This window comes from Microchirus variegatus (assembly GCF_963457635.1).
Source record: "Microchirus variegatus genome assembly, chromosome: 21".
NCBI classification, from domain to species: domain Eukaryota; kingdom Metazoa; phylum Chordata; class Actinopteri; order Pleuronectiformes; family Soleidae; genus Microchirus; species Microchirus variegatus.
The window spans coordinates 14,182,087-14,323,573 of NC_139822.1; the positions used below are offsets into that span (position 1 = coordinate 14,182,087).

At 43.4% G+C, this 141,487-nt stretch overlaps 1 protein-coding gene across 1 annotated transcript; it reads right to left on the bottom strand.

The window, feature by feature from the left end:
- Window positions 1-2,374: 2,374 nt before the first annotated feature.
- Window positions 2,375-52,894, bottom strand: runx3 (RUNX family transcription factor 3; the record flags this gene model as incomplete). Its single annotated transcript, XM_083907547.1, has 7 exons — window positions 2,375-3,838; window positions 10,314-10,388; window positions 17,293-17,436; window positions 29,732-29,836; window positions 31,283-31,439; window positions 32,038-32,279; window positions 52,837-52,894. 7 exons carry the CDS (start codon window positions 52,892-52,894, stop codon window positions 3,357-3,359), a joined length of 1,263 nt encoding a protein of 420 aa, XP_083763673.1. The 3' UTR covers window positions 2,375-3,356.
- Window positions 52,895-141,487: the final 88,593 nt, after the last annotated feature.

Sequence of the window (141,487 nt, forward strand, 5' to 3'; positions counted from 1 at the left end):
TGGTATTAAGTTTGTCAAACATCACTTGAAAAGTAACACATTTGAATGAAATTGTCAGGAAAAGCCAGCAATGGGACCAGGAACAAGTGATTAAGTTTTGGGCGTGATCCGTAAGGGGTGTTGGGGTGGGCTGCCTTGGCGGAGATCTGCGCTCTCCGAGTACTTTTCCAGTTGTAGATTGAATTGTGACCACAGATCCTGAATCTAAGTCTAATTTTTATCATACGCACAGATCCGAAGGTTGACTTCTTTTAACCCTATAACACCAAACGTATCATATGTGAAACATTCGTTTTTGAGCTCCCGCACATGAGCAGTGACAATGTTTTTCCTTGACAAATCCGATGTATGAACCATCACTCAAAATAAAAAAGTTGTGAACCGCAAAATGAGTGAAAATAACTGAAATGTTATGTCTTCCATGCTGCCAGTTCCATTGCTGCATTGTTTTTGTTGGATTTGTTGGATTGGTTTGTGTATTTTTGAGCATTGTGACCCGCTGTATCAAATATGATACAAATCTCAGACTCCTATATGGAAATTGATATTTGAATTTTTTATTTATTTATTCAGAAGGACCAATAAAGAGTCCAGTTTCAAAGAATTTGAATTTTCTGTCAATTATTCAATGGTTTGGGCTCTAAAGGTTTATATATATATATAAAAAAAACATAACATGACAACGAAATGAACGGCAAGTGTGAAGGCAAAAAGCTTGAGACACGTGTTTTTTAATTCAAATGATTAAAAACTACATCATCCGCAAATTGTACAAGCACTCAATAATGGAAGCAGTAACGATATTATTACATATGTAGATGAGATTCTTAAATTAACATATCAGTTTCAGATGAACATGCTTTGAGCATCAAGAGGAAAGAAAGACAGGAAGATGACTTTTACATTTTTTGCTATATTATGAGAAGGAGGGAGGGGGGGGGGTTCTTTTAAAAAGAAAAGGAAAGACATTGTGCTCTTTAATCCAATACACAAAATCGCTTACAAATCAATCGAGACACGATTCGTTTACCGTTTAACAGGCAGTTGTGAAGATCTTTGGTGTATTTTTTTTAAGAAACCACACGAATGTAACGACACGCGTGGTTTCTCTAGCTGCATGAGTTTCACCCGGAGTATAAACGCTCCAGAATAGAGTAGGAAAATACGTTTCCTCCAAATCAAAGGGGAATGAGATTAAAAAAAAAAAAAAAAAAATCAAATAAAAAGAGGAATAAGGCAGAGTCTTTGTTGCAAAACACCTTGCATAAGTTTACCTGAGCTTTGGATCACCACTCGCTTTGAAACGAAATCTCACTTGTGTAGCAACCAAACACCCGTCTTACAGAGTCATGAATGATAATCATCTTCCCTCTTGTGGAAGACAGTGCCGGTAAAATGTCACATGACACCCGAAACCTGCAGCCTGTGCTGAGATCACCTGCGCAGGTGTATGAATTATTGGCAGAGGAGTGAGCCTCTGGCACTGATGATCAGTAAATTAGAGCGAGAGTAAGAGCCATGAAGCATTCGCTAATTAATCAGAACAAAGGGACCTATGCACAAGTGAGGTTTCTTCTTCTTTTTTTGCATAGGTGTTTGGTAAGAAGATACCACTCTGACCCCTTTTTTCTATCCCCTCATCCTCCCCGCTCTTTACCCTTCAGGGATAAAGGGATCACATGTGACTGCAGTGACCTCAGGACAGGTCAGGGTGGGAATGTGCACACACCTGTGGTGTAGGAATCTGTGTGTGTGTGTGTGAAACTATTAAATATTTGGTGAAGGATTTGTCAAAAGGTCACTTGAAGTGTCAGTTGCGGCAGGAATTTTTTTTTTTGATATTTGTAAATGCAAAAACCATAAGAGATATGAGTTCAAACATAGTGCAAACATTAAGCAAAATGACACATTTTTGTTTTGTTTCTAGCACAGGAAGGCAATTTGGACACAGTTCTTAAAAGGTTATGGCTTTTTTTCAGGGCGTGGTTCGTAAAGGAATCAAAGTTTTTAGTGCATCAAAGCTACATTGGAAGACAAAATAATTACATTAAAGGTTTTGTTTTTTTCATAATTTAGTAACAATATATTACACAAATTCCAAATTTATACTTAACAACAAAACATGGTATATATATACTGTATGTATATATTCATATATATATATATATATGTATAAAAAGGAAAAGGTAGCGAGAAATGCTCAAGGATTTGGGGTATATGCGCACATTTCCTCACAATTTGGCTCAAATAAATATCAAAAAGTAAACCGTATCATCCAGTTGAAAAATACCAGACTAGCATTTCCATAAAAGGGAGCACTGGATTAGAAAAAAAAAGGGGGGGGGGGGGGGAGTAAAGAGTAGGCACAACAGGACTGAAAATATTCCTGAAGGAATAGAAACCGGAAAAAAAAACACTCCTTTTTACGTTTTAGTCTTTTGCATTCCTCCAAATATCAGCCATTGTCCTGTTGAAACGCGATACACTGACGCAGCAGAGGAGAATGTATTTGTCTTAAAACATGAGAGTCGTGACACATCGGATGCTTTTTCTCGCGGTCGAACGTCTGGGAAAAACGTCCTCTGCGTACCGTAGTCGTAGTAGCACCGATGGCTGTGGGGGGCGTGAAAGTACTGCATGTACACAGCAGAAACAGCTCTGTGTGCATCTGAGATTGTTTTTCACAACTGACTTTGTTTGTTTTTTTTGTCTTTTTTTTTGTTTTTGCAGTAATTACATTTGACAGAAATTAAAGCTGTTAAAGAACCGATTGCTGCAGCGACGTAGCCGTGACTTGGGAAGACGTCGGGGTTCCTCTCCTGGAGCGAAAACGTCCGATCCGACATCTCCTCTCGACCCGATCAAGTGAGTTTTATCAGTCTGAACAGTCTGGCTTGTTGATTGTCTGCTGTCATGTTCCAGTTCATCAATTCCATTGTCTCTTGTGTCATTGATGAGTCATTTGCATCAGAAAAATGTTCCTGAAACTTTAACGATGGCTTCTCTGGGTTTTTTTTTTTTACTCTCCCTTCTTTTCTCAGTCTCAGCTGAACATGTTAATTTATATGATTGTTTTTTAATAATCCCTAAGAGTACATGTTTTTAGCACAGTGCAGGAGTTTGCTCGAATCTTACAAAATACATGGACGTCTTGGGAGAGTTGGCAAAAGAGAAGGTCTTTTAAAGCGAGTGCTGGAGAAATAAAAGACAAACATGCAGCCATTCTCTTTTTTTCTTTGGTTTTTTTTCAGTGTTCAGCTTTTTTTTTTTTTTTTTTGATCAACGTCCTCTTTAACTTCCTTCCTTAACGTCACTCCTCCCCACACACACCCTCTGATTGTCTAGACGTCCGTCAGTCAATAAGGCCTCCAGACGGACTCATCCAAGCGACCCGAAGCGCTCATGGCCGTCGGGGAGTTGCTGTGGCTGCCGTCGGCCTCCACGCCCTCGCTTTGGCTGTTCAGGCCAGGGTTCATCAGACTGTTGGTCCCTCCGGTGCCCCCGGCCCCCGAGCAGGACAGCAGGCGGGTGGGCGAGCGCTCGCCGCCGGTGTTCCCCGGTGCTACCATGGAGAACTGGTAGGATCCAGAGCCTGTGCCGTAATACAGGTAAGAATTGGACTGGAAGTTCTGGGTCTGGTTGTTTGAGTAAGGCGGCGGCAGATAGGTGTGGTATCTAGAAGAGGCGGACATGCTGAGGCCGCTGATGCCAGTGCTGGAGGTGTTGGCGGAGTAAGGGAAGGCCCCGGGGTAATGCATGCGGGGGTCTGAGAAGCGAGGGTCGGTCAGAGGCGACAGAGATGGGAAGGTGGCCCTTTGCTGGAAGAGATCTGTAGTTCCTACAAAAAACACAAAAAGGATGGAACACGTTAACGAATGAATGAATGAATGAATGAATGAGAAGTGTTGTTTTATCATTTGATACCGTTCAAAAGTTTGGGGTCACTTAGAAATGTCCTTATTTTTGAAGGGAAAAACTCTCTATACATACACTCTGTACATTGTTAATGTGGTAAACGACTTTTCTAGCTGCAAACGTCTGGTTTTTAATGGAATACGTACATAGGTGTATAGAGGCCCATTTACAATGTTCGCGTTGGAAGACTATTGGACGATTAGAAAACCCTTCAGTCCAATCAGTATTTATAATCTAGTCAATGTCTTGACTATATTTTCTATTCTTTTGATGAATAAAAGTGTGACTTTTAATGGAAAACACAAAAACATTGTAAAGGTGACCCCAAACTTTTTAATGGTAGTGTAACTTTGGAAAACACTTTCCGAAATCCAATTTTTCTGAGCTCAAATTTCTTGCTCGTGGAAACGTTTACCTCCGAGTAATGAACTGAGACATTTTTTGCGCTTAATAGCCGTCATCGAGCACTGACAGCACATCATCCCACAGCCCCGTGCACAAGACTGAAGTTATGAAAAGACCCCCCCCCTTCCCCTTCCTCCTCCCCACAGCCCTCCTACCACTCCCTCAAAATGAAAGCAGTTGCACACTGTGCCGAGTCTCTTCGAGCAATGAAAAGAGGTATTGTCAGTGGTGAGGGGTGCTCTGTATAAACACCAATGGCTTGTTGTGCAACTCGTCATAAATCATATTCCGGAGCGACAGAATCGCAATCTCAGGCAGACAGAGGGAAAAAGGAAGGAAAAAAGGGAAAAGCGTGTTTCTGTGTGAATATCATTTTAATGCGTATCACAGTCCAGGACCTGTCAGAATTAACCGCTCAGTGTAATCTCATATGTAACGGTTGCACAGTTGAATCCAGCTGTGAGGACTTCAGTTTCACTGCTCCACCTTCTAATTTACTCAGCTGACAAAAAAAAAAAAAAAAAAAAGGAATATAAATATTGCTCCAGGGCTCGACTTGGCAGTCGCTGCTCTGAAATTTGGGGCCACGACTGTCACCAGCTCAGTTCCTTTTTGTCAGATATCGCTTCACTGAAGAGTGTTATTGTCTGATGAAACCATATCGGTGTATTGTGCCACTTGAGGCATGATTTTGAAAACTTTTAAATATCCTTTCCCTATAAAACCTTTATAGTCGGTCGTAACTTTTATACAATCCAACGCCGGTGTCCAAGCTGTTTTGCCTCTGCAAAAACTTCATCATAATACTTGCTCAAAGTTTTTGTGCTTTGTAGATATTTTGGCCAGGCCGAAATATTCCACAGCTTGTAAACAGTGTTGATCTGGCTGTAGTCTCGAATCCTCGCACTCAACGTACAGAACGCTCCATCCACACCTGCCCAGTTGCCAACACACTCCTACACACACACACACTCACACAAACCTCAGCCCATGGTTATTTGTTTGTCCGCATGTGGCTTTCACGGGTCCTTTGTGCCCACATGACTGCAAGTGTAAAATGTGGATTTGGATGGCAGAGAAAAGAGAGCTTGTATTTGTGAAATAGCAAGCGCTTGCACGCCACAGCCCCGAGGGGGGGAGAATGCCAAACTTGCGTGCCACAGTCTTGTTGAAATGTCTTTTCCCTATGTCTGGAGAACTGGGTCCATTTTCAGCTCCCAAAAAAAAAATCTGTTCCTTTGCAATTTCCATGGCCCCTGTTAGACTTTTTTTTTTTTTTTTTTAAACAACACATTTCTACAGTTGAGTTTCCTCTTCTTTTTGGGATGAGGCAGGTTTGGTGGTGGTGGGGGGGCTGTTTCTTTTTCCAGAGCCTACCAGGCACTGGAGTCGTATCTGATTTCACGCGAGGAAAATCCAAACCTTCAGCTGCTGTTGATTCGGGTGAAGTGGAGTCGGCCCACTAATTCCTACCGGACTCCCAAAAAGTCTCCACGCTCTCTGTCTCGCTCTCTCTCTTTCTGCTGCTAAATTTAGGCTACAGGGTGAAGCTGGTAGGGGGGGAGGGGGGTACGGGGTACGTGGTGTGGGGACTTGATGAGTCTGGCTGCTGCGGCCCACCCTGCTCAGGATCTCCATTTAATTGGAGTTGGTGGAAACGTGTTGGCTAAACTGTGGCTCGGCTCGGCTCCTGTGTTCTGTCAACGGAAACCGTACTGGACACTTATCACAACACCTTAATGGGCTCGTGCAATACCATCCTGTTGGCCGTGAGCCAAAGGAAGCCCGCCACAGCCGCCGCCGCCGCCGCCGCCCGAGACTCTCGACGGCACGGTAGCTCCCTCTGGAGGAGAGGGCTAAACAAACTGTTCTGTAATTGAGAAGCAAAGTTTCGCAGTCTGCTTTTTCTCCCACTTAACCATGCCGCATACCTTACTGCATCCCACCCTCCTCCCCCCACCCCCTGCCAGTGTAAGTACAGCCTTCACTGTGATGGCTGCGGTAACAGTGGTGTATCTTTGGCAGTGAGGGTCTTCCTCGCTGAGCCGAGTAGTAGCTGCCTGTAACCTCTGCGGCCTGAAACCACACATGATCTCCATTAGGCTCATCTGAAAAGTGTTGACTAAATTGCAGGGACAGGAGAGGGGATGGACCCCAGAGGGCGAGCTGGCACAGTCTGCCGTCTGTGATGTTCCCAGTCTGTGAAAGCGGGTCGCTGGGAATCAGGGTTTTTATAGAGAACACAGTGTTCCAAATGTTTTCTCTTACTTTCTTCCTCCTAAGCATAGCACCACACACTTAAAGCTCCCATAGAGTGGTCCTATCGCACATATATGTGAGTTATGGAGGTCTACTTGCATGCATTAACTTGTTTTTATGGTCAAAAACCTCCTAGTTGCTGCAAACGAGCCGATCTAAATCTCTCCTAACTGAAGCTCTGGTCAGCCGTGCTGTTTCAGACTGAAATCTTATCCCCAGAAGACAGAACTATGTTGTGATTGGCCAGCCATCGAGAGCTTTCCTAACTGTCTTGTGATCTCATTATCAAATGAGTAGCAAATGGCTACTCGCACTAATCGCAAGTGAAAACACACAACGGTTGTCTTCTTCTGCGGTTCAATGTACGCAACCTTATGTCATACCAGGCTTTTTCAGACTGCTTGCAGAGCCCGAGAATACAATAAAGCGTTCTCAACCAAACTTTAGGGCAAGGCTATTCAACTTAAGGCCCGGGGGCCAGACACGGCCCTTCAAGCAATTTGGACCGGCCCATTAACCCATAAATAATGAATGTATTATTAAAAAGCCAATAAAACCGTAGCTTCGCCTATTTCTGGCAACACTTTGCGACACTTTGCGTCCCTTTTTGTCAAATACTAGTACAGCTGTAATTGTACGCAGCCTATGTATGTACCAGAGTTTTTTGCACTATGAGCCAACTGTAGCGTATGTACCAGAATATTATTGGTACTGTTACTTATATTTCTGCAAAAAATAGCCTATTGTCGCCATTGCACCTTAATGTTGTTTATATTGTTACCTCTAATTTTGTAAGAGCCAATTGTGACTGTTATTCCAAATGTTTGTGGTACTGTAACTGTAACCTTTTTGCACTATGCGCAAATTGTATTGTACCTGAATGTTGGTGGTTTTTAGCACAAAACTAGCAGCTATTTCAATAAATAAGTGCAAAATAATTGTACATGCATTACTGTACACAAATAGTAGTACTGCAGTACTGCAACACAAAATAGTAGTACAGGGGTTGACCGGCCCACTGAAAAGCTGGCCCTCTGGAAATTTTAGTTGAATAGCCCTGCTTTAGGGCTTCATAAACGAGGTAATGGCACAGATACACACCAAAAAAAACATCATGGAGCACCTTCTCCACCTCTTTTGCTTTGCTTAAGAAGTCCACTAGTCCACAGTCAAGCGTGTAACCCAGATATGACGGCAGGTTTGCCTCATTTGCTTATGGGAGAAACTGATTTTGCTGCCGGCGTGGGGGCTGGTCGGAGGCGAGCCGCGTCTGTGCAATCGTGCGCAGGGTCAAGTGCGTATGTGTGTGTGTCCACATGCGGTGGCTGGCAATGGGGAGATGCAAATCCAGGCGCTCACCTGTGAAATGTTTACTCAGCCTCGATGCAAACTGCGATGGCCAGAGCCCAGGGAATGGTGTCTCAGGCAAATAAGCGGGAGGGAAGGAGAAGGGAGAGAGAAACCCCAGCGACATGTAGAGAGAGACACTTTGCTCTGAGACTGTTTTCAAATCTTATCTCGTGGATTTTCTTTAGAACTCCTTTCAGAGGTAGATAACGTCTGTTTGATTTACTAACTGGTTTGGGTGGTTTGAACGGATGCCATTTAGATCTCAAGCGGTTGATTATTCACTCTTGATAACAAGGTGCTGATGACACGGCAGCATAATGTCAGGGCACATCACCGTCCAAAGAATCGGAAAAGCCAAATGAACACAAATGATCTCCAGGTGTTGATTTAAGTGCCAAGGCTTTGAAGCCGGAACATCGCGTTGTATGCAAATGATAATCACCTCTGCACTGCGACACCATGGCCACCGGCTCTAAAGTTTCCATGTTGGGCACTTTATCATGTAAGCATGCAAATTTTTTTAAACGCACCCAACTTTTTTCCGCATAAGCAAACGTCAAAGGTTGTTCGTGATTTACCGAAAAAGCAAAGCATAAAAAACAAAAAAACAACTGAGATTGTTCCTAATGCATGGACAAACAGGCTGACATGATTAATACGCCGCTCGAGTAACTCTCCGTCTCTAATGGACGAGGCTGCCTTTTAAAGCCTCCGGCGTGATGTGTTTTGCTCATTACGTCAGTCGGCGGCTGTACTTTTATTGAAAGTCATATGAGCACATGCGTCATCATCGGCACTTCTAATGAGTCTTTACTGTAAGGATGGACTCGAATTGAAGATTTTAAGATTGCGTAAACATGCCCTTTTAGATCGTGTTTTACACCATCATTAACCCTTTAAGGAACTACTCAGCCACACTTTAAGTCGCTATATCTCATTGAAAAATGCATCTCACATTAGCTGAACTCACTAACACTGAATGTTGTACTTTGTTATTCACGCAAACCAGGTTTATTATGAAGAGGCGTCTCAACCGTTTGGTAGAGGCCTGTATCTGAAATATTAAATATTAAATATTAAATAATAAAAAATGCAAAGAAATAATTTTTCCTTTGCTTTTTTTCTTGGCGCATACCTTAAAGGGTTAATGAATCTCTGGGAAGAACTGGAAATATGTATAGCCCATTCCCACTGCTTTAAAAAACCCTATTAAACCTGAGTTTAAATGGGTTTAATTCACTACCGGATCAAATGGCTTTTTATTAGCTTCAGCTCCAATTGGCATTGGTGGAACTCATAGTGAACATGAACTAATTTCTTCTTTGTCTGCAATGCATTCTTCCTCAAATTTAAAAAAACAAATAGTAACCACTGTAACGTCGTCACTGAGCTCGTGTCGTCTTTGTTTTTTCTTCCTCCTTCCTCCGACTCGTTTTGTTTGTAATGTCACAATTGACGCACGGGTGCAGGGATGAAGAAATAAAAACAAAACAAAAAAAAAACTGGCAACAACTGGCAGTTGGAATGAAGTTTAATCACCTTTTTTTTAATAGCTTGGTTTAGTGTAAAAGAGACTCTAGTTTCACTGTTCAAACACAATTTGTGGTGTTCAGACAGTCTAGGAAGGAACAGAATTAGTGAACTAAATCTTTACTTCTGCGTGTGTGTCAGTGTCTGTTCTCATCACAGTGTGAGTGGATGACTCAGCGTGTCTGGTGAGGTGGAGATGGATGGGAGACTAAGTAGGGGGGGGGGGTGGTCAGCAGCTAAAATCACCCAAAAAAAAGTTTGAAAGTGGAATAGGAGATAAGGAAAAAGACGACAGAGTGGTGGATGTCGTACAGAGCAAATTAAACTGACGCAGCAGAGTGGCACACCCTGAGTCGTGCCTGCCTTTCCAGCTGCTCCACTTCGCTATTGTTGTTTTCAAAGGGTGTCAGTGTCTTCTAATTAAAATTAATTTGTTTGGAAATATTCAGTTTGTTTTGAGATGTTCTTCGCGATGTACTCTTTGAAAGGTGTGAGCTTTCTTCGGCGGTCCAAATTGCATCAATTATCTCCTCGGTATTTATCGAGCCCTGTTTGCTCCTACTCGGTAATTAGAGTCATAGCTTACGAGTGACCTCACCGCTGATGCTGCTGTTTTCATAAGAGCCTCGCAATATGATTATCATTTGGCAACTTAAAAAAAAACATAAAAAAACAAAATAAAAAAACCGCACACACACACACAATGGGAAACGATTTTCTGATTAACACACGCACACAAAAAAAAGAGCAAGCATGCGCATGCACATTTTTAAAATTCCAATTAAGTTCCGGGACATGCTGTGAGAGCTTAGAGAGAAGACAGAAATGTACAGCGGAGTATAATGAAGTCTCACCTGGCCATGGCCTCAGGTCCTCCTCCACCTTGCACGTCTTCAGAGCAGGAGTGTCCATTTGATCCTGCCACAGTGCTGCGAAGAAGACGGAGAGAGACGGTCAACGTGGAGATAATAATACATAATTATAATGACGTGCCATAAGATATTTGAAGTCCTGCATTTGTGGTGAAATTCAGAGAATGCGTAGGTGTGAAGGTGTGGGTGAGGAAGTCGCTGCCTGTGCCACAGAAATCCGAGGCGCGTTCCAGGAACACCCTCCATGACAGACTTGTCAAAAGCTGTCTTGACACCTGGCGGTTTGGAGTCTTATGTCTTCCTGTCACAGGTTGGCCTCTGCTGACTGAGCAGAGAAGACTGGGAAGAGGAGGGGGTGGGTTTTTTCACGCCACAGTGAGATCAGGCTTTAAAAAAAAAAAAAAAAAAACATGCTCGGTGGCTGCACGGGAAGATATTTTTGGGTCTTTCAGGGCGAGACATTGGAAAGGCAGCAGAGACCTGTGAAGCGCAGGACACTCGCGAAACTTTCCAGCCGAGCTGTCAAGGAAGAGAAGACGGGGTCAAGGAGCCCCCCTGGCCCAACGCGTGGGACCCTGCTTCACACTCAACGGCCACACCGCAGGAGGCCGGACGCAAACAGGGGCTGTTTGTTTTAGAGTCTGAGACATCGCAGTTGTTACAGGACTACAGATTTGTCGACATGGGTCGGCGCTCGAAACTGTATGACTTTTGAATGTAAACAAATGTACGTCGCATTCAAACTGCTGTCAAATGAGCTTCCGCAAAACAGACAAACGGAAGCAATATCAACACTGTGATAAGACGCAAAGACGGCTGCTGGAGTCTGACTGAAAACACAAAGAAGCTCCCGCACAGAGCCACAGAATTGCAAAAAAACAAAAACTGCTGTTTGATACCACCAGTGCTGCTGCTGCTGTATACACACAAACGCTCTCTCCGTCAGGTCTGATAGTATTGCTTGAGAGAGCCCGTTTTCAGAAGGAGAAACTCTGTTGTTTCAGCTTGAAGTGAAAGTCTGCATGCTTTTTCAATATTTATATTCTATGTAATTAAAGGTGCCATATGTAAGAATGTGGCCAAAAACGGTTACTACATTCAAATTCAAAATACCGAGGTCTTTTAGGTTTCGTTTTCTGACGTAACTGGCAACCTGTGGTTGCTCGACAGCTGAGACTCTACTGACTGCAATGATTTCAAAACATAAACATGATTTGCAGTCTGCAAAATTTTTTTTTTTAATGCAAATATTTTGTCTGTACTGTTGTTGTTGTTGGTGAGTTCAGTTTGTTATATGAACATTATTCCTGAGTCTCTGTGACATATTAGGAGGATTTTATGGCCAGTTGCTTTAGATTTATTACATAATGCACCTTTAACTAACCTACGTAGTATATAACAACATATCTCCATGGTGCTTTATTATTAATGACAGCAGCAGTCGAGCATGTGTTATCACTATGGCTCTACACCCGCCGCCGCCGCTGAGACATCTCAGCTCCTAACCTCCTGTCGTGGCAATTAGGATCGCTAAGGATGCCAGGAGCAGCGAGGCGGGGTTGGGTTGGGTTGGGTCACCTATAGCAGAAGCAGGGCTCAGCATGTCTAAGATCTTTGCTTTCCCTGGAGCTCCTCCGCTTCCTTTGCAAAGGCCCAAATCAGCACCGGGCCTATGAGAGGTCCTGCACTGTGTGCCTTCACAATGGCAAATTCTTACACATAAATGGCCTTATTCAGAAAGGCTTGCAAGCAGCTGGTATGATTCGCTCAAGAAAATAAACATTTCCTTCAAATATTTTGATTGGCCGGGAGACAACGTCAATACCAGAGGCACAGATTACCCCTGTTAATAAAAGGACCAACCCCCAGGGTGGAGCTGAGGAGTGGGAAAGGAAGGCTCTGAAATGGGAAGAAGTGGCAACTGCGTCACTAATAAGCAGCGTTGGGTGGGAGCTGTCGGTGTAGTTCTGTGGGATGACACAAATAAACATTGCCTTTTTAAAGTGCACGAGTAAATGAAAGGGGGGGGGGGGGGGGGGCGGGAAGACGTTTCGAGCCAAAATGGCGTCTGCGCTCGTGACTCCGGATCCAGCGACGCCTCCTAAGACATGTAATGTGCCTGCCATAATGAAGCGTGTCATTGAGACACAGTGAATGCCAGTCCTTGTGCTGGCTTCCTGCTTCGCTTCGGGCCTAAGGCGTCGCAACGGGGAGAGAGAAGAGAGTAAGACGGAGAGAGAAAGAGAGCGTGTTAGAGTTGGGAGGAACGCGGCCTTGGCTCAGCTATGTGGGACATTTGATATGTCTTTTGAGCCCTCACTTATAATGTGAGCGAAAACAAACACATGGGGCTGAAAAATCCTGTGTTCTCTTTGAGAGCCCCGTCGTCCTCCTGCCCTTCCCCTCTGCCCAGACTCAATAGAGACTGTTCATGGCACACATGTAGTTTCTGTAATTGCTGAAATGTAAAACTCAGCCCCCGACTCTGATGTGAAATTATAACTTACACAAACATTCGAGTCTGGTAAAAAACAACTCGCTCTCACTTCTCTTTTTTCTCTCTCTCTTTTTTTCCATGAAGAAGTCGGCTTCAAAAGATTCTCTTTCTTGTTGGAGAACAGAAACATTTTCAGTTTGAATTATTCATCGCTGTGTCACAAAAAACGAGTAACCACAAGTGAAGCTTTCAGGCACCATAACAAATAAACTCTGCGGCAGCCATTGACATATTATGTAAATAGCGGAGTGTAGAAGTAAAACAGTGTGTCTACAGGACTGCTCCAGATTCCGGCTCGTTTTGGTTGTATTGGCCACAGAGGGACAGCTTCCTGCTTCGGTTTTGGCAGAATTCATCATGAAACTCAACCAGTGTGACGGCTATACTAAAACGTCCATACCACAGCGACCTGACGGTGCTAATTTCCCGTCTCGCGCTCGCTTCTAATTGGCTGATCATGTCATTCTGGATGTGTGAATTAGTGTCAGCCGCAGTAGCAGAGCGCCCGCCTCGAACCTGGGGGGGCCCCGGGCCCCGGCTTGTTTATGTGGAGTAAACAGTGTGGTCGCTGTGGAGGGGGCCACGGGGGCCGCATCGGGCCCTTGGTCCTCCATCAAACGGGGGACTTTTTTTTTTTTTTCTCGAGTCCGGTCCAGATCCCACAACCTGAACATACTGAACAAGAAGGGCCACAGCTGTGGCGCATGTGTGCCAGTTGTGCAGGGGAGGAAGGAACCGAAAATTTGTCATTACTGGAAAAAGTTTGCTCCTTTTTTCTTCTTTTTTTTAAATAGAATTTTCTAAATAAAGGCTGGGTACATTTAAAAAAAAAAAAAGGAAAGTGTAATATGTTGTGCCATCATTAAAGGTGCCATATGTAAGAATGTGGCCAAAAACGGTTACTACATTCAAATTCAAAATACCGAGGTTTTTTAGGTTTCGTTTTCTGACGTAACTGGCAACCCTTGGTTGCGCGGCAGCTGAGACTCTACTGACTGCAATGATTAGTAGGTGGCGCCACATGCCAAAACATGATTTAAAAACATAAACATGATTTGCAGTCTGCAAAATAATATTTTGTCTGTACTGTTGTTGTTGGTGAGTTCAGTTTGTTATATGAACATTATTCCTGAGTCTCTGTGACATATTAGGAGGATTTTATGGCCAGTTGCTTGAGATTTATTACATAATGCACCTTTAAATCACAGAACGCTTGACTTGATGGCAGAACGTTATCTGATACTCATCTTTAGAGAGGAACTCACAGGTGTCGGAGCAAATAACACCTCAAAACACTTTGTTGCACTTTTTAAATTGTTTGTCCCCCTCTCTTATACTCTTACGTCAGCGTTAAACGCACATTAGGAGCAAGCTTTAGAGTCGGCTGCCTTTTAGAGGCTGTGCCCGGGGCTTGTTGAGCTTCGTCCAGATGTAAAACTAGGACCTGTTGTGTGCTACAGACTTCAGAAATGTGTATAGATCATAAACGCAGCCACAGTGAGGTGTCAGAGGACAAACTGTATCGCAGTAAAAAAAAAAAAAGCAAAAGAAAAGCAAAAACCTGCCACCCACAGACACATAGAGTATACACAGGTACCTCACTTGAGGTTTTGGAAAACCAGAATAACAATTTAGTACTTGATTGTTTGAGTGTCAGATTTGCTTGACGGCACTCGTTGAAGTACGTCTTTTCAACCACACACACACACGCAGACAGACACACACACACACACACACACACATACGCTCCCTCCTCCCTCCTGGAGAATCATTCCACATGTCTAGCAGGCTTACCTGTGGCCAATGAAGAACAAAAACAAGCAGCCAATGCAAGCGTCTGCCAGCGCGCAAGAATCTTGTCACTGCATGCACTGTAATGAGCTCTTAATTACCCTGTCTGTCTGGAGCGCTAACGCAGAACTTGCAACACTAGCACGGAACTGTGTGCAAGTGCGTGTGTGTTTAGTATTTTTCACTGTGCTGATGTTGCAATCGTGTGTGTGTGTGTGATTTAAGAATCCAGGGTAACATCAAGCAGATGTCTGTTGACAACCAAACTGAGACAGTATTTCATAGCTCAGACAACAACATGTAGCAAGGAGGCTTTAGGCGGAGATGACACTGTATTTTCTTATTTAGTTGGAGGGGTGGGGAGGGGGGGGGGATAATGCAAGGTTCCAGCCCCTGGATAATGGAAAACATCTTTTGTAACAGCGAGATGGGAATCCTATTTAATTATAACGTGTTGATGGGCCGATCTATCTATCTATCACCCCGGCAAATTCTCAAAACAGCCAGGCCCCCCCCCGGGATTTAAAGTATCTAGCAAAATACAACAGTGTCTGGCGGGGCTTCCTACAACACAGACGTGTGTGCTGTTGATATGTAAACACGTCGCTGTGTCTCTGAATGGGATTTATTGCGAGTCTATTTTTGGTCGGGAGCTTTGATTGTAATACTGTAGTACCGTTGTCCGCGCACGATTCCCTACACATACAGGAGCTCTCTGTGTGTGATCTCCATCCAGTCTGCCGCTCAATCCAGCACATCGTCGAGGTGGGAGGGAGGGAGGAAAGGCCCTCTCTCTGCTCTGTTATTTAATTATTTTACCACTCTTGCCCTGCGGTATGCCGTCATGATGGTAATACCACACATTAAGGTGTGTGGTTCTTTTTTTTTTTTTTTTACAGCCCTTCCCCTCCTCTTGTCTCGCTCGCACACACACACACACACGTCTTATAGGTGGCCTCCAGTCACTGGCAGCTGTAACGTGAAGCTCAAGGTCTTTACAGTCCTTGACAGTTCAAACTGATGTTAATGTGTTGTGTCTGCTCTGCACGGTGTATGTCCCGTACGTGTTGTGTGTGTGTGTGTGTGTGTGTGTGTGTGTGTGTCGCAACATTGCTACACTTTGAAGCCTGACAAGCCTATGACGCTCTAATTCCTGCCCTAATCCTGTGCGAGGCAGACAAGAGGAGAGCAAAGAGCCGCTCACCGTCTACTGTCTGGACCAAGTCTGTACACCTCTCTCTCCGTCGACTGGAGCGCTTCCTCCACCCCCCGCCCCCCCCCCCCCCCCCCCACACACACACACACTCCTGTATCCAAGTAAGAAACCTAAAGCTCCCTGTAAATGCCTTGCTGCAGGGGGCTTTTTTTTTATTGGCAGACAGCGCACAAAGCTCACGCCAAACTCTAAATCATCAGAAAATTATCATCACAGTGGCTGTATTGTGTTGAAGCTCGGCACTGTTTGTTTTCAGTGCGCCGGTGTTCCTAAAAAAAAAACGCTCGACATGTTTTCTGCTCAGCACAGGGCCGTGCAAAGGGAAACAAAATCAACACCCGACAGTAAGTAAGGACACGGTGTGTGTGTGTGTGTGTGTGGGGGTAAAAGACCCTGTGTTCTCCACAGTCAGCTGTTAGATAGGGGGGCCATACTGGTGACTCAGTGCTGGCTAAGCGAAGCACAAGGCCAAACACTGGTAAGTGGCTGCGATACACACTGATAGAGTGCGGCGTTTCCACCCACGCACACGGGCCAGTGCTCCCAAACAAGCCCTCCTGTACACAGCAACGTGCTGATACAAAGGTAATGAGATTCATTAGTTTAGCATGAGAACTAGAGAGTAGGCGACAGAGAAAAGAAACTGTCTCTGTGTGTGTGTGTGTGTGTGTGTGTGTGTGTGTGTGTGTGTGTGTTTAGTCTGCACGCTTCCTGACATGGCATCCTGTTGCAGAATCAGTGACATATGATGGAGCGTGAAAACACACTCATCCTCGGTCCAACACATCACCCACGCAGCTGTCCACACACACACACACACACACACACACACACACACACACACACACACACACACACACACACACACACACACACACACACACACACACACACACACACACCACGCACATATGTTTGCCCCCTCCCCTCCATCGCACCACCTCCGTCTGAGTCCCAGCCTCCTCCTCCATGCCCCCGCACATTCGCTCGGTCTGAGAGTGACGTGACTGCCAAGGTAGCGGGCGGCTGTTACATTCCTGAGGCCGTAGTGTGCGGTGTGTGTGTGTGTGTGTGTGTGCGGAGGGCCAAGCTTTCAGCAGCCAGCAGGGCCAAGCTCGGTTGGCAGCGCCCGCCGCGCCACCTGGCCACAGACTCAACCCCTGCACACTGTGGGGCCTGGACACCACCGACGCAGGGCATCCAGGGACAGAGCTGACATGCACTTCCCCGTAGATGAGCCAACACGTATATATAACGATCAGAAGGTAGAAAAACACCGCGGAGGAATTGCACATGATGTGCACTTGGCTTAGTTTGATTCTGTGTGAATGGTGTGTACTGTGTTGACGTGTAATACAATTGTCCCACTGGTCATATTAAATGCTATATCAAAAGTGGTGTTTATCTCTGGGTAATCAACAGTGTTGTGGTGATTTGTGTGGATCGGTGTTGCTCACCTTGTGTGGTGCCGAGGTGTGTTTGGATGGGGCGGGGATTGTTGTTCACTGGGCCTATACGCATAGTCCGCTGGTAGCGCTCGATCTCTGACAGCCTGTCTGAGAACTGCATCTTCCCGGGGTCTTCTATCTTGACTCTGTGCCCTGAAAAAGCAACACGAGGTGAGACGGGGGGAGAAAAAAAAAAAAAAAAAATCAAGGACAGCTAACAGGGAAATATGGCACAAAATTGTATTTCCAGAAAGCGAAAACAAAAAGACTCCCAGTCTCCCTAGTCTCGGTTATCTTAAGTGTAATTATGCTCCGCTGCAATTCACACGTGACAGAGACAGAGGCCGTCACCATGTTTTCAGCTCTCCAAACACAAAAATATTATGCGACTGTTAGCAGACCTTGAAATACATTGGCGAGACACTAAGTGTTACCCAAGCTGCACCTGCTGCTGCGTCACCCGCAGATAACGATAATGTAAGTGGCTGAAAATCATTGCTTGAGGAATGTTGTTTTTCTCCGAACCCCCCGAGCCGAGTCCGAGAAATAATGAACTATGAATAGTCGCCGCGAGTTCTGTGAACTGATGTTGAAGTTCGCCGATCGCTATCTTGCACACAAAGACGCGCTCGCCAATTGAAGTCTGACAGACGCAGCACTTAGTCAGAGGGAAACACCCAGACGAGGCTACCAAACCATAAAGTCATCACTCTTAAACACAAGAGATAGAAAGACAAAGGCTGCGTGTGTGTGTGTGTGTGAGGTGATAATTAACTTATATCTGCTGCATCTTTTATTCTGACTTGAAAACAAACCAACAAACGTAGTGCTTTGATGTTCAGCCCAATAGAAAGAAGAAGATAAAAACAACGCTGCTCCTGCCTTTTGATGTACACATGATCACATGTGCACTTACACGTATACACAATACGCATATTCCGCATGATTCACATGTGAACACATCTTTAAATGTCAAGACGCGAGTCCGGATGAGGGCTCTGCCTCTAATGGGAGGAAGAGATTTTAATGTAACTATCAATGCACCAAAACTGTGTGTGTGTGTGTGTGTGTGAACCCGGCATGTATACATTCTGTGGTTTTCTCCCTGGCATCTCGACAGAGTGGCCTAATGTGAAGTAATGGCTGGATTTGAATATTTTATCACTATATAAAGGGGGCAAGGCAGACCGACCGATATGGATTTTGCCCGTCCTATCTCTCCACTGACCCATGGGCAATATATCTTCCCTCAGAGGCTGACCCATGGGTAAAGTTTCCTCTCGTTTACCGCTCTGTCCATTTGGTTGTGCCCACCACCACCACCGCCGACGCCGCCACCACCTCCCCTCCATCCTGTCTTTACGAACTATATAGAAATATCCAGCTTTGACACCCCCTCCCCACCTGCCCCTCCAACACACGGTGCAGCAGACACAATGTCTGATCACAGGCTTTGACATCAAACTCCTGTTTTATTCACACCCCTGATCAAACCATTAAGTGTGAGAAAGAGAGAGTGACTCGTACATGACTAATCTGTCTGGGGCCGAGACTCAAGCTCTATGACTTTGGAACAGCCAGAAAAGTCCGCTCCGTGCCGTTACTCTGGAACATATTCTGGTTGGACACACACACACACACACACATGCTGTTATATCTATCTCGCATTCATGCGGTCTTTCTCTCTAAACTGTGGTGGACGCAATGAAGGCCAATGATTTTCTCTCTCTTACTCTCTAAGACTCAAAGAAACACATGCAGCGCCACGTCCAGGCTCCATCACCCACATAGATACTGCAGCTACTGTCTGGTGCACGGTCGAGAGCAAGGGGGGCAGTTAGGGGGAAGCAACCCTCCAAATATAGCCCCTATATTTGTCCTTGTGTAGTTATTAAGAGATTTACACCACCTCAAACGGCTGAGGGTCAGGGAAACGATACATCCCACTGCTCTCTGGTTGGGGGAGAAAAAAAAAAAACTCAGACAGGCCGGGGAGGAAAATAAATGATAATTGGTCAATTTTTCTGCAAGCCAATGGTGGTCAGGGATGGAATTGGCTGACTCTTTACGGATGAAAGTGATCATTCAGCAACACACACACACACACACACACGCGCGCACACTTGAGCCTAGCTGTGAATCCCGTGGCCCAAATCCAACTGGCAAAGACGCCGTGTTTGGCGACACGCTGTTCATAGCGTCCAGTAGGGGGTTTAAGTGGACTTTGCAGTGAGATGGTGATGTTTGGCCCTCATTAGAACAAAGCCTGGAGCTCATTAACCCTGGGCTCCACAGTTGCTGGTTAACACCAATCAACTGAGAAGCTACAGGACCTTTCTTTTCCCCCATTCGCTGCCGTTTTTCCCCCCACTCTGCCGTCGTCTCCTGCACGCTTAATAAACCGCTCTGTTTTGATTTTATCCTCAAAGGATAAGAAGTATAGCTAATGGACGCAGGGATGTTTTGATTTTTTAGCTGTAGCTACTCCCCCCCTTTCATTAAACCTTTTTCCTTTTGAAACTTTGTGGCTCACATAGGAACAAAACTCCAGCTCCTTCTACTGTACATGCAGCAGCCCATAATGGATCAATTAAAAGACTTGTCATGGCAATTCTGAATGAAAGTGGAACTATTTAATCATTTTTTTTCTTTTCCCCCTTCAGTGGAAATAAAATGTCCTTTTTGGTCTTGCGCTCAAGTCGAACAAAAATCATTAACCTCACAGTTAGGGGTTTAAACTTTTCTTCACTTCATGTTGAAAGAACTTGAATTATTCTTAGTTTGACTAGAACTCGGCTTTGAAATCTCACTGAATCGAATTTCTTACAGTTGGACCAACGCACCGAGACAACGGCACAGTCACACGTCACGTTAATACGCTGTCTTTGGCCGGTTGACCCCTAGCGTAGCCACATCGCGTCTCCTCCGACCAACATTTGACTTCTATCTACTCTACAGGGTTAAGGGCCAGAGGGGTGCGAGCGCTCCACACCAACAACCCCCTTTTCAGAGGGGTTTCTGTGGTCGGATGAATATTTAATGTGTCAGGGTGCACTTAGGAGAGAATGCCCTTGTTTTTCTCTCTATGATATCATAACCACAAGATAGAGCTGGGAGATGGGGGCCAACGCACACATGAGGCCTAAACAGCAGCGCTCAATACACACACACACATACACACACACCCCGAGTCGAAATGGATGCTAAAGGTTGTAGATTTACTAGCCTCCTCCTCTGAGTAGCGGTCGCATCATCTGAAAGCATTATGGAAGTCTATGAAGAACAAATAAAACGCTTGATATAAAATGTCTGGTATTAACGACGTAGTGAAAGGCTGTGTTTTGAAGAAATGGGTGTGCCGCTCTCTGCCCCCGCTTTGTTTTGTGAGTGAGTGTGTAAGTGTGTTTCCTGGTTGTATTACATCGTTGCTGCAGAATAACGTGAGAGTTATCGCTTTGTTCCTCCCCCGCCCCCTCGATGCTTTGACTTGCATGGATTTAGGTTTAACTTTAAGTGACTTAAGGGTGTTTTTTGTTTTTTCTTCTTCTTCTTCTTTTCTCGTCATGAGATTGTACACCGACGCTCCGAGACCAAACCACATGAACGGTAAAACTCAACCGAGCCTCACCCAGGCTTCCATCCCACAAAAGGCCGTATCAGCTCCGACACAGAGCTGGTGTTTGTTCAGTGAGGTGACAGCCTGGCCTTTAAACGCAGACGTCCACAGCTCAACGATCACCCAATTTGACCCGTTTCCTTCCTTCATCCCCTACTTCTGCTCTCTCTCTCTCTCTCTCTGTCAGTGTATCTGTGTCTCCAGTGAAAGAAAGAAACACATGTTCCCGTCCAAAGGGGAGACACATTAGACACAAGCTCTTTTTTAGTGAAGGGCTGGGTGCTTTTTCAGGGGCAAAGTGAAACTCTATCTGGATGGCAAAGGGCAATACGTGCTTTGGCTGCGGCTCAAGTCTGCTCTGAATATATTTGAAGTGTAAATATTTGTATTTGACGTATAAATGGACTTGATAGGCCCCTGATAACAGACCAGAATTGATTCGTGTGGAGTGCACAGTTCCACAGAATGACATTGAAAACTATGTGTGGATTGTAAAGTCTATGTAAGTAAGGTGTAGGATTACATACAAAAAAAAAATGTCTGGGCAGCGTAAGAAGCTTTTCTGATTCTAATATGAGGTTTAAAAAGTGGCAGTTGGCAGTTTTTTACTGTGCTTTTTATTTTTTTTTTACACTGCATCTAGTACTGCTTGCACTAGTACTGAATGTGGAGCAACAGTTGAGCAGCGAGGCCTAGTTGCCTGCGAGCAAACTTCCGTTCACCCTCAACAGACACTGGGGGGACGTTTCAACATCTGCTTAGTAAAATCTTGTACACCTGTCTTCCTCTTCCTCCTCTTGAGCAGACCCCCAACCCCCCCCCCCCCTCTGGATACTCTTATTACCGCCCTTCTTCTCTGCACGCCGCTCTTTATACTTCCCCTTTCATTCTATAAGTAGCATCATTGCATCGCTTAAAAAGCGTCTCTGCAACAGTGTATTATTTGACGCAGTGGCACCAATCACACAGTTGGGTATTTGCTGTGGCACAAATCAAAGTTCTTGTTTTGAGGCTGACCCTGTAGGATGTGGGTTTTACCCTTGGCTGGTGATTGTGGCTGTCTCGTCTGGGGCCACGCAGACTTAATGCTGATTTACATAACCCTTTTCAGTTAAAAAAAAACACATTTTATAACCGCATCATTATGGATTGTTTCTTTCTTTGCACACGCAACTAGGTGTGGGTGAAGTGTTTGTGTCATCGATGTGTGTGTATGAATGCGAGTGAAAGTTTTGGCTAAATGTTTTATCTGCAGCTTCACCCTCTGTGGCAACAGCTGCGGGATCATCTGGTCCCCGAGGCTGATGCTGAAGCGTCTCTCTGGGGACGTCAACAGTGTGAAAATCCCCCTGAAAACAAGCTGCTCACAGCGGAAGTTGCTACACGAGGCTGTTTGAGCAAAGAGCGCAGCTTTGCTTCACTGATAACGGGATAAAGCTCTTTGCGTGTGTGTGTGTGTGTGTGTGTGTGGAACAGAGGCAGTGCCACACTGCAGCCTGGCAGGTTGAGGCAGGCATGGAGAGTGACGGGGTGCCAAAATAAGGCCAAATGCACCCGGATACTCGAACAATACCACGCGGCCCGTAGCACGTCGGGAGCAATCATCTCTCTTTTGTCCCATCATTCTATAGATTGTGTGTGTAACTGTGTAACTCGGGAGTTGAGGCATGCGGGGGGGGGTTGATACGAGTGTGTTGTTGTCAGATCTTTTTGGCTGCTTGCCTGCAGACTTCCCATTGCTGCTGCTTTGGCCTTGTCGAGCACAGAAGGTCTATCTGGCTGCGGTGGCCCGATCATATTAAAGCAATAAGCTGCTCCGAGTGTGTTGTTTTAGCTCTAAAGGTGAATGGAGTTGTTGTGGCGCTGCAGTCGGTTTGTTCTAAGCAGCGAGAGATGCTGCTGCGAAAAGGTGGGGGGCCCCCGTCGCAAGACTGTGGGAAAGGAAGGCGAGCTGCTGCTGCTGTCGCGTAGATCAATGCGACGCCAGCAGATGTGTCAAACGACTTTGTATTCACACCTCTTTGCATACGAGCTCACACACATTAACGTGCAACGCACACTCGCTCACACTGTTCCACAGAATGACAAATTATATTCCAGGTGAGTGTGTGAATTGTGTGAATGTTCCACTCTCTTTAGTCTTGCTTTTTTTTTTAACCTTTCAGTACTTTCGCGTTCTGGATTTCGCGTTCTGTTCTTTTATTTTCTGAGATTTGCTCGTCTGTGTTGACGAGTCCAGGCTTCCCCTGCGTGTTTGCTCAGAGGATTACAACCTTCTCCGCTCCTGAAATCAAAAGACAGATCTTGCTACACCTATTATTTGCTCACTGTTCCTAACCATTAAGTCCTGAAGAAATAAATATCCAGACCGCAGGGTGGTGGTACAACGGCGTCTTTTCCAGTAACCAGCAGGTGCTGCTTATTCCCACAAACCGCACCGCACCCCCGCCTCCACTCCACTCCACCCTCGTCCCCATTGCCCCGACACAGAAAATGGTTTATTGTCATAATGCAGTAGGGGATAAAATATTCCTCCACTCATGGGCCATTTATTTTTCTAAATGCAGATCAGAACTTTTATTGAATTATGGCTGAAATGTCGTAATGGCTCCCTCCTGTATGGGTCAGTGTAAATAAGGAAGAGTGAGCTCACACAGAGTGGGCATTTTACTTCCCTTCATAGGTAAGTAAACAGGAAAGACGCTTGGCTGGTGAGTTTAGATGGGAGCGTGTGTGTGTGTGTGTGTGGAGTAGGCGGAGAGACCTGAATATTCAGCGATCGTCTCGGTTGACTCTGTGAAAATGTTTTCCTCTTGCATCATCAGCGTGAAATAAAAAAAAAAAGTGCTATCTTGGGCCTTTTGTAAAGTTGTAATTTGGTGATTCCGACTGTGGCGTCGGGAAATATAGAGGAGGGGGACTTTTTGTCTGTGGAAAATGAAGGGGGCATTTCACCCCCAAAGCTATTGTACATCTGTCTCCGGCAGTTATTAAGTGGCCTGAGGAGTTGACATCACACTGTTCCAAAAAATGTTAGACAATGTTCTTCTTTTAGCAGCAGAAGCTTGAACAGCATTGATGCTGCAGAATCAGCGGCGATGAGAGGAGAAGGGGGGGAAAAAGGGCCAGTAATAGACTGATTAGGCCAAGGTGTTTACATTAATTAGCTTGGTTTACACAGAAAAGGCATATGTGCAAGTATAGGAGTCTTTGTGCATGTGTGGCCTATGAAGATAGTCTTCTTCAAAGCTTTCCAGATGTGGTAAAGATGGCAACAGTGGTCAGAGAGCAACACAACCACAATCATTCATATCTGACCTACAAGACTTATCATCATGCGTTGAACGTTTTGTCCCCCGACACAAGTTCCTCTCTCGGTTCAATCCAAATTCCAAATCAATGTGCCACCCGCAACATTCCGGTGGATTTATCAGTCGGCCAATATTTGCTCTACTTCATATCGCCAAAGTATGACTTGTGTCTGGAGTGACCCGAGTGAGACAGACGAAGGCCTCCAGTCAAAGGCAGACACCAAAAAAGCCATTTAAACAAAAAAAAAATCCCTTTATCTGTTCCCATCTGTCTGCGAATGGTAATGAGGATAAATATCTTCTCGACCAAATCGTAAATTAAGTGGTCATGAGTTAGATTGTTGAGGCTCGCCACCATTTGTGTGTGATTTGTGTGCATAAGCCACTATGTCTTCAGGTTATATTTCTAGGAGCCACGGTGAGCCATTAACAGTCAGGAAAGCACCCAGTGTCAGACATGCCACAGTTCTTTCCCCTCCCCTGGCACTGATACACCTGTAGGCCTTTCTTTCAAAGACACCCATCTCCATTTTCAAACATCAAAGTTGCCTTTGAGAGAGCAATTCGCACCGAGGGCGAGCCTTTCATGTGATTTGTGGAGCATGGGCGGGGCCCACGGGGGGTCATCTTTAAGAGATGGATGCACCTGGCAGGTGCACGGGGCTGAGCTGCCCTCACACGCAAATATACACACAACAACGTGCACGATATCTTTTTTCTGTTTACTTTAGAGAGAGACTGCAATATCGCAGGTAAAATAACACAGCAAATGCCATTGTTGGCCTGTTTGCATACTTTGTACAGTCTGTGTGCCAAATGCAAATAGAATCAACCCGCCAAACTTCAAGCACCTAACCCCCCCCCCCCCCCCCCCCCCACCCTGCCTCCCTCCACCCCCACTGCAGCGACTCATCGCCACCCCACCCACCCTCGCCTGCCATTCTCCTCCTGGAGCTGTGCGAACACACCCAGCCGAGCAAACACAGGCAACAAAACACGACAGCACTTGTGTGATTTGGGTGGATGAGTCGGGTCAGTGTGTGTGTGTGTGTGTGTGTGTGCGCGTGCTTTATCTGCATGTATGCAGATGCACGCTGAAGAACAACGTATGCCGTGTTCATGCGAAGACAAACTTAAACCTCGGCGAGGTAAAAAGAGACGACTGTCTCCTGTTTCCATTTCTAAAAGCCAATTTCCCCACTCTCACAGATCAATGGGTAATTAAAAAAACGCTTGGAGGGGCAAAAAAAAAACAGAATACCAAAAAGAGTAAATTGTTGACAGTTGGACGTCTTTCCTTCCTGAAAATGTAACTTCGCTGTCTCTCAAACTCAGACTTGAACACATGATTTATTGAGTGTCGATTTTCAGATACAGATAACAGCTTTGACTCTACGTACTTGCACAAGTTTTTTGTTGTTGTTGTTGCTGCATGTTGCTTGTTTTTTTTATCCACAAGCAAGGTTTTGGTGATACACACACATCAAATACTGTGACATATATGTGCCACATGGCCGTAAATTAATAATTGAATTTGTAATTTTTGTAATCCGAGTTGACGTTTCCTTCCTGTCGACTCATTTCTAGTGATACAAACAGCCCCTGCCCTGTGGGTAAATAAGCAGCGGGTGATGTCACATATATATATAGATATATATCTATATCTATATATATAGAGAGATATAAGTGAGAGAGTGAGACGGGCACCAAAAATAAAGATGTGGGATTAATTGAGAATAACCCTGCAGCGTTGCATCAAGGGTGCGCGAGATGTTGCAGAGGCATCTGATACGGCAACAAAAAGGGAGGGTCCTGACACATAAGTCATCTGCTCTCTCTCTTTTTTTTTCTTTTGACATTTCTTACTCAGAATGCTCTTTCTTGTTTTATTTGGAAATGGTGATGACTATTTTTAAAAAAGCTTCTGGTGGAAGGAGAGTTTTGGTCAACGGTTGCAACAGCTGTTTTTTTCCTTCCCTGTGAGACCTTGACAGAAGTTAGATAATATAGAAGTTAAAAAAAAAGAAGAAGAAGAAGAAGAAGGTGGGGGGTGGGGGGTTAATGTGACGAATGCCGGATGTGTGATGAGGAAATCGGCAGCAAGGGAGACAGAAATACTCGGCTGAAAATGCAGCCTGTACTTTCTGTTTGGTAGCAGAATGCTGTCTACATGTGTCCATCTATGTGAGTGTTTGTGCGTGTGTGTGTGTGTGTGTGTGTGGGCATGTAAACATACATTTGTGCACATTATGACTGCTCGTTCTGTGTGTCTTGTGTTTGATGGCTCAGGTGTTTCCACAAAAAAAAAACAAAAAAAAACACGGCGCTCTTTGTTACATCGCCGAAGGCAGGCTGCCACTGCAGTCCTGTCCATCAGGTTCTCCTGACTGGATCAGTAAACATTAATAACACCCCCTTCTCCTCCTCCTCTACCTCCTCCTCCTCCTCCTCCTCCTCCTCCCCTGGGTGCCAGCTCCTCGGCAGGCAGCCATGCAAATGCACAAACAGCCTGTAAAGCTCTGTGCAGGCCCTGCCAGCCTCGCGGACAGGTGAACACCAGTATAAGCTGGCTTTGGGGCCGTCTGCACTCGAAGAATGCTAAAGCTTAGCTCGCACGGGCAACACTGTGTTGTGTGGCACCGTCAGGGGGGGGAAATAGAGAGTGGGGATCAGAGCCGAGTTGGAATATATAACTGTCTCCGAGAATGAGTTTTATAATGAAAAAAGGCTGTAACTTTTACACGCTGGCAACGACGCGCCTCTGCTTTTTGGCTCTGAAAAAGGCGATGTAATGTGGTGCCGTGTGGCGAGGAGAAGAATCTGAACTTTTTTATGGTCCTAATAACGTCCTGAATGGCCGTGTGTGTTCCTGCGCCGCGTCGGTGCCGTGACACGACTGATATGATACTCTCAGAATGTGCGTCTTGTTAAAATGTGAGGGCTCCTTTATTTCATCTCACGAGTGACTTCTTTTTTTTTTTTTTTAACCCTGTCATAAATCTAAAACTGCAAGGAAAAAAAACGCCACTGCCTCAGATCAGAGAGGCTCTTCAAAGTATCATGAAAAATAGAAGTGTCCTGTGTTTCAAGATTGAATTAATCAGCTTTTTTTTTTGCATTTCCTGCATCCATATTTCAACCTTTTCTTTTTCTGCTTTGGATTGCATTCAGACTACAATTCAGCCTTTGCACAATTTTACTTTCTGCCATTCTATGAATTCCCTCTCGCTCGCTGTGTCATAGACTTTAATGGGAGCCTCTAAATTCTTTCCTGCCCTATATTAAACGGTGTCACTTTATAGCACCCAGCGCCAGTGTAAAAGTAGCACACGGGGCCACTCTGACGCCTTCAGCCGAAGCTGTAACGCGTTGACAGAGTGACGGCAGACAATCTTAATGTACACAGTTATTTCAAGCTGAGACACTCGCCGACAAACACGAGCCTGCGTGTGCTTTAAAAAAAAACAAAAAAAACCCATATATTTAAAGACACTGCACTCAAATTGAAACCATCCACACACACACACACACACACACACACACACACACACACACACACACACACACACACACACACACACACACACACACACACAATCAAATAGTGTTTATTATTATCTTGTCCCTCCCTTCTTCGCATGTCACTGTTCTCTTTTATACCTCTGCAAATACTTGGGTGATTCTTCATGTCCCCTTTCTTTGTGCCTGTCGTCTCCCTCCTCATGTGTTATACTTACTTAACACTCGCTCTCTTTCCCTGCTGTTGTGACTAGGCTTAATCCTCCTGGTTCCTAAAATCCCACCCCAGTTATACCAAACTGAGAAAATCCCTACACTGAGGTGCCTTAACTGAAACTTGAGCCACAGACCATAACGTAACACCTTTTTGTGTCATATCAAGATGCACAAAGCACTGGAATCCCATGTTCCTTATGATAAAATATTACATAAACAATAATCCTCCATTACCTTACATTGCTTAGCCATATTTTAAAGTACAAACAATCTGATTATAAAGCACATAAATGACCAGTTGCAATATCATTGGCTCATGGTGCAGATACATGGAGCAGTGTTTTGAGTTTTTTGATGTCTGGCCGTGTCAGGCTGCAGTTGATTTAGAAAATCTAATTTATTTGTAATAATACTTTAAAGGATCATTTCTATAAAAAAAAAAAAGGAGCAGCATAAACACTTTTTTATTAGATTTTTTTTTTGTATATAAAAAAATTAAAAACAAAATTTGGCCAGCAGGCCACTACAATCCTGCTACAAACCCATGATAAACACCCTCCCTCAATATGTCATGAATTTATTTATTTTTTAAAACCTCGCCCTTCAGCATCTTTCTGATCTGAGTAAAACGACACTGCTCCCCACCGTCTCTCCCACAACCATCACCAGCAGCAGCAGCAGCAGCATTTAAACCACATGAGAACCTAGCTGTGGCTGTGGACGGTGGCGCTAACAGCATTAGCTGTGGGCCTCCCTGCCAGGGGCCCAACGGTGGCCAGACTCTGCCCTGTGTTAAATCAACGGGGGCCCACTTATGTGGTCACAGGCAGGTACGACCCCTCTGACCAGCAACCGGGAGGGAAGACGGGGGTGAGGAGTGGGAGAGTGATGAGGGGGAGGAGGGAGGAGGGAGGAGGGGAGCTGAGCTGAGCCACCTGCGGCTTGGAGACTCACCCAGCTCCTCTTAGTGGTCTTGGGTTTTGCCTGAATATGCTTTACGGTTTCCTCTGAATAGACCCCGTCCCTGTGCCCCGTGCTACACACACACACACACACACACACACACACACACACACACACACACACACACACACACACACACACACACACACACACACACACACACATGCACTGCTAATCTGGAGGACAATACGGCTGTGCTGCATTCAATCTGGTTTACCATAACCACTACGCCAAGCCTTCACCTATAGTCTTAATTCTAATCTTAACCCCAAAACCAAGACTCAACCTCAAAATAAATCTGTGTGAACCAGCGCACACACACACACACACACACACACACACACGCACACACACACACATTTATGAACACATATCACTCACACTAAAACACACACACACTGCATTTTTGCACATGAATTTTATATTGGTAACACTTTAGATTAGGGAACACATATTCACCATCAACTAGGCGCTTACTAACATATATAAGTCGCATACTAGCCCTTTATTAGTAATCATTAAGCACGTATTAACACCTTATTCAACCTCTTAGAATAATAATAATACCTAGTTAATATTTACTAATAAAGGGCTATTATGCATGTTAGTAAGCACCAATAATGGTGAATGTGTTCCCTAATCTAACGTGTGACCTATATTTTATATAGTATATATTCATTATATAACATGTAAATATGACTCATATATACAGCAAATAAAGAGTGGCAGTAAAGAGAAGCTTTTTTGACATGTTCACGAGCCAGGGGGGAAAAGTGCTTTGTGTGTGTGTGTGTGCAAGAGTGCGCATGTGTGGGCCACTCACTGCGTGGTTCCCGGGGTCCATCCACGGTGACTTTGATGGCTCTGTGGTAAGTGGCCACTTGTGGTGGTCCAGTGAAGACGGTGATGGTCAGAGTGAAGCTCTTCCCTGCAGCAGCAGCAGCAGCACAGAGAGAAAGAGACCATCCATGAGATTTTATTACAGACATTTACTCTTCACGACTTTTGTATTTTGTATTTTTTGTATTTTTTTTCAGTATGATCCGTTTCCTTCTTGTTTGTAACAATACCTCGCTTGTTCAACCTCAAATCATCACCGGCTTTATGTCCCGCTCTATCCTTTGAATATTTTATTATTATGTTGTTGTTTTTTTCCTGGTAAAGGGAGCTGGGGACCACCTCCTTTGATGGGCCTGACTGCGGATATGATTTAGATTATTGAGCGAATGTGTTCCAGATTTGCTCGGAAAAAAAAGGCCTTACAGCCATAGTTTATTGTTCAACAAGACAAGATCTTGCTCCCATCTGCATCAAAGTCCGTGCAAGGGGGGGAGATGGAGGGAGGTGAGGAGGGGTTTTTGCATCGTGCAGCGGCTGCGATGCTCTGAGAAAGGCATCTCTTGTTAAAAAGAGACTGCGTGGGAAGAATGGGAAAAAAGAAGAATCCTAGGGTGGGATAATTGACTACAGAAATAAAAGGTACTGGCAATTCTCCCCTTTTTTATTTATTTTTTTAATTCGTAGACAAAACCCTTTTTTTCCTCATCCATCAAACCACAGACATGTTCACATTAAAAGGAAATATAAAAGGCTCTGAGGGGAATGACAGAAATGCCTCCTCCAGATGGTGGTGATGTTCATTTATAATCCGATTTTATTCAGTTCATTGTGTTATCTATGTTTGAAAAATTAATGAAGCAGCAGGGCCGTGCATCCACCTGCAAACAGGCCTGACAATGCGCCATTATTACTCATTTATGCCAATATAATGCGTTGTTTTAACACTTATGAACTATTAGATTGTGCCTTTTTGCACCATTATATTTATAAAAGTGTTGTATAATCCCTTGGATTATTGGGAAAAAAAACCTTTAATAGTCATAGTGTCACGTCGTGACGCAGGCCACATGTTTCGGATGACACCCGTGGACGTCAGTTGGCAAAAAAGTGTGGGCACCCGCCGTACCCACACCTAAACGATCCCACATTTTGCGGTTTTTATCTCAGTAATGCGGAACAGGAAAAAAAAAGAGGCCATCACTGACAGAAATGCATTTCAAAGCTGCTGCTGCTGCTGCTTCACTGTGCGTAACGGACAGCGCTGTGTCCACGCTCCACATAGCCGTGTTTAACATATTTAACTTTCATTAAAACATTGCCAGTCATTACGATAATAACACACTGTCAGCCCTAGACCCAGAAATAGGATCTATTATTATGATTATTATTATTATAGGCGCGTCTCCAAATGTTGCTGCAAATTGCAGACACCTTGTCTTTGTCTTATTTTGTGCCTGCGCGCGTGCCACTTCATGTCTGCGTGTGTGTGTGTGTGTGTGTGTGTGTGTGTGTGTGTGTGTGTGTGTGTATTCACCTCGTCCGCTCCTGCCCACGAAGCGCAGGTCGTTGAATCGGGCCACCTGGTTCTTCATCACGGCCGAGGCGTTCCTCAGCTCGGCCGAGTAGTTCTCGTCGTTGCCGGCCATCACCGTGACCAGAGTCCCGTCGGGAACGTCGCCGAGAGCCACGACCTGCATGCGTAAAAAGGCAGAGAGAGAGGCGAGGCGCAGGTCGCCCGGGGTCACCAAACCAAAATGTACACATGAGCGCGCGTAAAAAAAAAACCGCATCCGGCTCCTTTTAAATTAAACACTAATCGTCAAATTGCCACCGCAATGTCAACAGTGAGGTGAACGTTAATTCATATGAGCAGACACATCCCAAAATGTTCATTTTTTTATATAAACGTATGTGTCTCACATTCATTTCCTTTAAGGCCAAATAAATATTGAACCATAACCATAATTTAATGAACCATTAAAATATATATATCTATAGATTCAGCTTCGCAAATATAATAAAATAAATCACAACTCTTGTATGCCTTGTTTCCCCTGCTCTATCAGGTATAACAGCAAAGCATAACTAACTTTTAATAAGTCCATGTGTCATAAGTCAATGTGAACCAAAAAGCTCTAATCATTTTTTATATCATACTTTTTTATAATTAAATGCCAAGGAAGTAATTTCTCGTGCATTTCTCATAATAATAATATTAATAATAAAACCACAGTGTGTGTCATTATAATGGAAATACAACGAGTGATAATTAGAAGCCATGTGTCTTGCCTTGAAAGCCACGGGCAGCGTCTTGTTGCACCTCCAGTGAGACGGCAGCACGGAGCAAAGGAAGTTCGGGCTGTCGGTGCGGACCAGCTCGCCGGCGTGGTCCGCCAGGACGTCCACCACGTTCCTGGTGTCCTGTCTCGTCCTGAGGGGCCCCGGGGTGGCCATGGCCCCGTTGCCGTCTCCGAGTTTACTGCAGGGGAAGGACGTGGAGGGCGGCGTGAACCGTCTGGTGGTGGGCGGCTCTACGGGAATATGCATCACAACAGCTTGGGTCAGTGCCACCTGACTTGGGGTTGTATGATGAGAGCAGGAAGGACACTCTGGGAGGAAAATAGTTTCTTTTATATCGTTTTCTTTCTTCTCCTCCTCCTCCGGACGCGGATGGTCTCAGGAGTCCAGCGTGTGAGCGCAGAGGATGGAGGCGAGAGCGCACAGAGACAAGGTGGAGGAAAAACCTCTCACTGTGCGCTAAAGCTCGGGATGCGTCAGGCTGAGGAACATCAGGATCTGACTTGAACACAAACACAGCAGCTGCCTGCGCTCTGTACACTGAACCAGCCGCGTGGCTGAAAACATCAACAGCGCGAGCTTTCACTATTCAATCTATGAAATTAAGTCACCAAATCTCACAAATACTGGTCGGATAATCCAGACGTGGTGCGCAAATTTACTAAACTGCTAAACTTTGTGTGCGTAAAAAGGTGATCGCAACTAAATAACTGTTGCCAAACTCTCCTTGAGATCTCACCAAACCGCTGTAATATATTAAAAAAACACCTAAGTATCTCAAAAATATCTAAGTGAAGTTGAAGTTCAGCATCTGTTGTTGAAAAGAAGTTCTTGCAACTTTATCCTCGTTGGATTTTTTCCCCCCCAGAAAAACAGAGTTATTGTGGGATAAGTGTCCCGTTCTTTCCCGCTGGATTTCCCCCTTTTTCTTTAAAAAACAAACCCAAAAAAAAAGTTATCCTTTTTTTGTCGCAGGGAATATGTGGCGCAAAGAAGGAACCGCGAGGCTGAACGCAGAGCAGAGTGCGGCGGTATTATTTTACCCCAGTCATTTTAGTGTTTAGTGGGTTGGGAGTGTGGAGGTGATTTCCACCAATGAGCGAGCAGGGCTGGGCTTGGAGCAAACCAATCACACTCTCCCCCTCTCTCTCTTTCTCTCTCTCTCTTTCTCTCTCTCTCTCTCTCATACACACACACACACATAAGCTGAATTATTGATGCATATCTGTATCTCTCTGTCCTCGCGCTCGTGTTTTAATATAAGAAACCTTACACGATTTAAAAAAAGTGTGTTTTTTTGCAGGAGTTTCACACAACCGCACAAATAATATCATGTGTCCATTAGTTGATTTTACATTATTGCCAATAAGACAGGGGATTAAGACATTCATCACTTTTAATTGAGTTTAAAAAAACAAACAAAAATCGAATAGTAATTGAGCAACATATGGATTATAATTGTTAAAGGAAGTGATAACGTGTGCACCTGCACTGCTCTGTCTCTAATCTGTTTTAATAGTTGATTTAAACTGCACAGGCCTGTGGTTGCGCTCTCATTAATTAATTTTTTTTCTAAAAGTTATTTCATCTGGCGCCTCAGTAGGTAAATGATTATTATTATTATTTTATTTTTTTCATAAAGGGAAATTATAACTTTATAAAACAGATGACTATCAATTTAATTGACTGAAATTGGTTGGATAGGAAAATTAAAGTACACATCAAACGACGCAGCTGATTAATAATAAGCGCGTGTGCCTGAGGCTGAACTCACCAGGAGCCTTGGATACGTCAAATGACGACGGCACACCCTGTTAAGAAAAAAAAAAAAAAAAAAAAAAAACTAAGATAAACCTCCGCCGTGCGCCTTTCTGACACTAGTTGGCGCATTTGCCTTTTCAATCGCTGTCAGACACACGCTTCACCTCTTCACTGAGCAGGAAACTTTCATCTGCAGCTCGAGCTGTGAATCTGTTTCCACTTTGTTCCAAAAGTCAGAGAAGAAGGCGCAGACAGAAGAGCCGGAGACATTTCTGTCTCTTTTTTGTTGTTGATTAAAATAAATATTAATGATTAAAAAATCATTATCAACCTAATTGAGAAATGTCATTATAATAAAATCAGTTATTCGTTAATAATAACTCATTGGAGCTGCGTGATGCACGTGAGTTTACGTTTATATCTCTGAGCACAACATTAAAAAAATAATTATTTTGACTCTTAACGCGTTAATTAATTGTATTAGTATTAGCACCGATTTGACAGGTGGATGGAATATTTTATTTTTATTTTATTTTATTGAATTCCTGAATTAAAAATGCATTAAACGATTAAAACAGCAGGCAGGAGTTATTACCGACTCGCCATCACGTATGTAAACAGGAAATGGACAATAAAAAAAGGGGCAATATTGAACAAGTCATGTGGAATTTCGTTGGCGCGCGCTCCAAAGATGCATCCAATCAATCGACCTTTCATCTTAATAACAGGATAAAGCGTTTTATTTCCGCGCGCGCGAGTGTGCGGCGGTTTTTAAGTTGTTTACTTGCACGGGAATAAATCAAGTGCAGTTAAGTGGAGAGCACGGATTCATCCGAGTGGATTCAGATTTTCCCCTTAACCCACTCCCCCCCCCTCCTCCCCTCCTCCCCAATAACGCAGTGAATGATCCAAGTCATACAGAGGAAAGATGCAGAAAGTTAAAGTGGTCATTTTAATGTGCAAAAATTAGGAATTATATAGGTTTATTTAACAGTAGCTTAAATAAAGTGGATAAGGGCTGGACAATAATGCAATAACAATGTCCTGATATAATTTCCTTCATTATCAGTATATGCAGATATTATGTTTAAACATAATTGCCATGAATGTTTTTCCTCATATTTTAGTTTTTAACACGTGTTTGATGGACTTAAAAGACTTAAAACATATTAAAAAAAGACTTTATTTAACTTAATCTGACATTTAATCATGATAATTATAAGATAACCACAATTAGATTTCTTTTATCGTAATATCCTCATCCATGTGGGAGAAAAAACCAGGCCACAGAAATCACATTATCAGCAGCACGCACCAACCCTTTTCATTAGAGCAGGGGAAAAAACACTTAATATTATGTGCTATTAATTTGCTAATTAATCAAATTTTCTTCTCTTTATATTATAAGCTTATTTAATTCCTTCCTCAGTAGAAATTATATTAAAGAAACAGACTATTTTTGAAAAATTCCTAACCTTACCTCATTTTTTTATTATGTTTTTATCTTATTTCACAGTCAGATCACATGGAGCAGCAGCTATAAAATGCAAACTAAAATGATCAGATCACCTATCATGCATCCTCTATTTTGAGTAAAGCTCGACTGGGACAATGACAATGCCAGTGATATTTTAGTCGTCCTGCCCTGGTTCATTATTAATATAAGTGACCACATGCTCCAGCTATATAACCCCCCGCTCAGCTGTAATGTGCGCTCCGGGCGCCTGTCACATTTAGACCTCCACATTTCAACATGCACTTTCTACAGTTTCAGCCGCACAGCCGTCGAGGACGGAGCCCGCCCGTGCCCCTGAACGATTTTTAATGATCCGGGGATGGGCTGAGACCTGAAATCAAGACAAGAACTCGTGCAGGATATGTGAAACCATGGACCCACCTCAAATAGGCCTCAACATACTGGATGCTGCTTTAAAGAAATGAAATGAAAGTGGATCCTTCAGATGTAAATCAAGGAATCAACATTGTTGTGCACTCTTGTGAAAACAAGTGATTAAAAGATTGGCCGTCGTGACATGAATCCTAAATTCATAAGGTGAAGATGGAGTCGTCCCTTCGTCACCATGAACCCTGGTTTACTGTGGGTGTCATGTGTAAATGAGTCACACTGTGAAGACGCAGTATGATCCCCATTAACCAGTGGAAGCCTTTGGGGGTCTGTAAACGTACACCTGAGTCTAAAGTGCCACCCACTCTGCTTCCAGTGCCACTTTAAAGTCACTTTGAAGACAGTCTCAGATACATGGACACCTCTTTAAACTTTTTTTTTTTTTTCACCGAATATGATCTATTAGCCTATGTAAACTCCCGGGCTATTTTCAGACATGTACACATAAGCCCTCAGATGGGTAGCTATTCATTTAGAATAAAAAAAAAAAAAGAAGGGGGCTATGGGGGCAATTAGAAATAGTTTTAGGCTCAGCGATGACATAAGACAAAGATGTCTATCTTTAGAGGAGCTGTGGCCATCGCACATTTCTGTACATTCACAAATTACAGGGCGAGCTCGGGCCCTCAATCCACCGAATGCATTCCTTCCGAAAAGTGTCTGCTCGAGTTTCAGCCGGGGGTTTCAGCTCGGTGGAAATATGAGTGTTCTGAATGGACGACTTCTATGAAATGGAGTTTTTATTCCTCTTGGATTAAATTAGCTCTACTTTGGGGCTTGGGGTATTTTTTTGTATGAATGATGAATTCTGTGGTGGCTGTGGAACGCCAGGCTTGTTTACTGTTCCCTCCCTTTTTTTTTTTGCACAGCTCACTATGAAGTGGACTTTTTTTTTCTTCCCCCTGCTTGATATGACAAGAGTGTCTGTGATTAGACTTCCCAAGCATGATGTAAGTCACCAAAGCCGTTTTGTGCCCCGTCCCCTCAAAGGGATAAAAAAAAAAAAGTCATATTCTAGCGTGTTTATATACACGAGTGTATGGAGAAACTTTTAAACAACAGTGAGTGGGTACAGACTGTTTGGGTTGTCGGGCTCTGATGGCTGATTCGCTCGCAAATTTTGATTACATAACGTGTCAGCACATCACAATCGGTGGTCATTTTTGTCCATTTTGATGTTCAGACAAGAAAATAGGAAACACGTTGATCACATACATTGTCTGCGATGACTTCAAATTCATTTGTGCACTTTATTTTTTTTCCAAATTCTTAATGGTTTACCTCAACAGTTTTTCTCTCATAGCTCATACATACATACATACATATATATAACTCAAGATCCTTGAAGGCGTTTAGAGTACACGGCGTCCTAAAAGTGATGAAGAGGATGGTGACATTTCCAAAACCCATCAGCTAATTACTGTGTGAGCGTGATGAGCTCTGGAGAAGCAGCCGTCACCGTGCAGAGAAGACGACGAGCACATTCATTTCATGCATCTTTAATACTCTTGATAAAAGGTGCAGAGCGGAGCCAAGGGCTTATTAAAGCCCTCTGAATCAATTGCGCTCCATAATGGCTGCTGGGGGAACGAGTCCAACTCTGTTTTTATTTCCGTCTGCTGAATGTAAATGGACGTCTTAAAGACGGCGTTCACTTAATACGTAAATGGGATGGAGTTTGGTTGTGGTACAGCGCGATGAAAACATACGATAAGTCGATGGAATTATCGTTAAAGATTCAGTACGTAACGCCACAGATGATGGACTTCCGGGTTCGTATTCCATCCGTTTTCTTTCAACATTTGTCCCTGTAGATATAGGTCACGACCCTCACTTGTGTTTCAGAGAACCAGGGTTAATTCCTTAACCTAAAGTTCACTCTAGCTTCCGTTAGTCGTGACCTAAAATCCCAGCAGACACAGCAACACAACATCATTTTTGAACACACAAACATCACCCAAATCGTCTAACTGTGTTGTTGTTGTCGTCGCCGTCCTCCGACCTTTTCTAGCGTTGTGATTCTCTAATCTACAACAACATCTACGAGTGCACGCCATGATTCATAGCTCGATGCTTTGAAATTGGTAGTAAGCTATAGTGGCGCGAAGCCTATGTATAAGGGGGAATTCCCAGCAGTCATTGCAGTCCTTTGTATGTATTAAATGATCACATTTAAGGGGGTTGTCACAAATGATTGGTGCAGGGAGAGTTCTTATGACTTCACGTGACAAAAGCTGTAAATACTTGCTGTGTATTGATGTGTCAGTATTAAGTATTAATAAAAAACAGTTTATGGCACGTCGTGACAGTGTTTATGCAGAAAGAGTAGGTTTATGAAGCAGTATTCTTGTTGAATTCACCATCCATTACACTACCGTTCAAAAGTTTAGGGTCACCTACACAATTTTTTTTGTGTTTTCCATTAAAAGTCACACTTTTATTCATCCAAAGAGTTGCGAAATGAATAGAAAATATAGCCGAGACATTGAAACGATTAGAAATAATGACTTTTATTCAAAATAATCATTTTGCCCTTTCGTCAAAGAACCAGCAAAACTGTTTTCAGCTAATTTCACAAGGGTTTTCAAGGGTTTTCTAATCATCCAATAGCCTTCTATAACGCCATTAGCAAACACAATGTACCATTAGAGCACTGGCCTCTATACACCTATGTACATATTCCATTAAAAACCAGCTAGAATAGTCGTTTACCACATTAACAATGTAGAGAGTGTATTTCTGATTCATTTAATGTTATATTCATTGAAAAAAAACAGTGCTTTTCCTTCAAAAATAAGGATATTTCTAAGTGACCCCAAACTTTTGAACGGTAGAGTGTAAAATAGTGATTTAACTATGCTTCATACCTGTGATATTCCTACAGTGACTGGTGTGCAAAGGGTAGGACTTTATATTTGCACTTAAAACAAACATAGTTTCAATGTTTAATACAATACATTAAGAAAAAAGTAGACTCATCTCTGTCTTGTTAACAGTGACCCCAGGAGTCAATAAAAGGCACGGTGAGACCCATTGATGATGAGTCCTCTGCGACTGGGGGTTGATTGTGGTCATCCCCCCACCCCCCTCCCCTCCCCTTCCTTTCAGTGGCAGTTCAATGGTAAACACCACACCCCACACACCCGAGGCAGATCGAGGGTGGGGGTGGGAGGAGGGGGGGGGGGAACTCGACATAAACCCCACTGTCACGCTCACTCCGCCCTCACATCATCCATCGGGTACACTCACCCAACGATGACAGTCAGCAGCCTGTGATGTGGTTCGCAGGCCTGTTTATTCTTTGGAAACCCACTAAAAGTAGCATTGGATGGTAAGCTCACCAAAAGGCCCCAGTGCTATTATAGGAGCACTTTGGGTTGAGTTTTGATCTGGTGGGATTGTAAATAGGGCCCTGCCTTGCTGCGGATCACCACTTTGGGTCTACATTGTTTAGTGTGACCTGAAGGAAGCTGTTTGATATTCAGGGTGATTTGTAACCTGGACCGTAAAATGTAAAAGTGCACAATGTGTGCAACGGCCGTCAGTGTCTGTTTTTCATAATATTGATAATGATGACGGACAAAAAGCCTCCAAAAAATGTAGCCGCCTCTACTTTTTCTTCATTTCACAGAGGAAAAAATGTTTTTTTTTTCTTCCAGGGTCTTTATTTACCCTTGAATGTCAGTATAACTTTTAAAATCTAAATGAGTCCCATAAATACATCAACTCCCCCATTTTTTTTCAGTTGTGGTTTTTAGTGTGAGCTATAATCATTTCTCATCTTTCTTTGTCTCTGAGCCCGACTGTCTAAAACACTCACACACACACACACACACACACACACACACACACACACACACACACACACACACACACGCACACGCACACACTCGCAGTGTTTCTCTCTTTCTGGCGAGAGCTTCTGATGCAAGGACGGCAATCTGTAATCTGTAGTAATTGCATGTTGCAGAAAAACATTTTTCCGCTGTGGTAATCGCTGCAATATGTGCAGTTGCGTTGCCAAAGTGACAGCACACATCCCCCCCCCCCCATCCCCACACCCCCTACAGACACTCAGTATCCTGACTCACTCTGACTTTTACCAAATGTGTCCAGCAAAAAAAAAAAAAATACTGCTCATCAGGATGGAAACAAAAACAAAAACTGCTGCTTTAAGAACGCGCATCCGCTCGCCTACACCTGTGGAGCTGTCGCGCTGAATTCACCTTGTCCAAAAAAATTGCACCGTTCCTCCTAATGACAGTTTAACTGCCACGCAGTCCTGATGCCAAAAGCCTGCCAGAGCGCAGCTGCCGCACACACACACACACACACACACACACACACACACACACACACACACACACACACACACACACACTTTAATCCGAGCCACATCACTACTCCTTTGTAACAGCTATCACACATTGTGAGCAGGTGATGACATTAGTCTCGTACTAATTCTCGAGCGCCATTTATCCGCCGTTCAACCTGACTCGTGGAAGCTACAGCCCCAGTAAATATAGGGAGACTATCGTGCCGGTCTCTGGCTGAAGCGTCGATGCATATTCATCATAGCATTTCATCACCCTCACACCCCCAGCGTCTGCTCTGTTGGACTCCAAGCGCAGATTTGTGAGGTCATCACCCCATGAGGGCAAACTATACTCGCGCCCTCTTCCTCATTACCTCAGCTAGAGACGCACATTTATGATATCACTACCCGCCGCGTCGTCACCCTTTTACCCCCACCAAAATGAGTCGGCCACGTGTAACCCCCGCACACCTAGAATAAGGACAAGTAATGCTCAGAGACATTTATAGATACACGGCGCAGACACGAAGATTGCAACCAGACTGTGTGTGCAAACCTTTTTTCCCTCTCTGGGCTGCTAACTCTGACTGCTGAAGCCATCCAACCTCCCAGCAGTTGAACTTCCCTGTGTCTCTCTAATGGAGTCTCTCTGTCAGATCAAACGGCTCCCACTGACGAGGAGAGGAGACAGATCGCAAGCGCTGGAAGCCGTTCAGTCTGACAGCGCCGAACACATTTGACTGGCAAACGCAGCCTCTTCCATCGCTGCAGATCCCACACAAATATAGTAGCGCCACCAGAGAGGAAAAGAGGGGGGTAAAGGAGCCCGTCTGCTCAGAAAAGAAGTTGTGAGGCGTCCCTCTCGCACAAAAAGCAAAGCCCCGATAGTCGAGTCTTTGCTCAAAAATGAAATCGCATGTGAGCTGAATATTAGGAAGTGTGCGTTGCTTCCAGCAACCGCCGAGCCATTATAGCGGAGCCTGTAAACCACATTTTCACCAGCAGACAATGCCCCTTTGTGCTTGTTGTGTGGCTGTCCCCTCTCACTCGCTGGAACTGGAGGGGAAGCCCTGCCATGAAAACGGTGAAGAGTGAAGATGTGAGGATGAGCGATGCCGGGGATAGTGTCACTTTTTAGATCTCTGGTTAATTAGCGGCAGTCGTGTCAGGAGGGCCGAGCAGGACAGTCTGCCCTCATTTAGCCCCATGGCAAGTGGGGCTTTTGATGTGGTCGCACATGGAATGCTGTTGTTCATTCCTCCCTCCAACAAAAGCCACATGTTTTTTTTTTTGATTTTTTTTTTGAGACTAGGTTCTTGTTACTGCGACAGGAACACACCGTGAGGTATGTAACCTATGAGATGACTGACGGGAAGAGAAACGCAAGTCAGCGTTTGGACTCCTTTGGTCAAATGCTGCAATATGTAATCATATGCAAATTTGTGTCTACACACTCATGGATATCATTGTGTTGACAGACACACACACACACACACAGTGTATGATTTTTCACCTTCTCAACTACTGTCATCATCGTCTGTCCTCTTCAACTCCTTTCATCACCGCCGAGGGACTCTTTCAACGGGGGTCATCCCAGGTTCTGTCACACTCGTTCAACAGCAAAATGGACTTCAAAGAGCCCCCAAAATATTGAATTTGCATTTCTTTCCCCTTCTTCAGAGTGCTTCAGCCTCCCGAGCACCATCTGACTCACCGCAAAATCCAACCAGATTCGAGTAGGAACCCGACGCCGGTTTCCTGACAAGTGTCCATGCCACTTTCCTCTGCAGACGTGAAACAACTCTTGGAAAGTACTCAGCTGGCCCTGTGGGCTTTTCCTCATAAGGAAACAAGGGTGTGGCAACTCCTCAGGCTTCGAGTCAAGGAGCTCAGGAGAGCACTTAGACACATAATACTGTTGTCTCTCATAAATCTAATATTATATATAGTCCGTGCAATCATTCCAATTGATTTCAAATTAAACTCACAGAAAGTGAATCATCTCCGAATGTCTTTTTTTTTTGCAGCAATCGCAGAGACTCGCTGTGTTGCATGCAACCCAGTTTTCTGTGATGTCTCTGGGCTCGAGTCCCAGGTCTAGATTAACCAAACCTAATTGGAGACTAAAACTTATTTTCAATGGAGTCCCTCCATTCAAATCATTGCTTGAGTCAGGGACTTGGCTTAATTGGAGTCCGGGAAACCACCCATGTGTCCAAAGTGACTGAATGTTTCCTCTCATCATCTGCATCACTAATCAGTAGTGGCGTTGCCCATGCACAGTTTGCTCCCGGGCCACGTGGAGCTCGCATAGTGATGCAGGACTTTCTCTCCCCCCCTCCGCCTCCGCCTCCCTTCGACTGTGAGCCTGAGGCATCCAGGCTTTGCTGTAACAACAGACTAATCCCCAGATTGCTGTGTTTAGGCCCGGCACGTCGCTGTTCCACGTCAAGGCGGCTGCGGCTAACGGCGAGCTAATGACACAACGATGACAAGGAGTGTTTGTAAACCCCCAATCAGAAGCCCGGAGTCTGAGCTGCCTGGTGATTAGGTTAATCAAACTCTGTACTGACTGAATGACTGGCTCGCTGTCTGCCTCTTATGTCATCATGCTGATTAAAGGGGAGACGCTGTGCTCAAATCTGTCAGGCTCTTCTAACACACACGTCCGCCTGCCAGGCTGGCAGTGTTGGCATTGATCTCTCTCCTGCTATGAAGTAGGGACTTTTTATTTCATTTTGGACTAACTGTTATTATGCTTTAACCGTGGTGCTCTTTAGTCCATGGAATTCTGTAATATATAACGCAAAAAAATCAAGCTCATTTTACACGACATGATTTTGCAACCCAATTATTCACTCTCTCATTTTGTGATTTTTCTGCTGCAAAATCGGTTCTTGATCCGCAGTCGCTAAGTGTAGACGCAAGCCAATGCATGCACTGACACCTGAACGCTCAGCAACTCAAGAGCCAATCAGAGGTCAGGATGGGGGTCAACGGTGGCTGAAAACCCACTGTTGAAATATATGCATGTTTATGTATATATACATATACATGTGTGTATATATGTGTATGTATGTATGTGTATATGTGCATGTATGTATGTATATGTGTATATATATATATATATATATATATATATATATATATATATATATATATGTGTATGTGTGTGTGTATGTACATATATATGTGCATACACACACACGTATATATATGTGTATATATACATATACACACACACATATACACAAATATATATGTACATATACATATATACACAAATATATGTATGGGTCTGGTCGCAGATGTATATGTATATGTGTATGTATATGTATATATATATATGTGTGTATATATAAACATATATACACACATACACAAATATATATGTACATATACATATATGCATACATATATATACATATATATATATGTAAAAGGTGTATATGTGTATATATTATATACATACATATACACATGTATGTATAGATCATATACATACATATACATATACATATACATATACATATACATATACATATACATATACATACACATATATATATATATGACCAAGAGGAAAGGAATTGGGTCCGCAACCAGAAGTTGGTTCAATCCCAGGGCTCTGAAAGGTCTATAGTGTACATGAACTTGACTTTCTGCAATAATAGCAGTCCTAAGTATCAGGTCAGTCAACAATATCTCACAGGACATCATAGTCATAGTACACAGCAGTAGGATAACACAAAGGTAATAAAACAAGGGAAGCAGCCGCTGATATTTTTCAGTCAAGTCCACTGCTGTGGATAAATGTGCTGGGCTAAGGCACCCGGAGACCATATGTTAGTCGTGACCAGCTATTACAGTGAGGTCAGACAGCATTTAGAGGGGGAGACACGTCACGGTGATCATGTTGACATGCACTGCTCCTCTCTGACTCAGCACGAGAAAGAGCTCACGTGGTGGGACCTGTGTGTGTGTGTGTGTGTGTGTGTGTGTGTGTCCAGCACACAGTTCCCTGTGCGTTTGCGCTCATGACGGCAGCATCTGCGACCGTGAGAGTGGTATTTGCAGCAGACAGAGTGACCTCACAGCAGACAGACTGCGGAGAGGAGGTGGAAGGGACACTTCTGCTGCACAGCTGAGGGGGGAATCCCTGGCACAATGTTTCCTGTGCCGAGCCAATGGAGAAGTGAGCAGCTGTTGCAAAAGCTCATTAAAGTTTACTGGAGGGCAGAATCTCTTGCGCCGTTTGAATAACGAGCCCGTTTTTATTCAATGAGAAAATGACTCAAAAGCATACTTTAGGGAAATATTTGCATTTAGGATAGCATCGGACATTCAAAGCAGTTTTTGGTCCGAACGTTGGGATCCGCACACCTGAGAACTTTTCATTTAAAGGAGTTGTGTTGCTTGAGATTTTTCAAGTATGACACAATCTTCCTCAAACTATTATATAAGTACAGAGGTGTTATCTTAAATATGAATACTTTGGTGATCAACTAACATGAATCAATAAGGAGGATATTATAACTGCATATTAGATAAACATACGTGTATATTTAGGTGTGTGTGTATGTGTGTATATGTGTGTGTTCTTATATGTATGTGTGTACATATATGTATATATGTGTGTGTGTATATATGTACTGTATATATGTGTGTATGTGTGTGTGTACATATATCTGTTTATATGTGTGTGTACATATATCTGTATGTGTATATATGTGTGTGTGTACATATGTATATATATTTGTGTGTACATATATGTATATATGCGTGTGCATATATATGTATATGTCTGTCTGTGTGTGTATATGCATGTTTATGTGTTTGTATGCATATGTGTTTATATAAATGCGAGTGTATATATGTGTGTGCATGTACATATATTTGTATATATGTGTGTCTGTACATTTGTGTGTGTATATGTGCGTATATATGTGTGTATATATACTTATACACATATATATTTAGTATATAGTAAGCTCCTCTGACAGTATGAATGAAAATTACAATACGCATTATTGTGAAAACTGTATATTTCCACATATGCACATGGTAAATATTACGATGTATGATGGGATGTGTGTATATTTAGCTAATATGCACTTAAAATGTCCTCATTATAGATAACCGCTGTGATATATATGATATGACAGTGGGTATTTAAGATGGCGACCCTGTATTTATCACTCGTCTGAGGAAGAGTCTGTTTTGCTGGAAATGTCACTGGCAATAAAAAAGAATAAATCCTTTGAATGGCAGCTCTTAAGCTGTTGTGAAGATTTTGTGATTGATCCAATGATCTTCTAAATGTTCTTTTTTTTGTTTTTTATTGCACATGAGAGTCATTTTGTCTGTTTTTCTCTTCTTGGGTCGGTCATTTAAAATAATTTACTGGAGTTTTTGCCGTCATCGCGCTGTTCAGACGACATGTCTGGCTAAGGAATAACCTCATGAAATTGAAAATAGTCATTTTGAGTCTTTAGTTTGTGTGCAGGCTGATCAAACTATGCAACTATGGCGAGTGTTTGAGCCTGTCCAGTTTGTACCATGCCTTACACCTTAATATTACTTTTGCAAAGCTAATTTGCAAAGCTATTTAGCAATTAATATTGTGAATGAGTGACAGTAGATACCTCTTGCATGATCGCAAATATAGCATATACCATTTCTTTCTCTTTTGTGCCCTGCAGTGCTGAGTGGAGAAGCACAGTGAGGTGGTCCACGACAGATGTCGTTAGCAGCACTGTCAGTTATTGATGCCCCCCTATGAATAGTCTCAGAGAAAAACCAAAATCCCATTCTTGAAACGCTGGCTCCACAAAAATCAATTCCCTGCGGTTGAAGTTATGTTTGAGGGGAGGGAAGAAGCAACCCAAAAACATGTTTTATTGCAGCAACAACAATTAACTGTATGTAAACAAGTCGAGAGGGAAAAAAAAATCTGGGAAAATAGAGGAAAATAGAGAATAAGAAAACATTTCATTGCCTGCAGCCTCTCTCATCCTATCATTATCTGCATTTTTCCCTCCACCGTAATTAAGTTTCTTCCTTTATTGCTTATGGGAAAAGGCTTAGACTGTAAGGATGTTTTGAGCATGATTAAAGTTGCTCATAATGAAGTGAAGATTCAGTCTGCAGGATGGATTTTATTTTAATTTTTTTATGTCTGTGAAAAACATTCTTTTGTGACCCTTTGATGGTGACAGAGCGAGTTCCTCTGGGCCTCAGATCATCGCTAAACTATCGCACATGATAAAAAAGAACCATCTTATGTGTCAAAGTGGGGGAAAAAAGAGTCTCCTGATATGTTTCTGAACATGTGGGATCTCCATAAGTTGGAGTCAGTTTTATGTGCTGGCGACCAGACCCATGCCCACCCATTGAAGTTTTCTTGCGGCTTAGAATGCAACTGTAAAGTAAAAAATAAAAAAAATAAAAAAAAAGTGCACGGCAATCGGGCGCTGCGCTTCGTCACGGGCGAATCTCGCTGTAACCGAAAAGGATGTTGTTGACAACATCTGTGAAAATGATACAGGGAGGGGTCTAAACAGCAAGTTTTCAACATCTGAGTCAAACTCAGGTCACAGCTCTCTAATTGTAGCCAGAGTCGCTGAAAACAAAACAAACCTGTGACAAAGCAAATATTTTATTCCAGGTTTTCCTTTCAGTTTGTTTATCTCATTTAAACCTTGGCTGGAACTCTCAAGCATAGAGAGTCCGTACGCGAGTGTAACTGCTGCACAAAGTTAGGTTAATAATACATAAATTAGCTGGCAATAATATGAGCACGTTTTTTTTTTTCTTTCTACAACCCCAGCCTTAACGTGTAATAAGCTGTGGGACCGGCCTGTGGTTAAAGGGCGTAGGTTTAAAACAAAATTAAGAAACAGAAAATTGCGAGGAAGGCTCTTTTTTTTTTCTTCTTCTTAATTTAGTGGTCCATCATGCATGAGATCACGAGCAAACGAGTCGAACGAGAGCGATTTGGATTTAATCGTTTGAACAAAACGGTTTATATGAAATACTAGCAGCTCGTAAGTGAAGCAAATTAACCGTCAGAAGACTTGAGTCATAGAGAGACAAGAGCCTCATCCGGTGTGTGCTTTTAAAAAAAAAAAAAAATCAAGCAAAAGAAACATATATTGCCTTCATTTCCACCTCATTATCCAATTATTCAAACATTTGCAGTCTGCATATTTTGCTGCCAACGTCAGATGGTCGCAGTTAAAGAAGCCGGTCTAGACGTCGACATCACGTGAGGACATTTGTGGGGTTTTTTCGACTACCGGCAGCTGATAATCGTGTTCGCCCCCTTTTCATCTGACCTCAGTGAATGTGTTGTGCTGCTGCGTGCAATCGCATCACAATCACAGCGTTTGAACTTGCAGACTAAGGGTGAATTCCAATTCCTTGCTTTAACCCTCAATCTTAAACCTCAATCTCAAAAATGTGCGCTCCCGCTAGTGCAAACGCTGTCCCGATTCTCAGAAAAATTAAGTTGAGGGGCGAGGTTAAGGGCTGTATCGCCCTCAATATTGAGATTTTCCGAGACCACCCTTGGGAGCAAGGGCTACCCAGAATGCATTGCGTGTTTTGACATAACAAAGATGGCGCCGAAAGCAGCGAAACGAGTACGCTACAAATTAAGCATTTTCTTTGTTAAATATAGAGATATAAAAATGATGAAAACCATTGTATTATCTTAGTTTAGGCCCATATTATGGATTACTTACGTCATTGTTGCGTTCTATTTAGTTCGTGGTTGTGGTATTTATATGAGTATCATCTTATAACTAACTGACAACCTAATAACTTGACTGACAAACGGATCGTAATAAATAATCGTGACGTAAATGTGTTCTTCTTCTTCTTCTTCTTCTTCTTCTTCTTTTTTGGAGTTGACAGACTGGACGCAGCTTTCGCGTTATTCTGCCCCCCACAGTCTGAAGACGTATCTGCATTTAAGGGGTGTCCCATTTCTAAGTATCAAAATAACCCTCAACACTTGGTTTTTAGGGCCAGTTAAGATTAAGGGTTGAGCTTGAGGGTTAAGATAGGAATTGGAATTGGCCCTAACTCTGGATGAACTATATATTCTCACTGCCCTGCTCGGCTCGACCCTAACTCCCGCCTGGATGCTTGCTCCTCAGCCGATTGCACCTCCAGTTTACTTTTCAGAAACTCCCTCCAGGAATGTTTGTTGATACAAGCTGCTCAACCTTTCACAACACTTTACGGCATAAATCCGTATTATCAGATTGGCTGAAAAGAATCTGGCCCCTGTGGTTGCTTTACCGACCACCAGATAATTGTATTTACGACTGCACCGAGCGCAACTTTGACCTCGATCAACGCAGCAGCGGGCGGTTTGAGCCCAAAGTGTACAAGGGGGCGAGGCAGGTTTGGGATTAGTCAACCACATAATCAGTAGGCCCCTCTTCATGCCTTTACCTGGAAGCCCTTTTACTGGCAACCCCTGAAAGTGTTCCTCATAAAGTTGTGTTGACAGACGGTGAAAAACGGCGAGACGGACCAAAAAGTAAATAAGTACCTCCAAGAACGTTTGCAGACCTAATCAAGTCCAGAGCGTTTTCTTCTATCCAATATGCCTTCAGAGTTTTATAAATAGATATTATACTCGGCTAAATTGGAGACAGGATTTCGCTTCTCTGCGGCTGACATGCGTTTTCTCTTATTTTCTTTCACTTTAGAATATTGAAACTCTTAATATCTGGTTACAGATTTCAGGCCCGTTCAGCCAGGCCGTCATGTTTTGGCGTCACTGTGGGGCCTCACACTCAGCGGGGTTTTGAATGCGCTCCATTTGGGCATGTTAATTTTAAGAGATGAGGGGGAAGAAAAATCATCACCATTTGACTTTGTTATTAATAAATTCACCAGAGGCCAACAGTGTGTTCCATTAAATTTATAGTCTCTGTCTTTTCTCAGCTACTGTATCGTCTTTTTTGTCAGTGGCTCTGAGCTTGAGGTTTATCTTGAGTTTTATTCCCTGTGAATGATTCATTTTAGCACTGTTTGCATTTAAAGTGGCCCTCTTTCACACTGTGTGTCTCTCTCTCTCTCGCTTTTCCCTTCCCCAAACACTTGTAGAACAAACCAGACCACCTCCCCATCAAAAATCATCCAAAATAACCTCGCTACAACTGTGGTGAGGCATGGCGCGTTTCCTCACACACACACACGAGCCCCTCACTTCCATTCATGCAGCGCAATAAGCCAAACACATAAAAAACATTCCCACTCTAATAAAGTGAGGCCTTTTTTTTTTCTGCCACAAAGGGAACTGGCTCCCAAGAGTGTAAAATGGACTCCTGTATATAAAAAAGTCCTGCAGGCAACGTGACAGAAACTGAGCCGAGGATATAACGCACCAATCTAAACCAGGTTCTCCACCTGACGCAACCACAGGATTGGACAACTCTCTCTTCTTCGTTTCTGTGTGAGGGCTGAACAGGTGTAGCCCCGTTGTGGTTATTATCTGCAGCAACACAAGTCTGCATCAGATAAAAGCCTCGCCGACGCAAACGCGCTCGACAAAATCTTTCTGTGTCTCTCACAACGATCAGAACTGTTCGCTGTGACAGGAGAAGACCGTCTCTGTTCTCTTTTGTGACTCTGTGTGCATGTGTCATCATTATGTTCTAAGTGTGTCTGTCTTTGTGTGTGTGTGTGTGTGTGTACTTGTATTTGTTACTGCGAGGACATTTTGTGGCATAAACACTTGTCATCTTGGACCAGAAGTCCTAATGAGTCAGAACCTCATTTCCGAGGAGCTGGTTATGTTAAGGACTCAGATTAATGTTTGTTTAATAAATGGAAATGAATGTACACTCTTAGAAATAAGGGTTCCAAAAGGGTCCTTCTACAAGACACGAGGTTCTACCTCGGAACCATTTGCTTCTGAAAACCCTTTCCTGGAGAAAGGTTTTTTTTTTTCCGTCTTCTTATGTGTTTTTGAGTCAAAGTTCCCATATCGCATTTTTAGTAGCAATATAAAGTAGCAATAATTGTGCATAAGTCACAAAATTAGATAGTTTTTCTTTTTTTTTGTTCATAAAAACGAGCCATGTAAACTTTGAACTGTGACATATTTCCAAATTTCACAAATTCAATCCGATTTTAAACATTTTGAGTACTTTTTGCTCAGTTGTGTTGAAAATGACCCTAACCAAAGAATATAAGAAACTCTGTACACTCTTAGAAATAAGGGTTCCAAAGGGTCCTTCACAAGGGCCTACCTGGAACCATTTGCTTCTGGAACCCCTTTCCTGAAGAAAGGGTTTTTCAAGGGTTCTTGGTAACACTAATGGTTCCAGTAAGAACCATTTTGATCCAGAGAACCCTTTAAAACCCATTTCCAGAAAAAAGGGTTTTAAAAGGGTTCCAGGTGGAATCTTAATAAAAGGGTTCTACCTGGAGCCAAAAAGGGTTCTCCTATGAGGACAAGCCAAAGAACCGTATATGGTTCTATTTAGCATTTTTATTTCTAAGAGTGTAGTGTCCTAGGAGGAATAGCTGTACAAACCTGTGTGTGTGTTTGTGTGTGTGTGTGTGTGTGTGTGTGTGTGTGTGTGTGTGTGTGTGTGTGTGTGTGTGTGTGTGTGTGTGTGTGTGTGTGTGTGTGTGTGTGTGTGTGTGTGTGTGTGTGTGTGTGTGTGTGTGTGTGTGTGTGTGTGTGTGTGTGTGTGTGTGTGTATCTTCCTGAGCTTCAGCAGAGAGCTGAGGTTTCTGAGGTAAGGTAGCATCTCGTTTCTCACGCGAAGTGCATCTGATGTTGCGCATCACATGCTCACATGTGTTCTCTGGCTGCACTGTGAGAAAAAGGCTGAACACGTATATGATGCGCGAGTCTAAACACCTGCAGACTTCAAAATAGTGTGTGTATACTAATGCTGCTCTTTCTTTACCTCAAAGGTTAGAAAAAAAAACATCTTAGAATCTCAACTAAGTCATGTTTTCTACCTCAGAAACATCATGATTTCAGGGGTTTTCTCTCCTCTCTAAAACAAAAGGAGACTTTTGCTTGCGGGCAGTGTTTCCTGACTTCTGAAGATGATGAATACATTATTTCCATGAGCTCCATGTCGCACAGTGTTAGAGCCTGAGACAGAAGAGCCAGACATTAAGCAGTCTCCTTGATTTTTCTCGAACCATTCCTCCTTAATTTCAGTTTGATTTGAGTCTCCAAAAAAAAAAAAAAAAAAAAATGGAGAACCTCTGCCAAATTGCTTCTCCTGTGTAATGCGACTTGTTAAACTAACCGCTGGGGTATTTTGCTTACATGAGGTAGTCCCAATTTGAAATGCTTTCAGATTGAACTGGAGGATTTAATGACCCTGACCCTTTGTTCTCTCGCAGTTCAGTTTCAGTCTCCTGACAGAATGAATTGTAAAAGGATATTACATTTTCACTAATGATTTCCAATGGATGATTACAGCTTTAAATGCTTGTCTCCTTTTTCCCCCCGTTTCCCAAACTGCTGTGCTCTGGTCGGGCTCAGAAATCAAAATCAGGCAACACAAATCATTACGTTGGAGGTTAAGTGAGAACGTCTCCAAAGCCTAACAGAGACGGCGTGTATGAAACCTGGTGTCGGTGACGCTCTGTAAACTGACGATCTATAAATCTACAAACGACCAGGAGATAAAGAGATGCAGATCCAGCGGGTTTTTAGAAGAGTGGGGGGGCCTTGTCAGGAGGAAACTATAAATGCTCGTGTGTCTGTAGAAGCTGTGAGAACACTGGAACATCATCCTCTGTCACTGCGGTTCCACTCAGGATATCAGAGGACTGTTTTTCATGTGAGACGCAGATGTACTGAGCGCGTTTGACTGTGTGTGCGTTTGCGAAAGAGGCTCCAGAGAGTTTAAGATATACTCTGCAAACAATTAGGAGCTGGTAGTGCTTCTCCTGTGGCTGTCTCTAATTAACACAGCAACGAGGCCTTAATTGGGAAGGAGATTTTGGTTGTTTTTTTCCCCTGCTGCCTTTCAGTGGCTGTCTCCGTGGTTGTGTGTGTGTGTGTGGGGGGGGGGGACAGTGGGAACAACTCGAGTCCCTCGGCCACCGCTCGCATTAACAACTCCTCTGTCAACACGTCGCGTTTTGTGTTCTCTTCACGTCGTTACGCGCAGGAACAAACAAGTTATTCGAATGAGTCAAAACTTCAAAACCTCGTTATTTGCAAGTGGAAGCCGTCTGATTGGAATCGCCATGGCAACAAATGGCTTCCTCATTTAGCGTCTCCAAGTAATAGTGCACTCACCTCACCACACAGACCAAAAGTACCTCCTGGAAGTAAAGCGGGAGTGAGAGAGCCTAATATGTTTTTTTTTTTTTTCTCTCGCTCTCTCATTGCTCTTTTATTGTATTGCCGTGTTCCAGTAAAGGGCCCGGTCACGTGGAGCCTCCAGCTCGAGAGTTTCACTTGATAATGAATGTCTGTGGTGAGAATCCCATTATGGTGCCACTCCATCACGTCTCCAGAAAAACACAGGAGTGGAGAGAGGGCCTTTAAGGGCCCGTATCAGTCAACTAAACGAGGGCAAATCAGATCCTCCTTTTGTAAACCTCCCACAGCACACGTCTGAGTGTGTGTGTGGACAGAGAGATAAATGCATTCACACACCACAGGAAGCACCCGGCGCTTACAATTCTTTTTTGGAACAATGCTGCACCTTTAAAACTGGACAGAAAGGGGGATGTCGGCGGTGGGAGGGAGGGAGATACAGTGAGGATGAGGGGAGGGGGGATAGAGGGACGGATCAGCACTCACCTCTGAGGAGATTGCTGCTGTAGTTGGAGAAGGAGTCAAAGATGCTGTTGGATGCCATGACAGTGTCACCCACAACAGCAGTTGATCGCCGTCAACCTTGCAGAAGGGGGTGAGGGGGGGGGGGGGGGGAGAGAAAGAAGGTTTGAGACGCAGAAACCCCGGCGAGTATGAAGGAGAGAAGAGGGAGAAAAAGGAAGGGAGAGAGCACGAGAAGACGAAACTCCTGGAGCTCTGAGTCTGTTTGCAACCAAGAATCTCGGGTTTGTGACTACCACAGGAATCCTAAGCCACAAGCCTGCAGAGAGAGCAGCAGCAGCAGCAGCAGCAGCAGGAGATGTTTGAGGGCGAAGCGGAGAGGAAAGGGTCACAGGGAGAAAGAGACAAAACAGCAGAAAGAGTTTACAAACAGGCAACGAGAGATTCGTGTGTCTCCAGGTGCAAAGGTGGACTCACCAGGGCTGGGGGCCCACCCGACAGAGCCCGGGTGGTGGAAGCGGGGCAAGGCGAAGGAGGTCCTGGGTTTGTGGTCCTCAGTCACGCTGCAGGGCTGAGGGTCTGAGGTTAGCCAGCTAGCCTGATAGCGGCGGTGTCTACTTTGCTTTCCTTCCTACGATGGTGGTGGCCTGACAGCAGCGTCAGTGCTAGTAAAAGGCTAAAAGCCACAGTCTATCTGCATCCTCCTCGCCATCCTCCACACAGAGACACACACTCCCTCCGTGACTGGTGGAGCCCACGTCACATGTCACGTGAGGTCACCGGGCCTCTCCCTCCCTCCCTCCTTCCCTCCCCTCTTCCCCTATCGTCTTTGCTTCTTCTCTGGTTTCTCTGCTTTTTTGGCTTTTTACTTTCCATGCGTCGTCCTTCTCTGACTTCGCTGTCTTCACTCTCACTTTTCAACGAGTCGTTCCAAGTTTTTGGAAACGTCCTATTTTCTCTGTCGAGCTCAAACCCGTGCAGGCGCGCTGTATGTGGAGAGAGCAGTGAAAACTAATGCGGAGGCATTAAAGTGTGTCCAGCCCCAAACATAAACATAGGTGAGAGGAAAAAAAGACTGAAGAGATGAAGAGAAAATGAGAGATAGCTGTGGCTTATGCAGGAAAGCGTTGTCTGTAACTGACGAAACACTGAGCGTGTTGTTCTTCACTGTGCTAGTTCTATGTTTGTCTGACTCACGGCACATCTGTGTTTGTAAGAACCGGTGGTTTTTTGGGCCCTGCAAAACCTCCACCCTCACTTACCACTTGATAGTATCATAATCTTAGTCTCATTAGAGGCAGCGCTGCTGGATCCTCAGGTCTTCTCTTCATGCTCATCTTTCATCATCGAACCTTTACTCCTTTTACTTTTTCCTCTCTGGAGCATGAACACTTTTATAAACATTTCTTAGTTCCCTCGTGACATAAACAGTAGTGTCGTCTCTTTCCTCTCTGCAACAGCAAACCTATTTAACCCGATTGTGGTTTTCACACTTTCTTTAATTTTCTAGGTTGAATTTAAGAACGGAAAAGTTCACTGATGTGGCTACAGTATCAACCTGAGACGTGGATGTGCATTTTTTTTATTTATTCGCGCTGGATATTTGAAAGGTTTCTGCAGCAGCTATGTGGAAAACAGGAAGTGATATTTCATATCGCCTCAGATTCACACAGACACAAACGATGGGCCCCGAGTGACAAAATGTGCATTCGGAGATAAAAGACTGGCCGTTTTGCTGCGGTGCTGTTAACCTGACAATCTTGCACTGCGTGTGTACGTGCATGTATCTGCGTATGTGTGTGTGTGTGTGTGTGTGTGTGTGTGTGTGTGTGTGTGTGTGTGTGAGAGAACACAAATCACTGGCATTTGCAAACCTGTGGTATCCACACTTCCTCTCTCCTTTCTCCTGTCTCTTGGTGACACACTGGCCACGGGACAACAGAACCAAACCACTGTCTGGTCACTCATGTGACCCGTTTGCTTTCCCTAGAAACCTGTGTGTGTGTGTGTGTGTGTGTGTGTGTGTGTGTGTGTGTGTGTGTGTGTGTGTGTGTGTGTGTGTGTGTGTGTGTGTGCGTGTGCGTGGGTGTGTGCAGTTGTTGACGTTGCTTCGGCCCTCGTCGTCTTCCACTAATTGTCGGACAATAACTGCTACATGCACCACAGATGTGTTTGTATGTGTATACAGTACCATGTTCTGCATGAGAGAGAGTGTGTGTTGTGTGTGTGTGTGTGTGTGTGTGTGTGTGTGTGTGTGTGTGTGGGTGTAAGAGAGGGAGAGAGAGTTTGCCGGTCTTCCTGGTAGCCCGCACTGCCCTGTAAATGAGCAGTTGCCGCTGAGTCGGGCGGCAGCGCGGGCTAAATAACACGGCGCGTCGGCAAGTGTGGCCGAATGCAGAGGCCACAGCCGCGGCTCCAGGGCTTTTATCAGTCCGTCCACGCAGCCCACTACAGGCCTCTGACTTAACCTCACACACAACCCCGGCTTCCTCTTCTCACACCTCCGCTGCCTCCCCGAACATGGCCTCGGCCGTGGCCTGCCTGCCAGCCCAGGGACAGATTACAGTTGTGCGAGTTCCTCTGCTGTGTGTTGCAGGGAAACACCGCTCCATGACAGTTTGAACCATTGTGTTGAATTATTGTTTAGGTTACTATAACAACTATGAAGCTGTTTGCAGCTTTGTTTTCCTGCGCTTTGTCCTCGCGTCTGGTACATTTCGGATGGACAGTCTGTTCTGGTCTCGTCATCTGCGTTTGTTTAGACAAGTTCATGCTTGAACGTGCCGGTTTCATCGTACAGGGTTGTTTGCTAAAAACTCTTGTTTTTGTTTTCCATTACAGTGAGAAATAATGTTTTTCCTCCGCATGTTTTCACAAGCAGAAAACTGCTTCGACTTATTGTCAATTACCTTATTTTTACATTGCATCTGGGTTTTTTTGCGATGAGGAATGAAGAAACAAATATAGGACCGTCCCACAGCATTGTGCAAGGGCAGGAGCTGCCTCTATTGTTGTAGCACAGTCCAAACTTGACATTTGAAGAAACTCTGCAGTCAAGGCCTTTTCTTTTCGTCCACACTCTGCTCTGTGTTTTTTCTTCTTTGTCTAGGTAAACATCTGCTTCATGTTTTGAAATCTATCTCATGGCTTTGCACTGCCCATGACCATGAGGGGGGAAAAATAGTTTGAGGATCATTGTGGCCGTCTTTTCACTCAATTCTTTTTTTCCCCTGCCCAGGCCTTGTTTATCAAGCCCCTGTATTTAAGCTTAATATAACTCCTGTTTTGCTGAGAAAACTGTGGTGGTTTAATCACTGTCAGTGGTCCTACGCCTCTCGGGTGTGGCTCGCGAGGCAAAAAGGACCCACTGCGGTCGCGCGTCCAGCTGCAAAGGGGCTTATTTTGTGGTCTAAAAATTGCAGGCTTCCCCATATGTTCCCCATAAACGTGGAATGCAGCGTGGGACTTGAGGAGGCTTTTATAATGAAGTGGCCGTCATTGCATCAAACACCATGGCCCTGCCTGCCTCTAGGATAGGCCCTGGGAGCCCAGTTTAAGGCTGTGTACACCGATCCTGTGCCCTGATGGTTCAATCACACCTCATAATGGCACCTTTTTTTTTTTCCCCTGTTCATTCCATTGACTGATATTCCCGTCACGCATAGCATACTATTTTAATGTTTATATTGCAAAGATTTGACGAGTCCTCACCCAATTTGCATGGTACAACGCGAAGAGTTCTTCTGGAAGTTCTCACGCTGATTTAAAGTGTTCCTGGCACCTTCAGAGAGCGGAAAGTGGCACGAGGAAGCGTAACCGAAATATAGCGCGTGTAAAATTTCCTAACTTGTCGCGTTTTTTAAAATAAACTGCTCTTAAAGCACAAACGCTGCCAAGCAGCTATTCAACAGAGAGTTCTTAGAAAGTTACAGCTGTATGAGAAATTAGTTGACTGGTACCACCGTGTTTGTGTGTGTGTGTGTGTGTGTGTATTGTTGTTGTCATTGTAAAGGAGGCACTCCCAGATGCAGTGGTTTTTACTGTGCAGTATCACGGTTGGAAGTGATCACCGGGCCCATTATTTATTTATTGGCTCCAGCAGACATGGAGACTGTGGTAACCACACGAAGAGGAGGCGAATGGGGCGGGGGGGAGGATGAGGGAGGGCGCCGTGTCGCCACACATTGAGCAGACTGTATCCCACAATTCCTGGGGAGCGCTGCATGTATACAGTAACCTGTGGTAGAGCGAGGACAGCAGAGAGTCTGTGATGGCTGTAACAGTAGGAGAGGAGAGAGCATGTTGATGCTTCCGCTCCTTTTTATTCATGCTAATGGAGAGAGTAGTAGGAGTATTAAATGCACAGCATCGTGGAGTTGTGTTCTTCTCTGGCACCTGCCGCCACAGGAGCGCCACAAGTTAAATTTGTCATGTTTACAGGTAGTAATACCTCCTTCCCCACCCTTTTTCACTCAAGCTCTTCCTGTTATTCAGAAACGATGCCAACACAAAGACCGAGCGCCCAGCTTCCTTCACAGCAAGTAGCTGTGCAGCCTAATTTGATGATTTATAGCTGTCCTACCTGGTGAAATACTTGTTACAATTGCATCACGTCACTGCTCAGTGGTGCTGATTTAAATGCATTCTAAGAGGATTCAAGGGAAATGTAAAGTGGTAATCTGTGGTTTTCCAGTTGGAGTTGGACTATTGGCCAGATTATGATGAAAGATTTGTCTTTAAACGTGTGAAGTGGATTCCTTTCTTATATACAAACTGGTCAAATGTGTTTTATTTAATTTTTTTTACACAGTATTCTGATTTTGTGTTGCATAAAATTAATCAGTATTAAGGGTTTGGACGATACCGACAGAAGATTATTATCCCAAAAAAACTTTTTAAATTCAGCCAATATTGATAATTATCATGAGAATAAAAAAATGAAGACAAAACTAAGTGATATTTTTTGTGTATATATATATATTTTTTTAATAAAATCTTTAATTTAATTATATATTGTTTTGTGTCAAATGGCTGTGAGATCTGACCTTTTATCTCACCTTTTATCTCCATTGTTATATCTGTTTTTGTTCATCATCCAGTTGCTATTATACTCTTAATATTCATTCATGACAGTGAACACAACAATGTTTTGGCCCACAGTGCTTATCACATTGTGCCTGTGTGTGTGTGTTTTTTTGCACCACTTGTCTTCACCAGAGTGGTGAATTTACACTCGTCTTTGAGGTGCACAGAGGCACCACATCATGGCATCAGAATCAGAGCAGCTGGAGAGCGAAGTGCTGCAGCCTCACATAAAAGCACCCATAAACCCGAGACCTCAGTTACCCCAAATGCCCCAACGCACACATACACACACACACACACACACACACACACACACACACACACACACACACACACACGTAGATCAGCCCCAGCCAGACCAGAATAGAGGCAGACTTTGCCACAAACACTAACGGATCCCATTGACCTCAGTGTATGATCAGGATCGTCTGAGCTAAGGTGGAAACGCTGCAAAAGTTGTGATGTGTTTTTCTTCTCACTCTCTGATCTTTGCCCTTGCAGAGGAACTCCCGTACAAATGCAAATGTGTGAGGTTGTAGTGTTCTCTTTGCGGGGGGAGGAGGGGATTCCAGCTCTATTGTGATTCCTGCCATGTTTAATTACCTGTGCATGTGTTTGTGTCGGCGCATGTGGATGCATATTTTCTGCGGTCCAGACATGGGTTTTTTTTTTGGATGTGACAGACAAGCTTGCAAATATGCTAATTTGCATTGGGCAGGATGTTCCTCTGCAGCAGATGCACAGTGGTTCACAGATGCTGTGTGTGTGTCTGTGTGCGCATGTGTCTTTGCAGCATGAAATGTCACTTTACTTCAGCTTATTTAAATAAGTACTGGACTTATTATTTCTATTTTACATAGACAGTGGTGCACCAAATCCATTTTTAGCTATGTTCTTTACACTATAACACTATTTAATGATTTATTTATTTATTTATCTTCTGGGTCTCATGAGCTGGTCATATGTTCTGTGTGTAAGAAATGTGTAAAACCACCATTTTAGTGTTTGACAGCTCGATGCTTGATGTCTGTTATTGAGCCCACAACATGTGAGAAGATGACATGAGAGTTTGCAGCATAACACATGACTGCGTCTGTGTGTGTGTGTGTCTCTCTTTGTGTGTGTGTGTGTGTGTGTGTGTGTGTGTGTGTGACTAAAAAATCCAGCTGATTTAACCAAATTAGTGGCCACGTTTTTTTGTTATTTTGTTTACATGTATAACGTACAGAGAAGTTAATGTCGAAAATATTGACTTGAATGACTTTAATTGCACGGCTGTTCTCCAACGTGAGTGCATTCGAGACAGCTTTAATTAAAAGGCGCAGAGGTTCACGTGATAGCGCAGAGTAAAAATGCCAAACAACAACAACAACAACAATAAGAAGGAATTTCCTTGTCCATGTTTATGATGGGACTTATTGTAGGTCTCAAGGTAAGCATACGTGATATAGCCGTTTAAAGGATGCTTAGATTTGGCCACATGAAAGTGTGTATGCATTATGTGAAGTAAAAAGAAAGTTGACTTTATTTCCTGCAGATGAGAACTCTCTGCTCTCTCTGTGTGTGTGTGTGGCTGTGACCTGCTTTCATATGACAGCCCACTCATTTCTGTACCTCAGTGACCTAGAATGAGAAAAAGGGGGCTCAGGAAATCCATGACTGTGTGTGTGTGTGTGCGTACGTGTATGTGTGTGTCCATGTATCTGTAAATGCAGGCATATGTGCGTAAGCCCTTTATAGTCCTCTGAAAGCCAGTAACATGATAACGCACACCATTTTTCTCCAGAACGTCGTTCTCGCGTTTTTTTTCCGTCGCATTGCACCTCTCCTTTCATTTATTCCGCTCTTTTGACAAATATGTGCGATGTCCATTATGGTTTATGAGGTGATGGTGACACGGGGTGCCTTTTGATAGCCCCTCAACTCCCCCCCCCCCCCCCCCCCCCCCACACACACACACACACACACACCGTTTCTGTCTTTCGCTGCCTCCCCGTTCATCCTCTGTGGTCTTCAATATCAGAGCTCATTGCTCTTTGTCATCCATCCATGCCTGCACTGTCTCCGTGTGTGTGTGTGTGTGTGTGTGTGTGTGTGTGTGTGTGTGTGTGTGTGTGCGTGTGTGCGTGTGCTTGGCAGGCCCTCCACACCAGTCAAAAACCCAGGCTCAGCAGGCGCTACACATGTCTGATCTATGATCCAGGGCTGGCTTTTATTCTGCGGGAGACGTACAGTGTTTCCTTTGTGTGTGTGTGTGCGCGTACGTGTGTATGTGTGTGTGTTCCTAATGAAGGCCACTCAGGGCGGCCTCTCCCCTGGCGTCTAATGCATCCCAGGCCCCCTGGACTGGCTGGCAGGCTGAATGACTGCTTGGGGGCTCAAGGGTGCAGACTAAAGGAGAAGAAGGTATACGGCACAGACCTCTCACTCACACAACACTCTTTTCTAATCTAAAGTCCTATACGTACAGAGCCTGCAGTGTCAAAGAGCACCGACCGCCTCTCATGAAGCTCAAGTTTAATACGGAAGAGGCGTTTAAAGAGCCGTGTTATTCACAAGACATAATTCACATCAAATGGGTGACTAACGATTTAATCGTTCTTAAATAAGAATAAGTCACACAAGGCACGGAGTTCTTTATAGAAAGCCTTTGATTGACTACCTGACACTTCGAAAAAACCCACAACTGGATGCTCGTGTGTAATTTACGGCGGGATATTTTCCCTCTCCTGAAGGTCGCGCATTCGTAAAAAAGAAACGCCGCTTCGTTTCCAGATGTTCAGCAACACAACAGGCACTTGCCACAGTAAAGACAAAATGATTGCAGACAAACAAATGCTGTCTGTGTCTGTGCCAAATCCTTCCTTCCTTTCGTCCGGGACGCGGCGTTTTATTTGAAAATCATCAACGCTCTTAATTCACAGTCGACTCACGTCCTAAACAAACAAACAAGCAAGCAAACAAACTGCAGTGTCCACATGTAGCTTATTAGTCCAAATACACGACTGGGATTGCAAGACGACTTCCCCATTTTTCAACAGCTGTTATTCAGACAAAGGCCTTTTTGAGGATATGAAACACCGTTTACACTTGTTCTTTTCATACAGTTTCCAATCGAAAGAGAAGAGAGTCTTCATATTTACTATTCTCTTATATTATGTTTAAAAAATCGACAGTTGTGTTATTTCCTCTGACAGTTTTGACTGGTTCATTTACTGCAGTGAAGAGGAGACAAAATGGTCTTGTTTTCATTTGTCATTCATTTGCTTCTTTCAAAAGAAGCACTTTATGGGCTGATTATAGATGATCTTAAGTGTTGCAACACCCTCTCGGAGGCTGTAATGGACACTCTCCAGTCAACAAACAAAAGACTTAGCCCTAATTTACAGAAAACTATCTTTACAGAATGAAAAATACACGAAATATTCACTGTTTTATCAATAATGTAAACCAGAACAAGGTTGCAAACTGATGCCGAGACACACTTTTATCCGCACGTGTGATATAAGTGACATGTGTGTTGTACATTTAATAGACATAATAGCGAACGACAACAAGGAAAAGGGTTAAGAATAAAAACATTAAGAGTTTGTTTACGTTTGGGCTTCGCGTACAGTACAGTGCGACACATGGTAGTGCTTTGGTTTGAAGACAACACTTGTGATGTTTGCTTCCCACGCTCGTCGCTGAAAATAGGTCTCTAAGACTGTTGGGTTCATCCGTAACAGACACGCACACACACACACACACACACATATTCTTGTACAGCGCTCTTAGCGAGGACACTCTGAATGCGTTGCGTAGCCCCCCTTGATCCATACCTTAACCATCACGACGAAAAATGCCTAACCCTAAAACCCACATGTAACCCTAAAATCAAGCCTTAACCCTGAAAAAAAAAATGCAAAAGTTACGAGACATGCGCACAAACGCACCGACAAACTATGTCACTCCCACTTCCTTCCATACATTCTTCCATACGTTGCATGGCACTGCTTTGACAGACGCAGGTGTTTTGCATCTTCCTTAGAGTACGTATCAGAAGCCACAGTGTGCATCTTTTGCTGCACTTTGTGTGTGTGTGTATGTGTGTGTGTGTGTGTCTGTCTGGGAGCGAGTGTATAGCCAGGTGCCTGCTGACATACTGGGGCTTTGTGGTTGTGGTTGGTGGCTTGCTGTGCTGTGCTGTGCTGTGCTGTGCAGACAACTGAAAAGGAACTGTCTCATTTTGTGTGTGTGTGTGTGTGTGTGTGTGTGTGTGTGTGTGTTTCTCTCTGTGTGTGTATGTGTGAGAATATAACCTGAATGTAAATTGTCTTCTATATGATCCAGTGTTCCGTGACAACTTTGGAGGTTTGGTTTCCGCTGTAGTGCGACTAGAGTTTGGTGCAGTGTGTGCACGGTATCAATGTGAGTTTTCTTTGCATATTTTTTTTCGACGTGAGGATGCGTCAAAAACGCGGCCCCGAAACAACACACCGTCTTATTTTCTGTCCCCACAATTAGCCTTTGCGTTTGTGTCATTTTCAAATGCAACTGCAGCGTACGAACACACAGTTAGCAGACAGTTTTAGAGGCAGCAGGTGATAGATCGCAAGGATATAGTAGCAAGGATATAGTAGCGTTGGCTCAAAGGCCCCATACCAACCCACATGACTATCTTATTGCGGCCTCACTACAAAGGGAAACAATGGTTGGAGTGGGAGTAAATATCGCTCTGCTCCTCCCCGCAGCCTTGGCTCGGGACACACATGATGCCCGAGGTGAATATGGTTTTGGCCCTGGTGGCTTTAGAAGCAGCAGCACAGGTCTGTGGGCACATGACAGGGGTGTGATATGGTAAAAAACTTGGCTAACCGAGACTCAAACGCTGTGGAAAGAGCAGCTTGGATCATTGTGGTGAATGTGCTTTAGCAGGAAAATATCGATCGTCTAACCAGGAATGATTTTGAGTCACGTTTCTGATGAGCGACTCCGCCTGGATGTCTTCTTTTTTTTTTTGAGGGGACCATGGGTAAATATAGGCTTTTGACTGATGAGCGATGCACTACCACACCCAGGATAACATCTAATTACATGTTACCAGAATCCTTTGATTTAATCCGAGGACCAGTTTTATTTGATTTGACATAAACAACACGGATCTTTGCGCGTTCTTAGACACTTTCTTATGCAGTGTAACACCTTTGTGTACAGACGGAGACCTAGAGTGAGGCTGACGTTGCCGCATGAGTTCCCACATTCTCACGGTGTTGGTTAGCCAAACCTCTTTACCCAGAACCCTCGGCGAGGTTCTGCTAAGTTGAGTCATCTCAACGCAGCTCAAGGCTTCAGCTTCACCCACACACAAACCACCGTGCACTATCTGAGTCACACCGATGGAGTCCTCAAATGCATGTGTACGTGTTGAATACACAGATTTAGCCTCTCTCGCTTTCCTGATTTGACCTCACGCTGTTGTTTATTGGTTGACTGGAAAATTTCATTTTCCTCTTCAGTTAAAACCAATACTACCACTGCTTCTGCAAAACCCCACATACATGCATACTTTTCCACTTCAGCACAATCCAGTCTGACGTGATGACTTGATATTTCGGCGAGGTGTCATAGATCTGCAACGTGATGCGTCACCAGCAGAGTGTTTAAATACTCAGATAATCCCACTTGGTTGTGCTAGATTATGAATTATTTGTCCGTTTTTGTCCATAAACCAGTATTAAACTAAGAATAGTCTATCAAACTAAATGAAAGTAATCAAAGTATTATCGGAAAAAAGCACATTTCAATCACTTAAAGGCAGTGTTGTAATGTAACAAAGTACAAATACTTCATAACTGTACTTAAGTACAATTCATGTATCTGTATTTTACTTTGCTATTTATATTTCTAGCAACTTTTACTCCACTGCATTTCCTCTCACTATCTTTGTTACACTCTTAGAAATAAGGGTTCCAAAAGGGTGCTTCTACAAGGGCTGAGGTTCTACCTGGAACCATTTGCTTCTGAAAAACCCTTTCCTGGAGAAATAGTTTTTTAAGGGTTCTTGGTAACACTAATGGTTCCAGTAAGAACCATTTTGATGCAGAGAACCCCCTTTCCTGAATAAAGGGTTTTAAAAGGGTTCTTTGGTGGAAACTTTATTAAAAAAAAAAGTTCTACCTGGAGTCAAAAAGGGTTCTCCTATGAGGACAAGACCTATACTCCTTAAAGGTGCCATATGTAAGAATTTGTCCAAAAACAGTTACTACATTCAAATTCAAAATACCGAGGTCTTTTAGGTTTCGTTTTCTGACGTAACTGGCAACCCGTGGTTGCTCGGCAGCTGAGACTCTACTGACTGCAATGATTGGTAGACGGCGGTAGGTGGCGCCACATGCCAAAACATGATTTCACAACATAAACATGATTTGCAGTCTGCAAAATATTTTTTTTAATGCAAATATTTTGTCTGTACTGTTGTTGTTGGTGAGTTCAGTTTGTTATATGAACATTATTCCTGAGTCTCTGTGACATATTAGGAGGATTTTATGGCCAGTTAATTTAGATTTATTACATAATGCACCTTTAAGTACAGTAAATAACATATACTTTAAGACTTTTACTTCAGTAATAGTATATATATATATATATATAAACATCTACATCAAATTTCTACATCATTCATTTTACCAGAAAATTGTAAAATACTTGTAGTTTTCCCTTTTAGGTCATACAAGACTTCTTGTGCATTAAAGCTTAAAAATAAAAAAACAATTTAGTTTTTAGCAGCTTTTTTTAGTTAAGGGCTTTGCTTTATTGATGCTGCTATTCTGTGCCGTGTTTCTACAGCAGCCGGAATGGACTACACAGAACAATCTTATCTCGCCGTTCTCTTCAGTATGCAAAGGTCCCTGGCAACGGGGTCGTCATCCGTTTGTTATAATCCGCAGCTTTACAATGTCACTAATTCTCAAACACTGGACTTTTAATGTAAACAACGCGAGAAAAAAGAAAAAAGAAATGATTGCCTCTTTTCATCCTTAAATTGTCTCTTTCCTGTTGACTTCTCTAAAACAGAGACATTCTCTTTTATAGCAGTAACCGCTGAAGAGTTGAGCCTTTGTTAAACAAACAAGAACATTGTGCTTCGGATGTTTGACTCCACAAATCTCGCAAGAACGTTTTCAAGAAAAAAATAAGAAAACAGTGGACTGAGTTCATGCGTTTTGATTGGACTTTAGATTTGATGGATTTTGATTTCCCCGCCTCATACTTTGTGTGTCAATAGCTAGAAAATTGCAAATAAGGAGACAAATGGCTAGAAAGGAAGTATGCATTTGAATGTGAGGAGTTTGACTGAATGAGACATTCATCATTTGTAACCTGAATCCACTTTATAAATATTATGCTGAGGGATTCTGTTTCTTTTCTGAAGTGATTTTAAAGTTTGCTGAAAGGTTGCAGTGTGTGTGTGTGTGTGTGTGTGTGTGTGTGTGTGTGTGTGTGTGTGTGTGTGTGTGAGTGTGTGTGAACGTGTTTTGGGTTTGTTTGTTATGCTCACAGTGCCGACCTGCCCGCTGTAGCTGAATGAAATTAGAGACAGGTTGGCATCGGGATGACTTGCCTTGGCGCAGCTCAGGCCGCAGACGGGTTCCGGTATGAGTTTACAGTATAGTTTGCTTCTCTGTGGCTTGACAACTCTGTGCTCTGAGAGAGATTTAACCATGTGACAGACATGCTATGCACTTTCCCACAGCCACTCAGAGGCTAAGGCTACTTTTATGGCTGCCTAACATTTACACAGGGCCTACCTAACTTGGCACCCTGATATTGCTGCAGCTCCTGCTTTTCCCTTTGAGAAGAACACAGAACTTATCATGTGTTTTGGCAGCCACTTTGGTGACACTTAAATGTCAACGGTAACCTGTGTGGGCATAGTTGTGATTCCTTCTTCTGCAGTATCCTTTTCATATATATATGTATATATATATATCTCCACTGAGAGCTAATCAAATCATCTGATCTGATATCTGTCATTGTTCCTTTGCAGTCGTACCTATGTTCCCCGGGTCCTATGTTCCCCGATCGGGGAATATCGGACCTTTTTTTTAAAAAAAGGGTCCTATGTTCCCCACTTTGTGGAAGCCTGGGTGTGGAGCTCCAGGGTAAAGGGTTAGGGTTAGGGTTAGGGTTAACAGTGGGGAACATAGAACCCTTTTTTAGAGAAAGGGTCCTATGTTCCCCGGTCTCATACAAAGCGGGGAACATAGGACCCTTTGGGTGAACAGCGGGGAACATAGGACCCTTTTTTAGAGAAAAGGGTTCTATGTTCCCCGGTCACATACAAAGCGGGGAACATAGGACCCCCGGATATACGGTCCCGTTCCTTTGACTTCAGGCTGCACAAGAACAACCGGGTGACTCATGCCTTACATAAGCGCTATCAAAGCCAACGGTCAACAGCCTGGAGATGAGAGGCAGATATGATTCACCTCATGTAACACTTCTGACGTTGCCTCAGTGTTTTCACTGTTGTTCGCTGGATGTTTCCATTATGATAATGAGGGACGTTGAATGTGTCACCTAACCACCATCAGTGATAAGAGCAATAAGCTCAATTTATCAAGCAAAATTGTTCAAAATTAATACACGAATTGATGATATTACAGCAAAACATGAAGTTTTCCCTGCATGTTAACTTACTACTTGAGTTGATAGTTTCAGTTTGGTCAGACATGAATCATCACAAACACACACATATCAGCGTTATAATATCACATTTTTTTTTTGCTGCTGTGGGAAGATAGGCTGCTCGTGGTTCGCCGTGTGTTGTGTCTACGCATCTCCCTCCCCAGCCTTCCCTAATTCGAGAAAGGCAGAAGTGAGAAACGGCTGAAAAAAATACGACCAGCGTCTTCCTGTGTGTGCGTGAAAACCCCAGACAGGCTGTCTAAGTCGCTCGCACGCAAACGCCGTACCAGGAACCATGGCAACGGCAGGTCCCCACATGCAGAAAACGGAAGTGAGCCGACGCGCTGAGGAAGTTATTGGTTTTTTGATGGCCATTGCAGTGGTTTCATGAGAAATACTGTGACTGTGCCCTGGTGTTGCGCCGAACGGTCAGCCGGCGTGGGAATACGATTTTTTTTGTAATCATGACACCTTTAACCACTGCCTCGTGTGTTTAAGGACGCGAGTGTGACGGAGTCAGAAATGAGATGAGATTAAACTTTTGATCTGTCGAAAAAATGGTTTCAGCAAACAGATGGCGCTTGATAAATCTTGAGCGGTGTGTGTGTGATCTGCAGCTTTTTCTGTCACTGTCCTGCATGACATGCACTACTGTTCAAAAGTTTGGGGTCACTTAGAAATGTCCTTATTTTTGAAGGAAAAGCACTTTTTTTCAATGAATATAACATTAAATTAATCAGAAAGTCACACTATACATTGTTAATGTGGTAAACGACTATTCTAGCTGCAAACGTCTGGTTTTTAATGGAATATGTACATAGGTGTATAGAGGCCCATTTCCTGTGTTCTAATGGTACATTGTGTTTGCTAATGTTAGCGCAGCTGAAAACAGTTTTGCTGGTTCTTTGACAAAAGGGCAATATTATTATTTCTAATCTTGTCAATGTCTTGACATAATTTTCTATTCATTTTGCAACTCTTTTGATGAATAAAAGTGTGACCTTTAATGGAAAACACCCAAAAAATTGGTATAGGTGACCCCAAACTTTTGAACGGTACTGTACTCAGGGACACATTATTGCGGAAAATGGCTTCCTGCGTTGTCAGAAACGTAGGTTTACTCGTTTACTAGTCGTCCTGACATCAGCCACTGTCTGCTGCAGTAGAAGCAGTGACGCACGCGGCGCCTCACCTGGTTTGAGCAGACCACGGCCACCTCACCCTGTGTTTAAATCTGAAGTTCTCACCCTCCAGTATTGTGTGCGTGTTGAAGCGTTAACAATATACCAACCACAGACGTTCGGTAGAAGTGGTGTGACAAATTCATCCGAAGTTTCCGTTTCAGCCAGGACGAGACTCTGACAACCACTAAGGTTAAAATGCTGCCGGTGAGGCCTCCCAGAGTGGTTTGTGTGGAGTCATGCTACAATGACATGATGTTTGGTGTCTTGTTGCTCAGACCATCAATGGGGTTATAATGGTCACCCTTCACATGCTCATCAGTCGGTTGTGTAATGCCAAATGATAACGTTCAAATATTGGGTAAAAAAGCTCCAAGTAACTGAAAATTAAAACAGTATGGTCCTCAAAATCATGGTGGCAGTTGCTGGCTTTTGAAACAGGGGAAGCTAATTTCAGGCCCAGTTATTAATACATAAATTCTGCCCTCTGCTCTGCCTTTATTTTATTTTATTCTACTTGATTCAATGTGCATAGAGTTAAAAGATTGCAACTAATAAAAAGTTTGAAAAAGAGACTGTTTCATTAGACTCAATTTTATTTGATGGGATATGCAGAAAGAATAGTATTAGGCTGAACGGTCTATTGCTTTATAGCATATTCAGGTTGTGCATCATACTTTTGAAAAGTAGTAATTATTAAAGTAACTATTACTTTGGAAAATTAGTCATCAGTAAAGTAACTGGATTACATTCTTGGAGAAGTAATCAGTTACTAATCAATATTTCCAAGTAATGACCAACACTGTACAAAGGGTTAAGAATGTATAATATCCAGTGAGTAAAAGTGAAACTATAAAAACACACCTGAGCAAAAGGTACTCAAATGTTTAAAATTGGATTGGATTTGTGAAATTTGGTAATGCGTCACAGTTTAAAGTTCACTTGGCTCGTTTTTATGAACAAAAAGAGAAGGAAAAAACTGTCCATTTTGTGACTTCTGCACAATTATTGCTCCTTTATATCACTGCTAAAAATGTGTTGTAAAATGAATCATAACTGACTCAACAACACATGACTAAAAAAAAAAGAAGCTTTTTAAAGCCTGAATACGTGACCTAAGAACACACACCGCACAGGATGTCCATATAAGGAGTTGTGTGTTATTCCCATGGCAAATTACCAAGAGTGCACCTTGCTAGGTTAATGCACCGTGCTGCTGCGGGAATGTATGAGAATAGTTCTAGTGCACTTTAATGAATGAATATATTGTCATATTTGACCTTTTATTTTATGACATTTTAGAGGAAGCACCTCTGACCTGCACTGTGTCTTAGAAACAGGAAATTTTACAACATAGACCAAATTTCATCATCATTTACTGCATTTCTGCAGAGTTTTTTGGGGGAAAAAAAGCAACTTTCTGTTTCAGTTTGTATCCAGCACAGGGTTTGTGCTCGCACTGTGAGAGTGATAAAGTTTATGTGTGTGTTGAATTGAGTTGAGTTCTGGTTTTGGCATTTAATTTGAGAGTATTGAGTCATCAGCAAACAACGGCATCCCTGAATCCTAACTCTTTCAGTATGTGTATTAATCACTTTAATGCAGACTGTATTAAGTTGCAGAGCGCACCACCAGGCATTTCATTTTGCAGCAGTGGTGTGGCTGAGTATGAGGCCGTTTCCTCCGCTTTTCTATAGCCACACCTGCCACAGCTGGGTTTGTGCTTGGCCTCAAGCCTCCGCTGAGCTGTGTCTAGGTTGACCGAGCATGCCACCAAGCACCCTTCAGGGCAGAGTTCTCCTCAGCCAGAACCCCCACAACCCCCAGGCCTCAGCCTCCTAAAGAGCCGAAAAAGGCAGTCGGTCTGAGGCAACTGGGGAGAAACCACCCTCGCCTCTAACTCGTTTCTGTGGTGTTCGCACTCCAGAGGCTGAGAGCTGAGCTGGGACGGAGATGAAACTGGAAAGAAGCCACATGGAGATGAGCACCTGATGGTAACTGCAGTGCATTTGTGTGTAGGGCAGAGAGTGAGAGCAAAAGAGGGAAAGGAAAGAAAGAAAGTGATTGTGTGTGTGGGGGGTTATGGGCTGCTAAATGCCAGGCTCACCACAGGTGGTAGCTTCTCTGTCTACTCCATTAAACCCAAGCAAACTCTTTGACTTCACGTCCAACAATACTGCAGGGGCAGAGGCCACAGGAGACAGAAGAAGAAGTCAGCAATAAGAATGTTTTTGTGTTGTGTTGTGTGTGTGTTGACACACACACGGTTGTAAATGTCACGCAGTTTAGCTGAGGGGGACAAGTTTTTAGGGTCTTCTGGGAAGTCCCCCTGCTTTAAGAGATGTGAAAGTGAAGGTTATTCTCAGGAACATCTTCCAAATGCTGGGGTAGCACAGGTGACTCACTCACTCGCTGAAACAAAGGAAACCATAGGTTGGTTGCTGACCTAAATAAGACATTTTTTTCTTGGACTTTTTGGAGTTCAAAAAGTCCCCTTCGAAAAGTACAAAATCTTTAATGTGCAGTTGTGTGAATGTGAATCTCCTTTACCAGATCGATAATAAACCTTGTAGAATGGTTCATACGCGCTGCGGCTGAATTCGTTTCGACGGCTTTGATTTTGCGGTAAGGTCGGCAGATCATAGTGAGATCCATTACATTGTCCAGTAAAAGACCATTCCTGTGCGGCCTGGTTTTAGGGCCCTGGTTAAAAACACAAAACCAAGCCGGGCTTTTAGGGTTACTGCAGATGAAAACCACCACTCCATGACAATGAATATTTTACCTTACTACCGGCAGTCCAGCAGCATTTAGTGACCACAGGCAGTGTTAAGTGTTCCTGACCAGAGGCGAAAGGGGCACTTAACAAAGGATGATGCCCACTATCTATCAGTGTTCTGGGCTGCCACTGCTGCCTGAGAGCCCCATGGTGGCTGGAGCCAGACCACTCTACGCCCACCGCTGACCTGCCAGCTAACCACACACTCCACAGCCTCCAGCACACACACACACACACACACCTCGACTTCCTGCTGGGAAGAGGAACTCTTGTCATCAATCAAATTACAGCTGCCACTCTGGTGGCCAGCTTGACCCTCTGACCCCAACAATCGGTAAAAACAATGACACCTATGTGACCTCATTAAGAGGCTTTGTACAGTAGGCTGGACGACGCGCTTTGGTCACGACTTGAATGCGTCATGATACTTGGGTGCAATACTGCGTATTGTGATTCAATAGTTTGTATAACTGAGATGTTATTTTCCTCCTCAAACCAAAATCTACACTACCTTTCAAAAGTTTGGGGTCACCCATACAATCCAATAGCCTTCTAACACGATTAGCAAACACAATGTACCATTAGAACACTGGAGAGATGGTTGCTGGAAATGGGCCTCTATACACCTATGTACATATTCCATTAAAAACCAGACGTTTGCAGCTAGAATAGTCGTTTACCACATTAACAATATATAGAGTGTATTTATGATTAATTTAATGTTATTTTTATTGAAAAAAAAGTGCTTTTCCTTCAAAAATAAGGACATTTCTAAGTGACCCCAAACTTTTGAACAGTAGTGTACTTCAAATGAAACTAAAAACATATCTTTGGAAAACCCCGCACTGCAGATAACACTGATAAAGTTATGGGATGGGAAAGTAATCCCCTATAAGTTACTTTATGAGAACATATATATATAAATATAGCCCTCCAAGAACCATCGTCATGATGCTGTAAACACCAAATGAACTCCGATTTCCTCAAATCAGAAGAAAAGTCAGTTTGTCGAGTCGATATGATTTGAGCAGAAGCAAATCAAATCTGCTGCGCGTGTGTTTTAGCGGCCGTCACAGCGCACAATATCGGCCTGTGTGACGCTTGCGAGGAGACAGGACACTCAGTGATAACTCTTGACTGATTGGATTTTCCACCCAGTGGGATTTCCAGTGTGAGCGAATTGTTGTGTTCGATGCCCTCAGACCACGCATGGTTTCACATGATGCTTTGACAGTTGGGGGGCGGGGGGGGGGGGGCTCCTGGGGGCCCGGGAATGGTGGGTGAAGTGGACAGGTGAAATGATGCTTATCATCCAGTGGCGTGTTTATGCATCCAAATGAATGGATTTGGTAAAGGACTCTTATTACATATCATATTATTCTACAAGTTAACCTTGTTCCCTGGTGTCCTAACGAACATGTCTGTGACATGCTTTGGTCAAAATACCTTAAGGACGAAGCACCACAGCAGTTCAATCACCCTGCCAAAACAGCCCTGTTCAGAACGCTCGGTTTTGAGTGCCTGTCTCTTTAAATATGCAAATGAGACACAGGAAACTACGTCATCACTGAGGCTCCAGGAGCTAACAGCAGTTCGTATTTAGAAAAGAAAGCGATCATTTGCAGTCATATATAACATGTATCCACTGGACACGTAAATCCTCTGAGGCTGGAAGTTTGTGTAGAACTCTGTGCTGCACTGTAGAGCCAAGAATAGAACACTTTGCGGACTTCCGCTCTTCCGTGTGCTATTGCCCTCGCCTGCACTCTCGCGTTTTTTCCATAAAAACATGACTGGGTCATCTTTTTTCACACTTTGCCCACTCATAGGGCCTCCAGATTCCTATTTTCTTCTTCTTCATGTGAGACAGGTGGTGCCGTGTCCTAGCGCCCTCTAGTGTCCGTGATCATCCATACGTAGACACAGAAAGTATCATTTTCCAGTGCTCTTTTATTGTCACTGTACATCAGTACGCTCTTTATTTGTTGACTCAAGTACGAGTAATCAACAAGTATTCAGTATCATATAAAACATTGGTTCTCAAAGTGCGGCCCGCGGGCCAATGGCGGCCCGCAGAACCATTTCTGGCGGCCCATAATGAAATCAAAACTTTGAGAACCCCTGATGTAAACAGATAATCAGTTGACAATTCTTTATATCTGCTGTTCTCAAGTGTTCTCCATTTTAATTACAGATACTAGTATCTTTACCAATAGTCAGAGGTTGACGGTCAACACACAATCTACAGAGAAGTAGTTAAATGATGGTTAATAACACGGCAAAAATAGTATTTATACTCAACAGACACTTAAGTACAGGGTTAGAAACACTTCTAGTACATTGGCATTTGGTCAATTATATGTCATTTATCAGTTGAATAAGTGTCAACTGTAGAGTAGAGTCAACAATGGATCGAATTCAAGTGTCACCATACATACTGCACCTGCACCTAATCTGTGCTGTAGTATAACGTCCATACTAGACAAGTGTTTTACCTCTGTTTCAGAAGTAATCTGCATACCTTGACCTTTCTGGGACGCTTCATGTCAGTGTAAACAGGAAGTTTAATCATCCTCCTCTGCAGTAGTTGAGAGTATTAATAACAAGACACAATGACAATGATAAGTAGAACAAGGAGGATTTCTGTTATTAGACCAAGGACGAGATGAAACTGAAAGTGAAAACAAAGGAAAGTAAGTGTTCTAATGGAGCTTTTCATCCACAGTTGATAATCAAGTCACTGATTATAAGAACAACAACAAAGTTGCCATTGTGCAACTGTGCCATTTCCAAAGGTCTATGTTTTTCTACATTTATACTAAAATGCAGCTCAGGAGTCAACAGACATATCCAGACTATGCATTTTTTTTTTTTAACAAAAACAGAGTAGAATGGGTGTGTAAGTTTTAGTGACATAAAACAGAAGGAACAGAGATGGAAGGAAGACGGCAACAATACATCTCACTTTTCCTAAACCTTGAGCCTGAAGAGCAGCCAAAGACGCAGTGAGAGCAGACCAAGTAGTGAGTGAGGGGAGAAAGGGGAGGGGGGTAAAGGAGAAGGAGTAGCCAGCAAGGCCGTCTGTGTGGTCCGCCTTCGGAGTGTGTTCTGTTTAACTCTCGCCAAAACGTCTTAAAGTGTTACAAGTGCATTAGTGCCGTGGGTCACGCCTTTGCTTGGCTAACCCCTGACCTCCAGCCTCTCCAGCAGCTCCGGTCGGGAGAGTGAGCTCATGTTTGAGGGGTTTGGCCCCGCTGTTTGGAGAGGGAGTCGCCCCAGGGAAGTGGAGGAGCGGCTGCTGCTGAGGAGAAGGCTGGGGCGACAGATTGTAATGATCTCCTCATGGATCCTTAATGGCTCCCCTCCGTTAGCGTAAGTGTGCAGACCAGGGGGACACTGAATGATTCAGCAGGCTAAAACTGTGATCACACAGAGGCAGGCTCACAGATATGCCCCTAACACACACACACAGGTTTGCACAGCTATTCTTCTGAGGACATGGCATTGACCTTCATTCGTTTGGATGCATAAACAAACAATTATTGTCAGGAAAGGATGATGTATGTTAAAAAAAACATTGCAATCTAAATATGCCAGGTTGTAGCCTGAGGCTAATTTGCGCCTGTTGTCTTTACCCCTAACTTTAAAGGTGCCATATGTAAGAATGTGGCCAAAAACAGTTACTGGCAGTTACTGACGTAACTGGCAACCCGTGGTTGCTCGGCAGTTGAGACTCTACTGACTGCAATGATTGGTAGACGGAGGTAGGTGGCGCCACATGCCAAAACATAATTTAAAAACATAAACATGATTTGCAGTCTGCAAGATTTTTTTTAATGCAAATATTTTGTCTGTACTGTTGTTGTTGGTGAGTTCAGTTTGTTATATGAACATTATTCCTGAGTCTCTGTGACATATTAGGAGGATTTTATGGCCAGTTGCTTTAGATTTATTACATAATGCACCTTTAATCTTACCACAATTTAAATGTTAGCCCTAAACTTCATTAGGACCAGATTTTGGTCCCAAGTAGTCCTGACAAGGTCAATGTTTATGCCAGAAATGGTCCTAAAAAGGTAAGAAATACAAGAACAAACACACAAACAGCACAATGTTTACATGTTAATCACTCGGTTGTGCACAGCTTTGCAAATATCCAACCACACAGGCTTTATTCTGAAACTCATCCATGCTATCAGTGCACAAACACAAACACACCAGGACAAAAACATCCAGTGATGAGCAGATCTATGGACAGGAACACCTCGCTGATGAGAGGTCAAAAGGCAAAATGTTCAGAATGGTTCACGGACAGGAATATTGTGTGATATAATCCATGATCTTTGATGGAGTGTGGACGGTTTTCTCTGCACACTTTGGGCCCGTTATACCAATCAATCATCTGTTGCATGTCCCCGTCAGTTTAAGAGTTGTTCTGGACCATGTTGTCGTCACGGTTTCCCAACTTTTTATATGACGACCAATTTGTTTTTTTTATCACAACATCATTCGCCTCATTTTCGCCACAACACATACTGTGTTTTAAATCAATCACAGATTTAGCTTGTGCTGTTATTGTGAATCTTCTTTTGTCTTCTCCCTGTCTGGGTTGCCACAGCGAATCCCCTTGTGTCCTCTTCTGGTTACACCAACTGTCCTCATGTCCTCCTTCACAATATCCACGAACCTACTCTGTGGTTTTCTTCTTTTCCTCCTGCCCTGCAGCTCCATCTTCATCGTCCTTTGTCCAACACTTTGACTCTCATTCCCTTTATCTCCAAACTGTTCATTTTGCTGTTATATTTTCACATACATTTTAAGTTAAAGGCTGGCAAAACTTTATTTGGCAACAAGAAAAAGAAAATCTTACATGACTTATCTATTAAGCCGGAGTGACAGCACGATAACACCTTTAGGATACTTTCCACCAATAGATTAAAGGTGCCATATGTAAGAATGTGGTCAAAAACGGTTACTACATTCAAATTCAAAATACAGAGGTCTTTTAGGTTTCGTTTTCCGACGTAACTGGCAACCCGTGGTTGCTCAGCAGCTGAGACTCTACTGAATGCAATGATTGGTAGACGGCGGTAGGTGGCGCCGCATGCCAAAACATGATTTCAAAACATAAACATGATTTGCAGTCTGCAAAATATTTTTTTTAATGCAAATATTTTGTCTGTACTGTTGTTGTTGGTGAGTTCAGTTTGTTATATGAACATTATTCCTGAGTCTCTGTGACATATTAGGAGGATTTTATTGCTTTAGATTTATTACGTAATGCACCTTTAAACATAGAGCAAAATGTCAAAAAGATGTGTCCTAACAAAGTGCTCAGTACAAAACATTTCTCACACTGTGGACCTTTATCTTTCCTGTTTGTCATTCTTCTCCTTAGTGATTTCATTCAGCGTTAAAATAACATCTGCAGAGTTGTTCCCCGCCGAGAATTGCTGACAATTTGACTTTTACAGGACGTCTGAAGACACAACACCGCGATGACTGCGCCGCGTCGCTCGCACAAAGGCCGCAGATAGACAGCTTTTGTATCTCTGTTGTTTTTCAGTATCGCATTGATCAGCATTTACGTGTCAGATAAAGCTCGGGAACCTCAGTGTTTGTGCTGTTTGAGCACTTGTCATCAGATACAGTGAAAATCTTCTTAGTCATCGAGATGTGACCATGACGAAATGTCACATTTGAGCACTTTTTTCCCCCCGCAGTGTTTTGCTTTTATGTTCAAAGTGACCATGCCACCTAGTGGCATGCTTGCCACATCTTATGCATGCACTTGTACAACATTCACTTTAGATGAAGGTAAAGACCTGTGACAGGCTGCAGAGTTGATAGCAAAAACTTCAAGGCCTCGAACCAAAGTTTACAGCCCGAGCGAGCACAGCCGTGACGACCCCTCTGTTTCCTCCTCTTCCTCTTGATCCCTAAACTGAAACCTTTCAGCGTATATGAAAATCCTGTCAGGGCCGCAGACCATAACCACCCCTTGTAAAACACACACATTCTCTGACCCCTGTGTCATTAGTAACATAACAGTGTAAGGGAGAGGCCTCCACTCAGCCCAGCTGTGCCAGCCTAAAGCAGCGCTGGGCTGGGATGCAGGTTAATCGTCATTGTCTGGGCCTCTCAACCTGCACCAGATGCCCGACCTTTATTAGTCGGTCCTCAGCAGACTCACGGGTCGAGGCCACGCTCGCCTGAGCGAGGGAACCCGCCATCATTTTTAATGAGCAAGCTGTCGTGATATTTAGAGCCCCGAATATCTCACCCTCTCTCCTCGCTCAGCGCCGACCAGAGCTGAACAAGTCCACTGTTTCGGCTGCTTGATACGTGTCGGCGACGTATTGACGCGTAGGTTAATATCTGTGGAAAAGCCTGGAGAGTTCAGTATAAGGCTGCTTTCATGGCGCTGCTCACTGTAGCATAAATGCAGCATTGTCTCCCTTCAGTGCTGTGTGTGTAAAAAGCAGCACTTACTGTTCAGTAGCAGCGGAGTGTGTGTGTTTTCTCTGTGTATAACATTATAAGGCCTGATTGGACATGTCACTGATGGCTGATGGGGGGTCTCTGGGCACCAAATGACCCATCACCTCCCTGGGCGAGCTTCATCTGTCTCTCTCTCGTTTGCTCTTGCTTTCCCTCCTCTTCTTCAGCCCCTTAAGAGGCCCGCTGCAGTTTTTTTTTCGCTGCAGACCCAGGGGTCAGATGGAAAACATACACTCATAAACAGCATCTATTATTCATGCCTTACAGCCCGGTGATCCACTCACAGCACGCAACGGCGAGAACAGCTGTCCAGCCACTCCAGGCACTGACAGACAAATAGGATCGGTCTATAAAGGCAACATGTTTTCAAGTGCGTTGGAGTTAATATATGGCTGTTTTAACCGGCTGCAGTTATCGCCTCAGCTTACTGAGATAAACACATCTGCCGTGCATCTGTGTTTAGTGTGAGACATGTCGTCCACACTCTGTACACTTTCATAAACCTGATGATGACGACGACTAACTACGTCTCGCTGTTGCTCAAAACATCGGGCACAGAAAAAAACGAGTCATTTGAGTATTATGAAGTCCTCTGTTGATAACTAACAGGGGCAATTAAGACTTTTTCCACTTCAGCGATTGTGTCATTTGACAGTTGCTGGCAGTTTTGGATGGGCCCAGCTTGGCCCAGAGTTGACAGAGTGTTCGTGTACTAATCCATTACGGGCCCCCAAAGGCCCTGTGATTGCACACAGTGCTAATACACACATCGGCGCTTTACTTCAGAGACTTTTTGTTGATGTAACGGTGGCAGCTTGGGTTGTTTGGTGTGTTTGTGTGTGACTGATAGCGGTGCACGGGTGGGGCAGATGGATATTCGTGCCTGCAATTTAGGGTCACATAATGCTTTCGTTGAGGTCAGAGAAGAGAGTTTGCGCTCGTCACCCCGCACCCACAGGCCCCCTGCAACATCCCCTCCAACCCTTACCCTTTCCAACCTCCACAGCGAAGCTCAGCGGTAAGGCGACTCTCGCTAACGACCTCTAATGATTTTAATCGTCCACAATCAGACGCACGAGTCCACGAGAATCTGCGGACGAGAGACGAAAGACAAGACAGAGAGACGTTGTCTTTGGCAGGGCGGCCGCGGCAACAGAAGGGTGTTCATGTGCGAGTGTAGGAGCCTGGCACAATTACCTCCAGAGTCCATGGGAACATGATTCCCCACTCCAAAGCAAAGAGACGGGTAATGGGAGCGCCATCCTGGCTCAAGTGGGCTTGATTTGTTGGCTGCCTACTACGGCATCTGTAATGGGAGAATCTTAAGTTTTCATCTTGTAATTTGACAGTCGGTTTCCAACTCATCACTGTAACCCTGCGTAGGGACTCGGCCTCGGCAGTGATTTCTTTACTCTGCCCTTGATGATTTCAACGTACGGGTTGTGGTTCATTGACTAAAGGAGGGAGATTGTAACAAAGAGAGGCCCGAGTTTGATGTCGACAGATGTGAGCGGGAGGACATCTTCGCTTTGTTCCCCATTTAAAAGCAATATACACTACCGTTCAAAAGTTTGGGGTCACTTAGAAATGTCCTTATTTTTTGAAGGAAAAGCACTTTTTTTTCAGAAATACACTCTATACATTGTTAATGTGGTAAACGACTATTCTAGCTGCAAACGACTGGTTTTTAATGGAATACGGTGTATAGAGGCACATTCCCAGCAACCATCTCTCCAGTGTTCTAATGGTACATTGTGTTTGCTAATCGCGTTAGAAGGCTATTGGACGATTAGAAAACCCTTGAAAACCCTTGTGCAATTATGTTAGCACAGCTGAAAACAGTTTTGCTGGTTCTTTGACTAAAGCAAAAGTATTATTTTGAATAGAAATCATAATTTCAATGTCTTTCTATTCATTGTGCAACTCTTTAATGAATAAAAGTGTGAGTTTTAATGAAAAAAAACAAAAAATAATTGTATTGGTGACCCCAAGAAGAATCCGTATGCAGAAAAAAAACAAAAACACAAGCGTCCCTGCCTACATACATACTTTTACGCTTTTTACTTCTCGAAAAAACCCTCAAAAATACAGTACATCCACATCCTCCCATATGATAAAAATATAACTTGCAACATTGACTGATTCTCAGTGGAGCTCCACATTCGGAACACAGTGAGGTTGTTTGCGGCTGCCAAGGGAGCCGGAGAGGAGGGGAGTTTTTTTGCGGGGATGGGGAGGGTTGCGACTTGAGCAAGGCCCTGCCAGAGCCGCATGAAGCAGGACCACCCAGGGTGGCGTCAGGAGCTTGGCAGCGATTCAGGGAGGTTGGTCGGCGGGCCCGGCTGGCAGCCCGTACCCACGGCTGAGGCAGCAGGGCGGCAGCAGGCGCTCTGAGGCCCTGCCAGAGTGGACGGAGATATTCAGCTCAGCCCACAAAGGCCACTTCAGCCTCCCACAGCATAACACAGCGGAGCCACAGTGATAGGGAGTGTGTGTGTGTGTGTGTGTGTGTGTGTGTGTGTGTGTGTGTGTGTGTGTGTGTGTGTGTGTGTGTGTGTGTGTGTTTGTGCATCCGTCCATGTAGGTCAGGAAGAGTCTGGGGCAAAGTGAGATATTTTTAGGATTGAGTTTCCTCAGATATAAGAGACCTCCCATATGGAAATTAAGAGGCGAAACCAGAACATGTTTATTCATGAGAAGTCCATACATCAGCAGTCCCGTGTCTATCTTGAGACGTCTTACAGAACGTTTTCTGCAGAGAGGAAAACACTGTCGCTCAGTTCCTGTGCTACTGTGCAAACGTCTTGTTGTACAAGCAGAGTCAAAATGTTAACGTGGTCGAGCACAGGCTGCAAAACAAAAGTCTTTCTCGTTTGTGTTTATCTCTTCCAATGGGGCCGGGGCCTTTTCATCACAGCACTTACAGCATATAAACGCCGCGACAAATCACATTAGTGTTTAGCTTTTCTCAGCAGTTTGCTACCTTTCAGCTAAAGTGTCGTCTATCACCCCCGTAATTCACTTTACTCAGTAAAGTGAACTACGGCAGGTCTGTTGCGTCAGAGGATGTGAGGTCGTTGGCTGATTCTAAACACCTTTAAATGTGTTTTATTGTGAAAAAAAATAAATAAATCACACATGAAATGAATTGCTGGCAACACAATGAACTCGCCAAAACTCCAAATAAACACTCTCGCGAATGGTGCTGCTGTTATCAAGTCATCTGGACACTTTTCATCCACTTTCCTGTCTTCCCCCCACGGGAGGAGCAGTGTGCATCAGGCTCGAGTCCATTTAAGGCTTATAAAACTTTCTCGAACACACAATAATATTTGCTGTCAAGCTTTTATTCAATTACGCCATGAGAGAGGGGGGGGGGGATGAGGATATGTGGGCCCCAGAAGGACTTATCTTTGTTTACAAGCTCCGCTTCATGTGGTGTGGCATTCAGTGCATTACTCACATTTCTTTCAGCTGTGTAAAGATACACAAAAAAAAGAAGAAGCAATTCTTCCACAACACTATCAATAGCGTTATCCACCCATATGGATGCCAGTGGCTGTTATTTTTGAAGAACCTTCATCTTCCATGTTTTTCATTATTCTCACTCCGACTTTGACAAAAACACTGGGACCCACTGAGACGTATAAATCGTGCGGAATCTGAGAAAATGTCACACAAACCGTAATGTCAATGCCATTACTGTCACACGCACACTCTCGTGAAGTGATTTATGGGGGTTTTATTGTGTGGCGGGGGGGGGATGGGGTTGGGAGAAAATCTTTTAGCAAAATTTTATGATTGCCTTTTATTTATTGAATTGTCGCGGTTTGATTAGTGACAGAGAACGTTTAATTTTTTCCTATTTTATTTATTAAGCCGTAGATCGTCCGCATGTGGAGCGCACGTGCGGTAAGCGCGTCCGACTGAGAAACAGCAACATCGACTTTGCGAATATGTCGGAGCCGTAAAAAAATTTATGGCGTAAACTATATCAAGCCTTTATTTCTGTAAACGATTATAGCGTCTCGCTGTTTGATATCAGTGGGCGGAGGGGGGAGGATTATGTTCTTGTTTCTTGCTGAATGCAAACTTGTCACATTTCAGTGCAGCGCCAATCTCCACCTCCCTCCGACGGCCAAGAACATGACATTTAAAGATGGAGGCAGTAAATCACGGACAGATACATTTGCAGATTAGGCACATCTGAACATCCCATATGAGAAGAAACCAAAAAAAAACATCTGTGTTGTGTCTTATAGGAAATAATTGTTTTTGGAACGATGAATTGAAATGTTTCCTAATTAAGTATGTGATGATTTAAATGCAACAAAGTGTTTCTTTCAACATGCGGATGAATCACTCGGCATAATCTGCTTTTAATCCACTTTTATTGTTTGTGGATTATTTCATGAATTTATTCAATATAATAACATGACACATTTCAAATTAAGACATCCCATTAAAGACCTCAGCCCTTAATACTTTTCTAAATAATGATAAAAAGAAAATGACTACACTACCCATAAGTATGTTTGTATAAGATAATACTCATTTACTTACATTAGACAAGGGCCTTGCTTTAAGGAGACTGTCAATCATGTGCCGCCATGTTTCTACGGTGGCCTGAATGGACAAAACCGTGCATTTTCATACATTTATACCTTTTTACAGTCTTGGCTTCTCATTCTTTCTATTTTCTATTAAACGCTCTAATTTCCTGACACACTAAAGCTAGGTTTATCGCCGTAACGTGTTGGGCGCTCGACAAAAATGACCTCATATCGCGTTATGTCGCGGCCACGTTATAAAAAGACAATGGTTTTTGCCGTAGGATGTGGAAAAATATGACGGATCGCTTTGTGAAAGTTGTTGTTTACTACTATTGTTGTAGTTTACTTACGCCATCTCCAGCTCGCTTTACTCACGCCATCTCTACTGTCGTTCATTTTGTGTGTTTATAGCACGTGTTCTGTGTTACTTATTGATAGAAAGGCACCACGCAACAAAATCGTAAAAAATAAACTGAAAATGACACATTGACTTCCTGCTTATTCACTGAGTATTTTGGTTGTACGACCCCTGCCGTTGAGGCGAATACTGCAACGAACAACACGTTCACAACAGCATAAGCGCCTCAGGCCCTGGTCCACGGTGTCACGTGCAAGCAAAAACAAGGCTTTAGGGCAGGGGTGTCAAACTCATTTTCACTGAGGGCCACATCAGCATAATGGTTACCCTCAAAGGGCCAGATGTAACTGTCATAGAGAATAAATGTAACCAAATATAATGTAAAATAAAGGTAACTACTCCGTAACATATTGCTAAATAACTGAATAACTAAATTCTGTATTACTTATATGCATTATAGATGTAACCCGGGCCGCGATGGTGTTTCTTGACAAACTAATAGTTTTACACCTGCTCACACACCTTCAGCTTGCACTGCTTCAAAAACGCACCCTCATTGTTTGGTTGTAGCTTTTGTGAACACATACTACTGCGATCACAGTCTCAATCTCAATTTCACTCGTCGCATGTTAAATATACAATTATACACTGCGATATAGTGTCGGGATGCCGTCACTTTGCAAGTAACGCAATCGCCATGCATTGTGGGAAATGTAGTTTCCGCCTTAAAGCAGCATAGACCTATTTTAAAGGTGCCATATGTAGGAATGTGGCCAAAAACGGTTACTACATTCAAATTCAAAATACAGAGGTCTTTAAGGTTTCGTTATCTGACGTAACTGGCAACCTGTGGTTGCTCGGCAGCTGAGACTCTACTGACTGCAATGATTGGTATACGGCGGTAGGTGGCGCCACATGCCAAAACACGGCTTCAAAACATAAACATGATTTACAGTCTGCAAAATATTTTTTTTAATCCAAATAATTTGGCTGTACTGTTGTTGTTGGTGAGTTCAGTTTGTTATATGAACATTATTCCTGAGTCTCTGTGACATATTAGGAGGATTTTATGGCCAGTTGCTTTAGATTTATTACATAATGCACCTTTAACACAGATTTTTAAGACCAATTAATCACTCGCGGGCCACATAAAATGACGTGGCGGGACACATCTGGCCCCCGGGCCTTGAGTTTGACACATGCTTTTGGGGTGTCTCGCCATTAGATGTCACTAATTTGTACACCTTTAAAAATGTACTTTTCGAAAGCAAATGCAATAGTCAGCTCACAGTTAGCTCTGTATCCTGCTCTTCTTTTGGTACTGACTAACCGGTCTGTGTATGTGCGTCTGCAGAGAACAAAGAGAGAAGTGGCATGGAGCGGCCTCCTCCTTCTCGAGCTGGCACACGGCTCCTTCCTGCTCCCCGCATCTTGTTTGAGTTGAGTGCAGCTCATGCAGGGCATGGCAGGTGTTTGACTGATCTCCATAGCCTATTTCCCCAGGCCGTTTATCACTGTCACGGCCGTAGTCCAAATCAAACTCTCCCCCCACGCAGCTTCTTTCTTAAAGATTAACAGATCTGCTTCAGCTTTCAGATGCACTCATACATCTCTGCCCGTGTAACACCCCACTGCTCACAGTTCTTTCTTTTTTTTTCCTATGCCCATCATTTATTTGGTTGAGTCTGTGCACCTCAGCGCTTGTTTTGCTCTTCACTTGCCCTCATGCTGTTCCCCATTCTCTCACCATCAGCTTACTGGGCCTGTCTCCGTCCGTCAACACAGATAAATCGCTCCCGATCTCTCCCCTTTGGCCCCCCTCTACGATACATTTGCAATTAATTTATTTTGCCTCGGTTTCCTCTACCCGTGCCTCTCCTTTCCCTTGATCCAAAGTGGAGCAGTCTGGAAGTGATTTTGACGCTTTACTTGTAGCGTGCAGCTGCCTACTGGGGACATTTTGCACTCTCTGACTTTTTATTACAAGGGAAATACCATAATAGGTTGTGAGGCATAGATTGTTTCACATAAAAAAAAAAACTGCTAAAGATTTTTTTTCTATGCTGTAAACCTGGCAGTTTTGCAGTTGTAAACAAGGGCGATGTTTTGACAGGAAGTATTGCTCTGTTTGTTTGTTCTAATAGGTGATATAATCAGGAAGTGGGGAAAACTGTCTCTAAGAATATTGCTGATGATTTGTTTCCTCTGTGGCGAGTGAAGGTAACTGTAAAAGCGTGTGAGGCGTGAACTCTGAGGTTTTAGCGTGTTACAGGTTCCCCACCCTGACACCTCTCTCCACCCTGCTCATCTGCTGCTGCCACCGTACACACACACACACACTGACCCTCACACCTACAGCATTCAGCTGAGCAGGCGAATCATTTGTGGCACTTCTGAAGAAAAGATAACATTAGAGGAAACCACAGGTCAAACATAATATAGCAGATCCTTGCATCACCACTTTCTCTAACTGAATAATTGTGAATATGTCGGTTAAGCTGAACTTAAAGGGGACATATTATGCAAAATCAGCTTTTTAATCATTTAAATCCTTATATTTGGGACTCTGGAGGTCGCCAAAGTGTGAAAAACATGCATTTAAGTAGCATGCTAGCCCTTTATTAGTAAATATTAAGCACGTATTAACATCTTATGAAGGAAAAATATTAATACATGTCATAATAGAGGTAGAATAAGGTTATGTAGTATAAGGTGTTAATACGTGCTTAATGATGACTAATAAAGGGCTAGTATGTGACTTATATCTGTTAGTAAGCACCTAGTTAATGGTGAACTGTTACCCAGAAGTTATATATACACATACATATATAGTTAAAATAAGTAGTGACTCTTTGTTGCATAAAACTCCCTCTACTTGACAGTTCCACAGAAACTGTGTCAATAGACAGTCCATAACGGACACTTTCACACGTGAAATCAGGATGAAAAACATTTGTGCACGACTACGGTTCATTTACAGTTCTCTGCTGACATTAAACATTGTTTCCTGACTCAGACTCTCTCTCGAAAGGCTTGTCACTGATTTTTACACATGAAGTTCTGCTTGCTCAGCACGAGGCCCGACGACCACGCCTACGAAAACATTGTAAAATGGACTCGTTGGCCCTGGAGAGACATTTTCTAAATTTGAATTTGAAATTGGGCATCACATAAGAAAACACTCATTTTCGAAGTAAATGACAAGGTGCATATTTTACAATTTGGCCTGGAGGCCCAGTTGTGCACTGAGAAATTGCAATAGCCAAGCCTGCTCTACCTCAAATACACCTGGGTATATTTCCTGCCAGTGCTCAGTGACCCTGTGGGATGTGTTGTTTGCTCTGCAGATGTTTAATCTGCACTCAGCAGCAGCAGCAGCAGCACCTTAGCCGATGCTGGTAATCTATCAAACCAAGTGAAAGCCATAATTAACCATCAGAGAGTTGCCAGACACACTGACATTAGGGTTTTTTTACGCCCCCTCACACTCGGGTGTGAGCTCCACCATTACCAGCATTACAGCCTCCAAACTGATTGCAAAAGTAGAGAAAGTACTTTGAGAGCAAGCTTCTCAAATTGTTTGTTCATCCTGATCCATATCCAGGCCTGGATTTTATGGACGTAGTAAATTAAGCTACTATTTAGAGGAAAATAAGTGTGGCAAATTAGTTTGGGGTCACTTTGAAATGTCCTGATTTTTCAATGAATATAACAGCCAATGAATCAGAAATACACTCTATACTTTGTTAATGTGGTAAACGACTATTCTAGCTGCAAATGTCTGGTTTTTAATGGAATATGTACATAGGTGTATAGAGGCCCATTTCCAGTGTTCTAATGATACTTTGTGTTTGCTAATTGCTAACGCGTTAGAAGGCGATTGAATGATTAGAAAACCCTTGAAAACAGTTTTGCTGGTTCTTTGACGAAAGGGCAAAATTATTATTTTGAATACAAATCATTATCTTTAATCTTGTCAATGTCTTGACTATATTTTCTAGTAATTTGTAAGTTCTTTTGATGAATAAAAGTGTGCCTTTTAATGGAAAACACAGCAAAATTGTATTGGTCGGATAGTTGGTATCATCCACCTTGTTGCAGGTGAATTTTCAAGTTTCCAAAACTTTTTACAGTGTAAGTTCTGCATCATCACCAATATATCTAATAAAAATGTCTCCCTTCTATCGTAAAACTACATCCCAAGAAAATTAAATCAAAATTGGAGGCAATAATTGATTTAAAAATGAAAAGCCACTGACCATAAATCGTTAATGCTGGAAAAAAGTGGCATAAACTGTTAATTAATCGCTCTAATATCTGCACAACTGGCAGAGAGTGTGAGCTCTCTCTCCATTACAGGCAGTTGTGTTGCCACTGGTCAAACAGCTTATATCGCCACCGCTGTGGTCGATTTGTTACCCTCCCTGTGTGTATTATGAGTATTATGTGTGTGCGCCATCCCACAGGCCCACAGCCTAGTGGTCGTCTGGCGGTTTGTTTTGGGGGGGGGGGGGGGGGTGGTCTCCTCTTCAAGTACAAAGTTGGCTAATTGCCCCCCACAGCCACACACACACACACACACACACAAACACATCAGTATTCTCTGTTGTCCTGCTGGTTGGAGGGAGGAGAAGAGAGTTAATCCTAATTGCGGTGTGTGGGAGCCTGGAGAGAGGCCAGGATTACTGGGGGCTTCTCCTTGATCCACAAAGATGCTGATGGTAATGCTCCCTGCCCATCCCAACCTCTGGCAGCTGCCTGCACCGTATATACGCAGAATGCATCAGCGACGGCACCAACGCCACTCCCACGCGCGCATACAGCATACGAGTACGTTTTTTAACAAACACAGCAGCCCATAAGTATAGGTTTCTGTGTCCTGAATCACCAGAGCTGGTGATTCACTTCTCCCTGTGCAACCATAGCCTCTCTCTTGCATGGGCGTGTGTGAGGCCGCGGCCTTACGTCAGGACTGCCGCGCTGCTGTTTATGTCTGCTGTCATGTACGCAGGCTGCACCCCCAGCTGACGCACTACTGCTTCAGTGGCATTAACCTAGTCAACAGTGGGTCACTCACTGTCTGCTCGTTCATCGTGACTTTGAGCGCGACTTTTCTTGCAATTTCTTGCATCTTTTGTGTTTTCACTGGGGTCAAAATGGCAGAAAACGCTCTTCGAGTCCTTAAATCCATGTCTAAGCTATATATGAATCAGCGAATTTTTTTATCTTGGCATCACGACATGTGCAGACTTCAGAGTGGTATCACATTGACTTTTTAAATTCCTCCTTGCAGCATTTATTACCTCACCAGAGATTGTGCTATTTTTTTTGGTCACATTTGCCTGTTTTTGTGCGACCAGTATAACTCGGGGAGATATAAAGAACAGATTTTTTATTGAATTTTCTGGGGATGAAGGTGGGGAAACTGAGTGGCCTTGGTTTGGAGGGTTGTTGCTCCCCGAGTGCTACCTATGTTTCAATGAATGTGAGAATGTATATAAAAAATCGAATAGACTTAAGGATCAGTTACATTTGTGCAGAGGCTTGTGAACAGGCAAGGCAGGCGACTGCTTGGGGCCCCGAGCTGATAGGGGGCCCCCGACACTTGGAGCCAGAGGGCTGTTTTTACTGAAATGTGCAGCCGCCTCCTAGTCCCCCTTAAAAAACAATGGGCATTTGCAATGACATCTCAGTCAGAAACCTCCCTAAAGGGGCCCCACCTCACTTTAACCTGTGTGAAGTTATTGTTCTGCAAGTTGGAAAATGAAGAGGATTATTTACAGTGTAATGCATATCTTTTTTTACTCAATTTATATGTTTTTTTCAGTTATTTACAGTATTTTATTGTTCTATATATTTATATTTTCACATTTTAATTACAAGGTTTATTTCAGTCATTTCGAAAAAATAATAATATTTCGAACTCTCGAACACTGGTTGGAAGGGCCCCCTGGGAATTTTTGCCCAGGGCCCCTACAGACTCTAGAATCGCCTCTGCATCTGTGTTGTCATATATGATGTGGAAGCAGTGTGTACTAAAGCAATGGGCTTTCTCCCTTCAAGCCAGACCTTTTCTGCCCAGTCAGGCCTCTCCACCATTACACTGACTGTGTGAGAAGCCGCAGCCTTGCCCTCCTCCCTTAACAAAATCATGTCAAAAAGCAATTAATATCTTAATACCTCCATCAGCGCCAACCACCAAGCAGCCAAAAGGCCCGACTCTGTTTTTTTTCCGCCTCGGTGTCGGCTGTTGTGCTGCTCAGGCCTGGCCCCGTGGTTTCCTTGGTTTCATTTCCCAGTGCCCTGGTGGTCAGCTGTGGTTTTCCAGGGGGCATGGGGTAGGACGTTGTGGGCAGGAAAGGTCCTCCACTCCTCCCCAGCATTAAGTACTCCTCTCCAGGCCTTGAGAGCTTCAGTGGCCACAGCCCTGGCCCCATCTAATGCAGAGACCTATACGGATCAGGCCCTGACCAGAGACACTCATCCACTCCGCAAGCTTTTCATCCATTAAGGGCACACCAGGATAATGGTGGACACCTTTGATTCAGTCTCTGGGGATGTTTACTGTGTTGAACTGGGTATTTTCATCATTTATATGAATGTTAAACCTGACTTTGCTGAGCTGCTCTTGTAGATTTTTTGTGTTTTAAAAGACGAACACATTTTCCTTAGACTCAGAAATGATTAATGATGTTGTCTCAGTTGTTCTTTAGCCACATGAGTTAAAAAAAAAAAAAAAAAAAAGGCTGACATGGAACGTTTGTTTTGTCTTTGCTTAGCTAATATTGCACAAGAATTAGCCAGGTAATATTAAACACACAATTTCTTCTCATATCACTAAACCTAATTAAAGTGTCTCTTATCCACACACTCTGTGAACACAATACCTGGCCCCTGTTGGGTGTTCCCTTTATAGCTTTATTCTTCAAAGGAAAGAAAAAGATGGGTTTTGACTTCTGAGCCATGGCTCCACAATATTTGGTTTCTCTACATTTTCATTCATTTCTCTTGGCAGGCGCGACTAGTCGCTGGTGGAAGGTCTTGGCAGAACATGCGATAAAAGCTCATGATTAAAGGGACTAAAATAAGTACTGTATATAACTCATGTATCCATTAACCACTGAGAAGAGAAACAGAAAGGGCAAAAAAAAAAAATGTTTTTCTTTTCAAGTTTTGCCTGGTTAGTCTATATTGTATTATAAATTCACCCGTGCGTCTTTCTGTCGCTCTCTCTGTTTATCTCTGTTTTTCTTTACTATTATTGCACCTTCTCATTGCGCGGCTTTTATGTGTCCTGTCTGGGTTATGAATTTTTGTGATGCATGTGCTATATGTGATCAGCGTGGCTGAGCTCTTTATACAGCGTGGCTGCACGTTTACTCAGCAACTGTACAGGGTCATCGTTTCCCAGCCAGTGAGCCCACACACCTTGGCCGGCAGGGTGGTGTTGCCTTTGAGTACACTGTAGTGGTTTGGCCCTGGGCTTCTGCCTGGCTCGACTGCCAGCATGTGTGTGCTTTTGCTCTTTTGGACATTTTTTGCCTTACAGTGCTGTCAAGGACCTGACTCTACTTGCGTTTTTTCCTTTACCATCAGACAGCAGCTAAATAGCAGCTGTGCAAACACATATACATTAAATCTGGCCTGTATTAATGACTTTATGTTGGAGCCCCCGTGCAGCAGCGGGTCTGATATTCTAAGAATTTGTAGCGGTCGTTCTAATGGTGGTGGTCTTATGCGTAGAAACGCTGATGTCGGCGGACTCCTTCAAGGGTATGCGCTGGTGGGGGGGGGGGGGAGAAAATGGAGCGGCCCCAGCTGGACTGGGCTGGACGTCAGGATGTGGATTTTTGATGTGTGTAGCATAAGAGTGATTGCCTTGACATGGACAATGGAGGTGGCTATAAACTATTGGGTTACAAGCGATTTGGCCACAGCGACTACATTGTCTTTTCGTAATGATAGGTTTACGGATTATGGGGTTTGAATTCTACATCTGCAGCCTTTTTCCAGAACGTTGATTTATCTCTGAAAGGGCGAGACAATGAACCAAGTGAACAGCTTGAGTAGTGATTGTTGACGGTTAAAGACAGAGAGGATGGTTGTTACCATTCGTCCTGCACGAGCTCTGAGTGGAGCGCATTGTACAAAAGATTGATTTACTATTTATCCCTCTGACAGCACAGATAGGGAAGAGTCATAATTCTGTGCACTGGGGAGATTAAATTCCTGTATCGCTGTCAGCTACATTAACTGACTTCCTGGATCTCAATTCAATTAGCGCAGCAGCATTTTCTAGCATTAATAAATCAATAGTGATGGCCTGCTGATAGGCATGCTGCATGCTGAAGATGCTTTCTGTGCACACACACATACATACACAAAGTCATCTGTTACTCTATGTCTCTGCACTGTTCATTACTGTTCATTAATGACTCCCAGCCCTGCAGCCGCCAGTTAGCATGTTAGCTGATGTTTAACTACACTTCCACCTGACAGGCCGCGGCCTGCTCTTGGAGATTTACGCACATTAAACACACACTACTGATATCATCGCGAAGAACAACTTTATAGAGTTGTTTATTTATTGTGTTGCTGCCGTTCGAATGCATAATTGAAGACTGATTTCTCCCTCAAGTCTCTTAACTCTTCACTCTACGACTTCAGCGGGGCGGACCGGAGCCAAGAAACGCATGTGCCTGTAAGCAGAAGAAAAGACACAAGCTATTGTTTTCCAGCCGTTAAATCTCCACAGCTGTTTGGAAACTTCTGTGACAGCCAGTGGAGAAGTGGACCCAGATTTAGTGTATGAGAGGGAGGAAGAGGAGAAGAGACGTGCTATTTTAGTTGACCTTTGTAAGAAGTTTTCAGCATTAGCAAAATTGTCAGGATGGGTGGAAGAAAGTTCACATACAGTCACTTTTCGTTGTCAATAGAGTTTTCAGTTAAAGCCATAAAATCCTCCTAATATGTCACAGAGACTCAGCAATAATGTTCATATAACAAACTGAACTCACCAACAACAACAGTACAGACAAAATATTTACATTTAAAAAGATTTTTTTGCAGACTGCAAATCATGTTTATGTTTTGAAATCATGTTTTGGCATGTGGCGCCACCTACCGCCGTCTAACAACGGGTTGCCAGTTACGTCAAAAAACGAAACCTAAAAGACCTCTGTATTTTGAATTTGAATGTAGTAACCCTTTTTTTGGCCACATTCTTACATATGGCACCAGTGAGAACTGTGTATAGGCAGAAATTGAATATATTATGCATATAAGTCTAAGTGTGTAATTGCTTGCTCAAAATAAGCCTTTATGCACACAATGTTCCTACAACAGCTTCAAATGGCTCAACCAATGTGAATTTTGCATTTTGAAGGGGAAGTTTACACTGCACAAATGAAGAAGACACATAGCAAATGTGACCATTTGTATTCCAGAATAATCATGATAAATTGAGGTAAATTCACCCAGATGTCAATATGAAACACCACAGCATAAACTGTGTGGTTATTTCTGTCACATCAGCATTGACAAACTCATCTGTCAATATCAGTGGGATGATGTGTTTCTTTCTCTATTATTATTTTTTTTTTTAATCTTTAATCTTCCTCATCTATTTCTGTCACTGGCCATTAGTTAACCGTTTTTCCAGGGGATACTCTTGTTTCTTATGTTGATTCCTCCTTGATTACACCAACTATGCGTCACTCTGTGAATTGCCAGAGGCTAATTTGGCCTGATGAGACAGTTGATAAGGGCATTGATTGGCTCTCCTTCTGAAGGAGGGAAGGATTTCATTGAGAAAAAGATATGCGGGCAACGCGGCATTCATTTCAGCAATCAGTCCACCATCCTGCCTCCTTCTTTTCCTTTCCACGTTTGACCAAACTCTTCCCAGAAGTCTTTCAATATGGATTACACTGCATGGTAGGGACAGTGGTAATTCAAGGTGAAATGAAACTCTTCTAATCCTATTGGCTAGAACATCGAGAGAGAGTCTGAAAGGAGACGAGAACAGACATCAAGCTAGAGGTGATTAGATGAATGCATGTCTTTCTTTTGATGCCCATATCTGCCTATTTCTACCTCTGGACGTTGATTCGGTAGTGACGGTCTGGTGAGCACGTCCTGTAAGTCAAGTCCCTGTCTCCTCTTTCTGTTGCTCCAAAAAATCATAGGCCTTCATTATCTCCAGTCGGGCAATTTCGGGAACATAATACTGTCTCGGGATTGGAGAGCTTGCCCCCATCAGGGCTGGGGCCTGATCAAACCACTTGCACCGGGAAGGAGAGTTAAAGAGAAGCACACCCACCAGTCGGTTCATCTCCCTTCAAAGGCATATGGTGCAAATTTGATCAAAAGTGTAGGGGGGGGGGGGTGGGAGTGGTGGTGGGGGTTTTTGAGGGGCCATTCACGTCGCTGATGTGAAAAATAAGGCCAGGCTGTAAAAAACCAAATCAAACCATGGTCGGCTCTCTGGGAGTGATTAGCCCAAAGAAGAACCAGCTGCAGCATCGTCAGCCGCATCTCAATCTCGTTCCACGCACTGGCAGCCTGCTGGCTGGGCAGGGCAGAGAGAGAGAGAGAGAGAAAGAAAGAAAAAACAGTGCTCATCCCTTCATCTGCCTCAGTGGCTCCTGAGCTCTGAGGAACCGCAGAAAGTGGAGAAAGCAGGCGAGTGTGAGATGTGAGGATCAGGGTGGAAACAGAGCGACGGCGGTGAAAGGACAAAAGAGAGTATGAGGGCAGAGGGAGTAGGTGAAGGAAAAGTGCAACAAAGGTGACAGGTCAGAGTTAGGAGAAAGTGCAATAAGGGCGAGAGTGAGGATATAGGGGGGTCTGCTTCGCCCCCTCTGGGATGTTAAATGGAAGAGTCCCAGTGTGTTCTTAAATATTCATGTGAAGTGTGAGTTGCAGGCCTCTCTAATGTTCACTAGTGGCCCTGGGAGACCAGACCCTCTACGTACGAGTATACACTTCATTTCAAATTACAGCATCATTCAAACAAACACTTCTTGATTGCTTTTTTATAGTCACGCCATTCTTTGATGAACATCTGAGCCTTTAGTGTTTGAAAGTAGTGCATTATGCGCTATAATACAATTAGATCCATCAGGATTAATGCATTAATCATAGTTAACTTTAACACGTTTGCAGCATCTCGCACACTCCATATAGAGCAGCTCAGAGAGAGAGATAGAGTTGGTCAGCGTCCCACAGCTGATGATCATTGTGTGGCGTCTGCAACTAAAACTTTGGGAAAAGGCTCGCGGATCAATCACTGAGCAGGAAGTGAAATAAATAAGTAAAGGAAACTGAGCTGAGAGACGTCTGTATCATTTTAAACTGTTTGCAGTTGCTTACGCTGCAGCCCTCTTTGTTCATCTGCCCAACATAATACACAGCCATGAACATGAACCAGAGAAGGCAGATGAACTGGCGCAAGTGCTGTTTTAAACTAGGAATAGTGTTACCATGGTGCTTATTGCACTTCTTTTGATCTGAAATAATCAAATAAATCTAAAAGTCAAGATGATAAAGTCACCTTTAAATATGTGCTTTGTCACATTTCAGAATAAAAGTAGTTGTTTGACAGTCTTAAGTAAAAACGTTAAATTGTTGGTGATAGATGTGAATACTGTATGACAACCAAAACACTCCATCCCCATGGGCTACCTTCTCGTCCAAGTCCTCTCTGCCTTAATGACAGCAGTTATTGAGAGAACTCCTCACCTCGTGACTCTGGCTGCATCCTCACCAGGGCCCTAAAAGCCCCTTTTGTCCTCCACAGGGGAGGGATGTGAAATGGAGCTGAGATGGTGTAGGACCAAAGGGACTGTATACTTTGTATTTTTTCGCCTAGAGGTAGCGAGTGTTCGTCATCACCATGAATCATTCAAAATGCATCAACAGAGCCGTACAACATCCATCTTGTCCACATAATTCAAGGCCATCGGTTCGTTTCATCTATTAGCGACGCTCGCACGCAGCCGCGCTAATACACGGCGCAGTAATCAATGCCATTACCGATATAGTCACAGGAGTCAGTGCAGGGCACGACCCGCGCTCCATCCTCCAAAGCCATGGTCAGGTCCAGGGGTTAAGGTCAAGTTTTCAGAGTGACTGTTCCAGCTGCAGCTCGACCGCAGAGCAGAAGGCTCGACCCCCGTTCTCCGTCTGTTTGTGCGTTCGGCGCTGACCGGGGCTTTTGTCCACGATGCGCACCTCCAGATTGCGAATGGTCCTTCCTCGTGGACCTCGCGGTCACGGTCGGCAATGACCGATGTTGTGAAGAGAGAGGGGGTCACGGCGCAAACAAAGGTCTGCCCTGTTCGCTGCAAGGGGGTCGGTTAGTCTTTGTGGAACGAGGGCAGGGTAAAGGGTGATGCTGTTGATTAATTGTTTTCTTGTCCAAAAGAAAAACATATAAGTGCATAATGGAAAAGCCCAAGGCCTCACTGTGGACTAGGCATAGATGGATCAGTCACTTGAGCTTTAACATTAGAAAACTTATATATATATATATATATATATATATATATATAAATATATCCATTGTAGCTTTGGGTTTGACTTTAAAGCGGACCTAGACCTAGACCGGAAGTTCCAATTAACGCTGTTTTTTTGGTGTGCCCGGGCACTAATCCGGGCACATCCGGTTGCGTACATTGAACCGCAGAAGAAGAATAACGTCCGTTGTGGAGGTGTTTCACGACCGAGAGTGTCTTCTGACTCTCTTCTGACTGCGGCGGGGGAGTCGTGACGAAACTATTTTTAAAAATTGTTAAAACATCCACAGTTTCAGAGGGGCGCTTCTGAGAGCTGGTGTGCTAATTATGACACTTCCGGGTACCAATCACAAGACAGTTGGGAAGGCTCTACGCTGGCTGGCCAATCACAACACACTCTGTCTTCTGGTGGTGAGATTTCAGTCTGAAACACCGTGGCTGATGAGAGCGTCAGTGAGGAGAGATTTTTATCGGCTCGTTTACAGCAACTAGGAGGTTTTTGACCATAAAAACAAGTTAATGTATGTAAGTAGACCTCCATAACTAACATATATGTGCAACAGGACCACTCTGTGAGCTTTAAAAAAAACAAAAAACGAACATATGCTTGGATTGATCAACAGGCTTAATCTTTTATGACTGGGCAAGAGTTCATAGGAGCTGTAAACACTGATGTAGTTCTGGTTAGTAATTTTGGCTGAAGAAAAATGCAAACAATACGTTTTAGGCACTTGAGGGATAAATGAAAGGAGGATTTAACAAAAGAGTTTGGCCTTTGTAACATAGCAATACATCTTTAGTGTATAACCTCTGTTGAGTAATGGGGCAGTGCACCTGCAAAATATAGCGGCTTTGTGAAAAGACGTATTATTTACTGTTCTTTAAACTATCACGATGATCATCATCGTGGGGTCCCGACACCTGTAGTGAAATAAGGAATCCAGCCATGCTTCAAAAATACTCTGACGTGTGGAAAAATATCAAAAGTTTGACAATTTCCCCCCCACCCTTCCAACTCCCATGAGTCTCAGTCATTTGTCTTCCCCGCACTGGTACGTATGGATGTATTCAATCAGAAGCCGTTCCCACTGAAACATGCTCTTTACACGGCGAGCGAGTAAACCTTTATGTAACCGCCAGTCGAGTGGGGAGTTCATTTGATGGAGAGCCCTGCTTGATTTGTTTGTGGCTCCAAAGAGGCTTATGACACGCAAGCTGCCCCTGTTCTGCTCTGATAAATGGTTCTGGTGAGAGGGGAGGAAGGAGGAAAAAGTGTGTGTGTGTGTGTGTGTGAGACCTCGCCAAAGACTTTGGGGTTTTTCACAGCTTAACTATATTAAGAGACAATCCCCCACAGACACAGTACGCACATACATATTTAGCTATTAAATATGAATGCATACGTCGGGTCATGCGTGAATGTCCCCGCTGGCACATATCTCACGCACTCACTGGGTGGTATTTATTGAAATAAAACAGTGTTAGTAGTGATGAGGTTCAGACTCCAGAGGGGAAAGGGTGGCTCCTCAAGCTCTCCATCCTCCCGCGCACTGTGTCGTTTGCGTAGTAACGTGACGCTGCTGTATTCGCGGGACTGTAATTGAATGTTACCTGTCCCACCCGCACAGCAAAACACTGCCACAGCCGATTAGCTAACACTGCAGCTATGCTAATGACCCATGAACACACACACACACACACACAGGGGCCCACATGGAATGTCTGTTCATGACTCTGCATGTGTGTGTGTGTGTGTGTCTGGTTCCTTTATATCTGTGACTATTATGTGTAATGGGCAAGTATTGCTATAGCGACCGGCTGCTGACAGGCCACACAGAACGGAACACAGTGGTCATGCAGTTGTCCTACCGTCCCCCCCCCCCCCCCCCCACTCTCCCCACAACACACACACAGGCCTCATGTCAAGGCTGGGCTGAGAGTGTGCCACTGGTGCACACAGATTTGCTCCGGCTGATGGCAAAACCACAGCAGTGAAGCCTGTGGTGGACTGCATTTCCTTTAATATCCTGGCTAATGTACAGAGAGAAGCCAGGGCCTCTAGAAAGCCTCTGGATCGCGGCCAGACTCCCAAACCTACCACCACCACACCAGTCTTATGTAATGTTTTGATCACTGCAGTGGGCCGTGTGTGCCGTTTGCCGCGAGATGTAAATGTGACTCATATCAGTACATGACAATGTCTTGTTCAGTAATCGCTTGTGCTGAGTCTCTTGGCCTTCTCAGTGTCATTTAGTTGGACTTTACTTTGACAATGTGCACAGCAGCTAAATTACAGTTTTGGCTGAATATAAGACTCCTAACTACTTGTGTTGTTAATGTTTCCCTCGAGACACTGTTAGTCCAAGAATAAATGAGTCTTAATCTCCGAATCCTTTTTCTTTCTCTGGTAAAAAAAAAAAAAAGATCTAAATGTGACATTTTCTATTAAAGCATGATATTAATGTAATTCACGTCAGATGCAGTCAGAACTTGTTATGTACGATCCATTGATGAGAGTGATTTCTCGTCAGCACCTCGTCCTGATGCTCCGCAAACCACACACTGTTGACGTAGTTTTCCCCGTTTTCCTCCTTGAAGTCGACCTGGAAGCAACATTATATTGAGTAGCCACCAGGGGGCGACCCTGCTGGTTGAGAGTTAATGGTCTCGCCAGTTTCAAGTTGTCTCGCAGAGAACATGATGCAGATTTTGTAAATAAATGATGTCCCCATTTCGGGGAGAATAGAGCAACAATAGAGCACAACTGTCCAGGATGTAGAGTTTAGTTTCTCTGCCCGATATTTCCCGCCACTATCCTCGGGCCGGGTCAGGACCTTGATCAAGCATTTGTGTTTTTTCTCCCTCGTCTTTTCCGAGTGGTATGTTATAGCACGTCGCATTGTGTGAACGTGTAAAAACCTGCGGCCGTGAACGCATCATTTGATACACCAGGAAGTGTATCGTCATTAGCAACATATGCGTTCGTGGAAGCGGATCTCGGCGGCTCTGTTGTTGTTGTAAATTAGACTGTGGGGAGGTCGTGGACGTATGTGTACGTTACGGGTCACGTATTTTAAAAAAATGTCAGGTTTAAATCGCGCTCGGGCTCGTAATTACAGTTAATGTGTCGGGTATAGGGCTTGATTTTTTGGGCCCTATCTAAGCTCTACCAGGACGCGACCCTCGTGTGGAGGATAAAGCGGTAGGAGATGGATGGATGGATGGATGGGAGCCTGGTTGCAGAACGTCAACATGGCACCGGCCAAACTGCGAATCTCAAGGCTTCAAAATGGGAGTTTTTATAGTATTTTTATGGGTAACGTCACGACCGTTGCCACACATAATATTAAGGCTAACCTTGGCTAAATAAATACTGTGTGGTTGACTTGATGTACCCATGGCAACGGCGGGGAAATCCAGATTTACACTCGCTGTAAAATGGCAGGTTTTCATTTTATGATTCGCTCGGCATCAAGGTGTGTGAGTCCAGAGAGGAAGCAGCAGAGAAAATGACGGCGAGGAAGCTGAAATCCTAGAGATGGTTGGTCCCCTGCAGTGATAATACGATGCGATGGAGGGATGGGGGTATGCTGCGATAGATGTTGTTGTGAAGTGGCGGTGGGGGTGTAACGTAGCCTCGACCGCGCAAATTAAGCGTGGCTTCATGCGCAGACCTTCGTTGCAGGGATTCATAGCAGCTGGAGAAAACCGCATCTCCTCCCATGGAGCAGAGCCAGGGCCACAGCCAGACCCGAATAGCATCATCTTTTTTATACCACAAAAGAAAAAGAAAGAAAATGAGATCGAAAGGAGAGACAGAGAGAGAAAGAGAGGGAGATTTTGGTGCAGCAGTAAAAGACGAGGCTGTCTGCATGGGGGTTTGGGGCCGAGGAGCTGAGGAAGGAAACCACAGGAGGATTACGAGCGAGGGCCTCTGTGTTTCAGTTAAACTTCTCTCTCTCTCTCTCTCGGAAACGGTTATATAGACTTGCTGACCTCTCTCTCTCCCTCAGTCAGAATTTCCTGCCTCTGTCTGCCATGCAGAACCACTCACCTGCTTCGAGCCAAATCACACTTCTCAGCTGGACAGTAGAAGTCCATGAATTACTCCGCAGAGAGGAGTTCTCGCCCAAAACTCACTCTCTTGCTTCCTGCTTAAAGCCGGGGGCCTCTGCTCTCTGTTTCTGTAGCGTACACTTCAAACCAGTTGCCTTAAGTTGGCTGTTGCTGAGTCGCTGAGTTGGCACACCTGAGAATTACCTGTGTTACAACCTTGGGCATTAACAGCTGCTTCTGGCACTTTGATGAATGGCAAATGAAATGCGAGGAGGAACACGAGAGGAAGGCTCACTCAGTGGCGCGCTGCTGCAGCTGCAGCTGCTGCTGCTGCTGCCCAGCGCCGTGTTATTCCGAACCGTTCATGAAACTTCCTGTTGAACTTGGTCATGTGTTGCGGCCCGGGCCCGGGTTCCGGCTTCATCTGGTCAGGTCTGGTTTCTCTCCTCACGTAGGAGGCGCTGTGCTTGGCCCCAACGTGCCGCTCTACTTGACTTCCCCGCAGAGGCTGGTGTTAACAATGGGTAAATGTTACTGCTGGTGTGTTTTTGTGTCAGAGCAGGATAATTGCACCCTGTCCACCGGTCATCCTTGGACCACAGCTATATGCAGTGTGTGTATTTTTCTTATTTCTCTCTCTCTGGCTGCTGGTGGGATGCTGTTCTGGTGTGGGCTGACGGGCGGAAGTGGCTTTTTCTATTAACATTGTCTTGTTTTTTGAAAAGCTTAAAAGCACATGCAGATATCTCTTCTTGGGGCAGAACTATCAAGAACACTCTCGTCATTGTGTTTGTGTGTCTTGCGCTGGGTACAGTACGATGTTTTTTGACCACCTACATTGTACAGTAGAAAACCCCTGCAGCCACCACAGCTGCTCCGCGTTTGCCGGAGCATTGTGTAATACAGCAGTTGTCGTCGGGAATAAATGAGATTAAGAGAATGCTGAAGTTTCTGTCATATCCCGTTCCCATGCAGTGTCGCGTATTATTTACTATTTATTTGTTGTTTATCATAGAGAACGTGTGGTTACAGTCCAGCGTGAATGCATGCCCACCCCACCCCATAAGCACAACATCACATTTCTGGTCATCTCTTCATAATCTGGAAGAGGAGGAACATCTGCAGAGAACCCCCATAATTATATCCGACGATGTGGAGAAGAGAGAGAGGGGGGGAGGGGGGTATAAAGGAATAAAATGAAGGGGGTGAACACAGAGGGGCGATACAAAAAAAAAAAAAAGTTCTGACTGTGAAATGACTGCCAGATTTCTATTTGTGCGTCTTGAAAGGCCCGTGTCTCTGCCGCTGCATATGGGATGTGGGATGAGAGCTCTGGTAAATCAAAGGCGTGCTGGATAAAGATCTCTGGAAGCCCATGCTAGTAAACAGGCCCATAAAAGCGGCTTGCGGGGTGGAGCGTCAAAGAAAAACTTGAACGTCTGCCCACCTCCAATAAAGCCAGAGCTTCTGCAGGCGTCGGTTCCAGCGGTGCACACGGCCAGGCGCACGGTGCTGCCGGTGGTTTGGAAGCGTCGTCGCTGTATCGCGTCCTCTGATTTAGGGTCATCAGTCATGCAGAATCCGTCTCTGATTTTTCCATATTTTCCCTTTTGCCTCTTTTGTTTACTCGTTTCATCATCCTCATCGCGGTGAACGTCAACCCGTCGCCTTTCCAGGCTGCATTACGCACACTTCCTAACACGTTATTTCCACATTCGTTCTGTCATTTCCTGCAATTATTAACCACCGCATCTTCTTAAAGGTGCCATATGTAAGAATGTGGCCCAAAACGGTTACTACATTGAAATTCAAAAAAAACGAGGTCTTTTAGGTTTCGTTTTTTGACGTAACTGGCAACCGATGGTGAGACTCTACTGACTGCAATGATTGGTAGATGGCGGTAGGTGGCGCCACATGCCAAAACATGATTTGCAGTCTGCAAAATGTTTTTTTTAATGCAAATATTTTGGCTGTACTGTTGTTGTTGGTGAGTTCAGTTTGTTATATGAACATTATTCCTGAGTCTCTGTGACATATGAGGAGGATTTTATGACCAGTTTAGATTTATTACATAATGCACCTTTAATCTTTACCCACTTGGCTGTTTTTTTCCTCCAGCAAATGAGGCCTGTCCTACAGTGGCAATTGTAGCTATCGCTAGCAGCACAAAACCCTGAGTCAGCAGATCTGCTGACCCATTTTCTCTTCTTCTTAATGCAATTTATTGCTGCCGACCATGGTTGCACACTGTGCCTTTTTTTTTTTTTCCTCCATCACGGATGTAAGTGTTTGTGACATTGTGGCTAGAGGGGGTGGAGGTGTTGAGGCCAAACTATTTCATTTGAAACAACTAAAACCCGGTAGCATTCCAATGTAGCCAACCCTCCTGCAGTTTGCAAGAGAAGGGGAAAAAAAAAATAGGAAACAGAAAAACATGGCCGTGAGCTTTGCTGTAGTGGAGGCTTCACGCTGTGTGGCATCTGTGTGTTGTTGTTTTTCATTTTGGTGTGCAAGTACTTTACACCACAGAAAACAGCCTTTACCTTTTCACGCCGATAATAACAATCGCCTCTCATTTGTTCCCAGCGAATTGTAGAAAACACTTCATACGCTTTATAAAATCTGGAGGTGTTTAAGTTCACAGTGGAAATGAGGCAGCAAGCGTAAAGAAACGAGCCTGCATTGATGAAACCAAAGTTGGGATACTCTCATCCCATATGATGAAAACTGTGGCCGATATCTAACGTATATTCACTTGTTCCTTGTTAATCTTCCTGGTGCCCCCGTGTTTGTGTTTGAAGTATCTCCTAAACAAAGAGACATCTGTACGAAGGCAGACAGAGCACTGCCCTCCAGTGGCGTAGCAGCTAAAAGGGGCCCTTCAGAGCCACGCTGCTTTATATGCATTCCACCTCGGCTGTCGTTCGAGGGCTCCATGACTGACAAAGGCAAACACCAGCAGCTTTAAAGAAAAAAAAAAAGAAAGAAAAAAAAAAAACCTGTTTCCACCACAGTCTGAGGAATGTTTATCAGTGGTGAGCACGTTGCCCTGAAAGCACATGGTGTGGTTTCACTGCTTTGGGTGCATAAGAGGTGAACTTAACGAAAGTTGTGTGATCATAGAAAGACCTAACGGATGGTTGAACATGTGAGTTTTTGTAGTAAAGTGTGAGTCCTTTTTATCTGATCGAAAATACTGGCCAAAAATGAGTGCAGTATATATATTTTTTATCACATACACACATGTATACAGCGTAAACGTGGGTGTATCTGTGATGTGACTGCCAGTTTAGGTATGCAGACTCGGTTAAGTCGTGCACTTTTTGTTCTTTAACCTTGATCATTGTCAGAGACGCAATTTAAAGGTGGCACTCCCTGAACCTGATGGAATACAGATTGTCATGTGACCACACTGTGTGAGTAGAATGTTTTTTCACCTTGTCTGAAAGTGCTGGCAAGGTTTATATACGTTTCCTCTTGTGCTGCACTCACAGTGAGCACAGTTTGTCTGTTGGTATTTTACACTACCGTTCAAAAGTTTGGGGTCAACAATACAATTTTTTTGTGTTTTCCATTAAAAGTCACACTTTTATTCATCAAAAGAGTTGCAAAATGAATAGAAAATAGAGAATTTTGCTCTATGGGGTTTTCTAATCATCCAATAGCCTTCTAACGTGATTAGTACCACAATGTACCATTAGAACACTGGGGAGATGGTTGCTGGAAATGGGCCTCTATTCACCTATGTACATATTCCATTAAAAACCAGACGTTTACCACATTAACAATGTATAGAGTGTATTTCTGATTAATTTACTGTTATATTCATTGAAAAAAAGTGCTTTTCCTTCAAATAAAAGGACATTTCTAAGTGACCCCAAACTTTTGAACAGTAATCCTTCCAACTGTGTGGTCTGAAGGGAGCAGCTATAACTTAGGCTGTATACATCCTACGTGTTCCGCTAACATTATATGAGCTTATTGTATAGAATAACATTATAGTGTTTAACAAGTGTTGATTAATCTAATCCTGATATATGAATGTTGAGAGAATTAAAGGTGCATTATGTAAAAAATCTAAAGCAACTGGCCATGAAATCCTCCTAATATGTCACAGAGACTCAGGAATAATGTTCATATAACAAACTGAACTCACCAACAACAACAGTACAGCCAAAACATTTGCATTGTTTATGTTTTGAAATCATGTTTTGGCATGTGGCGCCACCTACCGCCGTCTACCAATCATTGCACTCAGTAGAGTCTCAGCTGCCGAGCAACCACGGGTTGCCAGTTACGTCAGAAAACGAAGCCTAAAAGACCTTCGTATTTTGAATTTGAATGTAGTAACCGTTTTTGGCCACATTCTTACATATGGCACCTTTAAAGTCACGCAATGGAGGATTTTCTCTTGGGGGGGCCCCCTACAGTTTGTAAATGGTATTGTGACGTATGCCGTAAAGTAGAGTGAACCAGACGTTCACAGGCTGTGCAGATCTGCTCAGGCTTTGACACGAGTGCTATTCACACTGTTGTATGTTGATGTACCAGCAAAATAATCGTGGAGACATCATTTGAAGGTTGGAATCCTGTATTTGAGACAACATATCATAAATTACCCAGCGAATGTCTTTTTAAAAAGACTCTTAATTGCAACTTCAACACACACACACACACACAGAAGACCCTGTGTGTGTGTCAGCAACGCTCCCAGTGCCCAACACTTTTAATGACTTTCTCCCCAGTCGGGGCTTGTTAACTTCTCCTTAGGACAAATTAGGAGGTGTTATGTGTGTCAGAGGTCACCCTGTCGCTCTCATAGTAGTATGCGCCCCCCTCTAACCAATTCACAACACATGCCCTCATCATCGGTAACCCTAAAAGGTGTTAACTCAAAGTTCACCACCTCATTTAAATCCTGGAGTTACTGCCACAGCTCAGGTCAGTGACTAAGTGACTGGCAAACAGAAATGACTTTCTGCAGTGTGTGCTGCAGTCTTGGTCGCTGATGCCTCTGCTTTGTGAGAGACTGATGTTTTTCTTGGTTCTGTATAAATACTGACTGTAGGATAGCTGGATATACAATAAAGCACATTTGGTATTCTGCTGCCACGCAATAGTGGTCTACTTTTTTTTTTTTTTTTTTGTATTATGCAGTGGGTGTAGAGATGTGATGAAATTCTGGTCAGGATCTTTATTTTGGTGTTATGCCAAATGTTACTGGTTGATATTGCACATATATTAAAGTATAATTTAGCTCAGAGGCACATTTTGCGTTGAGTGATGTGGTTTAAAAATAGTTACCCTTGCGTAAGAGTTTCATCAAAAGCAGTATTGTACGAGAGATGAATATTCCACCCACCGGGGTTTCAACTTTACTATAAAAAGAAGAAAAAAAAAACCCTTATTATTATTTCATTGTTTTTGCTTCGCAGTATAAATTATGCATTAAAATGCGGTGGCTCCAAACTTTTCCACTGTGAATCGAACTTTGCTGATTATCCGTGACATCAGAGCTCACCTGATGGGATTCATATAACACCTCCTGCACTCCTAGGAACAAATGCACTTGATTATCTCGGTCTGTACCCCGCGATTTCTCGAGCGTTAGTGTAAATTACATGTCGACAACATTAAATATTAAACCCAACGGTGGTTTAATAATTCATGGCATCACTTGTTCTGCAACGGTGGCCGAGCACCGGGCCCAGAAAAGCCCCCTTTGCATTAGTCTTTTCTTGAGGTTAGAGACTGTGGCCACCATATCCATCCATTTCTTTTTAGCAGCCTGATGGATGATTGCAGGAAGTTCATAAAAGAAGATCTCCCCCACCAGAACGGTATCATCTTGGGCAGGGAATGGCAGAGTGCTGAGTGGATGTAAGTGCTTCTTCAACCACAACTAAGTATGTTTCTGTGGACCTGAGGACTTTCGAGCTGTGGGCAGGATGGGTATAATGATTGGTTTGGGGGAAAGAAAGAATAGTGCGTGTGTGTGTGTATGTGTGTTTGTGTGTGGTACATTGGTAGGTTACCCACATGGCTCCCAAAGCCTGCAAGCTGTTCCCTCGGCCCCCAAAAGTGGTGTGTTTGGGGTGGCTCTGGCATCTCAAAGTGCTACCACTTTGAAAGTTTATTCAATAACTGGACAGCCATAATTATTGGGATGATAAAGGCTGGAAACCACTGATGGAATTTTTGATGGTAAACATGACTTCCCTTATAGAGTGAAAACACTCGGTCAATCTGTGAATCATAATGTACAATATATAGAGTTAAACAGAGACCCAGCCAGTGTGCTGCTAGTGCTGGTCCCAAGAAAGATAAATCGGGAGGGTTGCGTCAGGAAGGGCATTCAGCGTAAAAAAACGTTGCTAAATCAAATGTGCAGTTAACTATAAACAGCACTGTAAATAGTACTGACATACTGGATCGGTCAAGGCCCGGGTTAACAACGACTGCCATGTTGACCAACAGGGTTCAGATGGAAATTGCGCTATACTGTTGGCCCGAAGACAAAGGAAGAGGGGGGAAGGCGTGTTAGGAGGCAGCGAGACAAATGAAAGTAGAAGAAGGGTTAAACAGAGCGTCATAACAAACACTGCTTATAGTCAAATGTTGTAAACAGCTCCAAACTGTCCAGTAGTGATCTTTCCTACAGTATAGTACAGAGTACTATAGTGCAGGGAGTTGTAAAAGTCACTCCCTATACAGATCAACAGTCTCTCTCCAGAACACTTATTTCCCCCTGGCAGTAATCAATACAGCTTAATAATAACCTATAATCAGCCTCGTCACGTTGGGAGTGATGGTGACTGATAGGCCTCGGCTGTCCGCCCTGGCGCTCCTGCTGCCACTAATGCACCGGCCCGTCTATATACGACTGTTTATTACTCAATAAGGACATTTTGCAAATAGCCTGATCAATAATAAATGCTGCTCCCTTAACTCTGCCTGCGTGCATGGGAGCGGCAGAGAAACATGTAAACAACAAAGCATTTCGTCTCGAGAGTTTTTTCAGCAGTGAGGGCGAGCCGTCTTCTTAAAGATGATGTTCATAATATTTGAATGTAGCTGTAGTTTTAATATATATGTGTATATATATATATATATATATATATATATACATATATGTGTGTGTGTGTGTAAATATATATGTATTTATATGCATACATATATATATATTCTATATACATTTATATGTAAACAAATGTCTGTCACATTCAAACCATTGTCAAATGTTTCACACAATGCTAACTAAGCCAATAAGGTGTATTTTATGAGGACTGATGGAGGCAAGGTGGTAGCACAACAGCTAAATAGTGCTAGTAAAGTGAGACAAAAGCACCCACAAGAAGTTTCAGGAGTGGATTCTCCTGCTCAAAATAAACCTGGACATTTAGTTAGCAGTCGTGCTATTTCGCTTTCTCGTAGAACGTGATTGTCTGTGCTGCTGCTGTTCCTGCACCGCGTAGCTCCAAGTTTCCTAGGTGCAGTCTGTCTTGCACATAAGAGGGCAAAGACCTCTCTCTCTTGATGTTTATATCAATTAGAATAATCCTGATGATTAGTTTGGCCATAACGATGTGATAAATGCTTATTGCAACTGGGGTAGTGGAGGTTTTGGGGTGGTATCATCAGAGCATACAACATGCTAATGCTGGCGGTGTTTTGGTAATTAGCTTGAAGAAGAGGTTTTCCAAAGATAAACTGATCAAACAATGAAAACGTGTACATGAGCAACGGCTCAAATGCCTGTAGAGAGCAGAGCTGCTTATGAAAGCACAGCAGCTTTATTATACTGGTTTACAAAGCTGTTCAAATCGCTTGCTTTTAACACACATGACCACCAATGTCTTAAGTTACAGACGCTGATGTTGTGGAGGTAAAAAAAAAAAATTCTCTCTGAGAGGACTGAGGCGGCCCTGCCTCCCTCTCTCCCTCCCTCCCAACAGAGCCGTTTAACGTGGTCAAAACACTTTGATTCTGCGTCTGTGAATGGTCCTTTTCAGTTGACACTCACTTTCAAACAGCAACGGCGACAGATATATAAAAGCAGGTCTTCAGGACTTTCGAAAATATTTTTGGAAACCAAAATAGCCCTGAGAGCGAGAGAGCGAGAGAGAGAGAGAGCTGGAGAGAGAATGAGACTTTTTTTTTTTCAAAGTAACTGGAAAGGCGACGGGGGCAGTATATCTGCCTGTTGAAATCTCTTTGGTAGGGGAAAAAAAAAACTGTTTATTTTTTTTCCTTTTAGCCACAACTTAGAAACCCAAGGAATCTTCTGTCCTGCTCGCTCCACCGTCTGATGGTTCAGTGTTTGCCTCCAGAGTCATCGAGGGGTGGGGTGGGGTGGGGTGGGGGGTTTAGTGGGAGCTGGCAGAGGGCTGATAGACTCTAAAAGTGGCTGAGGTTTTCTCTGCTCCTGTTTGGGCATTTACCGAGAGCATCCTGTGCTGAGTGCAGCCTAACACCCGTAAGCAAAACTGCTGGAGAGAGGAGACGCCCCGTCGTCTACCCGTCTATATCAAAATATTTGTTCTGCATGGATGGGGGCTGGGTGTGTATATGTGTATATGTGTGTGTGTGTGTGTGTGTGTGTGTGTGTTTAAAAGTGGGACGGTCAGCGGGACTTGTGGCACTCCATGTGTGGGCACTACCCAGGCTGTCTTGCCACCCTTTGCCACCACACACAGCCACTCATCTCACCTTTGCAGGATGAATGTATGTCCATCCCTGTCCGCACACACACACACACACACACACACACACACCAGAGTCAGACCACCCAGGCGAGTGGGGAACCATGAGAAGGCCACTTTATGCTCCCAGACAGTCCAGTCCGACCACAGTGGCGCCCCTCTAACACCCATGCAGCCACTATTACCCACAGAGCCAGTGTGTGTGTGTGTGTGTGCTCACGTTCAGTCAACTCTATCCTCCTGCTCTGACAAACGTGTGTGGACGAGGTAGTGACTCTTCTCTTTATATTCTGCCGACCACAGGCTCCAGCACATTAAACTGGGTTAATTTAGTTTGATTGCTCCAGTGCAACTTCACATGTTTTTTTTAAAAGAAAAATAAATAAATAAAAATTACCTGGCTTAAGCCCAACTGTTAGGATCAGGTCCAGCCACCATGCAGTTATGATTCCACTGTCATTATTCTAGGCTAATATTTATTCTGGTGCATGTTAGAAGCATAATGAGAGGCTGGATTGGTCCAAGTGGGTTTGTGGCTTCGTTGGTTTAGTCTCGTCATGTGACCGTCTCATCTTTTTTTCCATTGACAAGATTAGAATGATTAGAAATAAAGATTTTTTTTCATTCAAAATAGTAAGTTTGCCCTTCAAACTTTGCTTTTGATCATAGAAGCAGCAAATTTAGCAAACACAATGTACCATTAGAACACTGGAGAGATGGTTCCTGGAAATGGGCCTCTATACACCTATGCACATATCCCATTAAAAACCTAGAATAGTCGTTTACCACATTAACAATGTATAGTATAGAGCAGGGGTCACCAACGTGGTGCCCGCGGGCACCTGGTAGCCCTCGGGCAGCCAATATGGTGCCCGCGGGTTCACTTCACCTCAACTCACTTGCATGCATCCATATATTCACTCGGTAAAATATCATTGATATTGTTTATAAAAACTGATAATCGTTAGGAGTAAGCACTGGAATGAATGTGTATGCAAATGAATCCATAATATTAATCATTTGGTAAATGGTAAAAAAAAAAAATGGTGCATAAAATGTTTATATGGTAGCCCTCCATATTATTCTTTACCCTTCAGGTAGCTCTCTGTCTCAAAAAGGTTGGCGACCCCTGGTATAGAGTGTATTTCTGATTCATTTAATGTTATTATTCATTGAAAAAAAGAGCTTTTCCTTAAAAAAAATAAGGACATTTTTAAGTGACCCCAAACTTTTGAATGGTAGTGATTGCTGCACAGCTTACTGCAATAGAGTGTTTGAGTGTGTGAAATTGAGCACAGACGTGTCTTTCTAAATGACTCCTGAATTAGGCTTGTGTGTGCATGCATGTGTGCCACTGCATGATTCAGACAACAACAAAAAAAGCATTTGTCCACATTAATCATATCGATTCTTCGTCAAGTTTGATTGCTCTGGCATTCCTGATCAGGGAGGAGAACTGCACCCGACAAATCTGGAAACGCACAAGTCGGGTTTTTTTTTTCTTCTGTGATGCTTTTCCAGCTGAGCAGCTGTTCCACCTTTGATTGATGACCTCTCCTATTGTCGGCCCTCGCGCCCTGTGATCTCGTCGTGACGATCGCTGCAGTCACGAGGACTCGCTGCGCTGACTCAGAAGCAGAGATCGGCACCGTTTGTTCAGTTAATCCTCGAATGCGCGCTGCTCAATGAGTTCAGTGTACTTTTAAAGCTTATAAATTGCTTAATTATCCCTTTTAAGAGGCTACGTGTAATGATCTATAATTATTCAAACTTTGAGGACAGAGTCTATTGATATGCAGCATCGACAGAGGTGGAAAAGTTACTGTATTGAATACTTTTTTTGTGTATTTTGTATTTAAATTTAAAATCAGGATTTTGTATTTTACTTGAGTACGTTTTGACTCAAGTATTGTACTTAGTTACTTTATAAATCCTATCCGTTACTGAGTAAAAATAAAAATTATGGCACCAGTACTAGGCGTGTGAACATAGAGGGCGCCGCGCCAAAAGTGACGTAATATCCTGTGTCGCGCCGGGCGCGTGATCTCCAAAATAGTTTTGGATTTCTGACCCCTTGTCATATTTCTACTACCCTCACACCCCACACAAAGTAACTCAGTAACTTTTACTTAAAGGTGCCATATGTAAGAATGTGGCCAAAAACGGTTACTACATTCAAATTCAAAATACTGAGGTCTTTTAGGTTTCGTTTTTTTCTGACGTAACTGGCAACCCGTGGTTGCTCGGTAGCTGAGACTCTACTGACTGCAATGATTGGTAGACGGCGGTAGGTGGCGCCACATGCCAAAACGTGATTTCAAAACATAAACATGATTTGCAGTCTGCAAAAAAACATTTTTTAATGCAAATATTTTGGCTGTACTGTTGTTGTTGGTGAGTTCAGTTTGTTATATGAACATTATTCCTGAGTCATATTAGGAGGATTTTATGGCCAGTTTTGTTACATAATGCACCTTTAAAGTACATTTTCAGATGACTACTCTTACTTCTACTTGAGTAATATTTCATCAAAGTATTGGTACTTTTACTTGAGTACAATATTTGAGTACTTTTTCCACATCGAAGATTGCATTGATCGACTTCTTATACGGTATATAATGCACTGTGATTTCACCATTGCCCACGGCACGAATGATGAAACCCCCAGTGTCCATTCAGGGACATCTAGCGCCTCCTATTTATTTTTGTCCTTCCTGCCCTCCGATTGGCCAGTGGAGGTGTGCGGCCAGTGAGCGGCGAGCTTCCCCTCCAGAGCCCGATGACAGATCTAAAGGATAGTTCCCTATCCCCCTTGTTACAAATAACTTCCTATGACATGTTTGGGCAAGCTGACAATGTTTTGAGTGAAAACAGCTTTCAGGGTTGGATGGGATGCGAGCTTTCAACCCCAAGGGTGGGCTACTTCTTCAACTGCAGCTTTATCCCCTCTGAAGAGAGAAGGCAAGTGGGACCAGAGAGAAAGAGACACACTGAGACTGGGATTATGCCCTGCACAAGACAGTGAAGGACCATGAATAAAAGCTTTCTGGAGAGTATGTGTTTTGACTTTACAGTGTGACACAGTCCTGTTTTCACTCTTTCACTCCCTGTTAGTGCCTTAAACACAGCAGCAGCATGAAGGAGGGGGCAGACTGGAGCAGAGGTGTGTCATTGTTGACACAGACGGGGAAGAATGCCTGGACAGTTTTTCCCTCTGTTGCTATGACTTGATCCACTTCTGCGGTCGGACCTGTTTGTTTAGCAGCGAGTTCCAGGTCATTGCATGAGATCAGTGTCACAGGCACAGACAAGCTTTATGTCTGCTCTCCGTCGGGCCTGCTCGAAAAAAATCATTGAGCAGAACACGTTCCACTGCTTTGTGTACACCGCAAATCCATTGATGTCAGCAGAGGCATACAAGTATTGCTGTTGTGCCTTTATTTTTTTTCCCCCACTAATTCACTGTTTGCTCCCATCCTCCCCTGCAACTGCAACTGTCCAATCATAGCTTCGCAATTATAACCAAGGAAAAACAGGTCTGTTAGCTTGGAAATTTCTAAATTGTGCGGGCGGCTTCTAGTTTTTTTGTCTGTGGAGAATATTTTAAGGGGATTTACGGTATTTTTCGACCTGGGTGTTTAAAATGTGGGTGTGTACGTGAATAGTACGACAAAAAGTCTCATAATTGGTCCAGTAGAATGTGGCTTTGGCTGCAGTGTAATCTTACAGGGCAATAGCGCTGTTCTGCGTAAAAAAAAAAGTGCTTGTTTTCGCCCAATAAATGGCTCGGATTGTTACTGTAAGCAAGGGCGTGTAAACATGCACTTTTTCTGGAGATAACTCATTGCTTATCCAACTGATTTTCAACTTGGCGGTTCAATTTCCCAGTCATTGATCAAGTTTCAAACAAGATTTTTACATCAGTTGAACAAAAAAACTTGATCAATAAAGAGGATTTTAAAGCTATAGTGTATCGGTTTTTGTGATTTTTATATTTCATGTTATTATTCTGCATTATAACTAACACTATTTGTATACTGCCTCCTCAATCTGAAAACGGGCTCTGTCAAGCAATACTATCAGACCTGGTTGAATGAGCTTTTGTGTGTATACAGTGGCACAGGCTCAGGAGGGGGCAGGATGCCCCTTTATCCTGAGTGACCCCGGATTTTACATCCAGTTGAATTGACCTCTGAAGTTTGCTTTACTTGCGCAATGTTATTCTTCTGCCTTGACAAAAAAGGAATTACTTCCACAAATCCTAAACGCAGATAATAGCAGCAGTGTATGAACTCATGTTTTGTTTATATTCAAGAGTTATACATAAGCTTTCAATAATTCATCCTTTATTTAAAACAGAGAAGGACCATTGAGCTCTCTATTTTATGGCTATTGGATCATATGAACAGTAAAAACATGTCAGCTTCCTTCAGTCGCTAAGCCTTCATCGGGGTAAGAACAAAATGCATATCCTGGTTTTTTTTGATGTGGGAGGGAAAAGGCTCAAGTGTGCAACACTTAAATGACACACAGTGTAGCCTGGACGTGATGCAGGTCAAACAGTCTGCTGTATAACTGCGTTAGTTTGTTGCATTACAGGTTATGATACAAACAGATAACGTGTACTGTGTACTATTTACCAGTCCTAATGCTCTGAGAGTGTAGGCCAATGTTAGCTGCTCCGTTGCTGCTCTTTATTGGATTTGTGTAAGTTTACACTCCAGCCACTCCGGTCAATGCTTCCCCCAGATATAACATTACGAGTGCCATCGCAGTGGTCACTCCTCATCCTAAAAGCCTTTTTTTTTTCTGTTAGCCAAACCATTCTATATAATCTTACATCTTTTTCTTGATTTATAATATATTGAAAAATGTCTTTATTTGCATAACTCCTACATGGATCATCATGCTGAATAAGCTTGCGTCCACGTGTGTGCAGGGTTCCACTAGACATTTTGTCATTCGTCCATTTCCACACTGGTCCGCCCAGGCCACACACAGACAAATCTGCACACAACTGCACTTTGATGTCACCTGTGCATGCTCCCTGCACCACAACACTTACAACGTACTCAAAATAGTCAAAATAGCCGGTAGCCATGGAAAGTTGCTTGAGGTTCAACGAGGAAGTCCACTTGCGAATCCACACGTGGACGACTCGCCGCTCAACGAACGCGAGGGCGCGATAAAGAATGTGATTTCCTGGTGAGAGATGCAAAGCGGCTCTCTGTGTGTCGGTGACAGTGTTGGGTGACAGTTAGTGAAAGCAGATGAACAGGAAAAGAACAGGTTAACGGAGGAGGAGGAGGAGGAGGAGCAATATGAGGTAAACTGACTGTTACAGCAGAGGACGATCAACCTGAGGTTCAGACACACACGTCATTAAATAAACAGTACAGTTTGAAATACACTCCTAGAAATAAAAGTGCTAAGTAGAACCATATACGGTTCTTCGGCTTGTCCTCATAGGAGAACCCTTTTTGGCTCCAGGTAGAATCCTTTATTCAGGAAAGGGGTTTTAAAGGGTTCTCTGGATCAAAATGGATCTTACTGGAACCATTAGTGTTACCAAGAATCCTTTGAACCCTTGGTTTTTCAGAAGCAAATGGTTCCAGGTAGAACCTCAGCACTTGTAGAAGGACCCTTTTGGAACCCTTATTTCTAAGAGTGTAGAGCGTGGCCTTATAGTTAGCACTGAAACAATCTGGTGAAGGCTGGACTAAATGTGCCTGCATTTAACACATCTTCATCTTCAAGATCTTTTCAAAGGGCTGGCTGCTCATGATTTTGAAGATCTCTGACCAAGAACTTGCATCCTAAATAGCTCCTCCATCTTTAGATTCAGTTTGACAAGTCAGCTAAAAACAGGCAAATATAGGAAAAGTCTGTTTTGAATTATTACATTTTGCACCATTGCGTTTTTTTGCTTTCCACCAAAAATGGTGTCAAGCTCAAGTCTGGCATTAAATGAGACTACCATGAGGTCACTGTGTGAAAGAACAAACAAGGACACGGTGAATGATCAATTTTACACTTTTTCCCCTCTTTTTATCAGCCGTCCTCTGGGACGAGTCCTCCTGATCAGGAGCATCGAAAAGTTGCTACGTTCTCCTCAATTGCCTAATCAGAGGAGATGGTGAAATCAATGAGGTTTATGGATCCTAACAGGAATCTGAAATGAACACCGTCCTGCAGGATCAATGGGTTTCTTCATTTGCCTGTGTTTGCATGTGCAAGTGTTAGGGGGCTGAGAATGTTCGACCTTCGCCAGGACAACGTGTGCGGCTATGATGAATCACTTTTGGGAAATGATAGCGAGAGGAAGGAGGTGGAGGTGGGGGGGACAAGAGGGAGGTGTTAATTAGAGGTCGAGGAATTGCAGAAGAAGAAGAAGAAGCTACCCACCACAAGGCACTTTATGAAAATCAGAGCACAATCTTTTTTCGCGGCGGAATCAATCTATCTCCAATATGGAGAGACAACTGATCCTGAAGGATCAATCAGAGCAACTGCAGTGTGAGCGATGTGTGAGGTGAAGTCAATGGACATTGATTCAGGGTGAATTCCGATTCCTTGCTTAACCCTCGATCTTAAACCTCAATCTCAAAAAAATGCGCGCTGTCCCGATTCTCAGAGAAATTAAGTTGAGGGGCCAAGTTTAAGGGCTGTATCGCCCTCAATATTGAGATTTTCCGAGACCACCCTTTGGGAGCAAGGGCTACCCAGAATGCATTGCGTGTTTTCATATAACAAAGATGGCGCCGAAAGTAGCGAAACGAGTGCGATACAAATTAAGTATTTTCTTTGTTAATAAAGATAAAAATGATGAAAACCATTGTATTATCTTAGTTTAGGCCCATATTATGGATTACTGACGTCATTGCAACATTACAAAATTTATTTTTATTTTACGATCTTTTGTCAATAGCCGGCCGGTGCGGACAAGCGATCGTTTGTTATCGTTTACTTTTCAATAAGCTGTGGTGTGTGGTAACTGTCAGCTGAACATGTCCGTGGTTGTGGTATTTGTATGAGTATCATCTTATAACTAACTGACAACCTAATAACTTGACTGACAAACGGATCGTAATAAATAATCCTGATGTAAATGTGTTCTTCTTCTTCTTCTTCTTCTTCTTTTTTGGAGTCGACAGACTGGACGCGGCTTTCGCGTTATTCTGCCCCCCACAGTCTGAAGACGTATCTGCATTTAAGGGGTGTCCCATTTGACAAAATAACCCTCAACACTTGGTTTTGAGGGTTAGTTAAGATTAAGGGTTGAGCTTGAGGGTTAAGATAGGAATTGGAATTGGCCCTTAGTCTTTGGAGTTGGAACCCCCAAAAGATGAAAAAGATAAGATAAGAAAAGACACACATGGATGAGAGGTGAAGAGATTCTCATCATCCTCGCCTCACCATCTGGTCTCCATCACTTCTGCTATGACTCCAGTGATGTCACTCTGAGAGTAGATGGTACCAATTAGAAGCATCTCTTGAACAGGGGACACATGGGCTAAGTCCCAGGTCTTTGCATCAACCATGGACGCTGGTGTCTTTGTAATAAGACCATGCATAGGTCTATATGTTTCTAGTTATGCTTGTTGATATTTCCACTCCAAAAAAAAAAAAAGTATTGATCGTCTCCATATCATAGGCTGTGTTGTAGATAATGGCTGTCTGGCTGCAAACGCACAACATTTTAAAGCTCCTCCTGTCACCTCAGGAATGAGACAAGCAGCACTGGTTCTGCTCTTATTTCTTAATCGGGGTCGGAGATGATTCAAACGCTTTCCCAGAATCTGTCAGGGCTGGAGAAGCGCGACGCTTCATCCATCACAGGAGCCAGCTCCACAGGCTTTTCATTTTACTTGGGGAGGCCCACTTCAGAGGCCAGACCCATTAAGTTTTCACATTCATGTCCCAACGCCTGTCATTTGGCTCACATCAACCGAAACACTCCTTCATTCTCACTGTTTCTCTCTCCGTCTATTCTTCATGTCCCATTTATCTTTATTTCTCAGGTTCTCCCCCCTCTCTCCCACCGTCGCTCCATCACTTTTCTCACTTCTAATGAGGAGCGAACTCGTTTTAAAAAATTATGATGTGATCCTGAGGTCAAAGCTGCAAATCAAACGCAGGTTTTCAAGCTCGAACCCGGGACGAAGCGAACATCGAGGATGTGCACAGGGTTTCCAAAATAAAGCCGCTGCAGTTTTCTTTTTTGTGCTTCTGTCATCGATGTGACTCCGACCAAAGCTCTCCCACATGAACAGAACAAAACATGTCTGTCAGGATTAGATTTACCGAAAATGATCTTGGACCCGTGACGAGGTGGCCTGGATTCTGTTTGGTTTTTTTTATCATTATTTTATATATAGTACCAACTTAAAGGCCTGAGCTTTTCATAGCCGAGCATTGCATTTTACTGACTGCAAAGCCCCTAACACTGAGAACAAAAACATGCAATTTACTTCATGCACAAATTAGACCCAAATAAAGTAAAGGAGATGTAAAAACTACCATTGGACAGTTTTTTGGGGGGTTTTTTTTCAATGAGGCCGTTGAGGGTATTGCATTCTCAAAATAAAATAGCATTTTAGAGAGTTATGTTAACCACATGGTGTAGTTTGTGCAATGACAACCTATAGTCAGGAGAGCTTCAGCAGCAGAACAAGCAGCAAACGACAATCAGAAGTCGAAATCCATTAGTGACAAATACACAAAATGAAATACAAAAGTACCAGGTAGTATTTCCTTCCTCACTTTTACTCATATACGGTAATGCTATGTGCTTTAAGGTAAACGAGGGAAGTACTTGGAGGTCACGCAGCGTCTGCTGTGTAATACACAGGAGAGTTATAGGTAGTGTGTAGTACATAGGAATGGATGATGCCATTAAGAGGCGACACACAAAATGACACAGTCTGTTGACCTTGGATATAAATATTCATGTTGGCTCATGTTAACCCTTTAAGGTACGCACCAAGAGAAAAAGCAAAGCATTTATTTATGATAACAATAACGACAATCAATATTTATTTATTATTAAATTAGACTCTACAGTATCACAGATACAGGCCTCTACCAAACGGTTGAGACGTCTGTTCATAATAAACCTGGTAAAGTACAACATTCAGAACAACTGACATTAAGTGTTAGTGAGTTAATTTGAGATATAGTGACTTAAAGTGTGGTCGACCAAATGGTTGAGTAGTACCTTAAAGGGTTAAGCGCACGACTCAAAAATATGTTTATTTTAGATATTTTAAGACAGAAATGTTGCATATGGTACCTTTAAGTCCTTCAGCCAAAACATTGTAAGAAAGTGAGGTGATATTAGAATTTCAAAGTGGATAATGTTTTAGTCTTTGCACACAACAGTTAGTGATAGTGAATTTTACCTTGAACCACTCCAACAACCCTCTGGTTACAAGCCCAGTTCCCGTCCACCTGTCCACCCGCTGCCCAACATGATAGCAATGAAAAAATGAGAAAAACTGATTCACCAGTTCCAAGAAAATGGGTCACTTTGTAGTGTATTTAGCATTTTTTTCGCTTTAAATACCTTTATAACTCCACTTATAACACCTGTAATAATTGTTTTATAATAATCGATGTATCGTTTTAGCTGAATTTCACTCAGAGTTTCCTCACCCTTCCCTCGTGATTGTCTTCTTGGTTTACAACCATTACAAGGCACTGGTTCTCATTTTGTAAACGAGGAATTTCTGGTTTACTACAACGCTCCACTTTGAGTCTCTGATCAACGTGCACGGCACACAGCCGAGTGACAACAGCGGTGTCTTCCTCTGCAGCTGAGCAGAAAATGTCCGTGTCGAGTGGCTGAACAGACGATTGAACACTATCAGGTTCCTGCCATTTCTAACATTTCCCCTTCCGAAGAGCGAGGCGTTGCGGCGGGTGTCGCTGTGGAGGGTGGGCTCAATCACAGGCTAACGTTGTTGACAGTCAGATTTACTCTTGGAACAGGCTCGGTGCATCCACTGCTCTCTTCTCCTTCATCTTCTCTGACCGTTTAAGAGCGGTTCTGGTATCACTGCCAATCACTCCACAAACATCTTCCCTAATGGAAATCCGATGACTCGAGGCCATTATTTATCCGTCATTCTGGTGCTTCTCTGAAAACTGCAGTGGGGCCACAAAACTGGAATGACAACATTTGGTCTTAAAGCATGCCTGTACTGTCCTTTATAAGCCTTTACTGTAACACAGTATAGGCCCAAATATGTTCTGTCTGTGTAGTGTCAGTCATGTGCAGCATAAACAGCACACATGCACTTTCCTTAAATTAAAAGACACAGCACAGCAGGCATCCTCATGGCTCTGTGTGTGTTTTGGAGCCATGGAGCATAGCGTTCACCAGAGGCCCACAGTGACTGCTGAAGGGAATTATATAATTTAATCATATGGCTAGACTCTCCAAATGTTATTAGGGCGAATAGATAGAATTCTGATAATACAGCTGCATAGCTTTTTCTTTTTTATTTATGAGAAAAATCCTTCTCCACCATGTGATGAAATTACAATACCATGTGCAACCACAACTTAGACAAGGTTTTGCACCAATACATTCGTTGTAATTGTTTGCTTTGCTCTATTAAACCTCCGATATGTAAGAACGAGTTAAATCTAATGGTGCAACTGCAGACTTCATGCTTTAAAATACAAAACACACTCTCTGACTGCTGTATCTTTTGGGCCTGCAATAGAAACACGGTACGGTCCAAGATGGCGGCCTATGGAAAACAAGGCCTTTGCCTTAAAGGGGACATATTATGCAAAATCAACTTTTTAATCATTTAAATCCTTATATTTGATACTCTGGGGTCCTATCAGTCAGCAAAGTGTGAGAAAATATGACTCATTCATGTTTTTGTGTCTAAGTACAGGAGATAAAACACGCGATGTTGACTTCCGCACTCATTGAGACATAAAAATTAGCTAAATTCCTGGAATTGTTGTCTCGCGGAGCTCCGCAGAGCCTTTTTCTAATACGAAAATCGAATGATTTTTATTTTAATGCCATTAGAAATGTATTAGTTGAATATTACAATAGACCCTTCGAAATGTCCCATACTTTAAAGTGACCCTCCAGTGGAGGATAAGGTGGTAGATAATGGATGGATGGATGGATGGAGTCATAACCAAGACAAGATCACTCAGTAGCCTCTTACATGAGACTGGATAGACAACCATGATAAACAATTAAAGAGCTTTAACCGTAAGCTGTTTGTGGAATCCTGGAAGTCGGTAATCTGCTTCCTTTTTACACCAGCATTATGCATAACAGCCCATAACAGTGGAAAGGAAATTAGGCTTGTAAGAAATGGTGGTTTATGTGTGTTCACTACTGCTGTGCAAAAAGGACAAGTTACATATCCTCTCCCAGAGGTCAAGTTCACTCTCACGAATGACTAATTACTTCTTAAAAACAGAGCTTGAACACTCATCTGGATCATCTGGTGTGGCTGTAGCCTCAAGATTCAAGATGTTTATTGTCACAAATGCACACTAAAAGAACACAGTGGTGTCTAGACCATGTAGTTCAATTCTTACTTGTCAGTCTCCCGCTATAGTAAAAATAAATGAATACATTTTTGTTGCTGAGGACTTGTGAAGTGGCAGAAAAGGACAGACTACACTCTTAGAAAAGTGCTAAGTAGAACCATATAAGGTTCTTCGGCTTGTCCTCATAGGAGAACCCTTTTTGGCCCTTTTGGAGGGTTCCACCAAGAACCCTTTTAAAACCCTTTATTCAGTAAAGGGGTTTTAAAGGGTTCTCTGGATCAAAATGGTTCTTACTGGAACCATTAGTGTCACCAAGAACCCTTGAAAAACCCTTTTTCGGGAAAGGGTTTTTTCAGAAGCAAATGGTTCCAGGTAGAACCTCAGCCCTTGTAGAAGGACCCTTTTGGAACCCTTATTTCTAAGAGTGTACATAGTAAATGACATGCATTTCCTTGGCCTACTATACCACCGCCAGTGGTCCATTGATGGGGAAAGCACTGAAACGGCACAAAATGTGTTTTGCATCACCAGCACGTCCGTGTGCATTTACAGTACATATAACGCACAAAATGGGAACTCCATGGCACCACGAAAACCTCCACTGGGATCCTTTAATTGATGACTTCTGAACCCATTTTGCTTTCGTAGCCAAACCAAAGAGGGGAATCGTTCTTTTTTTTTTTCCCCTCCACATTATTCATGTAATCCAATAGAAACTCACTGTAAAATCACTGTATGTAAATGTCGAACACACACACACACGCTACGTTATATGAAACAGAACAGAGCGGAATATTAAAGCGCAGCTCGAAGCCACTAATGAATTCTGAAATCAATCCACGGGAATTGGATGCGTTTTATCGTCGACGGAGGTCTGAAAACACGACGAGCACGGACACAATAACAGACACACAAAAAAAATTGCTGATTCAATGGTGAAATTTACTTCCCTCCAGCTCTTCAATACAAAACACGCCACACACTTGAATACCATGTAGTATCTCTGTAATAGGTGTTTCGGATCAAACCACAGCTCCCACCCTGTCGCACATGAACAGACGCGTCCTCGCCTCCTCATTTGCATGTGTTTTTTTTTTTTATTATTGTTGTCGTGCCAAGTCGCGAGTCTGCCAGTAAGAGAGAGCATTTAAAGTAAACATGCTGAGCATTCCTGTGTGTTGTGATTGCGGTATAGTGTGTTCTCACATGTTTTCGGGGGGGCGCCACCACCCCCATGTGTCAGCACTCAACAGTTAGGGTCCAGAGAGAGAGAAGTGAGAGTATTGATGAGGGGTCAGTGGTCCACTTTGACCTTTTCTCCTCTCTTCTCCCCATTCATATTTCCATCCAGGAAGTTGTGAAACACTCGGGTGGTTTCCTCCGTGCATCATAAGTCAACGCTCTCGCAAAAACAGCAACAAAGGAAGAAAAAAAAAAAGTCTGCTTGGCCATTGTTCTATCTGTTCATCAGTGTGTTTGGGTTTTTGAGCATATGTGCAGCACTTAAGCGAAAACTCTTATTTTAATCTTTACATTTCGACTGTAGTTCACTCTCTTTCCGTCTCCGCCTCGGCTCTTTAAGGTGTTTATATAATGAACATATTGAATTTGTTACAGGGCCCAAGTCTTATTTCCACTTCACTCTGCGTAAATAAAAGGATAGACCCTATATTAAAACATATTTTTAAAATTATATGATAATTAAACCAATTAGGAGTTGTTTATGGGCCTGTGCTTGGGTTATGACCACTTTGGGCATGCCATTGAACAATGTGGATCTTGTTTGGCTGACGTTTGAAGCGGTTTGGCTGTTTGGAGGGTCCCGTTAACTGAGTCTTTTTAAATAGCTGCTTTTTTGAAGCTCCGTCGTGTGCTCTGCACTCAGCCCAATCTATGGGCTCCTGGAAACCCGAGGGAAACATTATCAAATTTAACACAAAAACACACATTCTGTTTTATATTTTGTCAACCATGTCCCCCCTCCGCCGACCCAACCCTGCACTGGAAAGACACTCGCGCCCTTTTTTTCTGCAAGAGCTCCACCTACTAGCAGTTCCATGAAGAGTTGCTGCATGTTGCTATGATTCATCTTATGCTGTTGTATTAAATTCATATTTTTTTATATTTACTTCAGTAGAGGATTGGAGTGAATCCTAAGAATCGCGAGGTTGAGCAAGGAGACGTGCGAGGAAACTATGCATCCGTGGCTTTGCTCTGGTACATTTTGGAGAAGGCTTTCACAAACCACTGGTAAAAATGTTTGTCTCAAGTTAATGGTCCTGCCTTCACACTTGAGACCAAACAGAACAAACAAAAAGCACTTATGTCAAACAGCATCCTTCATTACATAGGAAAGAGAATGTTTTATTAACTCTAAATAAGCCCCGCACCTATCGTAAACACCTATATTACTGTAATGCTGTCATTAAACGATGGAGAGGAATCCTTTCAGCCTGATAAATAGCAAACAGCTCTCCATTTGCTCTCTGACTAAAATGATTTAATGGCCAGATTGAATCAGGGAAATTAAGTTGTTGTTTCATTCCTAATGTATAAGCAGCTGAGCCTGAGCCAACGGGAACTTACAGTTATAACTCTGAGGAAACTGTGGAGCTCCAAACTTACATTTATACAACTATGCAGTGTTCTAATTAACAGTTCATTAAAGGTGCCATATGTAAGAATGTGGCCAAAAACTGTTACTACATTCAAATTTAAAATTAACTGGCAACCCGTGGTTGCTCGGCAGCTGAGACTCTACTGACTGCAATGATTGGTACATCATGCCAAAACATGATTTCAAAACATAAACATGATTTGCAGTCTGCAAAATATTTTTTTTTAATGCAAATATTTTGTCTGTACTGTTGTTGTTGGTGAGTTCAGTTTGTTATATGAACATTCTTCCTGAGTCTCTGTGACATATTAGGAGGATTTTATGGCCAGTTGCTTTAGATTTATTACATAATGCACCTTTAAAGTGTCTTACTTAATAATATTTATTGTCAACAACAGTGTTTTTAATTGTCTAATGCATTGACAGACGGGTGGATTATTTGTTTTAAGTTTGTTTACCCTCTTCTTTCTCTGATGACCTGAAATGCCATTTTGTGGGATGTGCCACGTGACAACGATCTATTTTTAATGGCGCTCAGACTTTTTTTTTTTTTTTTTTTGTGTTCCTACGCACCCATAAATCCATCCTCTGCCTCTAATAACGCGGAGTGCCGATAGACGAAAACGTCATTGCATTATCACCCCCGCCGCTGCACAATAAGGCCTTGTTTACTTTTGAATCTCAAACAACTCGATTTGTGCCAACGGAGAACCCACATGGCTTCATGTGTGGTAGGACTCCCAGGCCTGCACTCATACTTCTGGTTAACCATTATCTTACATCAGTTTTGGCATTCCTGGCCGCAGCCAAGATCAGGCCTGAAATAGGTGGTTAGTGTGAAGGGTGTGTGTGTGTTTGTGTGTGTGTGTGTGTGTGTGGGGCAGGAGCAGCATGGGTCGGCTCCAGTGGATTAGCATCAGTTGCAGCAGCGCTGCTCGTCCTGCTCGGGGTATTTTTAACTGTCAGCACTAAATGCCTCATTCAGACCAGGCACACACACACCCCCCCCCCCCACCCACCTCGTAACCTCAGCCAGAATACCTTCACTTCTGTGTATACAGCACCACAGGCAGGCTTGCCAGCTGTTTACACACACACACATCCTCGTACACAGTCGTTCTCTTCTACACACACACACAGACAAACACAGAACGCATCTATATAAACTTCATATTTCTGCGAATGTGGACCCACAAATAGACCCTTCCTCTGTATACACACACACACACACATCATGTGATCTGGTCCAGGCCTGTAACTGTCTGTTTGGCGAGTCAGAGGAACGGAATGCCCACACATCGAGCAGCCACCCAACACTTGCGCTGGCATCGGACGCAGCGGGAAAATCTGGAGCAATCCTGGATGAATAATAAACAATTTCGACATGTAATTAAATACTGTTTCACACCTTCTGATCCGCCAGATCAAGGCAATAACTGGTGGCACAAAGTGACGAGACAGTTATCTGTGAGAGCCCCGGCCCGAAAGCAATCATTCTTTTCTGGTTGAGACAGCTTTATGACATCTAATGAATTTCTCCCACGCCACCGCCACCACTTTTCAATTGCAGTCGGGGAGAAGTTTTTGTCTTCGGGCTGAAATCTGGAGGCAGGAGTCTGGCACAAGCCCAACCCATGGGGTGTGGTTGCCATCTGAAACGGGTCTCATGGTAGACGGATAGGTGTAGTTACCACACCTACTGCTTCGAGACGGCTTCGGCGTTGCATCACCACGTGCACACGCGCCGCCGCCACCGCCGCCTCCTCTCTGCTTTCCCTTCCGTTAGCTCCCGAGTCTGACAGTGCTAATGAATGAACGAGAGGAGCTGTGGCTGAGCTGCTCTGTATTTTTAGGGCTGTGCGCCTGTGGTCTATGTGGCCGGTCCCATTCAGGAGGAGCCATGGGGGGATATTTTTGGCCACAGCCAGAGCTGAGTCCAGGCCCACACAGAATCGCTGACAGATGCAGGCGAGGAGGAAAGAGGGATGTTTTCCTATTGGGAGGAAACCAGGCCTGATTATGGAGGGGAGAGAGAGAGAGAGAAACCAAGAGAAAAGGCACATGACTACGTTTGAATGTATGTTTGTGTGGAGCAGTGATAAAGAGAGGATACATGCATTCCTCACTTCTGAAATGCTTTAAAGGTGCCATATGTAAGAATTTGGCCAAATACTGTTACTACATTCAAATTCAAAATACAGAGGTCTTTTAGGTTTCGTTTTCTGACCAAACTGGCAACCCGTGGTTGCTCGGCAGCTGAGACTGAATATTTGCAGTCTGCAAAATATTTTTTGAAATGCAAATATTTTGTCTGTACTCTTGTTGATGGTGAGTTCAGTTTGTTATATGAACATTATTCCTGAGTCTCTGTGACATATTAGGAGGATTTTATGGTCAGTTATTACATAATGCACCTTTAAATTTGAAATTTTAGTCTAAGGTCGGACACGAAAAAGCATAATTTGTCATAAACTTAGCATATTCTCATGGCCTACTGTTAACAGTGGCTCACGGCACGTTCACACAAGGTCAAAGCAACTGTACACCACATATTCATATGCAAATTAAAACAAAATAGAATTCACAGTAATTGCTTCCCAGATTTGTATTATTTTTTCCCTCCGCAAGTTGGTATAGCCTATATTAATGATATTAAAGATAACCATAGTTTTATTTATACAGCTCTCCAGATGCTATTTCAGTTGGCTCACTGATTGGAGCGATTTGCATGCTCCATGTAATGTGGATACAGCTCTCAGGCTATGATTCCCCCCATATTAATATTTAATTGCCATCAAAGTGTGTTTTCAAAGTATAGGGTGACGCTCCGATCTCTCAGCCCAGTCACGATAGAGCTGATTCCAGAGCAGGGAAGAAGAGCGCGGTGTGGTTCCAAACAGACCAGTTTTCGGTCATCTTATCCACCCCCCACCCCCCCGTCCTCGCGCGCTGGCACCTGTAGCGCCTCTCCAGCAACAGTAAATCACGTGACCATTTCCTCGCGAAAGAAATCCTAATCCTCGCGCCAGATCCGTCCGGGGGCGCGAGCAGCTGCCTCGGACCAAGACATGTTGAAACCCGAGGCGACGACATTAAGAATTAAAAACGCCAGAAAGTGGTCCCTGTGCGCGCCTTGTTTTGTCATCAATGTTCCATTAGTGTCACTTTATTCTGCGCCTCCCCTCCTTCTCCCCTCTGCGTGTTTGAGTCAATATCGGGAAAGCCGGGCCGGTTTCTGCCCAAATGGTTACAATATACCATCTTCACGCCTAAAGAGCTGACAAAGGTTATTAGGCTGACCTGCGCTTTGAGCAGCAGACAGGGCCAAACAGATAAATCAGGGCTGCAACAGATATGTAATCTCCAGCCTTGGGAATTTGCTGTGTGAGAGGATAGGGGGGCACGTTGAAGTCCTTTAATTGTGAAACACATGTTTCGCATTCATTCTTTGCTCTGTAACCTTTTTATGTCCCCGTGTCAGATGGCGTACCTGACTTCCTGGACAGTGGCCTTGGTGTTTAGAGGGCTTTCCTCCAGCAGGAAGCCTCATGGATATAATACCTATGTGCGGCTCCAGCCCGCGGCCACTGTGGTGATGTTGATACAGCAGCGGACCTGACACACACACACGCAGCTGTTGTTTATGATGTGGCTAGGCCCAGGTAGACGGGACATGGCCACAAGCCAACCTAACCCTGAATCCACAGATCTATAGCTCTGACCAGAGCTGTTTTTAAGGCGAGGGAGAGACAAGCCAAGTCTGTCCCAGCGAGATCGCCGAAGCAAAGCATGAGCTCCATTCAAACAAGTCCAGGGTAAATCTTATCACGAGCGAATTGCAAAGGTGTCATAAAGAGCACAAACTAAAGCCACGGGCACCAGAGAGGCTGACTTCAACTCTATAAGGCTGTAGATCAGGGGTGTCAAACTCATTTTTGTTCAGGGGCCACATACAAAATAACAATTTGAAGAACAACAAAGAATTTTGTGAAGTATCTTTTTGCCAAACACACATATTTCTCGAGAAATATACGTGCAATTTCAACAGTATTATGCCTCAATTTACCATGTACACATCACACTGGATCTGTAAAGGCACAGACATTTAGTCACAGGTATCTGGAATTTTTTACAAATTCATCCCTGTGGGCCAGATTGGACCCTCTGGCGGGCCAGTTCTGGCCCCCGGGCCGTACGTTTGACACCTCTACTGTAGATAAATCAACTTTAGAATTTGAACTTTACATCAGCGACACACAACTTACAGCAACATAAAACATGGTAGAACATTAGTAACATAAAAACGTGGTTACACTTTAGATTAGGGAACACATATTCACCATTAACTAGGTGCTTACTAACATATATAAGTCGCATACTAGTCCTTTATTAGTAATCATTAAGCACCTTATTCTACCTCTATTACGACATGATTTAAGATTTTTTCCTACATAAGGTGTTAATACATGCTTAAAGGTGCATTATGTAATAAATCTAAAGCAACTGGCCATAAAAATCCTCCTAATATGTCACAGAGACTCAGGAATAATGTTCATATAACAAACTGAACTCACCAACAACAACAGTACAGACAAAATATTTGCATTAAAACATATATTTTGCAGACTGCAAATCATGTTTACGTTTTGAAATCATGTTTTGGCACGTGGCGCCACCTACCGCCGCCTTACCAATCATTGCAGTCAGTAGAGTCTCAGCTAACGAGCAACCACGGGTTGCCAGTTACGTCAGAAAGCGAAAAACTAAAAGACCTCGATATTTTGAATTTGAATGTAGTAACCGGTTTTGGCCACATTCTTACATAATACACCTTCAATATTTACTAATAAAGAGCTAGTATGCTATTTATAATGTTAGTAAGTGTTACCAAAAACTGAAATTAAGTCAAATTAAAGAGGTAAAGCTAAATGTACATCAATATTAATGCACGCCATCTCTCTCTATTTTTTCCTTCTTCTGTCACTTCCATAAAAAAAACCTCACACCTTGACAAAATTAGGTAACTATATTAAGTTCTCAGGTTCTGTTTCCTAACAATTACACCAATGGAGTTTATATGTAACCAGTCATTTCCTAAGAAGTTTCCTGGAACCATATATTTGCACGTTTATTGCAAATAAATGCACCATAACCACTGTCAGTTAAGGCCTCGGAGTTTATTTGACATTCCGGTGTAATTATATAGTAGTTACAGAAAAAAAAAAAAGAGGTCATTTTAATTGGGTTCGAATGAAAGTGCTAATGTATGAAAATATTTTCTTGAAAAGAGCAGAGAGAGAGAGAGAGAGAGAGAGAGAGAGAACTCTGGATTTATAATTGGAAAAAGTGAGGCAGGGATTCACTGTGACGCTCGAATGGCGTGCAGCACATTTTAGCGACACAAAGGTTCAACACATGAGCGACAGGCTGTGTGTGTGTGTGCGTGTGTGCATGTGTGTGTGTGTGTGTGTGTGTGTGTGTGTGTGTGTGTGTGTGTGTGTGTGTGTGTGTGTGTGTGTGTGTGTGTGTGCGTGTGTTGAAAGAGTCATTTAAAATTTAGTCAGTCGCTTGTTCAAATGCTCTCTTGAGACAATTACCTTAGCTTGGCACAAACAGAGGAACACCGCCCCCGTTTTTTTTTGGTTTTTTTTGTACATATGAGATTAAAGGCGTTAATAAAGCAGCTGTTTCCATGCCGACAGTCTTTATTCTAAGGCTTTACGCTAAGTGGCCGCCAGCTGTAACCTCATACCTTACAAAGACGTAGGAGGCATATCGATCTTCCTCTCCGACTCTCATCAAGAATGCAAATAAGCATCATTCCCCAAAAGAGTTCTGATTAAATTATGAAATCCAACATATACACCATCAATTAGCCATTACACTGCACTATAACCACACACAGTATGAAGACATATTGTTTGACAAGGCTACGCCCTGATTCTTGATCTTGGCAAAGAAGAATAATAATAATAACCAATTCTGATATGCGTGTCACATGTTTAGGAGGTCAAATTTGCGGTAAAAGTGGCAAAAGAAAAATAATAATAACAATTCCTACAATTGCAATAGGGTCCTACGCACACACTGTGTGCTCAGTCCCTAATAATAATAACAATAATCATCATCATCATAATTATGATGATGATAATTATTGTTGATTATTATCGCGTTTAACCCCACATGACGCATCTTTACCCATCGCTTCCTTGTTTCGTTTGACTGTGTAAAAGCTTTGATTCTGAAGTTGAGATTCGCTTGACAAGCATCAAACATGCTAAAATGTTAAAGGTGCCATATGTAAGAATGTGGCCAAAAACGGTTACTACATTCAAATTCAAAACACCGAGGTCTTTTAGGTTTTGTTTTTGACGTAACTGGCAACCCGTGGTTGCTCGGCAGCTGAGACTCTACTGACTGCAATGATTGGTAGACGGCGGTAGGTGGCGCCACATGCCAAAAACATGATTTCAAAACATAAACATGATTTGCAGTCTGCAAAAGATTTTTTTTAATGCAAATATTTTGTCTGTACTGTTGTTGTTGGTGAGTTCAGTTTGTTATATGAACATTATAGAGTCTCTGTGACATATTAGGAGGATTTTACGATTTTATATTTATTACATAATGCACCTTTAAAGCACAGTGGCTCCATGTACAGAGCATTGTGCTGATATTCATCTGCACACACGCACACACTCGCACACAAAGGCAGTAACAGAGCTCTGATCTCTGGCCTCGGAGTCATCGAGCTACGTCAATAAATACGGCAAAATAGCATTAGCAATAACTTCAACTATATGACTAGGCTCTAATATGATAGAATTAGTATCAGTGTTTTAAGGTTTGGCCATTTAGGTGAAATTCTAAGCCGGACAGGGAGTAATTTGGACACAGGGAAAATTGATTTTGACCATCAGCACTTTCTCATTTTCAAACAGTGCCTGCGGCTAAATGGGTTAGCCTGTTAAGCACATTACACAGGTAGCTTCTCCTTTCCTCCCCAATGATTATGTGTCCGCCTTGAGCAATTGATATTTCTTGCAAATAAGAAAATTATCATATTCCATGACTGGAAAGAGAAATTAGGGCCTGCTGTTATGGAGTGGAGTCTCTGCGGCAGAGGCAGAGGCTGAGGTACATTTTTCTTTTCTTTTTCCTTTTTGTTTTTTTTTTTTGTTTTTATAGGGTGGGGTGTGTGTATATCAAATGTCCCAAGCTATATTTGAATTGGGGCGCTGTCAGACCTCATCAATAAAAATATGCAGTGATAGACTGTAAGTGGTGAAGGGGGGAACAAGGAGGGATGAGAGACAGAGGGACGGGCTTTCACTCTGCGATACAGCAGGAGAAGCTGGGAACATATATACTGTGAGCTGGGTGTGCCATAAGAAAGCTGTAATTTTACCACCAGACTGTGCACTGCTCCCATAAATCATAACTACAGTTAAATGTATTTGACCAAGGTTAAATAAACATTTCATCTAAATAGTATGGGGGGTTTTTTTTATGGGTCGTATTGCTGCATCAATCTTTAGATTATCTTTCTTTGTAGTGACAAATCTAATCTGATTTATCGCATCGTGCCCATGTAAGCGAAGAAGCCTTAGTGATGATCAGTGAACAGCAACACATCACCTCGAGGCAGTCGCACACCAAAGTCACCACGAGTTGCTAGCAATGAGGTGTGTGTGCGCCACAATGTGGGTTACGGAGCCGCTTCAATGGGGCCTTTCCCCTGCACCACTCCTGTCCTGTGGCCTGAGTGGCTGTCTGCAGACTGAAGCTGGAGCAACCCCCCCCCCGCCCCACCCGGCGGTCTAAGTGGAACCACATGGAGGAACCTGATAGCGGCGCTGGCCAGAGGAGAAGTTAACCTTGCCAGTGCGACAGGCAGCCGGCGAGATGGATGGTCACTGCTGCGGCCCCTGACCCTTAACGTCACCCTGAAACCGAGGCCTACAAAGTCGCCTTGCATGCCTGTGTATGCAGGCTCAGAGTCGGTCACTCTCCCACTTTCTCTCCCTTGCCCCCTCGTGTGCACACCTCATTCATCCTACACCCTCTCAGGGGTTTCCTGCGGCTGCGGTGCCCTCAGGAGTGGCCGACCGATAAGGAGCATTTACTGCAGGGCCCGGTCGGGGCAATGCGAACAACACCAAACACACTAATGGGAGGGAGACAAAGCCACAGGCCACAGACATCCAGTAAACAGCAGACCACAGTGCATAAGATGCATGCTCTCTCTTTCCTTTGACCATGTAGGTACACAAGGCACCGACCAGAGTTGTGACTGTCTCAAGTCTTTTGTGTGTTACCGCTTGTTTTCCTTGACCCTGGTAACCTGAGAAACTATCCAGAATAGGCTTCTATAAACCAGCACAGCTACTGTGTAACAACAATGCCATTAAGTTTGTCACTCTCTTACACCTGCACTGTGATGGAGTTTTAATTTGGAGGGTCTCTTTATAGAAATAATCACTCTCTCTCTCCGTCGCACCTCCTCTATCTAATGTGTTCTGCAGCCATGTGGTTCCAGTTAGGCTGGCGCTCAACCCCCGAAGCAGAGGTTAAGTGAAACTACCTGCTCGTCTGTGCGTGGCGATTATTTGCTTTGTTCGGCGGCACCGCCAGATCATAAAACACTTGCGTCCACTTTCCTCCCCACATCTCGACGTCCCCGAGGTTCGTTATTATTACGCCTGGACGTGTGGCTGTACAAGGCCACCTTTCAAATGTCACGCAGTGACAGCCCACTGAGGGGGTTTCCCCACTAACAACACGTACCACGGTGCCGATATTTCAACGGCACAACTGTTATGCGCTTCAAACCTCTTCCACCCGAGGAAGGGTTGAAGTGCATTTACACAATATTGATGATCATCAGTCTGGAAGTGATACAGTAAATAGTGAAAAATTAGGTTTCTGCAGGCAAATGGGATGAGACATGAAAGTGGACTGTAGTGCTGGCTCTGGTTTCCTGTCTGAATGGCTGTTAATTAATGGAGCAGACGAAAGGCCATAATTCTTCATTGGCCCGAGACGTCCACAGTGCCAGGCAGTTCAGTGATCACAATCAGCCACACACTGCTGGCCTCTTGCTTACATTGTTCCAGTGCAGTGGATTTTTCTTTCTATTTTGAAATCATTCATTTCTATTAGTGTTTGGGGAAACCCAAGCCAATCTCTCCTTCTTTTTTTACCCTTGCAGAATAAGAGAGGTAGGGGATATTGAAAGAGCAGATCTAACAAAGATCAAGCCTTTTTCACCCCCTATCAGTTTGGAACGCCGGGTCCGTTGTAAATGATTTTCCAAATACCACATGTGATTCGTCTCTGTCTCCACCGTTGACTTCATTTGCAGGACTCAAAGATCAAAAGGGTGCGCGGCTCGTCCGAGATGAGCTCTAATCTCTTAAACTCCGAGCAGTCGTTAAACGCAGTGATCCAAATTTCTGTCTCTCTTAAGCAGACGCCACTCAGGGGGGAAACATTGGCGCCTCTCGCTGACTCTGATTAAAGTAAATGAATGAAATAAGATAGAATTAAATTTGAATGATTAATGTCCATAGTAACCACGACGACCAGTGAGGCTCAGCTGCTTCAGATCATCAGCGACTGACAAAGGCATTGATTGTCAATTTCCAACCCATGGATTTCTCTCAGCTTTCAAAAATGGTTGAGTCTCATCGATGTAGTCGGACGTTTCCTGACATTTTCTCAGTGTAATGTCGACCATATCAGCTATTTTAAATACGGCTTCAAGGAATGTGCATATGTTAAAGCTGCAGTACGTAGTTTTTTTTTTTTCGTTCTTGGTGTTAAAGGTGCATCATGTAATAAATCTAAAGCAACTGGCCATAAAATCCATAAAAAATGTCACAGAGACTCAGGAATAAAGTTCATATAACAAACTGAACTCACCAACAACAACAGTACAGCCAAGATATTTGCTTTAAAAAAAATATTTTGCAGACTGCAAATCATGTTGATGTTTTTGAAATCATGTTTTGGCGTGTGGCGCCACCTACCGCCATCTACCTATCATTGCAGTCAGTAGAGTCTCAGCTGCTGAGCAACCACAGGTTGCCAGTTACGTAAGAAAACGAAACCTAAAAGACCTCGGTATTTTGAATTTGAATGTAGTAACTGTTTTTGGCCACATTCTTACATATGGCGCCTTTAATATTCTGCCTCTGTTTGGTCTTTGGTTTATGTGTGTGTTTGTTTATTTGTTGTGTAATACCTGGATGCCACAGAAGGTGGCGGTCTGTACTGTTTGGGTGCAGGAAATTGTTAAATAGAACAGCAGGTAATTACTCAGCAGGTGTGCCGCTGACTGTGGAAGCATGCAGCTTTTGATCGTCGTTTTATTGCTTTGTCGTAAACATGTGAGCCCTTTGTGTTGAGTTCATGTATGTGTCTGCACAGTTTTCGCCTGAGGTCGCTTATTTGTCAAGAGCGCAAAAAAACGAGAATGAATGTGTAGTGACTGCATCCCGGACACGTCTACTACTACAAGTACAGGTGCAGCAGCCCCTCAGTGGCTTAGGTTGGTTTTGTTGTTTTATTTTGAAAGTCACTACAGTATTCATGTACAAAGAATTCATTCTTCATCTGCATCATCAAAATGGACTAAAAGCTATTAGACCTGACTGATTTATTAGACTAGTGACTAAGTTTATCCCCTGAAACTGTTGATTTAACATTCAGCGTCTTTGTGCTTTCAGTCCTACACCAACCTGTTTGCAGTCGTCTCATTGTTTACAGAGCAAACGTCTCCTCAGATCTGATCACAAAAACCACAATCTGAGGTCGTTTAAGGACGCGTGTGTGTGCACATTGTACAGGTGCAAATCCGTCCTCGTGACGCATAAGAGATTTTTATTACGCAGATCAGATTTATTGCCTCGTGTGTCGTATTGCGATACACACTGGTCTGAAACGTGCAGTACGTGACCTAGTAAAAATAATTGTCGTGCTTTCAGCGTCACCTTTTGATATCCACATCATTAAAGAGTTGTCGGTACAGATTTGGATAAACAAGATATTTAAATTAGTAGATAGTTCACCTTAAGGGCCACTTTGGATTTTGGAGTGTCCATTCATACCTGCAGTTCCGTTCAAAAGTTTGGGGTCACCTCTACACTTTTTGTGTGTTTTCCATTAAAAGTCACACTTTTATTCATCAAAAGAGTTGCAAAATGAATAGATGTATTATCAAGACATTGACAGGATTAGAAAAAAATATTTTTATTCAAAATAATGATTTTGATGATGAGTTTGCCCTATTTGGTACAGTATGTCCTTGTATTCTTTGAGTGCAGAGGTGTACATGCATGGGCACCAGTCAACATCCTCATCTAACCACTAGCAAGTTTTCCCTTTGTCATTGTATCTTTGAACTAAAACGGTACATTCTTAGAAATAAGGGTTCCAAAAGTGTTCTTCTACAGGGGCTGAGGTTCTACCTGGAACCATTCGCCTCTGAAAAACCCTTTCCCGAAGAAAGGGTTTTTCAAGGGCTCTTGGTAACACTAATGGTTCCAGTAAGAACCATTTTGATCCAGAGAACCCTTTAAAACCCCTTTCCTGAATAAAGGCTTTTACAGGGTTCTTGGTGGAACCCTCCAAAAAGGGTTCCAGGTGGAACCTTTATAAAAACCTACCTTATATGTTGCTTATATGGTTCAACTTAGCACTTTTATTTCTAAGCGTGCACCTACAATGCAGTACATACAGTGTCTCTGAATTCATAAATGTTTTTATCCATGCTGTTTTTTACGGAGTTGCCTGTCGTGAACTTGTTTTGCTCCGTCAGCTTCATGGCTGTATTTCTTTCTTATTTTTGTGTTTTTTACACCTCTCTCGCCACTCTGTGTCTGTAGGCGTGGGTGTAAAAGGGACCGCATTCCCAGTGGGGACGGTTAAGTCCCTCACAAGGGGAAGCAATCAGAACCCAAACCTCCAAATGATGTGTCGTCTTCCTCCCTCCCCATCCGGGCTGGAGCCTGCGAGTGGTGGTTGGTTTGTCCCATCCTCACCACCACACTCTGGGCTGGGGTTCCCACTAAGAACCCACATGGCTGTGCTGTAAGGGCTGGGATAATGAGACGCTCTGAGGACAACAAACAAGGCATCTGCCTTTCGTCTTAAGTCACAGTGCAAGTATGTATGTGAAATTCCCAACCTCAAATACAGTATGCAGCATCAGAGTTTGGACAGGAGCGCTGTTGAGTGGCAAATTACAGACATGGCCATAGTGAAAGAGTGGTGTAGTCCGTTGAATATGCTGCCGTGCACACATGAAGTAACAATTTAAAACTCAACTGAGACTATAAATACCTCACATTAGCAAGTTTTTTTTTTTAACAACGTATGTTTTTGTGGAAAACGTTCGTTTATAGAATAAACAGTGCAGGGGTGTATTTTTCCCTTTAATGCCATGTGTCATTTTGCGTTGTATCAGAAAAGGAAATGAAACACAGTATGTAATGTTTTAATGATGGGGCAGTAATGGCCTCAAAAATATTCTTAAACCAGAGACCTGGAAGACGTATAAACATTTAACAGGGAGGGGAGGGGGATGGAAGAGCCAGAAAAATACATGGACAATTTATGCTATAATTAATCACACATGAATTAAAACTGTCCAGTCAATTGACTCCTCACACTCATCATCACAACCGCCAACCTCCACAACAACCTCTGTCACCCTCCAGTGCCTCTGTGGTGTTTGATCCCAGGCCTGTGTCCACCCACCAGCACCCCCCGCCCCCCCCCCCCAGTGCCCACTTTCATCCCCCACCCACCTGGCACAAGAAGAAAGGCTGCGTCTAAACACGGCGCAGGGTAAGTCAAGCCCAGCAGGCGTGATGCCATGCGTACATTTCCACATTCTCTCATCGCCTGCGCTGTGTTTCCTCTCGGGGAGCCATACATCAGCCACTGCTGTGCCTGTGTCGTGCCCCTGCCCCGGCTCCTTTACGCCTCGCAACATGACTACAAAGCCACGGGGCTGAATAACAGCAGCGGAGAGAATATGCACAGCGTGACGAGGAACTAAAAGAGAGAGAGAGAGAAGGGAGGATGGAAGTATTAAAAAGAACATAAGCATAAATAAGGGCCTATAGTCAAAAGCTCTCTGGTGAATTAAAAACACGCAGCTGCATCAATGGGTGAAACCCGGGAGAGGGTGAGGATGTCGTGGGCCGGTTGCCAAGTTGGAAGTTTCAGGGCTTCCGAGTAGGACACAAATTGTCACATGCACCAGTGGCCAAACCCAAACCACCATGACCGAGGGTGGAAGTGACATCATTCTCTATGGTTTGGCAGGCAGGCATGATGGCATTATAATAGCAATGGCGTCGAGCTCAAGAAACGAGCCAAGAACGGGTCAACCGCTGAGGAAAAGGCATGGGGGTGCAATGAAATGCAGAGAGTCAAGGGAAAAGTTGACTTGTCAGGTGAAGGCTGATTGATTAAAGTTCTTTTCTTTTCTTTTTTTTCATTGCTAACAGCACAGCTTTACATGTGGCGACAGGTCAGGTCTGCTGATACATCTCACGTGTGTTCAGATATTCTTGAAAGCAAGAAAGTGAATCTTCCGTTCAAAAGTTTGGGCTCACCTGTACAATTTTTGTTGTGTTTTCCATTAAAAGTCACACTTTTATTCATCAAAAGAGTTGCTAAACGAATAGAAAATATAGTCAAGACATTGACACCATTGGAAATAATGATTTCAACTGTGCTAACATCATTGCACAAGGGTATAAACATGATTTGCAGTCTGCAAAACATTTTTTTAATGCAAATATTTTGGCTGTGCTGTTGTTGTTGGTGAGTTCAGTTTGTTATATGAACATTATTCCTGAGTCTCTGTGACATATTAGGAGGATTTTACGGCCAGTTGCTTTAGATTTATTACATAATGCACCTTTAAAGTGTGGTCGACCAAATGGTTGATTAGTACCTTAAAGGGTTAAAAGACATGAGAGAATCTCATCTTAATCACGGATGTGTTCTCATATTCAAGTGTGAAGCCTGCGTGTGTCAGAGCAAACCATGTGTCTCCTACATCAGTCGTAACAGAACCCTCTTCCCTGAGTTAAAGGCTTTAACAGCCAGATGATCACTTAACTGTCTATTAAACCTGTATTGAGATGCTATAAAAGAAATCTCCATGTAGTCATGTTTTTGTTCAATACACTTTGGCAGCAGTCTTATCAGATGTCATAAAATCACACCTCTAAAGGCTCTGCGCTCGACGCCGAGGCCGTGAAAAAAGGGATGATACTCCCGCAGCATCCTGGATGTGTGTTTTATAAACAAGACTCAATATTATTGTGATGTCTGAGCTGAATTCGATAGATTCCTCTTCTGTCAGTTGTGCTTCCGCTGCAACACGATCCGAAATTGCATTTCGGCAGCAACAGGAGACGGGAACGGCTCGTTCTCTTTCTCTCGGCTGCAGCGCTCCATGCTGCCTCTCTAACTTCATCACGGGGGCTCGGAGGGGCTTGCTAGGGGCCATGGGAGTCTGAAAACACCCAGGTCCATTACTCAGATTGAGAGGCTAACCTGGAGTTAGAGTGTCTTGGCTACCTCCATCATAGTCCCATGTCTGGCTAGAAATGTTCCCTCAGAGGCTTTTGGCTTTAATGGACTCTGCTAAACGCATTCTCCCTGTATATTACCTTTAGGATCGGCCCCTATCTGATTTCTATATACTCTGTTTATACATGGCTCAAGCTTGTACTACTTTTCCTCTTCATCTCTCCATTTTTACTATTTCACTGTGATACTTTTTTTTCTAGCTCATAGCTATTCTCTCTTCCCCCTGCATGCAATTTTTTTTTTTTTTTTCTCTCTCTCTTTTTACATCAACCTTCAGTCTGAATGTGAGCTGAATATTTTCCATGGTCCTCCCCGGAGTGTCAGATTATAGCCCACATTAGTGGAGACACCTCATTCATTCACACACAACCTCCATCACTGGATATTGTCCGACTGAAACAGTTCGTCGACTCTTTCCCTTCTCCCGTTCACTACGTTTTCTTTGATAGAAAAGTTTTAGACGAGGAGAGAAACATGCACTCGAAATCAGGGACTCGCTATATTCAGGGCATCTGTGGCCATGTGGCGTTCACCCGTACCCATGCAGTATCACATCGTCTGGTTTTAATGACTGCAAGTCACACCACAGAACCCATTATAACATGACAGACAAAATAGCACACTGGAAATTTTTACACTTAAAAAAAAAAAAAAAAAAAAAGGCGTCTTTTTTCCGTCTGTTCTAACATCAGCAATTGCTTTTGTCATTACTTTTAATTGGTTGTCATGGTTTGGTTGCGTTCCATTGATCTGTTCTCCTCTGCTGCCTGTAGGTCTGATTTATCATTGTGAAGTGAACACAGTAGTAACCTCTCCTGCAGACGTCACTGTTGACTTTCTATCATCAAGCCCCTGTAGGTCGTGTGTGTCACCAGGCAGCTCTCAGCCACTGTGGTAGTTAGTAAGTAAGTAAAGTATTTACAAAAAGTAAAGAAGTATGTATAGTTAGTTAGTTATAGTTCTTTTACCTATTGTTGGTGGGCAAAAACTGCCTTAACCCTTTAAGGTACGCGCCAAGAAAAAAGCAAATTAAAATCATTTCTTTGCATTTTTTATTATTTTATCTACTTTGCAAATCATGTTTATGTTTTGAAATCATCTTTTGCGCATGTGGCGCCACCTACCGCCGTCTACCAATCATTGCAGTCAGTAGAGTCTCAGCTGCTGAGCAACCACGGGTTGCCAGTTACATCAGAAAACGAAACCTAAAAGACCTCTGTATTTTAAAGCACCCTTTAAAGTGTGGTCGATCAAATGGTTGCGTAGTACCTTAAAGGGTTAATGGCAATGTGATGATTCTTCTCAATACTGTATATTAATTTCAAAGAACACAAAAGCCCCAAGTCTGTTGCTGTTCCTGAGTTGAACAGATGAAAATGCAGCATTGTTAATTGTGATGGCCACAGTGGATCAGACACACCAAGGTATGTGGACTATACCACTGAGTTATACCAGCCTATACCAACCTCCATGCAGAAAGACCCTTTTATTGATGGTGATTATCATATTCTCATGGCCTTCTCTCTCAGTTCAGGAGCTCCAGGCAATCACAAGCTTCCCTGTCCTGTTGTTACTCTAGTTTTCAACAAGATGGCCTTTTCACTCTGCTTTTAACACCGAGTTCATCCCCTGAACCTTGATAGTTTGATCACCTATATTCAATCACTTTAGAAGACTGACTTGTATACTTATTTCAAGGTCTCGCAACACAAATTCAGCATTTGACATTCCCAGGGGAAAATCCTCTCCGTCTGGGAAATGACTAAACACACACAAAAAAAGTGTTTCCATGAATATAAAATATCTTTAAGAGCCCTAAATAGTTCAGAGAATAAATCCCACTGACCCAGAAGAAAGGGCTCATTTATCACTCGGCAGTTCACAGAGGTGTTGTTGACACTTGTTTTTGATACTTGGCTCTGGTTTGATTATCATCAGATTCGCAATTAGATCACTGGAGCCTTGAACTGGAGATGAAAGGAGTGAGTGAGTGCAGTTTTTTGTACTAAACAGATTGTTAGTTCTCAGAGCACAATATTGGATGGGAATGGGATCCACTTGTGTGTGAAGGAGTGGAAAGTGAGGACATTTTGGGGGTTTAAGGTGTTATGGTTAGGGTAAAGGGGGCTGCGTTATGACTATGACGCGGCGTCACGATGAATGCTGCACAAACGTGTGTGTGTTTGCCCGATACAGCTGCATGTCCACAGGCTGTTGACCTCTCTTATCACAGCTACTCACTCTACAATAGTGCATTGTTTGGCCAAGTGAGAAGTTTACTCCCTCATTAAGGTCACTGGTAAGAGGATGAGAACAAAAAAGGAAGTGAGAAAAAAAAAAAACATATGACAATTTTGGGCCCCGCTCAAGGGAAGACACTCTTGTTGAACTTGTGTGTGTGGTGGGTACGGTGGTGAACGGATGCTTCACGGGACCCTGTGCTTTCATCTATGGTGAGAAGCTCCTGAAGACTGTGTGTGTGTGTGTGTGAGCCTGTGGGAAACAGAAATACATTTGATTGAGCAAGGATAAACGTGGAAATGTGACCTTTTTATTGAATCAGAAACTAATAGAACGATCCTCTCTGGTAGACTATCAGGGAAATGCCTCCCTCTTGTGGTCAACGCTTCTGCAGGATGAACTGGCGTGATCACCTCACTACATTTTTCCTCTTCAGGACAAACACACTTCCATCTATCTCATGGTCCCACTTGGACCCACTTACCGGAATCACTCAAACTCTTCTGTTGCTTGTCCTCTGAGTTTATATTGTTGCACTTTAATTTTGATCAGTAATTATGATCATAAAGTTTGTGGATGAGTCTGAGTTCCTTTGGATGACAACACAGGAGACATCTGTGGTGCCCGCAATGTTCGGGCCGTGGAGCTGCTCTCCCTGTGGTTGCTGCTAGTGGAAAACCCATAATGGCCTTTAATTGGGACTTTAATTGTGTGTGGTGGAGCTAAAGCACTGACTGCAAAACTGGTGGTATTTGAGTGCATACATGCATCTTTTGTGTAAGTATATGCGTCGCTCACCAAATCCTCTTCCTCTCTTTGTCTGTGAAGGGCTCCTCCTGGAACCAGAGTAGCGAGAACCATGTCAAATGGTGAACATCACGATCTTCATGATATTAGCGTCGTTTTTTTTTGCCCACAGGGGAAGACGGTAATTGGTGAGTCGAGGTCAAATAAGACACGCACACACTGTCATTTGTGCGGACACAAAGATGCATTTGGTGTGAGCGTTTTTTGCAAAGATTCCTATCCCAATAGCTTTATATTCATTCCAACCATGCATGCCCTTTGGATATGTCCAACTGCAACAGCAGCTTGGGAATCAATGGGGAGCATTTTGACTGCTCGCGATGGCTGATGATGATGTGCTGTGAGGATTGTTTCAGCTGAAAATGTGCTTGATGACATATGACCCCGTGAGAGATTGACATTTCTTTTAAAATGCAACGCTGCGGTGAGCGAGTATTTTTAGTTATGTTGCAGATGAATGCGCTCTGAACATCCCCCAAAGTCCAAATCATCATATTATGTTTAAAGGTTCATTATGTAATAAATCTAAAGCAACTGACCATAAAAATCCTCCTAATATGTCACAGAGACTCAGGAATAATGTTCATATAACAAACTGAACTCACCAACAACAACAGTACAGACAAAATGTTTGCATTAAAAAAAATATTTTGCAGACTGCAAATCATGTTTATGTTTTGAAATCATGTTTTGGCATGTGGTGCCACCTACCGCCGTCCACCAATCATTGCAGTCAGTAGAGTCTCAGCTGACGAGCAACAGCAGGTTGCCAGTTACGTCAAAAAACGAAACCTAAAAGACCTCGGTATTTTGAATTTGAATGTAGTAACTGTTTTTGGCCACATTCTTACATATGGCACCTTTAAAAAAAAAAGAAAAAAAAAAAGCCTGTTATTCAACATGGACTTGATAGTGTGAGAGGATATGACTGAGAACCTTCGCACAATATGGGAGGCATATCAGAGAAGCCTGAGGGAGAGAACGGGTGGAAGGGAAGAGTCGTACAAACGGGGTGGAGAAGTGAGGGCATGTGTTGAACACACTGAGAAACAGCAAAAGAACAAGAGAGTGGAGTTGTGGAGGAGGGGAAGAGGAAGGAAATGAGCAGGAGGGAGATGAAACGGGGACGGGTTGTGCCTGTCATGATTATCCTGGCACCAGTGGGAACATGTGGATGAGATGGAAAACAAGACACCATCTTGTGTTCCATTCATGTCTGCAACGCCTTCTTGGACTCCTCTGTTCCTCACATGCACACACACACACACACACACACACACACACATCCAGATTTACATGAAACACACACTGGCAGAGCGAGGCAGGAGCTTGTGGTTCCAGTCCAGTGACAGCGGCCTGTAGTCAGGGTGGCGACTCTTCAGGAGTAGCTCCTTGTATTGGAGAAGCATGTTTGTGTTGGCCCTGAATTAATAACTTTTCATTTACTGCGGAAATGACAGGAATAGTAATTAAGGAAATGGAATGATTTTATTGGCCATGATGTTTATATTAAGTTCCAGATGTGAAGCAGCTGCCTGCACAGCACGAGGCCCCTGCCCCCCCCCCCCCCCCCCCATGTGCTATCAAGAGGAACTCTTATTAAGAGCAAGATTGCGGCCCTGTTCAAATGTATTTCTGTATGTACAAAAACATATAAGGTCTCACTCACAGCACGTTACAAACCAGACTTATATCACGTATGGCTTGATTAATGGGAGACAGTTATGAAGGAGGTCTGCTCTGTATTTATAAATGTGCCCCTAAAGTGCAATTTATTTGCAGATATAATGTTACCCTATTTCAGGCCCCGATTTGCCTGAGTGGAAAAGTTAATATTGAGGAGTGGCTGTTCAGCATTTTTGGGTGGCCCCGGCACATGTGAGATACACGTCGTACTGTGCTAACGCTCGGTAGCCTTTAAACGGCAGTGACAGCGCTGCCGAGATCACGTTACCTGTCACCAAGCCAATTTGTATTTCCAATTTGGTTCAAAACCAATCTCCACTGAATCTTATGAAGCTCTTTTCGGGACCGTGACGAGGAACTGGCACAGAAATAAGCAGAATTATTTTTCTTTATTTTCTTTTGCTTCAACCTCACTGTTGCTACGGCACTGTTGCTGTATGTACTCTTGCAGTAATAATACTGACACTTACTGTACAGTAGACTGGTTTTTGCTTGGGTGGAGCAGGGAAATTGCTTCTTATTATTATTTTTTGTCTTTGTCTTTTTGTTATTTGTTACTCTCATTTGAAAGTCATTTATTATGAAGATGTTTTCTCTTTTGCCATCGTAATAGTGGAGCTCTGGCCCATTACTGTAGCCAATCACGTTCTGTTGTGATGTGCTGCCATCTGGTTCCCAGTGAAAACGCATCACTCCATTAACATTCTCTGTGATCTGAAGGACGCTTTAATCTAAGACTATAAACTTCACTTAATTACATCCTCCAAAACAGCTCT